We start from the raw sequence: 144,179 nt of genomic DNA, 5'->3' as shown, positions 1-144,179 counted from the left end.
TGTTCTACTATTATTTCATTCTCTAAAAAACAGAACACTGCATCTGACTGTTTATTAGCCTAATAACCAGATTTAAAATCTTTGGTTATTGCCTTAATTTTAAGCACTATCTAGACACATACTGCACTTTGTGGTCTGCGTGCTTATTTTTTTTTTTTTCTTCTCACCTGATGACGCGCTTATCTTTTCCGTAGCGCATCCTAGACGACAAGTTCATCGTCTGTGCTTTTTGTCTTATGGGGTTTTATATACACCTAGTTAAGGGAGGTGTTAAAGTGGGTGGGGGATATCAATGTGTTATAGTTCAGAATTTTGTTTTATTTCATTTACTTATTTTTTTTCCCTGTTTCTTTTTTCTTGTGGCTACTGGTATTTTACACAATCCATTCTGTCTGTTAAGTTTTAAAATATCTCAAGATATCTTCAATAATTTATTTAAAATGTATATCAATAAGTAAAATCATAAATTTTGTAAGCTGGAATGTGAAAGGACTTGGTCGTCCCACTAAGCTTAACAAAGTGATCAATCATTTGGATAATTTACAAGCTAAAATAGTTTTTTTACAGGAAACACATCTTAATGTTTCTGATCACACCAAGTTACGTAGAAAATGGGTCTCACAATCTTTTCATTCCTTATTTACCAGTAGAGCAAGGGGAGTGGCTATTCTTATTCATAAAGATATTCCTTTTAATACATCAAACGTGCTGGCTGACCGTAATGGTAGATATATCATTGTCTCTGGATCACTTTTTAATACTCCGGTTGTATTGGCTAATATTTACGCACCAAATTTTGATGATGATAATTTTTTTATTAAATTTCTCTCCCTCTTACCAAATTTACATTCAAGATATTTGATTATTGGGGGAGATTTCAATCTCTGCTTGAACCCTCAACTTGACAGAGCATCTCTAAGGGGAACAGCTCTCTCAAAGTCAGCTAAAATTATAAATTCCTTTCTTAATGATTATGCAGTTACAGACGTATGGCGATTCTTGAATCCACTCACACGTGGTTATTCCTTCTTCTCTCATGCTCATCAGACCTTTTCTCGGATTGATTATTTTTTAATTGACAACAAACTCTTACCATGTGTTCAGCATTGCACTTACAATGCAATAGTCATTTCGGATCATTCTCCTCTCACTTTAGGACTTAAATTTGAGTGTAAAAATGTTCAACGTCCACTTTGGAGGTTAAATGTTCGTCTATTAACCACTGAGGATTTTGTCCAGATTATTTCCTCCCAAATAGACTTTTTTGTTCAGGTTAATTCTTCTCCAGACATCACACATAGCACTCTTTGGGAAGCATTTAAAGCCTACATTAGAGGTCAAATTATATCTTATGTATCATTTGAAAGGAACAAATATAAAAAATCTATTGCAGATCTGACAGATCAAATCTCCCAATTAGAAAATCAATATGTAAATAGCCCTTCTCCAAACATACTTAAAGAATATCTCCTCTTAAAAGCTGATTTTGACACACTTTCTACTGTTACAGCAGAGGAGATGTTAATAAAATCAAGGCATGCTTATTATGAATGTGGAGAGAAGGCACATAGACTTTTAGCCCACCAGCTTAGACAGTCCTCTGCCTCCCACATAATCTCTACTATTAAAGCAAACGATATCCTACTGTCAGATCACTGTGAAATCAATAACGCATTTTTAGAATTTTATCAGTCATTGTATTCTTCTGAACAAATTTCTGATCAGGTGGACTTTCATAACTTTTTCCAAGATCTTTCCATACCTCGCATTAGTTCTGAAGATATGAAATTTCTGGACAGCCCTATTTCTTTAGATGAGGTTCACAATGCTATATCAGCAATGCAAAGTGGCAAAAGTCCTGGGCCAGATGGTCTGCCAGCTGAATTTTTAAAGACTTTTTCTGGACAACTAGCTCCTCTTTTACTAAATATGTACAACGAATCATTTGATCTAACCTGTCTTCCTCAGACTTTGCGAGAAGCCTCAATTTCTTTAATTTTGAAAAAGGGCAAAGACCCTCAGTTGTGCAGTTCATATCGACCAATATCACTTTTAAATGCTGATGTAAAAATCTTAGCCAAAATTTTTGCTCTACGATTAGAAACTCTTCTTCCCAAAATTATTTCCTCTGACCAAACTGGCTTTGTTAAAAACAGATTTTCATTCTTTAATATCAGACGATTATTCAATATCATTTATCATCCTATGTCTTCATCTGTACCTGAAGTCTTGATTTCACTTGATGCAGAGAAGGCTTTTGATAGAGTGGAATGGGATTATTTAATTTATGCTCTTAAGAGTTTTGGCTTTGGAGCAAATTTTATATCCTGGATCAGATTATTGTACAAAGCCCCACTTGCCTCTGTTCGTACCAATAACATTTCTTCTGCATATTTTCAGATTAATCGAGGCACAAGACAGGGCTGCCCTCTCTCTCCTCTTTTATTTGCAGTTGCAATAGAGCCTTTGGCCATTGCTCTGCGTCAAAACACAAATATAGCTGGTATAATAAGAGGAGGACAAGAGCATAAAGTGTCTCTATATGCAGATGACTTGCTGCTATACGTATCTGATCCATCTAAATCCTTGCCTCATATTCTCAAAACGTTTGATACATTTGGCAGGCTATCTGGCTATAAATTGAATTTACAGAAAAGTGAAATATTTCCCATCAATAATGCTGCCCGTGAGTTTTCCTTTACATCCTTCCCATTCAAGATATCAAATTCATTTATATACCTCGGCATACATTTATCTAACGCTTATTTTAAGCTCTTTGCTGAAAACTTCCTCCCCCTACTGGAGCGAGTTGAACAAGATTTAAAGCGTTGGGCCTCTCTTCCATTATCAGTCGCAGGTCGAATAAACTCAATTAAAATGAATGTGCTACCCAAGTTCATTTATTTATTTCAATGTATCCCAGTGTTTATCCCTAATTCCTTTTTCCGTAGGCTGGACAGTGCTCTCACTTTATTTATATGGAATGGTAAACCTGCTAGAATGCGTAAAAGTCTTTTGCAACATCCTAAGTCTAGAGGTGGAATGTCTTTACCTAATTTCAGATGTTACTACTGGGCCTCAAATATTCGTCCTATACTTCACTGGCTCTACGAAGATCCTGGGGCTGATGCTTTATCATGGATAGCCATTGAATCTACCTCATGCTTGCCCTCCTCCCTAGCAGCATTAGTTTATGCTCCTCTTTCCTTCCCTTATGACAAATATACAAAAAACTTGATGGTAAGATCCACACTTAAAATTTGGAAACAAATTAGACGTCAATTTGGTTGGCAAACTATATCTCCAAAATCTCCCATTCATTCTAATCCGGTTTTTAGTCCATCAATAATTGATAAATCATTTGCGTCCTGGCATGCTAGAGGTGTTAAGGAAATAAACGACTTATACCAGGAGGGAATTTTCTCTTCATTTCAACAGATATGTGAAAAATTTAATATTCCAAATAAAAACTTTTTCCATTATCTCCAAATTCGCGATTTTGTGCATAAAATGTTCCCTCATTTTCCAGTATTGCCTCCTAGCTCCTCATTTGATAATTTACTGGAGAGGCCCACAATTTGGAAAGGGATTATATCATCACTCTACTATAAAATTATGGCACCAACTAATACATCCCATTCCCAAATAAAATCTGTGTGGGAAGATGATCTGGGAATCACAATTTCAGATGAGGATTGGGAATCAGTCTTATATAGAATTCACAAGTCCTCTGTCTGCGCAAAGCATGGACTTCTGCAGTGCAAAATTGTGCATCGTGTACACTGGACAAACCTAAAGCTCTCAAAACACTTTCAGCATATAGACCCGGCCTGCAATCGCTGTAATTTCACCCCAGCCACTCATGCACATATGTTTTGGTCTTGTATAAAGCTTAATTACTTTTGGGACACTATTTTTAAAATTATATCTGGTTTTTTGGGTATATCCATCTCCCCTTGCCCACTGATAGCCATGTTTGGAATTTTGCCTACAACATACAATCTTACAAAAATACAATCTGATAGCATAGCTTTTATTGTGCTCCTGGCCAAACGACTAATATTGCTTAAGTGGAAGGATCAGAAGCCTCCAACCCCAACACAGTGGATTCGTGATGTCTTATTTTTTGTTAAGTTGGAAAAAATTAGACTGTCTAGAGGTTCATCTAATCAGTTTAAAAAAACTTGGGACCCATTTAGGAAATATATCCAAGAACATGTTTTATTGTCAACTACAGACCAAGTCCTTGTTCCAGCAAATTGATTTATCTATTTTTTCTTTCCTAAATGCGAAATTAGAGTGTATTGTGTGCTTCAGATTGCACAACTGTAGTTTCATTTAAGCCACACTATTTATTTTTATTTTTCTATTTATTTTATTTATTTATTTTTTTAAATTATTTTTTTTCCTTTTTCTTATATTGTATGTGCCAAAGTTGATACTGTCTATACTTTTTGAAATGTAATTCTGTTTTGTCTTCTTTTTTGCTGTAATTTGCCATAAAAGTCATAAATAAATTAAAAAAAAAAAAAAAAAAAAGGAAAGAGATTCTGATTCTGAATGAATGACTAGAGTATAATTCTGGCGGGAAGCCTAAATGGTGGAAAACTGCCTTAAGGTGTTTTTGAAACCAAAACAGGTTACTGGGGGATTTGTGTAATCTATAAAAAAAGGGGGGAGAGAGGACTTAAGCTTAGTGTTTTTCTATAGTGTAGGTATGCTAGGAGTGTATAGAATGGGCTTGAAGGGGAGGGGATATTGAAAATGTAGATGTAGTGTCCTTTTCTGGATGGATCTGTTTTACTTTGCTTGAAGAGGAAGGATATGTTTCATTGTCAATCAAAGTTAAATCTGAGATGGTGAGGTGGATATTAAAATCAAATTTAAATGTTATTGTAATTGTGGAACCTTTGAGGAACTTAAAAAGGCATAAATAAAAATTTGTCTAAAGTGTGGTCTGTGTGGAAGGATAGGTAGCTTTCTCTGAGTGTGAAAGTGCATTTGGAAAGTATGTTGTGTGTAGTGGGCAGCCTGTAGTCTGGGGGGAGGGGGGGGTCAACTTTTTTAGATGCCTTAGTAAGAGGGTTAGTTTGTGAATTAGCTATGGAAATCAGATGTGGTGCCATATGTTAACTTGTGGGAAAAATGGATTCTGCTAAGATAGCTTTTGATAGAGCTGGCTAGGATGTGTTTGTGTGAATGGAGATATGTGATGAATAGACTGACTGTTAGCGGGAAAATTAGGGAATTAAGTTTTGTCTGGGAATGAAATGTTTGGATGTGTTCTGTGGTGAGAAATTATTGAGATGTTCTGGGGTTATTTCTTAAAATATATGTATGGATGTTGATAAGAATTGTGTATGCAGATATTATGGGAATATCATCTAAGAAGGAAGGTTGGGGTCGGATGCGGCTCTGCTTCTGGTACCAGTTTCTGGAAATAAAAGTGAGAAAGAGAGTCAGCAATTTCCTTTTGAAACCAGGAACATGTACAACAGTTATAATGAATTGTTTTCTGTTTGAAGTACAAATCTTGGAGGCGGACCATTCATATCTCCGCAATATAGTCCGTCGGTAGAGAGTCGGCAGCCCTGATAATATCCCTTTAAGCCTACAGAGGGGGCGGCGTCTGTGTAAAGATGGATATCTACTGGGAATGAAATTAGATCGCTTATAAATGAATGGGCTGCCATTCCAGTGCTTAAGGAAGGAAAGGGCATGGACTCCAAGGGACAATATATATATATATATATATTGTCCCTTGGAGTCCATGCCCTTTCCTTCCTTAAGCACTGGAATGGCAGCCCATTCATTTATAAGCGATCTAATTTCATTCCCAGTAGATATCCATCTTTACACAGACGCCGCCCCCTCTGTAGGCTTAAAGGGATATTATCAGGGCTGCCGACTCTCTGATAATAAATATTATATATATATAATATATATATATATATATATATATATATATATATATATAAGCGATCTAATATATATATATATATATATATTAGGGATGTAACGGTATTGTAAATACCGTCATACTGCAATATTAATTTTTTTCGATATTACCGAAGTCGCATGACTCGTTAAAACTATAGGTCTTCTGAGAAAATTTGCTCAGGCAAATGAAGCGAACGGGAGGTAGCGAAAACTACAATTGCCATCAGCCCATGCTTGACCATCATCCCTTGCGGTCTGTAGTCGCTACAGATCCAGTAATGCGGAAATGGAGTGTGCTGCTAGAAGCGGGGATGAAAAGAGCTGGAAAACTCTAAGGCCCCTGTTTACACTAATGCATTTAGTTTGAAAACGCATAAGTTTTGCTACGGTTACGCCAACCGTCCACACTACGCCGGAGTTCTCGAGCGCCGAAAACGGAGCGTTTCGAAAACGCTGGAGAGGCCGTTTTCATCCTAATACGCTACTGCTCCATCTCAGTGTGGATGATGGAAAACGGAGACATCTGAAAACGGAAGCGGGGCTGCAGACATTCGCCTCTCTGATTGGGGCTTTTCCTGAATATTAAGTAGCCTAACACACACAGTTCAGTCCTGCATTATCTCCGTGTAAGTTCAGACTTCGCAAGTTTGATCAAGGCTGCAGTCTCTTCTTCTCAGTTTGATATGGAAAACCAGACTATACCGAGGACACGGGTAAATCTTCAAAGGGAACAGTGTACTTTATAACTTCATTCACATCACCCTGGCTTCGTTGTTTCACTTTCTCAACAATAAAATGTAAACATGATTTAAGGAACTGCCTATTTTCATTTTAATATTAGCAACTTAGACAGCAGACATGTTAAGGCGTCGTGCTGCATAAGATGAGCGTCATCTTCACTGTGTGGATATTTATAACAAAACGGAGCCGATAACAACTGCCTCCTTTCAATTTCAGTGAAAATACGAAACACAGCCTCTCTTTTGCCAAAACACGTTACCTGAGAACAAGTAATAGATTCCAATGCCCAAAGTCAGGGAATATGTTGTTAGATAAAGACAACAAGATAAATGAAATATCCCGTTTAATAAATATAGTGAGATTAGATCCAGCGGGAGATGCTTGATGAGAAGTCCGACTAGCAGAGCTCTCATCTGGGTAGATGGGCTGAGTGTGATTAAATGTTGAATGTGAGGAGTTTTCAACAACACTAAATTGAAACTTTATTTTTTTACATGGTTTAATAATTTTTTGTTATTAAAATTGAAGTTCCTGTTTCAAAGCTTACAGATAGATGGCTAATTTGTATGTCATTGACACTTTTGGCACTTTTTTGGAGTATTTTCATAAGTTTTGTTTTTTCCTGTAAATGATTCAATAAATACCGTACCGTGACATTCATACCGAGGTATTACCGTAATTCTGATACCTCTACATCCCTAATATATATATATATATATATATATATATATATATATATATATATATATATATATATATATATATAGTCACAGGGAAGAGAACACACAGACACAGATAGGCAAAAAAATTCCTGTAGGGTTGTTTATTGAGGTAGTGGAGCAAAGGTTAAGTGTGCTGGGATGTGCAGGGCGGTGAATTCAGTGTCCAAGGATTGTGCAGTGTGAAGAGCGGATCAGGGTGCCCAGTGGAAGGAGAGATCTCAGTAAGTTTCCTGCTGTCATCTTGCTCACCGTCTTCCGCGACGGCATCCAGGGCTGGACTGGGGCAAAAAATCGGCCCTGGCATTTTGGACCAGAGCGGCCCACTACATTTAATCAAAATGATATCTATCTATGCACGTCCAATATTTTTATCAACTCATATTTTATAAAACACAAAAGCCATATATATGAAATAAATAAATACAAACTTTAATCTCAATTTAATTTCTGTATACTGTCCATAAAGATATTTGTTGAGTTCTAAAATGAATGAACTGCCAACTATTCCAGCATGTTTTATGCAGCAGATGCCTTTCTAGCCACAACCCAATATTGGAAATCACCCATACACACTCATTCACACACTCATACACTACAGCCAATTTAGCTCATTCAATACACTATTCACTCAGCCTATATTCAATAACAAACATAACAAAAACTGCCTGCAAATGCATGGGTAAATCTTTAAAGGGAACAGTGTACTTTATAACCTCTTTCACCTCTTCCTGCTTGCTGTTTCACTATTTAAACAATCAAAACACAATATAAGTCAAATTTGTTTCATTTTGATATTATGATTAACAGACACCAAACAGCCTCGTGTAGCTGCATATTTATATGAGCATCATCTTCACTCTGCATATTTATAACAAAACAGGGCTTAACTGCCTCCTTTCATTTTCTTTGAAAAGAACAAACTTTACCCCGTCTCTTTTGCAGAATATAAGTTTTATTAATCAATAATGGCCATTATAACAGTATAACTGTAGTATAGTTCGTTGTTGTGTGGGAAGAAGAAGACAGGGTCGGCGATATCAGGTAAGCAATATATTTTATTTTGCTTCTTTGCACACCACTTGCAAACTGTGTCTGTATATGTGTGTGTGTGTGTGTGTGTGCTCTCTCCTCTCCCGACTGCTCCTCCCGTTCTCCTTAAGAAGGGAGTCTCTCCGGCCCAATCACTAGAAAGATAGGTGTTATTTATCATTTCTGATTGACCCGCTGATTAGCCGTCGGGCTCCTAGCATGCTCTCCCCCCTGATTGGGTGTTTGATCACGCTTACCTCTCCACAATAACGTACAATAAATTTATATGATAAAAGTAAGCAATCAGTCAATGTGCAGAATCAGTGTACGTGGTTACATAAATTAATATATTAGCTTATCTTTGCACTCAGCCAAAACAACAAGATGAATTCAATATCATGTTTAACAACTATAGTGAGATGAGATCATCCAGCAGATGAACTGTCTGACATGCACTATACTCTCACCTGGGGTTTATGCTCACCCGCCAGCTCTTGGCAGAGAGTGTATGGTCACGTGATTTGCGTTTTTAGCCGTGTACTAGAATGAACAGAGAACTTCTCAGAATCGCTAAATGAAACGTGGGACACATCTTAGCCTACCCAATTCACCTGTACTGCATGTCTTTGGACTGTGGGGGAAACCAGAGCACCTGGAGGAAACCCACGTGAACAAGTGGAGAACATGCAAACTCCACACAGAAATGCCAACTGACCCAGCCGAGGCTCGAACCAGCAACCTTCTTGCTGTGAGGCAACAGCACTACCTACTGCACCACAGTGTCGCCCCGTTCTTTTTAACGTAAACTTTATAAATGTTTTGGCAATACATTTAATAATAATAATAATAATTCCTTACATTTATATAGCGCTTTTCTGGGCACTCAAAGCGCTTTACACAGTGGGGGGAATCTCCTCATTTACCACCAGTGTGCAGCATCCACCTGGATGACGCGACGGCAGCCATTTTGCGCCAGACCGCACACCACACACCAGCTGATTGGTGGAGAGGAGACAGTGATGCAGCCAATTGAATATGGGGATGGTTAGGAGGCCATGATGGACAAAGGCCAGTGGACAGATTTGGCCAGGATGCCGGGGTTAAACCCCTACTCTTTTCGAAGGACATCCTGGGATTTTTAATGACCACAGAGAGTCAGGACCTCGGTTTAACGTCTCATCCGAAAGACGGCGCTCACTGAGCAGTATAGCGTCCCCGTCACTATACTGGGGCATTAGGACCCACACAGACCGCAGGTTGGGCACCCCCTGCTGGCCTCACTAACACCACTTCCGGCAGCAACCAAGCTTTCCCATGTGGTCTCCCATCCAGGTACTGACCGGGCGCAGCCCTGCCTAGCTTCAGTGGGCAACCATGTGAGAGTTGCAGAGAGCTAGCTGCCGGCTAAACAATTTTGTAACATTTGTCATGCCAATAAAGCAATTATTGAATTGAACTGAATGGAGGGAGAGACAGACACAGATGTCTATTATCTGTATTGCTGTTATTTGCTTTGGCAACACTGTATTTTAACAGTCATGCTAATTGTTACGATCCTTGATGGCAATATGTCGAGGGAATTAAAAGGAGTAAAATAAAGATGACCAAAGTATAAACTGAAGATGAAGAATGGCAAAAGAAAACACCAAACAAATTAGCACCACAAAATATTTATTGCTACCACATTATTTACAATATTTTCCGAACAATAGGATAAAGTTGAAAAAGACCAAGACAAACAGGAGAAGGAACTGAAGTTTGTGCATTGCAAATCAAAGAAATAAATATAACAAAAACATTCCCTTAATCTCCTCCCCAATCCTCTAAATAAGAAAATGACAATAAAAATGCCCTGAATAAAAATACAAAATTAGCGCACTTCACTAACTAGTGTGTCTATACATCAATAATCCTGTGTGCAAATATGTATGTCATGTGACTATGTTGTTCCAGATCTCCCTTGTCAAAAGTCACAGAAGGTTTTGAATGGAGCATTAGCAGGCTAGAGATGTAAAAACACACATCAGAACTCTCAAACAAATCTCATTTAAAGTCAACATCAGTTTATCTCAATTAAAGTCAACATCAGTAAATCTCACGCAAAGTCAACATCAGTAGCAGTGACAAACGCACAAGGACACCACCAAACAGACAACACGCCAAAACAACAACAGCTGACCTCTCCCCGTTGCTGCTTCCGATTTAAAGGGCTCTGCAACGAACGGTATTGGCAGAGAGAGAAGTCGTCATCACATTGTTGATGTAGATTGGCAGCGGTACCTGTGAAAATGACAGGGCCGGTGTTACGGTTTAACTGGTGACCGTGTTAACTGGTGTCCCTTTCCAGATGTAAGCTATTCACGTTTGCAGATTGGCAGATTCGTCACTTTTTCACAGCAACAAAACATGTCCATACCAAATAAAGATTCTTATTACTTGGTGTCAGTGTCATTGTGTGCATTATTGATTTTAATATCTGTGTAGCAGAACAGTATATAACCAAAATAAATAAATTTAAAAAAAATTTGAATTTACATGTCTTTAACAGGATTCGAACCCGTGTAGTGAAAAGGTTTAGCACACGTATCAATCAACTTATCTAACTGAGCTACTCAGTACTTCAAATGAAGCGGTCTGTTTTAATATCTTTGTCAGTTAACATGCCTTGCTGTGTTTGTGGACCCGTGTTAACATGTTTCCATCGATGTTAACATGTTTACATGCTGTTTAGTTAAATGTACTCGCGTTAACGTGTTTCTACAAACTCTCCCGCTGATAGAATAGCTCTCTGTGACTAAACGATGCTTCATCAGTTGCTCAAACCATGTTTTTGCTTAGTTCTAGACTCATGTCTACCTGTGCCTTTGGAGTCGTGTTAACTCGTGACCCATGCTCATACATGGAACGTAAATAAAGATTTTATCCAAAAAATGAATACAATGACGATATTATTATGCAACATATTATGTCTAATATATATAATATATATTTCATATATAATATTATGCAACAGAATATTAATTGAAAATCGCAACATTTCAATGTATGATCTTGGTCACATCTGTATCAAGGTACTTATGAACATGATTTGGCTACATACGATAAAATTATTAAAAGCTGCTAAGCCTACATCAGTGCTTGATAGCTCAATTAGTTAGCACGTATGTTCCTTTCATGCGTCTCTTTTGTTAGTAGGTTCGAATCCACATACGAGTTTTGTTTATGTAGCCTGATTTTTTAAATTCTCTTTAAAATAAAATGGGGGGGGGGGGCTGCGATTTATAACGTATGCGTATTTAGCGGAACATCGTAGTCATTTAGAGCTATTCTGAGAAAATATCAACTCGTTTAACTTTGTAGACACAGACTAACACGAGTCAATGGGACTATTATATTCTGATTGCATAATATTCTAATATTCTGTTGCATAATATTATATATGAAACATATATTATATATATTAGACATAATATGTTGCATAATAATATCGTCATTGTATTCATTTTTTGGATAAAATCTTTATTTACGTTCCATGTATGAGCATGGGTCACGAGTTAACACGACTCCAAAGGCACAGGTAGACATGAGTCTAGAACTAAGAAAAAACATGGTTTGAGCAACTGATGAAGCATCGTTTAGTCACAGAGAGCTATTCTATCAGCGGGAGAGTTTGTAGAAACACGTTAACGCGAGTACATGTAACTAAACAGCATGTAAACATGTTAACATCGATGGAAACATGTTAACACGGGTCCACAAACACAGCAAGGCATGTTAACTGACAAAGATATTAAAACAGACCGCTTCGTTTGAAGTACTGAGTAGCTCAGTTAGATAAGTTGATTGATACGTGTGCTAAACCTTTTCACTACCAGGGTTCGAATCCTGTTAAAGACATGTAAATTCTAATTTTTTTTTTAATTTATTTATTTTGGTTATATACTGTTCTGCTACACAGATATTAAAATCAATAATGCACACAATGACACTGACACCAAGTAATAAGAATCTTTATTTGGTATGGACATGTTTTGTTGCTGTGAAAAAGTGACGAATCTGCCAATCTGCAAACGTGAATAGCTTACATCTGGAAAGGGACACCAGTTAACACGGTCACCAGTTAAACCGTAACACCGGTACAGACAGAGAGGCTACGTTCACACTTCAGGTAAATGTGGCACGTTTCTGATTTTTTCCCCCTCATGTGACTCAGGTGATGACAGTGTGAACAGCCCAAACCACATGAAATCTGATCTTTTCAGGTCAGATCTGTGCCACTTTCATATGTAGTCTTAAATCAGACACAGATGTGATGTTTTTCAATGCGACCACAGTGTGAACGGTTATGTCAGATTTCATGTGACTTTTACATAATCTTTGAGCGACATGCGTCATCATTCTGTGCCACAGACATCATCTACCCCTCAGCAGCACAGTAGAATAGCACACAGGTCAATTACAGTACCACAGAAAGTTGGTTGTTCATGTTAAAAAAACATTTTGAAGGCATAACTGGTGCTTGTTAACTAATCTGGTTAACGATTGAGGCACGGGTTGATCGCAAAGCCGAAAAGCATCGTGGGTGTTGCGGATAGGGGATTCTGGTGCAAAGGAGGAACAACTTTTTCTCCGAGAGAAGAAAAGGGCAGGTGCTCAGGCACCTAAACTGCCCTTCTGCACGTGTCTGCTGTTTATAATAAAGTAAAATTAAAAAACTCAGCAAACGGAGATAAACCAACTCCTCCTTCACAGTTCAGTCTGCGGCTGCTCATTAACCCTTGATGAGTCCACTACACCGGTGGTCAGGGCGCCATGCACAGCGCTTGTCATAAATCACAAACGTTTAGTGTTTTTTATCACAGTAGACTTATTTTAGGTCTCAAATGCGAAATACACTTTAGTAGTAGCAAAACAATCATTTACAGTTCATGAATTACACCACAGTTGTCTGTGAAAAGGGTAATAATCATAAGCATGATCTGACAACGTGCTTACTCATGCAGAACACACGTGTGCATAATTAGACATTTCGTGCTCTCTGTAATGCATTTTGCGCATGCGGGTCAGTTTAGGACCATGATCTGTTCACACTGCAAATCTGATATTGGGCACATTTATAAGAACAGTGTAAACAGCCATGCAAAAAAATCAGATCTGAGAAAAAATCATATTTGAGCACTAAGCCTTGCAGTGTGAACGTAGCCAGAGAGAGAGAGCTATAGAGACAGAAAGAACATACACGCAGCAAAACTGTGCAGTTGATGACACTCCCCCACTTCAGAATAAACTCTTTCAGAACAAAAGTTTATACTCGTGACAGTGCATCCACTAGAATATTCTCAACTCCCTTCTTGTGCCTAAAATACAAATTGTAACTTTGCAAGAAGATTGACTACCGTGTCAATCTCTGATTGTGACTATACAACTTTAAAAGAAATGTCAGTGGACTATGATCCGCAGGGGCCAAACCCCCCCCCCCAAAAATCCCATAGACTTAACATTGAGCCGAACTTTGACGAATCACAGCGCCGAGTGTGAATTTCATAGAAATATGGGATTCACAGCATCTGTAGGGGGTTGCAGCCTAAATGAGAACATACCTCGCAAGGGGGTAAAAGTTGCACCCCTGGGGCTCTAGGACGTCCCAAAGTGCTCCCATTGACTTACATTGGCCCCATTGACTCCCATTCATTTTTCTAGAACAGCACTAACGCCCCCGCGAAATGGGACGACCTTTGAAGCGTGATAGCGCCAAGTGTGAAATTCATAGAAATATGGGATTCGCAACATCTGTAGTGGGTTGCAGCCTGTATGAGAACATACCCCAAAAGGGGGTATAAGTTGTACCCCTGGGGTGCTAGGACGTCCCAAAGGGGTCCCCATTGACTTTACATTGCCCATTGACTCCCATTCATTTTTTTGACTCACATGTCAATCACATTGCATACAGTGTCATACAGACTTGGGGATTGGCTTATTTGACTGAGGTAACCAATCAGCATCTCAATATGATTTTGAAGCTCACAAGCCACGCCCCCCCAAACCATTTAAAGACCCTTAATAACTGCCCCATTGACTTCACATGGGGTGGGACGTCCCATTGCACATCCCATTGACTTCCATTATAAATGTCACACATCAATAACATTACATAGGAGTGTCATAGAGAAATGGGGGTGGGCTCATTTGACATAGGCAACCAATCAGCATCACTATATGATAATTAAGCTCACAAGCCACGCCCCCAAATTGGTCCCATAGATTTCTATTATAATAAGGCTAGATGCATATCTTTTCATAGCAGTGTCATACAGACTTAGGGGTTGGCTCATTGGACTCAGACAACCAATGAGCTTTTCAATATGATAATGAAGCTCACAAGCCACGCCCCCAAACTGGTCCCATAGACTGCCATTGTAACTGGCCTAAATGCATATCTTTGCTTAGCAGTGTCCTATTGACTTGGGGGTTGGCTCATCTGACTCAGACAACCAATGAGCATCTCAATATGATAATGAAGCTCACAAGCCACGCCCCCAAACTGGTCCCATAGACTGTCATTATAAGTGGCCTACATGCATATCTTTACATAGCAGTGTCAAAGAGACATGGGGGTTAGTTCATTTGACCTGGACAGCCAACCACATTCAAGTTCACTCTGTGACCTCACCCATAGCAACAAAACAGAGTACCCTAGCAACCATTCATCAACAGCTATATCTCAGTATCAGAACATCGTAGACACTTGGGGATAGGCTCGTTTGACTCATGCTAGCAAATGGAACTTCCTATATGCTACACATGCTAGCAGTGACTAGCTACATGCTAATATTGACTAGCCAAGTACTGTAACTTTCTACAAATGCTTACTAAGTATAAATATTTTATCAGGCATGTATGTGAGGCTTGCCTAGTAACCACCCAGGGTACCCTAGCAACTGCCTAGCAACCACCCAAATTACCCTAGCAACCACCTAGTAACGCCTTAGTAAGGGCCACTTAGAATACCCTAGCAACCACCTAGCAACTCCTTAGCAACCTCCTAGCAACCACTTAGGACACCTTAGCAAACGCCTAGCAACACCTTAGCAACCACCTAGCAACCACTCAGAACACCCTAGCAACCGCCTAGCAACACCTTAGCAACCACCTAGCAACCACTCAGAACACCCTAGCAACCGCCTAGCAACGCCTTAACAACCACCTAGCAACCACTTAGGACACCTTAGCAACCGCCTAGTAACACCTTAGCAACCACCTAGCAACCACTCAGGACACCATAGCAACCGCCTAGCAACACCTTAGCAACCACTTAGAATACCCTAGCAACCGCCTAGCAACGCCTTAGCAACCACTTCGAATACCCTAGCAACCACCTAGCAACACCTTAGCAACCACTCAGAACACCCTAGCAACCGCCTAGCAACACCTTAGCAACCACCTAGCAACCACTTAGGACACCTTAGCAACCGCCTAGCAACACCTTAGCAACCACCTAGCAACCACTCAGGACACCATAGCAACCGCCTAGCAACACCTTAGCAACCAATCAGAATACCTTAGCAACCGCCTAGCAACGCCTTAGCAACCACTTCGAATACCCTAGCAACCACCTAACAACACCTTAGGAACCACCTAGCAACCACTCAGAACACCCTAGCAACCGCCTAGCAACACCCTAGCAACCACCTATCAACCACTTGGGACACCTTAGCAACCACCTAGCAACACCTTAGCAACCACCTAGCAACCACTCAGAACACCCTAGCAACCGCCTAGCAACACCTTAGCAACCACTTAGAACCCCCTAGCAACCACTCAGGACACCCTAGCAACCGCCTAGCAACATCTTAGCAACCACCATTTCTTACCTTTCCAGTGCTATTGCCCAGTTTAGTACCATTTTGTACCCCATCGATTTGCCACGCAAACCCCATTCACATTTTCTTTCGGAAATGTACCATTCTAGTTTTGTATATTCTTTTAATATACAGTATGTTGGTTCTGCATCTGGGTTTTCAATCAGGCCTAAGACAGTTTGCAGCTTCGTTCTTGCTTCATTTGTTGTCAGATGTGAACACATGACATCAATGCAGTACATTAGTTTTCTTTTTTTTATCATTTATGTAAAATAAATGTACAGTTTGTATGCTTTTTTGAGTAGTTGGCATGTGTGTGTGTGTGTGTGTGTGTGATTCTTAATTTTTGCCCTTTTACTGTGGTGCTGTACAATGGCTCTTTTCTTTTCTAACAGCAATTTCACAAAGACATGAGCTTGTTTGTGAAAAAAATCCAAGAGGGCTGGACATCAAGTTCAATTTATATCACGCTACAAACTACTGGGTCAAGGTGTGGTGTTTTTCTGCTAATGGTTAGTTGCCAAATATTTGATCATACCATGCAGAACTTTTTTTATTATTATTGTTTTACTTTAGGGCAGCACTGTGGCGCAGAGGATAGCACAATCGCCTCACAGCAAGGTTTCCTCCAGGTGCTCCGGTTTCCCTCTCAGTCCAAAGACATTCGCTATAGGGGAATTGAATAAACTAAATTCAACTAAGTTAAACTAAATTGGCTGTAGTGTATGTGAGTGTGTGCAAGAGTGTGTATGGGTGTTTCTCAGTTTATGTTGAGGCTGGAAGGGTATCCGCTGCTTGAAACATGTGCTGGATAAGTTGGCGGTTTATTCTGTTATGGCGACCCCTGATTTATAAATGGACTAAGCCGAAAAGAGAATAAATAAATGTTTTACTTTACAATTAAATCCAAGGTGTGTAGCTGTTTTGGCTCTTTTAGATGAAATGGACTCTTCATCCAACAATGAAAATGTTAAACTGTTAATTTATTCATCCTCAGGCCACAAGCTGTATGTTATCTTGGACTCCAGTGGGACAGTAAAAACTATTTTAACCCATAGTTCTTGGGGATTCATATGATACAAAATGATGGTCAATATCTCTTGGAAAGTCAAAGCCAAATTAATCACCTACACCTTGGATGGTCTGAAAGTGAGTAAATTACATAATTAATTAATGCATAATTAATTTGGTGAACTGCGTTTTTAAAGTTGTTTTCACACAGACCTAAAATGTCACTTTTCTCTATACTTTAGGTTCCTATTCATATGGGAACTTCTAAGTGTGTCTGTATAAACAGACTTTGGGAGTGCTTTAGACGACCAATCATTTCTGAAGATATAAAAACGGGCCAATGAAATGCCAATTGAATTAGCAGAGCTTAGCTCCACAGCTGAAACTGATGAGCCAAATAGGGCTATATCAGTCGACTGTGAGTCAGCTCATCAGAATTGTTGCTTCAGTCCCGATCTAAGACTGAAGAACCCTTCTGCTGAGCTGACTTTCAACGTTGAAGAAAGCATTTTCTTCACCAGTGTGGGAGAAGACGTTTTAGCGGTGGTTGAGCTGGGTTTCCCGTCCCCTTGGCGTTTCGCTGGTGATCTAAAAGAGCAGTTTTCTACAAAAAGCAAAATTCCCTAAGAGAGCACACAGTCGTGCAGCGCGTCTTTTTAAAGATGTCGTTTCGACCGTGCGTTTCTGGATGCGGTGGTTTCCTCACCCCGGATGACAGGCACGAGTATTGCATGACACGAGTCACATGCTTGGGGGTCCAACATGTTGATGCTGTGCTCGCGGACAGTTCTTGCCCGCATTGCGATGGCTTGACTGTTGCACAACTGAGGTCACAGCGAGCTCTTTTATTAGGGCAAGTCACCCCTGCTGCTCCCCACCAAGTGGTTAGCACTCGAGCAGGCCTGAGGGTTACAGTGGGGGCTAATCCGTCGCCTTTGAGCCTGCGGACCCCTTGCTCCTCGCCAATGCGCTCTGTTTCTGCTTCGAATGTAAGCGCTGGTCCTTCAACCAGACCGCTTAGACGGGTGCTACGTGACTTTCTTAACCCTCCCATATCCCAGGCTGGCCTCTTCGGCGACACTGTTGAGGAGTTCACCCTGGAATTCTTTGCGGTGAAAGAGCAGTCCAAGGCGATGGGTGAAGTAATTTATCAGTGGGCTAGAAAAATTGCTCCTCCCGATGCCCCTTCTGCTGCGGCAGCTCCTCGCCGAGGGCATCCACGCGCAGCTTCAACATCCGCTCCACTTCCGCTGCCCGCTCCACCGGCCAAGCGGCAATGGCGAGCCTCCTGCGGGACCGCGACGCCACTGCCCCAGGCCGCCGTTAAGTCCAGTGAATGAACCGCGAAGCGTTCCTGGGATGGGCCATTCGGAGAAGAGGGGACCAAAAACTTTCTTCGGTGGGGGGCCGAGGATTATTACATCAGTCCACTACGACTCTAAACTCATCGCTGCCGGCCTCCGGGCCAACGGCAACCAAATTTCCAAAAGAGCAGTTTCCTCTCTCTTCAGATGTGCAAACCCGAGCACTGCCAGTCTGGGAAGCTCCGCCTTCCAGCTAGCAATGCCGGGACCCCACGCCTCAGGTCCACAGAGTGCAGCAGAACTCCTTTCTCTTACTCCGGCCTCACTGCGGGATCCAGGGAGGAAGGTATGAGAAATTCTCTTATTTTCAGGTCTTCTTCAGGACGCACTGCTTCCTGGGATGAGCACTCCCATCACGAGCTGCCCCTTCGCTGGCACGTCCGCGATCGCTTCGATGGTGCCATTAGCGCGCACTTTGCTGGCTTGGTTAGCGCCGCTCAGTGCATTGCGGTGGCTCATACGGATGGTCAGACTCAGCTATGCAATTCAGTTTGCTATTCGCCCTCCCAAGTTCACGGGTGTCTTTTTTAAGAGGGTGATCCCCGAGAGCGGCCCTGTCTTGCGAGGAGATTGCTGTCCTCCTGTCAAAGGATGCAGTCGAGCAGGTCCCTCCAGCCGAGATGAGGTCTGGGTTCTACAGCCCATGTTTCATCGTGCCCAAAAAGAGTGAGGGGTTAAGGCCAATCCTAAATCTGCGCAGACTGAACTCTCATTTATACAAATGCCTTTCAGAATGCTCACGCAGAAATGCTAGATTCAGAGCATCCGTCCACAGGATTGGTTTGCAGCCATAGACCTGAAGGACGCATGTTGTCACGTCTCCATTCTTCCACGCCACCGCCCTTTTCTCCGGTTCGCATTCAAAGGACAAGCATGGCAATACAAAGCCCTCCCCTTCGGGCTCTCTTTGTCTCCGCGGGTTTTCACCAAGCTCGCAGAGGGTGCCCTAGTGCTCCTGCGCCTTGCGGGCATCCGCATACTCAACTATTGTGATGATTGGCTCATTCTAGCCTCGTTATGGCATCTGCGGTCAAGCCGCTCGGATTGCTTTATGCCACTTCGGCATTGGCTTTGCAATCGAGTCCCCAGATGGGCATGGCGCGCAGGCACGCACTGGGTGTGCGTCACTCCGCTGTGTCACCGCACCCTCCGCACCCTGCAACGAGCATGCAGCTGCAGGTTCATGGTCCGGACCCCGCCTGCATAGGCATATCAACTGCCTGGAGTTGTTGGCAGTGTATCTAGCTCGCCGCTGCTTTTTACCGGTGCTGGAGCGGAAACACGTGCTGGTCAGGATGGACAGCATGGTAACGGTGGCTTACATCAACCATATGGGGGGTGTACGCTCCCGTTGCATATCTCAGCTCGCTCGACATCTGCTCCTTTTCGGTCAGTGAATCGTGCCTTGAATTCGGGCCCGGTTACTCTCACGTTGTCCTGAGACCCCGGCCTGGCTATGTGCCCAAGGTTCCTACCCCCCAATTTAGAGATCAGGTGGTCAACCTGCAAGCACTGCATACTGAGGAGGCAGGCTAAACCCACTCACTGCTTTGTCCCGTTCGCGCTTTTATGCCTTTATGTGGAACAAACCAAATATGTAAGATCATGTGAACAGCTCTTTATCTGTACGGTGGTTGGCAGAAGGGAAGTGCTGTATCAAAACAGAGGTTGGCCCACTGGTTAGTTGATGCCATCGCCCTCGCTTATAAATGCCAGGGCGAGCCGCGCTCTCCTAACGTGAGAGCGCATTCTATAGAGGTGTTGCTTCCTAATGGGCGTTATCACGCGGCGCCTCTCTCACAAATATCTTCAGAGCTGCGAGTTCGGCGACACATAACACATTCGCGAGGTTGTAGTAATCTTCTAGTGGAGCCAGTTTCCTCCCGGTTATTGGGTAACCCCAATCAATCGGAGGGGAATTAAGCTGAGTGTCACAAACGTTTGCTGTGCCATCTTCCCTATCCCGGAGATGTGTGTTCCTTTTTCTACTCTGCTAGTAAGTTTGCCTTCTCAGGCGAACCCTAGAGAGTTTCTCCGAGGCCCCCATCATCGACTCAGCGGATGAGTCGAATGCATGGCTAAGTGTGCGGTTGGTACGCCCATTTGGTCTACACGCATATTGAGGTAGCCAGCTATGTGCATCCCCATTATTACCACGGTGTGTTCCCCCTTATCAGGCAGTCCCGTGTCTTCCCTAACTGCTAACCAGCTTATCATATGTAGCACTCCCCCTCATTAGGGCTAGTTCATATGCCTCCTTACCATCAGGTCTCCCCTTCTGGGTAGCAGGTGGTCTCTGCCGCGTCCTCCCCCTGCGGGGACTGACGCTTTCCCAACTTACTGTCATATTTTCAAAAATCCCTAGTCTATATTAGCTAGGTAAAAGCACACTTACGACCCTTGATTAAACATTAAACATTTATTCCCATGTAATGGTAATATGTTGGGCCTAGGGGACGTTGGAAGGTTGCGCTCTTGGTGATGTCAGTGCGCTCGGCAAACTACACATCAGGAGCGTGACGGGCTTGGCTGCTGTGACGCTTTCCATACAGTCTCTCAAAGTATGTTTATACAGACACACGTAGAAGTTCCTATATGAAGGGGAACATCCAGGTTACGTACGTAACCCACGTTCCCTGAATGGGCACAGCACCTGAGTCTCCAGCTAAGAGCTGAGCCATCGGCTCTTCAGCAGGCAAAATTCTGACGAGCTAACTCGCACAGCCGACTGATATAGCCCTAATTGGCTCATCAGTTTCAACTGTGGAGCTAAGCTCCGCCAATTTAATTGGCATGTCATTGGCCCGTTTTTATATCTTCAGAAATGATTGGTCGTCTAAAGCACTCCCAAAGTCTGTTTATACAGACACACGTCTCCGTTCCCTATTTGAGGAACATGGGTTACGTACGTAACCTGGACATTTCCTGTAGTCTTCATTTCTAGTGTTAGTCTAGTTGTAATGGTACTCTACACTGCATGTCTAGACATCTCTTTAGAAAATGTGATCACAGATAATATACAGGTGTATCTCAAATTAGAATGTCATCAAAAACACGATTACTTTTAGTAGTTCAGTTAAAAAAGTGAAACTCCTTTATTATATAGATTCATTGCACAAAGACTGATTCATTTCAAGTGTTTCTTTTCATTTTGATTGCAGATAATCCACTATCTATTAACTCTTAAGTGTACTGTAAACATCATTTACTGTTTATTAACATGAAGTGTAACTACCATGCTTTAACTGTAAATGACATAAACTAAAACATAAAAAATTTTTATGAAGTCCCATAGTGCAAACAGTGTATGATTAATTTTTAGTGTAAATAGCATCATATTTTCAGTAACACTGCAATAGCATATACCTTTTATAAACACTAAAAGTGTAAATGGCATATACTTTCTATAAGCATTGAGTGCAAATAGCATCTACCATACTTTTTGTGGCTATATTGTGAATCTGATGCTATTTGAACTTAGTGTAAATAACATCTATTGCTATTTGCACTAAGTGCAAATAGCCGCTGCCATATAGTTTTGTCCATACAGCATAAACCATCAATACATGAATAATGCACTTAATAATAAAAAAAAATGAATAATGATGATAATAATTATGATGATGATGATGGGGCAGATCTTTCAGACTCGAAAAGGGGATTGACAAAGTTGATACACCAGGTTGAGTGCACATAAGTACATAGTATATAAGTGCATAATCTGTGTGTCATTTGGAATCAAGTATTAACTTTCAAAAACCACGAAAGAGCCCAATATTAGCATTCAGCAATTGACACATGCAATATTGGACAGAAACCTTTCTGTTCTAACCATGTCTTAGAATGTCATTTGAAATTGTGTTGCAATTTAAGCCGCTTATCTTAAAAAAAATGTTTTCAGAGTCTTTAAGCAGCTTGATTCACAGTAAATCATCCACATAAACTTGATCTCTGCAAATGCTGTAGATGAGTCACTTCATAATGTGCATCTGAAAATGCAAAATGCACCACAGTGTGGACACTTACTGTAGCTCAATATTCAAATGTTACATTTTGAAAAGGGATAATTTTCCATTTTGTAAATCATAATTATGCTGTTAATTTCATAAAGCAGTAGTTTCTGAACAGCTTGCAATCTTTGGGAACATAATAAATGGTGCCGGATCACACGAGTGTATCTACTTTATAAGCCTTCATTTTGTGCCTTTCAACAGGTACAAACGGTTTTGTTCACCTTTGTTTGAAAGCTAAATTAATGAGAGGTGTACAGACATCCATCTGTAGCTTGCTGTAATTAGATCCTACTATCTCCTCTCAATCCCTTTTATCCCCTTTTTATGACAGATTACCTGTCTGTCCGAATCAAAGATAATTTATTCCATTGAGCACCACAAAGGTTTTTCTATGCTGTTTTTTGTGAAAATAAACTTAGGAATTTGAAACAAAATCAGCTTTATAATAGGTTAGAGAGAAAAAGTAGAATGATAATCTTTAGCTTGGCTTGTAGTAGTAATATTTTGTTAATTATTGTGTATTATCAGATGTTTTATAGCATGGTCATTTTTCACAAAATAAAAAGAACATTCAAAATGTGCTTTTTTTTTCAAAATGTTGGGTCACTAAGCTATTTCTAAAAGTTATTTCTTGGTACATAAATTGTAATACTGGGAAATACAATTAAATACAGAAATACAGAATATATAAATAAAAATAAATAGAATATGTAAAATTGTAAATTATTTATGTGATGGCAAACTTAAAGTCCTTCATAAACTATCAAATTCCTGATTTGTTTCCTTGTTAATTTGGTACTGAATAATTTTTTATTATAAGTTATTTTAAGTGTTTACTTAAATTCAAGTAACTAACAATTGTTGTATGGTTTCAGATTTGGTTAACAATAGCTACAGATTTTTTCTCAATAAACTTTTCTTATTAATGTTAAAACATTTTTTGCTTGAAAGTTTTGTGGAAACCAATTTGATGAAAGTTCAGAAGTGTTTTAAATATTTTAAAATTACACAGGTCTTTACTGTCATTATTGAGTAATTTAATAAGACCTTGATGTATAATTTATATATGCCATTATAAAACAAAGAAAAAAAAGAACAACACTTTTGTGACATCAAAAACTTTCATGTACTTTTTAAAGTTATGAAGAAAATATTTGCATTAATGCATTTTTGATTGCTAATATAATGATGTCTAAAATGAGAGGCTTTCTAACATTCTATCTAAAACTGCCATACAGTCCTGCTGTGTTTTAGTGAATTACAGTAGGTTTCACTGAAGCTGGAGGCACTTATTTAGAAGCCTACAGAAAACAGGAGTCACTTTCTAAACTGCAGTCATTGCTAACAATTACAGATGCCAAAATTTTTACCACTTAAGGTTAAACTCAAGGTTCAATGAGAGGTTAGGTTCTTTACTACTTGATATATTCTTACACATATTTCAGAACAGGAATATCAGATGTTTGTGAATATAACAAAAGGGAAAAATAATGAAAATTGGGTAACACTTTACAATAACGCTGTATAAATATTGATATACTAATATGTAAACTAATTATTATTTTATTATGATCTAATAATGAGTTAAGTCATGTTCTAATTAAAACGTATTAAATGTATTTATTAACACTTTAGTTTAAGCTACATGTAATCAAGATGAACTCATGTTAATGTATGTTTATATCATCACTTTACTTGAAGGGGCATATTATCATTAACTCACTCTTATACATGAACTCCTATGTTTAAACTGTACATTTTGAGATAAACAGAACACTTTTTTATTGTTTTTCGATTTGAACACAACAGATGGAAGTGCGTGATATTCATGAGTAGTTAAGCATGAGTCAATGATAATGTGCACCTCCGAGTATAGTGATGACATAACGATACATAATGAGCTCATTGTAGTTACATTAGCTAAAACTAAAGTTAAAACTTACATAGTTGTTGGACTTTCACTCAAGCTTATTACCAGTGTTTTTTCCCTGACCGAGTTGGCCTCGGGGCATGCACATATATGCGTTTCAACCAGCGATCCTGTGGTCTTGTTAGTTGAACCTCTCTGGCTCAACCGGAACTGGATATCAAAACTCTCCCTCCTCGCGATGGCCCTCCCCTGGCAGATCCCTTTGGGAGAGGACTTACTTTCTCAAGGACAGGGCACCATCTGGCACCCTTGCCCAGATCTTTGGAACCTCTACGTGTGGTCCTTAGACGTGAGGAAGACTTGGGTAACCTACCGTAGGCGGTAGTTACAGTAATACCATCACTCAGGCTAGAGCACCCTTGACGAGGTGCAACTACGCCCTGAAGTGGAGTCTATTTTAACTTGCCAGATCAGCGTTGTACTTTCTTTCCTTCAGGAGAAGCTGGAGAACAGGCTGTCGCCCTCAAGGTTTACGTGGCTGCCATCTCCGCTCTCCATGACGTGGTGGCTGACACGACGTGGGAAGGCATAACCTCATCATCCGGTTCCTCAGAGGTGCTAGGCAAATGAATCCACCCTGCCCCCCCCCTTCTCGCAGCCTCTTAGGATCTGGCTCTCGTTCTCATGAGCATGCGCAGAGATTCATTCGAACCACTCGACTCAGTATCTTTCAGATATCTGTCCCTGAAGACAGCTCTGCTGGTCGCGTTGGCATCAATTAAGAGGGTTAGGGACCTGAAGGCATTTATGGTCAGTAACTCATGCCTGGAATTCGGACCGGCCTACTCTCACATTATCCTGAGACCTCAGCCTAGATACGTGCCCAAAGTTCCTAACACACTATTTAATTACCAGGTAGTGAGCCTGCAAGCGCTGCCCCTGGAGGAAGCAGATCCAGCCCTTTCATTACTATGTCCAGTTCGCGCTTTGCGAATCTATCTGGACCGCACTCAGAGCTTTAGATTCTCTGAGCAGCTCTTCGTCTGTTATGGTGGATGGCAGAAGGGAAATGCCATATCTAAACAGAGGTTAGCCCACTGGATAGTGGATGCCATCTTGCTTACTAAATCCAGGGTGAGCCGTGTCCCCAAAGAGTTTGAGCGCACTCCACTTGGAGCATCGCATCCTCTTGGGCACTTGCACGTGGTGCCTCTTTAACAGACAGATATAGAGCTGCGGGCTGGGCGACACGTAATACATTTGCATGGTTTTACAATGTGCGAGTGGAGCCAGTTTCCTCAAGGGTATTAGGTAACCCTTGGTGATTAAGGAAGCAAATCAGTGAAGGTGTTGTTACACGCTTGCTGCGCCATTCTCCCTTACATGGAGATACGTGTGCTTATTTCACTCTGTCAGTAAAGTTCCCTGCTTGGCCAGCCCTGCAGAGATTCCTACGAGGCCCTGAGCATCTGACTCAGCGGTTTACGTTGTAGATCTGCCCGCTGGTCAGCTCGCAATCTGGGTATATGTGCCCGCTATGTGTGATCCTCGCTGGCAGGTGGCCTCCGCATCATCATGGCGTTTTCCATACATTTCACCTAAGTGAAAGTTTTTCCACATAGCATTGAAGTTCCCCTCCCGAAGGGGAACGCTCCGGTTACTAAAGTAACCCTCATTCCCCAAGGGGTGGAACAGAAATGCTATGTTCCTTCACCATAATGATTGCCCATAATGATTAGCTGCTAAGGTGAAAGTCTCTTCTGTTAAAATAGGATGCTCAGCTTTGCACGTGCTGTGCTTATATTGCCAAATTGTTTGCAACGATTATCAGCTGCACAAGCTGAAGCTGCCAACTCAGGCCCGTTTACATACTCTTTCTGATGATTGGCTTTCTGAACAAAATCCCCAGAGTATAAATTTTTCCACATAGCATTTCCATTGCCCAAGCAGTGAACGAGGGTTAGTTTAGTAACCGGAATGTTTCCTAGTAATGGGTTGTGGCTGGAAGGTCATCCGCTGTGTAAAACATATTCTGGAATAACTGGTGGTTCATTCCACTGTCGCGACCCCTGATATATAAGGGACTAAGCCAAAGGATAATGAATTAATAAATATGCATTGCTAAGAACTTATTTGGTTAAATTTTTAAAGCCAATTTTCTTATTATTTAGATTTTTAACCCTCAGATTCCAGATTTTCAAATAGTTGTATATCTGACAAATATTGTAATATTCTAACAAACAAAACATAAATAGAAAGCTTTTTGTGATCTTAATTTGATTTTTTTTGGGACTGTTTGTGGTCTATAGCTTCACAATGATGCTCTTCATTATGCCCTGAATTTCTTTATGTGCACAGTATTCAGATAGGTTCATGTCTTTGTGCTGTGATCTGTATGTGTGTGTGTGTGTGTGTGTCAGAGGGGAACCAAGTGTCTTCCTGATGCTCTTTAATCTTGATCAGTCAGTGACATATGGAGAGGCTGATCTGTGTAAGACTGACATGAAAGACTTGACCTTCACCGCAGCTTCACAGCCACCAGAGATACCTAATGCCCTTAACAAAAGCTGCTTTCAACAAGACCACATCAAATGAGTGTGTTTGCTTGTCTATATGTGATTTCTGTCTGTCTGCTTATTTATCATAGCAAGAATAGTTGGAATACATTACAGAAAAACAGAATCAGAGTGAGCTTTGATTTGATTCTTTGATTTATATATGCAGAGTGGCATCATATATTATCATGGCATGATGTGTAGACAAAAGTTAGTGCAGTATTTTCCACTCAGATCATTTTTTGTTGCTTTTGTTCTGTTTTTAATGAAGAGTTAAGGACCTGGTATTGACCTTATTATTTAATGCAAAAATGCACTTGTTTTTTGTGATTGTTTTAGAACATCTGATTCAGTTGCCTATGGGAGAAATGGCTAGGAATAATAAACGGCAGAAAATGGACAAACTACTTACTCTACAAACAAATGTTTTAATGACTATACCCAAGAAGATGAATATAATATGAAAACATCAGTTTGCAGCTGATACAACCTCAAGCAGCATAACAAGCTGTTTAAAAATCAATGAGGTGAATTAGACCAGTATGTCAAGAATTTGGTGAATAGGTCAAATGAAACTGAAAAAAGAAAATAGAGCCAAAGAAAAGTTATTTTTAAATTTGTTTTGCCAGTTCAAAACTGGTCACTAAAAAGATTTTTTGGGGGATTGTGTTTTGACTCCAAAACACCTTTGAGTTACCATTGGTTTGTTGCATTTACACAATCACTTTCTTTGGCGTACTGTTACTTCTGCCCCCAATGGAGGTCAAGACGGCGTTCATCCAAACAGACACGTTTTGAGTGGTGTCGTCAGGCTTTTCAGAGATTAACATGAAACAACTCAAAAATCCTAAAATAAATTGAACTTATCACTTTTTATGTTGTGTGTAGGTCATGCTCAGATGGGTAAAAAAAGAAATAGAGATAAAGTACACTGTTAGACCTTACCGGGTTTTTTTTTTTTTACAGTAGAATACTGGCAACACTGTTGCCAGCTACTCACTGTAAAAGTTCGGTTACAGTAAGTAACTGGCAACAGTGTTGCCAGTTATTTACTGTAACTGAACCATTACAGTGAGTGGCTGGCAACAGTGTTGCCAGTTATTTACTGTAACTGAACCGATACAGTGAGTATCTGGCAACAGTGTTGCCAGTTAATTACTGTAATAGAGCAGCAGTGGTAACTAACTGGAAAGTGTGTCGAGTTAATTACTGTATTGTAGCGTTACAAATCACAGCATTATACTGCATACACATTAATAGTATGTCATATACAGTTATTGTAGTGTTACTAAAATTAATCAGTATTCTTAGCTGTTATTTAAAAGTAGAAGGCATAACATTTTTTCCAGACAAATTTGTTTTATTGTTTTGGCACCAAACAAATAAATAACAGAAAATGTATAACAAAATTAAGAAATCAGCAGATATAAATATTGTCTAACATATTACAGGTCTGCACAGTAAGGCTGCGGTCACACTAACGTTTGAGCATGCAAAATTCTGTCATACTGCATTGCGAAGTTGAATTAAACAAAGCGAGTAGTAGAATTAAACAAAATAATTAGAGATTGAAAAAGCAAGCCAGAGAGGTCATGTTTTGATCTTTGATTGGTCTCAAGCAATCACATGATGTGATTTCGCATGTCAGCGTTCTCCAAGCTTGAACTTTCCAATGCTGCAAATTATAAAATTTGTCACATGAGCTATCATTTCAGGTCTACAGTACTCACATGCATATGAATGGAAGTCTAAAGGGAGAAAAGTGCAGTGTGACCGGGACTTTAAGCTGTAACTCTAATTAAACATACCTGATCAAACTTATTGAGGCTTGTTAGAAATCTACAGGTAATGTTGAAGCAGGGTGGGTACTAAACTCTGCTGCGCTGCAGTTCTCCAGGAACTTGGAGTTTGACCCCCATGGTATATAGCAGGGGTGCTGAATCCTGTTCCGGAGATCAACCTTCCTGCAGATTTCAGTTGCTACCCTTATCAAACACACCTGCTTGTAATTATCAAGTGGTGTTCAGGTCCTAATTAATTGGTTTAGGTGTGTTTGATATGGATAGCAACTGAAAACTGCAGGAAGGTAGATCTCCAGGAACAGGATTGAGCACCCCTGGTATAAAGCATACTTTTAAAGCAACTGCCAACATACATCAAAATCACATATCCAATAAACACACACACAAAGTGCTGCAGTGAAATTACTCTCTCCTCAATGCTGACCATGCAAAAAAAAAAAAAAAAAAAAAAAACTGCCCAGCAAAAAACACAAAATAATTATTTTTAATTTTAAAGTTTTAAATAATTAAAAACTGTGTCAAATCTCAATAAAAAGTTTAACATAATTATAAAAAACAAAAATAAAGTTGGCAACACCGAAAAACCAAAGGATCCAATCTTTTATTATTAAAATTATTTCATGACAACAAAATGTTTTATTGTTTCTAATATAAATTCATAGGTGGAAACACTGCTCTGAAAAATACTTGGCAACAAACTCAGTGGACAGTGGAGCTTTTGTGTGTAGATGGCTATGTGTATCATATTTTTTTGTGATTCCCTGTGATGATGTGCACATGTTACCTTACTGAGATGATGGAATTTAATTTTGGCTTAGTTGCCAGAAAGATACATACAACTGTTAGCATCTGTAGTCCTATATTATGGTAGTATGCAATATCCAATAAATACATATACTTAAACAAAAGTAATGTAAGAAGTTATATGAGGAGAGGCTAACTAGCTAACAATATAGCTTTCAAGTACACAGTTCAAGATAACAACAATATAACTTAAAACAGCCTTATTTTAGAAACCCTCAAAAACATTTGAACACATTTTATTTACTTATTGTAGATTCTTATTTAAAGCCTAAGACTCAACATCTGAATTGATGGACAGAGAATAGAGCACACTCAGCAGTAAACAAATCAAACACCTGGCTCCCTTAAAGGGCCAGCATTTTCTGAAAACTCTTTCTAACACCTTTGTGTTTAGAATAAGACGGCCAGCCTGTGGGAGTGTGTGGTGATGCCTAAATCATTATTTTCTGCCTTTAAAATGCACGTCTCTATAGAAACTGTAGCAACATAAACCATCAGAGTAGATGAGACAGTAATGGTTGAACAGTAATTTGCTATTTATTGTCAGTTACTATCTGTAATGAGTACTAAAAGCAAATTACTGTAATTTATTCTTTGCACTACACAATTTCATACAAAGTCTACTCCTTTTACAGTAAAATACAGTTTCATTTTATTACAGCAAAACGCTGGCTATTTTACAGTTATTTACTGCACAATCTACAGAGTAACAGTGTAGTTACAGTGTACTAATTAAACACACCTGATCTAGTGTGTTGAAGCAGGGCTGGAACTAAATTCTGCTGCGCTGCGGCCCTCCAGGAGTTTGACATCCCTGGTACATAGCATATTTGCAAAGGAACTGCCTACATTTATCACAATCATGCACATATCATTGAATAAAAATATAAAAACTTCATCCAAAGCAAAAAAATAAATAAATAATAATAATAATAAATAATCTGAACCTCATGTTGTTCCAAACCTGTAGTAATAAAAATAAATAAATAAATAAATAAAATAACCTGATTAATACATTTATTTAGGAAAGCCTTTATACTATACTGTTAATGCCACTTTTACCTACTTCATTTGAAGTTTTCCAAACAAATTCAGTGAGTCTTTGCAAAAATGTATGTACGTGCTGTTTAAGATATTTTTTAAATAACACATTTTTACTAGTTATTTAGCAAAATACTAATATTTAGCTTAGGGGTCTATTTTGACGGTCCATGCGCAGAGCGCAAAACGCAGGGCGCAAATGCTTTCTAGGCGTGTCAGGATGCGTTTTTGCTAATTTAAGGACAGGAAATCTGCCTTGCGCAGTGGCGCATGGTCTAAAAGGGTTGAGTTTATTTTCTGAATGAGTTATAGGTGTGTTTTGAGAATAAACCAATTAGAGTCTCATCTCCCATTCCCTTTAAGAGTCAGCTGCGTCGCGCCAAGAGCGCATTTGCTATTTACAGGACACAAAGTAAGTCTAAGTGGAAAAAATGAGCATTTCACAAGCAAACAGTTAACAGTTAAAAGTTTTTTAACAGAAAACTGTTAAACAGAGCATCTACTGCGTGAGAATGAGAGATAATGGAACTATTTTCACATTCGCTCTTGGATAGGGAAACCTTTATGCACAGACATCAATTAGTCTATAAATAATTAATTTTGTTTGTTAAGCGCAAATATTCGTTTCAAAACTATTTCTAAATTCAGTTCTAATTTCCAGCAAACGAATAAATGAATAATAATAGCAAAATGTGCTCAAAAACCTGAGTTATATCCTAATACACATTCTGTGCCCCACATGGTCTAAAACCTGACAGGTGGGCAAATCTAAGCTTGTTTTTAATAAAACAAATATAAATATGGATATAATAAAAAATACTGCTAATAATAATAACATTATACAAAAGCAAATTGTTATGAATGAACTGAAAAAGCCTCCCGAGATGAAGAAGACATAAAGCAATGATTTTTCATATTTATGTAGGCTAGAAAATATGTTTTGTAATATTTTAATCCTTTATATTTCTATCCTATATCCGTTCTTATTATATCCTATATATATATCCTTAATATTTAATTTTTTTCATATGTAAAGATATTTGCTTATTGCTCTCTTGTGCGTAAGCGATGCGCAACTCTGTGCCGGAGTTTAGACCGGGTTAGTTTTGGTCTAATGAAAAATCTATTATAGTTTCTCAAAATAGCAACGTGCCAGCGGTCCGCCTCAGAACACCTTCCTTTTTAGACGAGAACGCCTATGGTCGCACAAATGAGCGCTAATGCATTTTCAATTTAAACAGCGTAGCGCAACGCCTCAAAACGACTCTTGCGCCAAGCTAAAACTACCAAAAGACTGTTGCGCCGTGCCTTGCGCCACACTGTGCCGGGTGTATGATAGGGCCCTTAAAGTGCAATTTAAAAGCTTAACTATAGGCTAAACTACTGTAAGGCTGGTATAAGGAATGATTATTTACAACATCTGTGTTTTAATAAGAACAGCTACCTGATAAGCATCAAAGAGCTCACATCTGTCACTCCCAGTGTGAGAGCGAAACTTCCCCCGGACACGTATCTCCTGTTATACCCTCTCCCTTTTGCCTCTGTTTAACTAACACATTGAAGGTTCCAGCGTGTCTGATAAAGAAGGTCTCACCCCTTTAGATATTGAAACATTTGCCCTCGGTCCGGTAATAAAATTATAATCAGGCCCCTCAATCAAAACATCCCCTCACCAAGAACAAAGAAACACACAAATGGTAATACCACAGAAACCCCAACCGAAACTTCTTCCCATGAAAACAAAAGGAAATGCCCAGTAGAGAGATGGCCAAATGTGAATATCAAAGAAACACCCTGAGGTGCAAAAACGGGTACTTAAGGGAAGATGTCAGAGAAGTCGGGGAATCTGTATCCAGATCTCCCGCACAATTGCTGTGTGTAGTCTTTTTCGTCTTCAGGTAAACTTCTAAACCTTCATTTATGTACTTTTAATTGGCTAAACGTTTGTTTCACTAATGTAATTTTGACTGACTGATGTTACGTAATGAATTGATTAATGTTTTGATTGCTTGAATTGATTTTTGAATTATCCTGTTTACCTGATAAATAAATTGTTATGTTTTGAATTATTCAAATAGTCCTCGTGTTATTATCACTGATAAATGTTGTTGTCCATAGCACTACAAGCCACTGTACAGATTAGTAACATACTAAAACATGTTAGACGGAGCAGCGTGGCACGCTATACAATGTTGTTAGAGATCCGACTAACAAATTGGCATTAATTCAAGTATACTTAGACTGTAAAAGGCCAACTATGGGTTTTGGTTTTTCTATTTAGAACAACAAAATATTGTTGAAACTAATTTAAATGTGGATATTTAGGCCTTCATCAACAAACTTATAATCCTGTGCGATTATTATTAAAATACTTTGTCTTGAATTAGTAGATAACAGATCTATGGGGACCACATAAAAATCTCCTAAATTGAGTAAAGTAGGATTCTGCCTTTTTAGGAGAGTGGTTAATCGCCTCTGTTTAATGACCGAGACTGACAAGCTTGTATTAAGAGATTGTATACCCGGCCGGTGCAAGACTCGGGATGTTATAGGAATCTGAGTAAATGAGAATAAGGTATAATAACAAATCATAAGAATATTCAATCATAATCTAAAATAATGTGAAAGGAAACAAAACAACTTTATCAATGTTTTATTACTGGAGTCAGATAAAACAAAAGATATACTCATATCAAATTTGTATATGTATTTAACTCAATACTGTTTGTGCTTAAAAGAAGACAGTGACGCGCAAGAATCCTTCTGCCGTCTGATTGGCTGCCGTCGTTGGACCAAACAGGCGGACCCTACACTAGGCAAATTAGATTAATTATAGAAAAGTAAACAAAATTATAAAATTGATTGTAATAATTTGGTTGCTCTGTGTGAATATTTTTGCCTTTAAATGCATCTCGTCGATATCTTTACCTTTTATTAGCTCTGTGACATTGACATTGGTTGACTCCTGATACTCAATGTTAAAAACATAAAAGGAACCAAAGAAAACACAGAGATGGCTGCAGAGAAATTTAGCTTATCATCAATGCATTTTCTCACTTTTTCCTCAATACTGACAATACACATACCAAAACTGAACAGTATATATATATATATATATATAGCAACATAAAGCATCAGAGTACATGGGTTAATAATGGTTGAGCAGTAATTTACCATTTATTATCACAGTAACTATCTGTAATGGGTACATAAAGTAAATTACTGTAATTTATTCTTTGCACTACAAAATTTCATACAAAGTCTACTCCTTTTACAGTAAAATACTGTTTGCTTTTATTACAGCAAAAAACTGGCTATTTTACAGTTATTTACTGCAAAATCTACAGTAAGGGTTAACAGTGTAGTTTAATTTTAAAACCAGATAAAGATTCTTTAATAATAAACAATTGGAGACTGTAGGGTCCACCCAGCTAGTCCAATGACGGTCTTTACTGGTGGATGAAGGTTCACTGCATGTTCGGTCTTTCCAGTGCACAATGTTGATTTACTTTAAATGTAACTCATATCTGACTCCAATTACAGTATGAGGTGGTTTAGATTATTAATATATTTATCCTCGTTTTATCTGACTCCAATTATAAAACATTAATAAGATTATTTAGTTTCTTTTAATATTACTTTAGATTATGATTGAATATTCTCTTAGATTCATTATTGTATGCTATTTTCGTTCATTCAGATTCCTATAACATCCTGAGTCTTGTACTGGTTGAGTTTACAATCTCTTAAGCACAAGCATGTCAGTCTTGGTCACTAGACACTGGCGATTGACCGCAGAACCCTACTTACTCAGATTAAGATATTTTTTATGCGGCCCCCATAAAGCTGCTATCTCTTAAATCAAACAGAGCTATTTAGTCATATAATGATCATTACTATAGAATTAAGCAGACCAGTCAAACTTAAACTACTAGTAACTTTGAGTAATCACTTTACTATCCAAATAGTATTATAAGTTTAAAAGATGAAGGTCTATCACCTGAGATAACCTTTTACAGTCTAAGTATATATGAATTTATGCCAATGTGTTAGTCGGAGCTCTAAACACATCGTATAGCGTACCACACTACTCCATCTACCATGTTTTACTCCTTTACTAACCTGTACAGGGGCTTGTGGTGCTATGGCCCTAACGTAATCTACTAGAGTTAATAACATGAACTCTGTTTGAATATTTTAAAACATAACAATTTATTTGCCAGGTAAATGTGTATTATGCCAATTCATTTAGTCAATTCATAAAAGACCAATACAAGACATCAAATTATCAAAGATAAATCCAAGATTAAAAGATGCATACCTGACTTCAAAATATACATAACATGGAGCGTTAGAGCTCCATGTTATGGGCTGATCTGGGTAGCAGAATCGCACAGAACATTTTGGAAACCTTTCTTTAAGTAGTAAATCCAAGAATCCCCCCAAGGAAAGAGGTGTGTGAATAACAAAGGGCATTTGCATTTAGAGAAAGAGTTTCTGATAACTGATGTTATATATTTAATGTTTTGATTATGTCTATTTCTGAGGGAATGAGACTATTGTAACAGTCACACTTAACATTTCAAATAATATCAAACATGTTAGATAAAGTCACTTGGGTTGATTTAGAACATTAAGACTTTGAAATGACCATTATGTGTGAGTTGAGAAATGTTTCAAATGTAAACGGAGGAATGGAGGGGAGCTGTTTTTACCCGCATTCCCACCTGCTGGGTTGTGGAGCCGATTGTCTCTGTTTTAGGCTCATTTTTGAATTGTCACATAAATTAAAATATTTGTGATGCCTCACGTCTTACAGCAACCAATCACTTTTTTTAAATGTTCATTATAAAATATTAGCCCTGGTATATGCTACTAGATTAAAAAGTGGTTTAAGTGACATAATAAATGAATCCCTAACTGGCTTTATGGCAAAACGCCATGTTAGTTGAAATATTAGACTGGTACTAAATTTAGTAGTAGTAGTAAAGTAGTAAAACTTCATTGTCCTTGACAGGACACTTGTAACAATTACAAAATTTATAGTGCTAATTAAGATATACTATTATTAAATAAACCCACTGACACAGGTACAAAGGATTTCTTATAGCGGTTTAACCTACACTTTGGGACACTATATCTTCTACTAGAGGGAAGCATTTCATACTGTGGAAACAAAAAATGAGTTGGATCGTTTACAATCCTTTCCACCTGATTGAGGATACAGTTCTCATATCTCAAAACTTGAGGATTAAAATATTTATCGTGCCCGACAATTTTCCATGCTGTCTTTAAGAGATGCATCAGTTTAGATTTACACTGAACAGATAGGTTGCCAAACCACACTGTGATACCATACCTGACAATGCTTTCCAGAACTGCTTTATAAAACAACATCATGAGCTTTTTGTTAACTCCAAAAAGATGCAACCTTCGTAAAAAATACAATCTCTGGTATAATCGAGAACAAACCCACTCAATGTGTGTTTTCCATGTGAAAGAATTGTCGATGTAAATGCCCAAGTACCTATAGGTTTCTGACTGAGTAATAGGATGGTCATGTACAACCAATTGACGATGGTAACCTATACACTTAGGGTCAAATACCATCTCTTCTGTTTTCTTAGTATTTATTTTTAGGCTATTTCTATCACACCACTCAACGAACTGACTAATTTCTGACTGATAGATAACACCAATATCATCATTCTCATTTAAACTTAAGTAAACTTAGTATGGCTGTGTCATCAGAGTATTTAAAAATAAAATTCTGTGAATGCTTACTTAAACATTCATTTGTAAAAAGTGTAAAAATAATAGGCGAACTGACACAGCCTTGTGGAACCCCAGTGCTACTGATCTTTTCATCTAAACAGATGTTTTTAACCTTTACAACCTGAGTTCCCCTTCGGGGGGAACTTCAGCACTATAAGTGGATTTGATTTGTAAAATCCACGCATTGGGAGGATTCGGATCAGAAGCCGCTTGTCTGGAGAGTATTGAACGGGCCAATGAATGAAATTAATTGGCAGCGTAAGCTTGCGCAGGTGTGCGACATCTGCAATTATCTCAGCATATAAGCACACCTGAAGCCAGCAGACGCCATCCTTTTCGCTTCAGATCCTTTCTGAGTGAGTCGATGAGGGTTCCTCTTGCTGATCAGCACTTCAGAGCGAACGAGTGTGTCTCCCGGTCCAGAGTGGGTCTTCGCGGTGGCAGACGGTCGAGCTGGGTTACTCCCTTGCCTGCGGTTCTTTGGGTCCGGTCCTCCAGAGCGGTGCGTATAGTTGCAACTTTCCTAAAAGAGCAACACAGTCGTGCAGCACGTCCTTTTCAGGATGGCGCTCCGACTGTGCGTTTCTGGATGCGGGGGTTTCCTGGCTCCGGATGATGGACACGATCACTGCATTGCATGTTTGGGGGTCCAGCATGTTAATGCGGTGCTCACGGGCGGTTCATGTCGTCATTGCGATGCCATGACCGTTGCACAGCTAAGATCGCGGCTAACTTTCGCAAGAGAGCGAGCCACCCCAGTTGCCTCCTGTTCTAAAAAAGCAGCGGGCGCTCGGGCAGATCTGAGGGTTTCAGCGGGAGATAATCCGCCGCCCACGGGCTCGCGGACCTCTCGCTCCTCACGGCGCTCCATCCAAGCTTCGGGTGGTGAGAGTGATCCGTCTAACCAGATGGTAGCTCTCACACTCGCTGACACCGGAGATCAGATGTCCTCCGCGGCATCGGAGGGTGGGCTTTCACTGTCCGACGAAGATCCGGACCCGCTCGCCCCCTCCGGGCAGGTGAGCGCTGTCAAATCGGATCCTGAAGCGGACATGTTAGCCGTGCTTTCCCGGGCTGCTTCGGCCGTGGGGTTGGAGATGGTTTATCCCCCAGCTCCGCGGCCGGATCGACTAGATGGGTGCTACGTAGAGGACCAGAAGGCGAAGCCTTCGAAGCCTCTCGTCCCCTTCTTCCCGGAAGTGCACAGTAGGCTCAAGCAGTCTTGGAGGGCACCTTTCTCTGCCCGTGCTGCGAGTGCCTCCGCCCTCACCGCCCTTGACGGCGGAGCTGCCAGGGGGTATGAGGCGATCCCGTCAGTGGAGCGCGCTATCGCGGTCAATCTTTGTCCGCGCTGCGCCTCTACGTGGCGGGGTTTGCCCCGCCTCCCGTCCAAAGCCTGTAGGTTGTCTGCCTCCCTCGGAGCCAGAGCTTATAAGGCTGCGGGCCAGGCTGCTTCTGCTTTGCACGCGATGGCCACCTACCAGCGCTACCAAGCGCAGGCGCTGGCCGAGCTGCACGAGGGCGGGTCCAACCCAAGCTTATTACATGAGCTGCGCACCGTGACCGACTATGCTCTTCGGACTACTAAGTCCGCCGCGTGTGCGCTGGGGAGGACGATGTCCACACTTGTGGTTCAGGAACACCACCTCTGGCTAAACCTGGCCGATATGCGCGACGTTGACAAAGTTCGCTTTCTTGACTCGCCCATATCCCAGGCTGGCCTGTTCGGCGACACCGTCGGTGAATTCACCCAGGAATTCAAGGCGGTGAAAGAGCAGTCGGATGCGATGGGCAATGTCATCTATCGGCGTGGCCGTAAGCCCGCTCCGCCCGCCGAGCCATCCACCTCCGCTGTTCCTCGCCGAGGGCGCCCGCCAACGAGTGCTGCCCCGCCCCCGCCTGCACCTCCGGCCAAGCGGGCGCGGCGTTCACCTCGAAAGCAGGCAGCCCCTCCTGCCCAGGGCGCCGTTAAGTCCGGTAAACGGACCGCGAAGCGTCCCTGAGACAGGCCATCCGGAGAAGAGGAAACTTGCTCTTTCCCCGCTGGAGGGCGGGGCCCCGATAACAACGGTACTTTTCAGTGCCACCAAAACATCAGTAAAAGAGCACTTTTTCCCTTCCCCGGATGTGACTGCACGAGTTCTGCCAGTCCGGGACGCGCTGCCTTCCGGCTCGCAGACTCTACGTGCTTCGCCAGTGGCTCACGAGCGCTGGGGGGACGGTCTCCCTTCCCTCAGCCCTCCAGCCCCCTCTCCAGAGTCAGGGTGCGGAGCCAGAGCGAATCGCTCTCCTCCAGCTCTTCCGCGGGACCCTCGTGCTTCCCGGATCAGCACACCCACTCCGCGCTGCCCCACCGCTGGTACGTCAGCGATTGTAGCGATGACTCCATTAGCGAGGGCTCTGCCTGCCTGGTTAGCGCGGGCCAGCCCCTCGCGGTGGCTCATACGCACAATCAGACTCGGTTACGCGATTCAGTTCGCGAAACGGCCCCCCAAGTTTACGGGCGTGTATTTCTCCAGGGTCAACCCCCTGTCCGCCCCTGTCTTGCGAGAGGAGATTGCTGCCCTCCTGGCGAAGGGTGCAATCGAGCCGGTTCCTCCAGCCGAGATGGAGAGTGGGTTTTACAGCCCATACTTCATCGTACCCAAAAAGAGCGGTGGGTCACGGCCAATCCTAGATCTGCGCGTTTTGAACCGCTGTCTGCACAGGCTGCCGTTCAGAATGCTCACGCAGAGGCGCATTCTCCAATGCGTTCGTCCTCGGGATTGGTTTGCAGCCATAGACCTGAAGGACGCGTATTTCCATGTCTCCATTCTTCCACGCCACCGCCAATTTCTGCGGTTTGCGTTCGAGGGTCGAGCGCGGCAGTACAAGGTCCTCCCCTTCGGGCTCTCTCTGTCTCCGCGGGTCTTCACCAAACTCGCGGAGGGTGCCCTAGCGCCCCTTCGGCTCGCGGGCATTCGCATACTCAATTATCTCGACGACTGGCTGATTTTAGCCCACTCGCGGGAGCAATTGATTGTGCACAGGGACAAGGTGCTTCGGCATCTCCGCCTACTGGGGCTTCAGGTCAACCGAGAAAAGAGCAAACTCGCCCCCGTGCAGAGGATTTCTTTTCTCGGGATGGAGCTGGACTCGATCACCATGGTAGCGCACCTCTCCGAGGAACGCGCTCGCCTGTTGCTGAACTGTCTGAGGGAGCTCAACAGCAAACTAGTGGTCCCACTGAAGTTCTTTCAGAGGCTCCTGGGGCATATGGCATCCGCAGCTGCCGTCACGCCGCTCGGGTTGCTCCATATGAGACCACTTCAGCACTGGCTTCACGATCGGGTCCCCAGACGCGCATGGCACGCGGGCACACACTGGGTCTCGGTTACTGCGCTGTGTCGCCGCGCCCTCAGCCCTTGGAACGACCCCTCGTTCCTACAGGCCGGTGTGCCTCTAGGACAGGCGTCCGGCCATGTTGTTGTTTCAACAGATGCTTCCAACACGGGTTGGGGGGCCGTGTGTCGCGGGCATGCAGCTGCGGGCCTCTGGAAGGGTGCCCAGCTGCATTGGCATATCAATCGCCTAGAGCTGTTGGCAGTGTTTCTCGCTCTCCACCGCTTTTTACCGGTGCTGGAGCGGCAACACGTGCTGGTCAGGACGGACAGTATGGCGGCGGCGGCGTATATCAACCGCATGGGGGGTATGCGCTCTCGCCGCATGTCTCAGCTCGCCCGCCGTCTGCTCCTCTGGAGTCACCCGCGGCTGAAATCGCTGCGCGCCATTCACGTCCCAGGCACGCTCAATCGTGCAGCCGATGCGCTCTCACGACAGCTGTTACGTCCTGGAGAATGGAGACTCCACCCCGAGTCTGTTCAGCTGATATGGGCGCGATTCGGGGAGGCCCAGATCAATCTGTTTGCTTCCCCCGAGAACGCTCACTGCCAGTTGTTTTTTTCCCTGACCGAGGGCTCTCTCGGCACGGATGCACTGGCCCACAGCTGGCCTCGGGGCATGCGCAAGTATGCGTTTCCCCCAGTGAGCCTGCTCGCGCAGTTTCTGTGCAAGGTCAGGGAGGACGAGGAACAGGTTCTGCTAGTTGCGCCCCTTTGGCCCAACCGGACCTGGATATCAAAGCTCTTACTCCTCGCGACGGCCCTCCCCTGGCGGATCCCTTTGAGAGAGGACCTACTCTCTCAGGGACAGGGCACCATCTGGCACCCTCGCCCCGATCTTTGGAACCTCCACGTGTGGTCCCTAGACGCGAGGAAGACTTAGGTAACCTACCGACTGCGGTGGTTAATACCATCACTCAGGCTAGAGCCCCCTCCACGAGGCGCGCCTACGCCCTGAAGTGGAGTCTATTCACTGAATGGTGCGTCTCTCGCAGAGAAGACCCCCGAAATTGCCAGATTAGTGTTGTGCTCTCTTTCCTTCAAGAGAAGTTGGACAGCAGGCTGTCGCCCTCCACTCTCAAGGTTTACGTGGCCACCATCTCCACTTATCATAGCGCGGTTGCTGGCGGCACCGTGGGAAAGCATAACCTGGTCATCCAGTTCCTTAGGGGTGCTAGGCGAATTAATCCATCTCGCCCCCCTCTCATGCCCTCTTGGGATCTCGCCCTCGTTCTCACGAGTCTGCGATCCGATCCCTTTGAGCCACTCGAATCAGTATCTCTAAGATTTCTGTCCCTGAAGACAGCTCTGCTGGTTGCGTTGGCCTCCATCAAGAGGGTCGGGGACCTGGAGGCATTTTCGGTCAGTGACTCGTGCCTGGAATTCGGGCCGGATTACTCTCACGTCATCCTGAGACCCCGCCCCGGTTATGTGCCCAAGGTTCCTACCACCCCCTTTAGAGATCAGGTAGTGAACCTGCAAGCGCTGCCCCCGGAGGAGGCAGACCCAGCCCTTTCTTTACTTTGTCCAGTTCGCGCTCTGCGCATTTATGTGGACCGTACTCAGAATTTTATATCATCTGAGCAGCTCTTTGTCTGTTATGGCGGTCGGCAGCAGGGAAGTGCCGTATCAAAACAAAGATTATCCCACTGGATTGTGGATGCCATTTCACTCGCTTATTCGAGTCGAGGTCAGCCGTGTCCCCCGGGAGTTCGTGCACACTCCACTCGGAGCGTTGCATCCTCTTGGGCGCGTGCACGCGGCGCCTCTCTAACAGACATCTGTAGAGCTGTGGGCTGGGCGACATCCAACACATTTGCAAGGTTTTACAATCTGCGAGTGGAGCCGGTTTCCTCAAGGGTATTAGGTAACCCTTTGGTGATTGAGGAGACAACTCGGTAGGGTGTTGAAACACGCTTGCTGCGCCATTCTCCCTAACACGGAGGTACGTGCGCCTTTTTTATCTGTCAGTAAAGTTCCCCGTCAGGTGAGCCCTGCAGATTCCTCCGTGGCCCCCAGCACTGACTCAGCGGAGGAGTCACTTGCTGGCCCACTACGTTGTAGGTCTGCCCGCTGGTCAGCCCGTGTTTTGGGTATAGGTGCTTGCTATGCGTGATCCCCACTAGGCGATCCCATATGCTTATTCCGCCACGGTTAAGTCCCCCCCCTGGGCGGACCCGTGTCTTCCCTCTCCGCTAACCACTCTTTTGCTATGCGTACTCCCCCTTTTTAGGGCTAGTCCATATGTAAATTCTGCCATGTATCCCCCCCTTGGGTAACGGATGGCCTCCTCAGCGTCCTCCCTATCGGGATTGCACGCTTCCCAACGTACTGTCGTATTTCCTAGAATTATCTAGATGCTCACGACTTCCCAAAAAATATATCTAAATCCGTAAAACTTCTGTTGAAGTAGGATAAATTAGGGCCAGGGACACGTTGGAGGACCGCGCCCCCCATGATGTGGGTGCGTCACGCTTGCTTGACTATCTCCTCATCGGGGGTGTTGGTAAGGTGCAGTCATTATGGCGCTTTCAATGGGCTCCCAATGCGTGGATTTTACAAATCAAATCCACTTATAGTGCTGAAGTTCCCCCCGAAGGGGAACGTTCGAGGTTACTAAAGTAACCCTTCGTTCCCCGAGGAGGGGAACGGAAGCACTATACTCCGTCGCCATAATGACTGTCCCTTAGCTGTTTGAAAGTCTCTTCAGCTTAAAAGGATGGCGTCTGCTGGCTTCAGGTGTGCTTATATGCTGAGAAAATTGCAGATGTCGCACACCTGCGCAAGCTTACGCTGCCAATTAATTTCATTCATTGGCCCGTTCAATACTCTCCAGACAAGCGGCTTCTGATCCGAATCCTCCCAATGCGTGGATTTTACAAATCAAATCCACTTATAGTGCTTCCGTTCCCCTCCTCGGGGAACGAAGGGTTACTTTAGTAACCTCGAACGTTCTGTTTGTTGAAAATAAGAAATACCATTTGCATATGCATGGGTTTATATTCAGCTGTTCCATCTTTTCCATTAACAAATGTGGTTGGATCGTATTGAAAGCGGAACTAAAATCCATAAAAAGTAGTCGAACATAAGCTTTAGGATTGTCTAAGTGCTTAAGAATCAAGTGCAAAATACTATTAACTGCATCTTCAGTACCTCTACCTTGCCTGTAGGCAAACTGTAAAGGATCTAAACTACTAGCAACTTCTGATTTTAACATGGACACAACACATTTCTCAAAAAATGTCATGATAACAGATGTTAATGCCACCGGTCTAAAATCATTGTACTCAGAGGGCCTCGCCAACTTAGGAACAGGAACAAGTATTGATTTTTTCCACAAACTAGGAACAATACCCGAGTCTAAGGATTTTTTAAATATGGGAACCCAAACTGGAGTCAGTTCATCAGCACAGCATTTAATAGTATATGGCAAAATACCATTCGGACCTGCAGATTTATTTGAGCCAATATGTTTAAAATAAAAATTTATTTATGCTTAGGATCAATCAGTGGCCTATCATAAGTAACACCTGTTTTCTGGGGTGTATTCACAATTCTGAAATCTTAAGAAAAAGTCATTCAACTCATTCACCTTCTGTGAGTCATCAAAAATAGAAATGGGGGGGGGGGGGGGGTAAAAGACTGCATATTGGACATAGACTTCATAGAGTCCCACAGTTGTTTAGAATTAGATATGTGTAGCCTATTCTCCAGGCATTGTTTATGTTTTATCCTAGCGTCTCTTAATAATTTAACTCCTTCTGAGTAACTCTTAATCCTTGATGATCATGATTATGAAAGGCCAACTTCTTCCTCTTAATACAGTCTTTAATGTCCTTTGTAATATATGGTTTATTGTTGGCATAGATGACTATTTCCTTTTTTAGTATCACATTCTCAGTACAGAAATAATATAATCTGTTATTACCGTGGCAATTTCATCAATATCCTCGCTATAAAAAATATCCCAGTCAGTACAGCAAAAACAGCCTTTTAAGGCTTCAACGCTGTCCTCTGACCAAACGTTCACGTTCTTCACCACGGGTTCATGTCTCTTTAAAAGAGTCTTATACGTAGGAATTAAAAACACAGTATTGTGATCAGAGTTTGAAAGGGTGTGGTGGTTTTCTTGGTTTTTCTCTTACTAAATCAAACTCAGTCTGGAGGTTATGAATATCAGAAGAATATACTTTATTGTCGACAACAAAGGAGAACTTTCAGGAGACCCCCAGTAGCATCTCTGTCTGAAAAATTCTGCCTTCCTAATGTGCTGGCCTCTTTAAATACACTTTGACAACAACTATTTTCCTTTGTTCTCCATATATTACACAAGATCCCTCCTAGTTTAACCCCTAACCCCAAATTCCACCTCTGACATCTGTTTCCTGAGACACCTCAGGCTCTTTTACCACTCTCTTTTCATCCCTTCTTTTATGACCCCTAGTTGTTTCCTCAAGCCATTTCCCCTTTCCAATTGTTTTAATGGTATGCAAGTCTACAAGCAGATTATACACATATAACCTGAATATATAGATTAACTTCACACTCCAAAGAGCACAAAATCCACCTCAAGGGGAGGTCTTACCCTGGACGTGTATGCCTCTTTGATGTTCCCATAGCATTTGTCTAAAACATTTTTGTCTCTTGTATTGTCTTTAACATATTGATGAATATTCAATCATAATCTAAAGAACAGTCTCCAATTTACAATGTATAAAATCACCAAGCTCTAGCTTTGATGCGCAGTATATCTATCTTCTGATGCAATGATCTGAGGTTACTTAGAATGATTGTAGGTAACGGGGGGTCTGCTTCCATGTCGGCGAAAACGCAGACGGACACTGCCTCTGTGACCTCTTTACCGACGACATGTACTCGCAGTCACTCTGGTTCTCAAACAGTTGGGAAGGTTTGGTGGTGCATCATAGTCGGCTGACCGAAGCTGAAGCAAGTCCTCTCTTGTGTATACCATGATCAGGTCGCTATTCGCTGTTGTGTGCGTGTAGCCGGCAGAAAACACGTGCCCGATTATTAGCAGGCCAATAAAGAGTTTCACGAAAGTTGTCATACTGTTATTGCACCCAAAACTACTAAAGTACCAGTGTACCGCCAAAAAGTTTTGATTAAAATATACCAGTAAGTTTAAAAAGTAATTTCACAAAAACGTTAGCAGCAACAAGTGCCCCTGTCGCCAGCAGTGCAACATCACCGGAATTTACTAGATTTTAAACAATTTGTCAATTCACTGGCACTTATTTTGTTCCTTTATTTTTATAAGGCATTTGACACAACTGAGCACCAGTTTCTGTTACAGAGCTTACAGATGTTTGGTTTTGGAAATAAGTTTATTCAGACTGTTAAAATGTTCTGGTTGCCCAATTTCTCCATTTTTGTTCTCGACTGTCATGGAATTATTAGCAACTATTATAATTAAAAAATCCAAATTTAAATGGCATAACTATTTGATAAATAAAAATATCACAATTGGCGGATGATACAACTCTATTTTTGAAAGATATGTGTCAAATTAAAACAGCAATTGAACTTCATTTAAATCTTAAAAAATGTGGGATTCTTCCGGTGCATGATTCTGGTGAGCAAGTGTTGTTTAACATTGCAGTTAAAGATTGTGTTAAATATTTAGGGATTTTTATATCCAAAAACTTATTAGTGAGGCAGTAACTTAATTTTAAGAACAAAATTAGGTAGAATTTTATTAACAAAAGTAGAAGGCTTGTCCAGATTTATTTTCCCAGAACTATCTTTATTTATTCCTGTTTCGGTTGATAAAAAAAATAATAAATTATTAGTAATTTTTTTTGTTGGAAAAACAAACATCACCAGCTTAAAAATTCAGTATTGGCTGAGAAGAAATGCAATAGAGGTTTTGAGGTATTAGATTATATAGTTATGAACAATACATTCAAAATTAATTGGATGAAAAAATGTGCAGTTGACCCGGATTCATTATGTTTTTTTATACCACACAGTATCTTTAAGAAGGTGATGATCTCAATTTTCTTTTGACTTGCAATTTTTCACTATCAAAATTACCAGTAAATATATCTAAATTTCATGAGCAAGCACTTTTGGCTTGGAGACTTTGCTTTGTGCATAATTTTTCTCCTCACAGAATGAAAATTTGGAATAATGAATTGATTACTGTTAAAGGAAAGAGTTTATATTTGGAGAAATGGTTGGAACATGGGTTAGTTTATGTAAGGCAAGGCAAGGCAAGTTTATTTATAGCACATTTCATACACATAGGCAATTCAAAGTGCTTTACATAAACAAGAATAAAAGAAACAAGTATAAGAAAATAAAAACAAATAATAAAAATGATTAAAAAAACAACATAAAAACAGGTAAAATGTGATATAAAAGAATGAAAAAGAGAAAAACCTAATAGTGCGATCTGTCGGACGTAGCACAATGCTCATTCAGTAAAGGCACATATGAACAGATATGTTTTCAGTCTTGATTTGAATGTGCCTACTGTTGGAGCACATCTGACCATTTCTGGAAGCTGATTTCAGCAGCGAGGGGCAAAGTAGCTAAAGGCAGATTCCCCCTGCTTTGACTGAACTCTTGGAATTTCTTGTTTATATGATCCTAAAGATCCCATTTAGTAATTTATAGACAAGTAATAATACTTTAAAGTCTATTCTGAATGTAACTGGGAGCCAGTGTAAAGACCTGAGGACAGGTGTGATGTGCTCTGATTTTCTGGTTCTGGTCAAAATCCTGGCCGCAGCGTTCTGGATGAGCTGTAACTGTCTGCACTGTAAACCCGGATTTTGTGCTAATAAAACATTTTAAGTGATCTTTACTAATTCTTTATTGTTCTTTAAGAAATTGTGTCATTACTAAATCAAATGAGCTATTTGCACTAATTAGAAGAAAAAAATTGTGTACTAGACATGATAAGAAAAATAAATTCGTTTTTGTTTGAGGTGGAGGGGCCTTGATTGATTTAGGTGCTGACGTGACCAATACACTCAGTAAGTGCATTTTGAAGGCTGCGTTACCGCGGATTTTTTGAAAGCGACATGAAACGGTAAGTGTGCAAAAAAGCTTGTAATTAGTTCATATTCTGACAAAACTGATCATCGAAAATCCGGACCAGTGCTGAATTAAAAAAGTTAAAGATTATTGTGTCGGTTAGCTCTATTTTCCTTGTCAGTTCACAGAGTATTTTATCATATAGGCATATACATTTGCCTTTCTGTCTTATTTAGTCGCCATTTATAACGTTATCTAGTGTTTCTTCGTATGTTCGCTGTTAAAAGAATATTTTATGTAAAATATGTGTTATTTCACGATGTGTCGAGTCATATTAGCAAAATATAAAGACTAATCTGTTGGGTTGCGCTATTTTCCTCGTCAGTTTACAGTGCATATTATAATATAGGCTTACATTTGCCTTTCTGTCTAACGTTAGTCGCCGTTTATAACGTTATCTAGTGTTTCTCCATATGTTCGCTGTTTAAAGCATATTTTCTGTAAAACGTGTGTATTACATGATGTGTTGCGTCATATTAGCAAAATATAAAGATTAATCTGTCGATTCACGCTTTTTTCCCTGTCAGTTCAGTGCAATCATCTATATATAACGTTAGGCTTACATTTGCCTGTTTCTCTGTATGTTCGCTGTTTAAAGCATATTTCCTGTAAACTATGATGTGTCGAGTCATATTAGCAAAATAAAAAGACTAATCAGTCGGTTAGCTCTACTTTCCCCGCAGTTAACAGAGTATTTTACCATATAGGCTTACATTTGCCTAATTGTCTTATTTAGTCGCCGTTTATAACGTTATCTGGTGTTTCTCTGTATGTTCGTTGTTTAAAACATATTCCCTGTAAAACGTATGTTATTACACAATATATTGGGTCATATTAGCAAAATATAAAGATTAATCTGTCGATTCGCGCTTTTTTTTCCCCCTGTCAGTTCACTGTGCATATTGTCATATAACGTTAGGCTTACGTTTGCCTGTAGTATGTTCGCTGTTTAAAACATAATGTTATTCTCTGTAAAACGTATGATATTGTTACATGATGAGTCGGGTCATAATAGCAAAATATTAAGATAAATTTGTCGGTTAGCTTTAATTTCCCTGTCAGTTGACTAAGTATTTTATCATATAGGCTTACATTTGCCTTTCTGTCTAACTTTAGTCGCCGTTTATAACGTTCTCTAGTGTTTTTCTGTATGTTCGCCGTTTCACGAGTTCACACTTGCATTCGTTTAAGTATAAAGCATATTTGGCGTGCTGTCCGGGGGAAGGGCTCTGAGCTCGAGGAGACACCCCAACTCAAGTTATTCCCCTTATAAGGAAACAAAGAGGAGTTGGGATTCGAGCGAAGTATCTAGCCCGGCCCCAGAGCGCTCCCCAAAAAACGCTATTTGTTACAGGACAGCAGCCAGACAATGTGCAAGCCCCCCAAAATTTGCTGATCTTAAAAATTTGGAGGGGTGCTGTTGAGTTATAAGGTATGTGTTTCGGGAGGAAGCAGTTGCTTCCAGTTGCAGTTGTCTTCCGTGGGAGTGGTCAATGCATTAGCAATGTTGTGTGTTAAAGTATGCATCCCCGTAATAGCTGTCACTGTGCTGACAGTGGTGTATAATGAGGTATGAGTCTCTCATAGGCGTGGTCACTGCGCTTGCAGTGGTGCATAAGGTGTACGTCTCCCGTAGGAGCAGTCACTGCGCTTGCAGTGGTGAATAATTATAAGGTGTACGTCTCCTGTAGGAGCGGTCACTGCACTTGCAGTGGTGCATAATTATAAGGTGTACGTCTCCGTAGGAGCAGTCACTGCACTTGCATTGGTGCATCGTTATGAGGTGTACGTCTCCCGTAGGAGCGGTCACTGCGCTTGCAGTGGTGCATAATTATAAGGTGTACGTCTCCCGTAGGAGCAGTCACTGCACTTGCAGTGGTGCATAGTTATGAGGTGTACGTCTCCCGTAGGAGCGGTCACTGCGCTTGCAGTGGTGCATAATTATAAGGTGTACGTCTCCCGTAGGAGCAGTCACTGCACTTGCAGTGGTGCATAGTTATGAGGTGTACGTCTCCCGTAGGAGCGGTCACTGCGCTTGCAGTGGTGCATAATTATAAGGTGTACGTCTCCCGTAGGAGCGGTCACTGTACTAACAGTGGTGCATAATAGTAAGGTGTGTGTCTCCTGTATGAGGTATGAGTGGTCACTGCCCTAGAGGCAGTGTGTAATAAGGTGTATGTCTCCCGTAGGAGCAGTCACTGCGCTTGCAGTGGTGCATAATTATAAGATGTGCGTCTCCCGTAGGAGCAGTCACTGCATTTGCAGTGGTGCATAATTATGAGGTGTACGTCTCCCGTAGGAGCGGTCACTGTACTAACAGTGGTGCATGATAATAAGGTGTGTGTCTCCTGTATAGGGTATGAGTGGTCACTGCCCTAGAGGCAGTGTGTAATAAGGTGTACGTCTCCTGTAGGAGCAGTCACTGCGCTTGCGGTGGTGCATAATTATAAGGTGTACGTCTCCCGTAGGAGCAGTCACTGCACTTGCAGTGGTGCATAGTTATGAGGTGTACGTCTCCCGTAGGAGCGGTCACTGCGCTTGCAGTGGTGCATAATTATAAGGTGTACGTCTCCCGTAGGAGCGGTCACTGCGCTTGCAGTGGTGCATAATTATACGATGTGCGTCTCTCGTAGGAGCAGTCACTGCACTTGCAGTGGTGCATAATTATGAGGTGTACGTCTCCCGTAGGAGCGGTCACTGTACTAACAGTGGTGCATGATAATAAGGTGTGTGTCTCCTGTATGGGGTATGAGTGGTCACTGCCCTAGCGGCAGTGTGTAATAAGGTGTACGTCTCCCATAGGAGCAGTCACTGCGCTTGCAGTGGTGCATAATTATAAGGTGTGCGTCTCCCGTAGGAGTAGTCACTGCACTTGCACGTCTCCCATAGGAGCGGTCACTGCACTTGCGGTGATGCATAATTATAAGGTGTACGTCTCCCATAGGAGCGGTCACTGCATTAGCGGTGGTGCATAATAAGATATGCGTCTCCCGTAGGAGTGGTCACTGCACTAGCAGTAGTGTGTAATCAAGTGTGTGTCTCCCGTAGGAGCGATCACTGCACTTGCAGTGGTGCATAATAAAGTGTACGTCTCCAGTGGGAGCGGTCACTACACTTGTAGTGGTGCATAATAATAAGGTGGGCTTCCCCCGTGGGAGCGGTCGCTGGACTAGCAGTGATGCTTGATGAGGTGTACGTCTCTAGTGGGAGCTGTCACTGCACTTGCGGTGGCACATAATAGTAAGGTGTGCTTCTCCCATAGGAGCAATCACTGTGCTTGCAGTTTTTTCATAATAATAGGGTGTGTGTCTCCCGTATGAGAAATTACTGCCCTAGCAGCAGTGTGTAATCAGGTGTGCGTCTCTTGTAGGAGCGGTCACTGCACTTGCAGTGGTGCGTAATATTAATGTGTGCGTTCCCCTTAGGAGCGGTCACTGCGCTAGCAGTGGTGCATGATAAAAAGGTGTGTGTCTCCTGTATGAGAGGTCACTGCACTAGCAGTAGTATGTAATAAGGTGTGCGTCCCCAATGAGAGCGGTCGCTGTGCAGCAGCAACCTTATAATAGAACTCCTTGAACGGATTAATGACCAGGGTTAGGAAAGGTTTAGGGATTGAAATGGTAAAAAGGGGGCAACGATAGCACATTTCCACTGACTTCTCGGTTTAATTTCTGTGGAAAACTTAATTGATAGGATTAAAGGAACTTAAGGTAGTGCGAGGAGCATTGAGCAGTACCCGAAGTTTTGAATGGCGTTCCATGGTTTATACTGAGTGCAATTGCGACTTGAATCGCTGTGAAAATAGATGGGGTAAGCTAGTCATTGGATTCTGGATGATTTCTGAGCTGAAGTTGCTTATCAGCTTGGTGTTATTATTACTTCATAATTACTTATCAAATTTATTTAATTAAGCAATTTATTTTATAGACGCGTGTTGTCTATGTAAATGTTAATAACGTACTTAAGTTTATACATGTTAAGTACCTAGACGATGAATCTAAGGAATATAGTCTATACGTGGCCCAGGATCACAGGTGAGAGAAAAAGAGAAGAGGGGCTGCCGGCGTTAGTGACGTCAGCGGAGGCAGCCTCACGCTGGCACTTACGTCGGGGTCTGACAGAAAGTTGGGGATTAGAGCCGTTTGCGGAGGCGTGCTCACGCTACTGATGACCCTAGAATCACAGGTGGGAGGGAAAGAGAAGAGGGACTACCGGCGTAAGTGACGTCAGCGGAGGCAGCCTCACGCTGGCACTTACGTCGGGGCCCGACAGAAAGTTGGGGATTAGAGCCGTTTGCGGAGGCGTGCTCACGCTACTGATGACCCTAGAATCACAGGTGGGAGGAAAAGAGAAGAGGGGCTGCCGGCGTAAGTGACGTCAGCAGAGGCAGCCTCACGCTGGCACTTACGTCGGGGTCTGACAGAAAATTAGGGACTAGAGCCATTCGCGGAGGGGTGCTCACGCTACTGATGACCCTAGAATCACAGGTGGGAGGGAAAGAGAAGAGGGACTGCCGGCGTAAGCGACGTCATCGGAGGCAGCCTCACGCTGGCACTTACGTCGGGGCCCGACAGAAAGTTGGGGATTAGAGCCATTAGCGGAGGCGTGCTCACGCAACTGATGACCCTAGAATCACAGGTGGGAGGAAAAGAGAAGAGGGGCTGCCGGCGTAAGTGACGTCAGCGGAGGCGGCCTCGCGCTGGCACTTACGTCGGGGTCTGACAGAAAGTTGGGGATTAGAGCCGTTTGCGGAGGCGTGCTCACGCTACTGATGACCCTAGAATCACAGGTGGGAGGGAAAGAGAAGAGGGACTACCGGCGTAAGTGACGTCAGCGGAGGCAGCCTCACGCTGGCACTTACGTCGGGGCCCGACAGAAAGTTGGGGATTAGAGCCGTTTGCGGAGGCGTGCTCACGCTACTGATGACCCTAGAATCACAGGTGGGAGGAAAAGAGAAGAGGGGCTGCCGGCGTAAGTGACGTCAGCAGAGGCAGCCTCACGCTGGCACTTACGTCGGGGTCTGACAGAAAATTAGGGACTAGAGCCATTCGCGGAGGGGTGCTCACGCTACTGATGACCCTAGAATCACAGGTGGGAGGGAAAGAGAAGAGGGACTGCCGGCGTAAGCGACGTCATCGGAGGCAGCCTCACGCTGGCACTTACGTCGGGGCCCGACAGAAAGTTGGGGATTAGAGCCATTTGCGGAGGCGTGCTCACGCAACTGATGACCCTAGAATCACAGGTGGGAGGAAAAGAGAAGAGGGGCTGCCGGCGTAAGTGACGTCAGCGGAGGCGGCCTTGCGCTGGCACTTACGTCGGGGCCTGACAGAAAGTTGGGGACTAGGGCCGTTTGCGGAGGCATGCTCGCGCTACTGATGACCCTAGGATCACGGGTGGAAGGAAAAGAGAAGAGAGGAGAGCTACCAGCGCTAGTGACATCAGCGGAGGCGACCTCACGCTGGAACTTACGTCGGGGCCTGACAGAAAGTTGGGGACTAGGGCCGTTTGCGGAGGCATGCTCGCGCTACTGATGACCCTAGGATCACGGGTGGAAGGAAAAGAGAAGAGAGAAGGGGCTGCCGGCGTTGGTGACATCAGCGGAGGCAGCCTCACGCTGGAACTTGCATCAGGGCCTGAACAAACCTGGTTAATCTGCAAGCGGCATGAAGGAAGACTCCGCTTGTTAAGTGGTGACCTGTTGGTGACGTAAGTAATACTGTTTCCGGGTCCAAGCCGCCACTCATTTGAGTTGAGAAATTTATTCGTTTATGATCACTTTAAATTCTTATCACACAATAAAGTTAATTTTATACAATAAAGTTAATTTTATACAAAATCAGTGTACACAAGCATTGCTTGCTGCATAACAATTACCAAAACACAATAAGCAATTTATAAAAATTAATCACTTTCTGCCCGTCAGATATAAGGTGTGGACGTATGTATAGGGTATATGCTGAGCTACTGCTGTTCCCATGCTGATACACTTCCAGTGACCTGTTATTGTGAACTTTTTCCGTTTGTACGGTTCCTTATACAGCATCGATGTTGTAATGCCATTAAAATACATTCAGTTAAATAAACTTTAGCATTTATTTGGTTGCTCAAGCGTAAAATGAGACAGAAGCTGTTTACTCGCACGCGGTCGTCAGAATCGGCAGGCTAACGCATAAGCTCTATTAAACATACTGGGGAAAAATAAATGCTCATATTATAAAGATATGGCGATATCACTCAGCTAGTGGAGAGCGCTCATTTTTAAAGAAAATAGACCTTAAACGCACTGGCTTTGCATTGGCATTCAATTCGCCGGAAGTGCTTAGCCCAGGTTACTGGCAAATTAAGAGTCCTATTAGCATGCTTCGGCATATACCCCATTGTGATAGTGATTTCGAAAGTAATAAATTGCTTTGTAAACATTATAATTAACATTTCATGAGTCTCCCCATGCAGTAAGTTGAGAAATTATTTGTTTATGATCAATTTTAAACATATTACACGGTAAGTTAGTTTTATACAGAGTCATGTTGTACACAACCATTTTTGGGCTTGCTGCATAACAAATACCAAACATTTTTAACAATTTATAAAATTAACCACTTGTATGAGGCATAGACATATATATTGTGATCATGATTTTCAAAAGTAATAAATCGCTTTGTAAACGTTATAATTACCATTTCATGGGTTTCCCCATGCAGTTGAATAGAGCGCTTGGACCCGGAAGCCGCTTCGCGTGACGTCACACTCACGAGCGGACTGGCTTGTTATTCCTAAATTTGGCGCGCCGAGAGCAGGGATTGCGGGCGCTACTAAGTGGAAATGTTCCGTGCATGGGGGGTAGATGAGACCGTAGCGGAGACGTGCTCACGCTGTCATGGCGAATTGGCCGATGGTGGCGCTTCGCCTGTAGAACGGTGGCCTGACTCGCTTGATCTGGGCCGGTGGTTTCCAACTGGGGAGCGGCTCAGGTTTGTTGCCGGCGTCTGAAAGAGCGGCGGCATGGCGGGCCTAAGTTAAGACTGCTGACTCTGTTGATATGCTTGAGTGCTGATGCGCTGGACGTCAGCTTGGAGTTTGCAAGAGGAGCCGTGTCATCCTCATGGAAATTTGCTGTTTGGACGAGGCTACAGCGATTGGATGTGCCAATGCTAAAGTCGTGAGATGCTGCAGGTAAGACAGCTTTGGTATATATAGGCGTTGCTCAGAAACTGATTTGATGATGGGATAATTGTCAATGACGTATTCGATACTGAAACTTCTGCGCATGCTCCTCCCTAAATTTGTTTACAAACATCACTTAAAACATATTCCCTGTAAAATATGTGTTATTACACGATGTGTCGAGTCATATTAGCAAAATATTAAGACTAATCTGTCGGTTAGCGCTATTTTCTCGGTCAGTTCATTGTGTATGTTATCATATAGGCTTGCATTTGTCTTTTCTGTCAAATTTAAGGTCGTTTTTTAAAGCATGTTCCCTGTTAAACGTTTTATTACATGTGTCTGTTCATATTAGCATGTGTCCTCTGCATGCTCACGTGGTTGCGGGTAATGCTATTGTGGCGCGAAGGGGGGGATAAGGCTTTTTGTTGGTAGCCAGACCAATACAATAACTGACACACTGCGGCCGAATTAACACAACCTATTGCAATTAGAGCTCCACTACGCCACCCAGTACATTACCTGGGACACAAAACACAGGTTCGTATCTCTGACAATAAGGGAATGAGACGTGGATGTAGAAAAATAGAGTTCCTTTTATTACAATGCACTTCTCATTGGACTACAAATATTAAAATGACAGGCACATGTGCTTTAAAAAGGCACTAGAAGGCGGTTACAAAATACAAAAAAAAAAACAAATCCTCATCCAACCGCAGGAGCTGGGGCTTACTAAAGTTGGGCAGGCTAGGCACTGGGCCCGAGAATGACCCACAAATTCACACGTGCACACTCTTAGATTCCAAAAACACCACACAGTGAACTTCAATGCACACAAGTGAGCAAAAGACTAATTCATCAAAAGAGCCACGCCACACAGCAGCCTGACTGCCCGTACTAGACACCCCCAGCTCCTAGGGAGAGAAGAAAACCAAAATTAGGAAGGAAATAAAACATTTAAGGAAACACAATATTAAATGGGCTCACAGGGGTATCAAAAACAGACTACTTGAGCAGCTACCAGCCGCCCAGGGGCACGGAGGTGAAAGGCCCCCGCTAAAAAGAATCCCAAATAGTATGTAGTAAAAGTTAGAGCACAAGGTCACAATATTGGAACAGGACAACGCACCAGAATGCAGGTATAAAAGCAAAGCCAAGCAGTCAGTTAGACAACACTTGTTTTAGGTGTTCCCATTTTTGTAAATGTAGAAAAAAACAAACATTAAAACATATGCAAAACAACAAAAAAACACTGATACAAAAGCACCTAAAATAAATAAACGACAAAAAAAAGCAAAAAAAAAAAAAAACAATTAACAGAAACAAAAGAAACAAAACAGAATCAAAACTGAATTAACAGAAACAAAACAGCAGCATCCAGCAGGTGTCAAGGGCAGGTGAAGACGCTCAATCCACAGTGCAATCGCTACACGAGATGCCAGTCATCCCTCCGGCAAAGCCAGGCGTCCGTACTAATAACTAACTAGAAAATATAACAGAAATCAGTTTCTACTCCTAGTAGTTTGATATGCACAGAATGTACGAGCGGTAGCGCCCTACTTACCGATTGGGAAGACAGCAGTCACGGGAACGTGCATAAGTGTCAACAGAATCACGAGGGAGAGTTCAGCTCTAGGAAACACGACTTCTCAAAGCTCACAACGCCCCACCGTAGCCACTCTATGGTGCAACAGCAACCGAACAGACACCAGCCTTCCAGAGCAAGAAAAACTGAATCAAACCCAACACAATTTAAAACGAAAGCAAAAATAAGGCTTAAACAGCCACTACATACCAAACGCACGGCAGTGACACACCCACCACAGGGAGTCAGCTGGACGATGACGCAACTTCCACTATTCTCCGACAGGCTTTTATACACCTCTTAACAACCCGCAGTTAGTAATGGGCGTACACCAAGGCTTCATGCAAAACATCTGCTACAATCTACCCCCCACTTTTGAATCACCGACCCGGTGATTACACCAGAAAAAGAGGAAACATGCCGAAGTCACTTCCAGGGCCTAAAGATAGCAGTAATGCAGTTGGACACTGAATTAGACGGCAGGGAAGCTCCTGCCGGGCGAGGAAGGCGGTGAAGATTGGAATGGCAACCAGTAGTGGTTCTACCAGTCCGGCGTGGCATCACCTCGGACACTTTTCCCGGCTCTATTGAAGAACCCAGTCCAGTTTCAAGGCACAGCTCACTACCTTCGGCCCCCACTGCAACCAAATGTGAGGACTCCCCAGAAAGGTTAGGAGTACCTCGTGTCAAGGTAGCCGAGGATCCCTGGTCAACACTTAATCTCTCTGCACCTTGTGCCTGCACCACCCTAACCAAATCAAGCTCTTCCTCTTCAACATCCCCAGGCGACAGTGGTAGTTCCACAACTGCATCAGTTGACACACCAGAAAAGTCTTTCTGTATTCGATTTTTAAGCAATGACCGATGAACCGTAATCGCCTTACTCAGGTCCTCCACTGGTGCAATAGTATACACTGCACCACCATCTCTTGGGGCTCGCACCACTTGATAAACTACCGGACTCCACATGTCCTGGATCTTATGGCGACCTTTATAACTACAGTGACGAAGGAATACCAGCTGGCCCTCTATGAGTGGGGCATCACGAACTTGCCTGTCATGGGTTAATTTCCGCCTATCAGCAGCCGCTTGTAACCGTTCACGTGCCCCCTGAAAAGCTACACTTAAACGGCTCTGATGCTCCTCGACCCAGTTATGAACACTGCCTGCCACGGGTTCCTGGACTCTCCCCAACATGAAATCCACTGGTAGCTGTGGTTTCTGCCCAAACATCAAAAAGTAGGGTGACTCCCCAGTCGCTTGATACGGGGTTGTGTTATAGCAAAAGACAACCTGCGGTAAACACGCTACCCAGTCCCTTTTCTTGGAAACTGGCAAGGCCCGTAACAGATTGTGCAATGTACGGTTGAAACGCTCACACTGGCCGTTTCCAGCTGGATGATATGGTGCTGTGCGAGACTTCTTCACACCGTACAGATCACAAAGCTGCCGGATCAACAGAGATTCAAAATTACGGCCCTGGTCCGAATGCAAGCGGCTTGGAATGCCAAACTTGAAGAACCATTCGTTGACCAGGGCCTGAGCTACAGTTTCCGCCTTTTGGTCTCTAGTGGGGATAGCCAAGGTATATTTGCTAAATACATCAGTTACCACAAGAACATTCTCAATGCCTGATCTTGACGGCTCCAATACAGTAAAATCCATTGCCACGATTTCATTTGGACGAGAGGCCAGAAGATGTCCCATAAAACTTTGAGCTAATGGCCTAGTGTCCTTAGCAGCCTGGCATCTCTCACACTCCAAGCACCAGCGAGACACATCAGCCGAAAGACCTGGCCAATAGCACCATTGTTGGACAAGCTCAGTTGTCCGTTCTATGCCCTGATGGCCATGTTGCTGGTGTAACTGCATGACCACTTCAGACTTCAAAACAGCTGGAAGAATTAACTGTAGGGTCTCTTCCCCCCCATCCGGACAATGCACCCGCCGATAGAGAACCCCATCCTTCTCCACCAAGCGGTCCCATTGACGGAGCAATGTCAAAGCTAGAGATGACATTTGTTGGCGCTCATCTCGCCCTGGGCGGATCTTCCGCCTCCAAAATGGCAGTACTTCCGCAATCACAGGATCCACTGCCTGGAGTGATCCCAAATCTGACAAAGAATAACCTGGCATAGTAGATATCATAGACTGTTGTACCTCAACTATTGGCGCCCCCTCCAAGGCTTGTCTTAAAGGTGCGGGCACTACCGTTCCTGGTACCAGGCCTCCCATCACTGGACTCTCAGAAGAATTCTGACGAGAAAGAGCATCTGCATTCAAGTTACTTTTTTCAGAGCGATAACGAATCTCAAAGTTGAATGCAGCTAACTGTGCAGCCCACCGCTGCTCAGCCGCCCCGAGTTTCGCACTCAACAGGTGACTAAGTGGATTGTTATCCGTAAAGACGACACACCGACTGCCCAACAAATACTCCCTAAACTTCTCCGTCATGGCCCACTTGAGCGCAACAAACTCCAACTTCATAGAACTGTAGTTAGACATATTGCGCTCCGTGGGCCTCAGACTACGACTCGCATACGCAATAGGGCGAACTCCCCCCTCCTGCTCTTGAGAGAGGTCTGCCCCCAAGCCCCCTGGCTGGCATCCACCTCCAGAATAAATGGCTTTGAAAAATCTGCATATGCGAGTACAGGGGCAGTGGTGAGTCGTACCTTTAACTCAGCAAAACTATTCTCACACTGATCACTCCAGGCATCCCCAAACCCTGCCCCAGAATGTTTTGACTTGCGCTTATCAGAAAACTCAGCTGTCAGTCGGTGCAGGGGGGCTGCAATCTTTGCAAACCCCTCTACGAACCGACGATAATAACTGGCAAAGCCGAGAAAAGAACGCAGGCCAGTGGCACTAGACGGACGAGGCCACTGAGCAACTGCCTGGGTCTTGTTCGGGTCGGTGGAGACACCCTTTGCTGAGATGACATGGCCTAGATAACCAACCTCTGGCCTCAAAAACGCACACTTGTCCAGTCTAGCCTTCAGCCCCTCCCTTTTTAGACGACCTAGAACAACCTCCAACCGCTCTAGATGCTGCTCTACAGAGGAAGAGAACACAATTATGTCATCTAAATATAGCAATAAGGACTGACATTGATCCCCGAACAAAGGTTGCATTAGCCGCTGGAACGTACTAGGAGCATTGCACAGTCCAAAGGGCATACGATTCCATTCAAATAACCCAAATGGAGTGCAAAAAGCAGTCTTATACCTGTCCTCTTCGGTGACCGGGACTTGGTTGTATCCACTGGCTAAATGCATTGTGGAAAACCAGCGGGCCCCCGACAGGAGATCCAATGACTCCTCAATACGGGGCAGGAGAAACGCATCCTTCCTCGTTTTGGCATTTAATTGACGGTAGTCTACACACAGGCGTAGACTGCCATCCTTTTTCTTCACCAGAACTATAGGAGAGGCATAGGGACTGCAACTCTCACGAATCACCTGTGTCTCTAGCAATTGGTTTATACGAGTTCGCACCACATCATATTCAGTGGGAGGTATGCGTCTGTACCGCTGCCGGACAGGGATGTCATCTAGTAGCGGGATATCATGTGAGATCATGTCAGTGCACCCTAAATCACTTTCGCATACAGCAAAGACAGTCTGATACTTCCCCAGCAAAGCCCTCACCTTATCCTGCTCTTCCCTGGAGAGAAATGATAAATCAACCGCATCTATCCCTTCGGGCACCCGAGGAGAATCTGCTTTGGCACTAATGGCACACGTGGTGCCAGTTAAGGGCCCAGTCCCCGCTAGAGACCTAGTTTCAATGACTCCTGGGGAGGGAGAAACAATGTACACACTAGTTAATGTACCAATCACCCTGCGAGGGAATAACAAGCCATCGGAGGTCTCAACATTTACAATAGGGACATGTACAGTACCTCTGATAACTTGAACCAGGGCAGGAGAAGCTAGTAGCCCTTCTGGAAGTCCAGTCTCCAACGGCTCAAACAGGGCCACACCGCTAGAAAATTTCTCAGAACAAGTAGCCACTACCATCTTAATCGTACCCCCTGGAACACGACTTACTTGAGGCCCACGCACCCGTACCTTTCCTATCCCCTCTGTCGGCATCTGTAATCTTGCCTGATGACAGTGTTGTAAAGCCTGGAACACCTTCCTTGAAGCACTTGACACTGGGGGAGAATCAAAAAGAGAAGATCCATATTGTCCAAAGAGCTCCTGGTAGCACCGGCCCAAAATGTTCATACCCACCACACCAGGGGCTTGGGCACTGATGCCACCAGGAGGATCCCGGACAACCAACACACCACATTTTGGAACTGCCTCACCACACAGTTCTACATCTAGTTCGATGTACCCTATATAAGGAATAGACAACCTATTAGCAGCCCTAAGCTGCAACCACTGACAGGATTTAAGCCATTCCTGGTCCCATGGCTCAAAACATTCACGGAAACAAGTTTCCGTGATGGTAGACACCATTGAGCCAGTGTCCACCAGGCACGGCACAGACACCCCACCCATAACTACCACCAAATGGGGACAAGACAGCATTAAGTTTGGTATAGAACCATCCCTACACAACACCGAGTCTACATCTCCCCCACCTGTGCTGCGACTCAACAACACGGCGGGAGCAAGTTTTCCGACACCTGACGTGGGTTTAACTGCCTATTCTCTGGAACTCTGGTGTCCGTTCGGTCTGGTGGAGGAGGGCGCGAAGGAACACGCTCCCCCTCACACTCCCTTGCAAAGTGACCACGTTTTTGACATCTCCTACATATTACAGAATCATTACGACCCAACCGAGGACCACGAGGGGGTTCATGCAGCAGAGCGAAACTCCTAGTAAGCTGGTTCAGCTGCTCTTGCTGCGATTTTAAAATCTCCCTCAAATCACTTATTTCAGTCTGTTGGGCATTGCCAGGTGAATGAGTACCACCCCTAACTCCATATTGGAACCCATAGGCTAATGGAACAGAATGACTGCGGCCCCTAACACCCCCAGGCATACCCTCCCTCTCCCACCTGATAGCCTCTTTACACACATCGAGCAGAGTACTAGAGGGTAGGCGACGCACAAGCTGCATTAACTATCAAGCACATGTTCAACAAATTGGTCTCGCAAAAGAACTTCAGCATTTGTCATTACGTGTGGTGACTGCTGTTTCACCTTCTCCAGAAGACTCAAGAGGGCCAGTGAAAACTCCAACAGGGACTCACCCTCCTGTTGTCTTCTGGAGAAGAAAGCCTCCTGTAACACAATATAAGATTGAGAACAACCATACAATTCTTTTAAAGCAGCGATAATTTGTTTTGGATCTTCACGTACCTGAGCCGACCGATAGCGTATTTCTTCCCGGGCTTCACCCTCCAAATGATCAAATATAAAGAAAGACTGATCAGCCACAGATAGGTGGCGAGCCCGCATACAAGCCTGGATTTCCTCTACCCACTCATTTATGCCAATCCCTGACTTACCATTAAATTTGGCACATTTTCTATCTCTTGGGACAAAAACAAATCGCTCTGCTGATGCAGCATCAGCATTACCAAGTTCAAATGGGGGCGCTGAGGGAACAGACACATTGGAGGGATCAACACTAGGGCCTGGGGAGCTAGCTTGGGGCTGTTCCTGCTGCAATCGTAAATTATCAGCTTTCAGCTGAGCTACTAGATCTCGCAACTCTTGTAGTTCATCTTCCATGATGAGAGAAAGATAAACTTTAAAGATGGAGAAAAAAATATATATAAAGACCCTTACCTATTGGGTTCAGCAACCACGCTTGAATACTGCTGTTTTACTTCTAAAACACAGACAAAAACACTGTACGAACACAAAAATCCACGTCTCACAGCCCAAAAAATGTCAGAAAATACCCTGCCGACTACGCCAAGTGTGGCGCGAAGGGGGGGATAAGGCATTTTGTTGGTAGCCAGACCAATACAATAATTGGCACACTGCGGCCGAGTTAACACAACCTATTGCAATTAGAGCTCGACTACGCCACCCAGTACATTACCTGGGACACAAAAAACAGGTTCGTATCTCTGACAATAAGGGAATGAGACGTGGATGTAGAAAAATAGAGTTCCTTTTATTACAATGCACTTCTCATTGGACTACAAATATTAAAATGACAGGCACATGTGCTTTAAAAAGGCACTAGAAGGCGGTTACAAAATACAAAAAAAAAAAAAAAATCCTCATCCAACCGCAGGAGCTGGGGCTTACTAAAGTCGGGCAGGCTAGGCACTGGGCCCAAGAATGACCCACAAATTCACACGTGCACACTCTTAGATTCCAAAAACACCACACAGTGAACTTCAATGCACACAAGTGAGCAAAAGACTAATTCATCAAAAGAGCCACGCCACACAGCAGCCTGACTGCCCGTACTAGACACCCCCAGCTCCTAGGGAGAGAAGAAAACCACAATTAGGAAGGAAATAAAACATTTAAGGAAACACAATATTAAATGGGCTCACAGGGGTATCAAAAACAGACTACTTGAGCAGCTATCAGCCGCCCAGGGGCACGGAGGTGAAAGGCCCCCGCTAAAAAGAATCCCAAATAGTATGTAGTAAAAGTTAGAGCACAAGGTCACAATATTGGAACAGGACAACGCACCAGAATGCAGGTATAGAAGCAAAGCCAAGCAGTCAGTTAGACAACACTTGTTTTAGGTGTTCCCATTTTTGTAAATGTAGAAAAAAACAAACATCAAAACATATGCAAAACAACAAAAAAAAACACTGATACAAAAGCACCGAAAATAAATAAACGACAAAACAAAAAGCAAAACAAAAAAAAAAAAAACAATTAACAGAAACAAAAGAAACAAAACAGAATCAAAACTGAATTAACAGAAACAAAACAGCAGCATCCAGCAGGTGTCAAGGGCAGGTGAAGACGCTCAATCCACAGTGCAATCGCTACACGAGATGCCAGTCATCCCTCCGGCAAAGCCATGCGTCCGTACTAATAACTAACTCGAAAATATAACAGAAATCAGTTTCTACTCCTAGTAGTTTGATATGCACAGAATGTACGAGCGGTAGCGCCCTACTTACCGATTGGGAAGACAGCAGTCACGGGAACGCGCATAAGTGTCAACAGAATCACGAGGGAGAGTTCAGCTCTAGGAAATGCGACTTCTCAAAGCTCACAACGCCCCACAGTAGCCACTCTATGGTGCAACAGCAACCGAACAGACACCAGCCTTCCAGAGCAAGAAAAACTGAATCAAACCCAACACAATTTAAAACGAAAGCGAAAATAAGGCTTAAACAGCCACTACATACCAAACGCACGGCAGTGACACACCCACCACAGGGAGTCAGCTGGACGATGACGCAACTTCCACTATTCTCCGACAGGCTTTTATACACCTCTTAACAACCCGCAGTTAGTAATGGGCGTACACCAAGGCTTCATGCAAAACATCTGCTACACTATGATAACATTAAAAGTTTTACAGGAGTGAATTAGATTTTTTTGTGAGGGGCTAGTTTACATAAGTAACTTATACTGTTTTTAAGTCAATTTCACTGGCAAAATTTAATAACTTTCACAGTATACTTATAAGTGCAGTTTTTCTAAACTTTTTTCTTATTTGCTCTGTTTCACAGGTTCTTGTGAAGATGCAATAGAAATGTAAGTTTTGTGAATTTACATGTGACAAACGAGGTGCTATTAAAACATTATAGGTTAAAACAGAACTGTTCCATTCCCTGCACATTTCACTCTATTAATGCACTTAAAGTACATCTGTTAACATTCACTCAAAGTCCCATCGTACTCAACTGTGTGAAACTGCCCAGGTAACTTATCACTGCAAGTGATGTGATTTTTCTGTGCCCTGTACAGAAGGGGATTTGTTCACTCACTTGCGCAATGCACATTTAAAAGTGAACCACAAAGTGAAGTCCAGTGTCCATATAAAGATTGTGACTTTAATACTAATGTGTAAAACCACATTCAATGGACACAGAAGTAGAAACCACAGAACAGACAATTGGAGTATGTTCAGAACAGAATTACTCTATAGTGAAGTAAATAATTCTGGTAATGAAATTGACCTTGAACAAACGCCACCAAATAACCCCTCTGATTTAGAGGGCAGTGAGGATTCCACCTGTGAAGAGGTGTATGATTTGGAGACACAGTTGGAGCACAACCTTGCTGGTCTTTTTTTAAAGATGCAAACTGTGCTTCACATTCCAGAGCGTTCAATTCAAGAGACCATACAACAGCTTGTACAGATATGTGAACTGTCCCAGCCACTGCTCCATAATTCAGTAAAAGAAATTCTACACCAATACACAGATATTGATGATTCAACTGTTAGACAGTTAGTCAAGGCTGCTTTAGACAGCAATGTCTTAACAAGATTTTGTGGAAAGAATGGCACCTTATCAACCACTAAAAAGAGAGAAGCATATTCGGGCAAGAATATTACAGTGATTAGGCCAGTGGAGTATATTATTAATAAAGGGAAAAAAAATCTAACCGTGTATATGTTCCGATAAATGAAATGCTCCAGAAAATGTTGAACAGAGCAGACATTTTAGTCAAAGCTCTACCACTACAGAATCATGTGCCACATGAGTACAACTCATACATTGATGGTTCAATCTGTAAAGAAAACAACCTGCTTAAAGGATATAGTTCAAAATTGCTGTTGGACTCTATACAGATGATTTTAAAGTGTCCAATCCTTTGGGAACATCAAAAAAGAAACACAAAATGAGTGCAGTTTATTGGGTGCTTGCTAATCTGCCATCAAAATATAGATCCACTCTTCATTCTATTCAGCTTGCTCTCTTATATAAAGTTTCCTATGTACAGGAATATGGGTTTGCTCAAATTTTCCATCCTCTCCTCAAAGATTTGGTTTATTTAGAGCAATATGGGATCTATGTTAAGAAGCTGGGGGCTTGCATTAAAGGCACAGTGTCATACTTGGCTGCTCATTCTTTGGCAGGATTCTTTGAAAGCTTTACAGTGGACAAATTCTGCAGGTTCTGCTTAGCAGCGAGGAGTGACATCCAAGACAGTGAAGTTTCCTCAGGCACCTTTCAATTCAGGACTAAAGAAAGTAACAATCAGCACATAAAAGAGGTACTACAATATCCAAATTTAGGTAAACAGTACGGTGTGAAAGGTGAATGCGTCTTGACAAGCAGTCTAGAGTACTTTCATGTTGTTAACGGGTAGCCCCCCGACATTCTGCATGACCTTTTGGAAGGTATTGTTCCGGTGGAGTTATCACTTTGCATTTCACACCTGATTTCTAAGAAATATTTCAGCTTGGAAACACTAAACCGTGCTATAAAGACATTTCCATATGCCTTTAATGATGCTGCAGACCAGCCTCAGCCTATTGTCCATGGCTTCACTACCAAAGGGACCATAGGGGGAAATGGGCTCTAATCTGACTCCTCCCAATTCTCATTGGACACAAAATACCTGAAGGAGACAATGCACGGAACATTCTGTTGCTCCTCAAAGACATTGTTGAACTGGTGGTAGCAACAAAACACACTAAAGAGTCAATCCATTTTCTTGATTGCAAACTCTCAGAACACAGGAAACTACTGCAAAGTACATTTCCTGATTTTCGATTACGCCCAAAACACCACTTTGTTGAGCATTACCCTGAGATGATAAGGGCATTTGGTCCTCTCTCAGATGTCTGGACAATGCTCTTTGAGGGAAAGCATACATTTTTTAAACAAGTGTTTCGGAATGCGCACAATTTTAAAAATGTAGCACTTACACTGGCTGTTAAGCGTTAAAAAATGATGGCTTACTTTCTAAACTCTAGCTCATTTTTCAAGCCAGCAGTTGAAATGGACAGAGTTACTTCATCATTGATTACATCTTACCTGCCAAATATCCAACAAAATTTCTGCCATAGAGTTCCTCAGCTCAAGTCAGTTCTTGTTGCATCTTCAGTCTCTTTAGATGAAATAAGATATTGTACTGATATGATGGTCACTGTTGGCTTATGTTCAGGCCTCCCAAAATTCAAGCAGATCAAAAAAATTGTGGCAATCAACTCTAAGATCCTCTTTATTTGTAAAGAGATGACTGCATGAGCTCTGTAACAGCACTAACCCCTCTCTGTCTGTTATGCAACCAAATGAGCTTAATGATGTTTTCCCTCTTCCAGCATACAGATTTGGAGACAATACTGACACTTAGGCGCTATATGCATTTGCAGTATTTTTTTGCCTAAATGGTCACATTACACCTGTTTTTATTTAAATATTTTTTTACAATACATTTTGCTAATTTATTTAAGTGTGGAAAGTGTACATTTGAACATGTTTTTTTTTTTGTGATGCAGATGGCAGATCAGAAGATGAGATTGAGGGTCATTTTTACTGAAGCCGATATAAGAAAGGTCACTCTGAACACAAGGCCTGCCACAGTGGAGGAACTGACAAGCAAAGAATAGCTGGAAATAGAGTATAGATTCAGTCTCCAGTACAAAGATCCAGAATTTGATAATGAACTATGCAATCTGTCCGATATTGCAGATCTTCCAGGAAAAACCAACAGTCAAAGTCATCCCTGTACTCAAGCTTGTTCCTGCCTCAGCATATTCAGAGAGCTTAGATGAAAATCTCAGTTCAGCAGATACAGAGATCCTCTCACAATCTTCTCAAGAGCGACAAGAACAGTGGCCAGAGCCATTTGATCTTCCTAATTGTTCTGTTGACGTGTGACGTATAGGCTCAGGCAAGCTAATCTGCTGTATCTTTGTGATGGAACCCTACTTAAAGTAACTAAAGATCTTAAATATGCAATTCTTGAAAAACTGGCAGAGTGCATGTATGGCTTTACAGCATATCCAAACAATGGGCAATTTGAAAGTGTTGCAGTTGCACTGATCAACAAGCACCCCTGCCTCCAAGAAAAAGGCTTAACCAGTCGCTGTAGTGGCTGGAAGAACAGCTTAAAATACAAAAAGTCTAACTACAGATCAAAGCGCAGACAATCAAGATGTTCTGATGTTGCTGTAAATTCTGGTAAGCGTGGAGGGTATTCAACCCCCGGAGAACCTGCTAACAAGAACATCAAGAAAGCCAAGGAAGGTGAACTCAACTACTTACCCAACTTCCCAGATGGATTTGATCACATAGGTCTTGAGAATGCATGGGAGGTCTTGGTCGATAAAATGCGTAAAAGAACACCCAATCTACGACTTGTGAAAGAGAAGATGGACCTTACGTTTGCACTCAGAAGAAAAGAAGTGGTGGAGTCTGAGCCTGCCATAAGCCTGATGCTAGAGCTGGCCTGCGCTTTTCACAGAAGATCAGGTACGTTTAAGAATGTAATAAATTATTTTTCTACTATTATTTTATCTCATGTGTCACTTTAATTATTGTATATATGTCTGGTATAGCAAAGCTGTGCAAAACATGAACTATTTTTAATTTTGTGTGAAGTATCTATTTTTTGTCATTTAATGATTTAGTTTAGAAATATTCATATTCTGTATTTCCTCTAGTTTTGCAGGTGTTTCTGGAGTTCAGCAGAATAGTGGGGAAGAACCTCAAGCAGGAGTTTTATGAAAGCATTAATCGACACAGTCTGCGTTTAATTAAGATCTTTTGATCAAAGAGGGGGAATGTCGGAGAATTGTTCTCAGCGCTTTTACAGCAAACCAAGGTTGGTATATATCCATTATACACCATGCACTATTTTTAACAGTTAAATTATAGAATTTTTTTTTTTTACAAAGGTTACTTTATTGGTTGTCTAATACAATTATCTAACATAATTGTTTTACAATTACATTTTTTAGACTCAAGAGCCTACAGATATTAGGACCTTGGTCCTCAAAGGGCTACCGATTCTCCTGGGGGACAAGCCAGCTGACTTCTTTAAACCATGCTTTGTAAGTAACTTATTTTTTCCTAGGTTATTTTAAAGGGGAAATGAAGCACTTAGTCAAGTTTACATTATTTTGTACATTGGATTCCACTTTATGAAAAATATATTAAACAAACTCGATTAATGAAACTATTTAAAAGAAAAATGCATTTTTTTCTATAGCTTTTAGACCAAGCCTTTTTGCTGCCATTTTGAAATGTTGCTGTGTCTGACATCACAGGGTTGATTAATTTCCCTTAGCTGAATAGATACAGTGAAGTAAAGGAGTAAATACAAAGACTGTAAAGCCTCATTTAACCCAATGAGTTAAGTTTTGGACGTGGAGCTGCTGCACATACAAGCATCAGATGTCTAATAGAGCTGGATACCAGAACGATCATGGGATTTCACGCCATCTTCATCAGCTATTCTATCTCGGTGATCTTATACACTGTGTTCATTACCTTAAATCGTTACGTGTATACGTAGTATGCATGAGGTCCAACTCTTTTTTTCATTAACGATATATGAAGTCACTGAATCATGATATGAAAGTTAATGTTTGAAAGAGCACATATCTAACGTTATGGCCTTTAATCATTTCATTATAAGTAATTTCTAGCTAGAATCCACAATATATAAACAAGTCTTATGCTATACCATAAAGCTAGAGCCGCGATGCAGACGCGGACAATTCGGTATCGGTTCAGCTTTTCATCATAACCGATCATTATGTCGCGGTAGGATACTATGGTGAGGAAGATGACCGGTGTTCCGGAGAATTCAGTTCCCCCTTCACAGCACATGCGTAACTTTTCAGTAATGACGTCATGCTTTCGCTTCGCTAGTAAATCAAAAAGTGTTGCTTTTGCTGTATTACCAAGCCCAATGTTGGTTGCATTAAACAATTTTTTATTATACTTTGTAATTGTAATTTTTGCATGCACTCAATATTTGTTTTGTTGTTAATGTGTGCAAGATGTGTGTTTTTTCGTGTTTCAAATAAGCCTTGTTGAAAAAATAGCACTGCAAAATTAGCGTCTCTTGTTTTAGGTAAGTCACAATGATACTTGTCATGTTTAAAATTGCATAGGCTGTTAATGTAAACACGTTTCACGTATCTGCATTTGAAAACACATGGGAACATATTTTCTGTAAGCAAGGGAAGTTTCCTGGATTAAAAAACAAAACAACAATACAATGACGTCTTTTTAATGTCATAATTGTATCCAACAGTTTTCATCCGAGAAAGGGCATTTATACAAAAATTATGGATACAGCACATAATGCAATTAAAAGATAGACTCTAATATTTTTATTAACTTTTAAAAACTTCTTTACTATGTATAAAGGGGTGTTAACATTGAAAAAAACATGGGAATTTTTTTTTTTTACGTGGCCCAAAGAAGTGTTAACTCCTATATATTACCTTTTGTGGATATAAAGGACACTACTGTGATGCTGGTGACATTTTTAATGGTATAATTATGTCTCTAGTATTTTCAGAAAAGTGTATTCACAGTGATTTATGTTATTTTTGTGGAAAACGCAATGACCATATGCATTCACCTGCTTGGGTAAATGGGTACTTTTTTATTATTAAACATTTTTTGTACCTTTGGTTCTTGTTAAATTGAAAAAAGCTGTTAAGTGAAGTTTCATAAACTAATTTCGAGAGGAGCACGTGATATGATTGTGCACCGCTGGCCACTCATCCGTAATCAGTAATAATCCAATCAGAATGATCCTAGCTTAGTATAAATGGATCACATTCTCCCCATCCTTTCTGCTCCATCTTCATTTTGGAAGAATCCCCCCTTCCACCCCATCTCCTCCTTTTTCTCCCCTTCTAAAGGGGGAGCGATCGAGACCTACCTGATCTCGGTTCTCCTGATATGCTTCTAGAAGGGCTCAAATATCTCCGAGCTCAGGGTTCTCTCCCGGGACAGCATGCCAAACCTGCTATAAGTGCTAAGCATATCTAAGTGGGAACTCTTGAAACATTATTTTAATGTCGAGGCATTTGTGGGTAAATACCCTACATGATCTTTCAGATTGCCTGTGATTGATGTGGTTATCACCAGTCATGTGTTGGCAGAATAAAGTAGGGCTGTGTGATATTGAAAAAACTAAACAAAACTAATATTGCAATATTTTGTTGTTCTGCCTTTAATATTGTGGAATAAATACAATATAACCAGATAGGTTGAATAGCTCTGTTAGGAAATAATCAATTAATTAACATTGATTTGCTTGATTTTGTAGGGGACTGATTGAATAAAGCATAAAACAATTTACACGCATAGATAGAGTAGGGCAAAGACAAAACTGCTGAGATAAACAGTGTTTTATGTTTTTTTGTTTGTTTGTTTTTGTGGAGCATTGAGACTGTTCTACTGATAGCGCTGATAATCAAAAATTGGAAGTAACAGAGGTAAATTCCTATGCTCGCTGTAGTAGCCCAGAGCTATCTCCGGTACCAGGTTCAGAGCCATGCACGCCAGATCCTAAGAAAAGTAAATTGGAGCCAACTCTTTATGAGGTACAGAAAAACATTGTGCAAATATTGGCTGAGAAAATGAATCAAAATACTGAAACTATACACCAGCAAATCAAACAAAACCGAGAATGCAGAAACTCCTTAAAAGAAGCCACTGAATTTTTCTTCAAAGAGATGCAGGATGTTAAAAAAGACATTGTGATGCTAAATGAAGGTAACGAAGGACACCAGAAGAGAATTTCAGAGCTGGAAGAAAGAGTAAATAAAGCTGAAAGGTACCAACGAAGATGGAATTTAAGGCTTTACGGTTTAGCAGAGCAAGAAGGAGAGAATGTCAAAAAACAAGTGATTGACATTTGCTGTGCCGTGGTCCCGGGGGCTACAAATGACTTCCCTCATCACATTGATCTCGTTCATTGTGTCGAAAGGAAAAACACTGAGAAAGTTAGACCGATCATTTTGAGATTTACAGCGAGATCAGCCAGGGAGCTTATTTGGAAGAACTTGAAGGGATCAGAATACCTTCAGTCCAGAAAGTTAAGGTTTGGAGAAGATTTAACAATGAAAGACAAAGACACAACCAACAGACTTTGGCATCAAATTGAAGCTGCACGCAAACAAGGAAAAAAATCATTTTTTGTTGGTGCCAAAGCTATAATTGACAGGAAAGAAATCTGTGATTAGTCTTATGCTGATTCTGATGTTCCCCTTCGGTTGGGGAACTTCAGTGCTATAAAGTGGATTTGATCTTGGAAAATCCACGTATTGGAGGATTCGGTTCAGAAGCCGCTTGTCTAAAAGAGTATTGAACGGGCCAATGAATGCAATGAATTGGCAGCGTAAGCTTGCGCGGGTGTGCTTCATTGCCAATTATCCCAGCATATAAGCACACCTGGAGCGAGCAAACGCCATCCTTTTTCGCTTCAGAGACTTTCTGATCGAGTCGATGAGGGTTCCTCCTGCTGTGATCCAGCGATTCCAAGCGAATGAGAGCATTTTCCCAGTCCAGAGTGTGTACACGCAGCGGCAGACGGTCGAGCTGGGTTTGTCCCTTGCCTGGCATTCTTTGGGTCCGGTCCTCCAGAGCGGTGCGTATAAAGTTGCAACTTCACAAAGAGAGCAACACAGTCGTGCAGCACGTCCTTTTCAGGACGGCGCACCGACTGTTCGTTTCTGGATGCAGTGGTTTCCTGTCCTCGGATGATGGACACGGGCACTGCGTTGCATGTCTGGGGGGTCCAGCATGTTAATGCGCTGCTCGCGGGCAGTTCATGTCGTCATTGTGATGCCATGACTGTTGCGCAGTAAAAATCGCGGCTAGCCTTTGCAAAAGTGCAAACCACCCAAGTTGTCCCCTGCTCTGCAGCGGGCACTCAGGCAGATCTGATGGTTTCAGTGAAAGATAATCCGTCGCCCACGGGCCCGTGGACCTCCCGCTCCTCTAAGCGCTCCATCCAAGCTTCGGGAGGGGGAAGCGATCCGTCTAACAGATGGTAGCCCTTACGCTCGATGACACCGGAGACCAGACGTCCACCGCGGCATCGGAGGGTGGGCTTTCATTGTCCGATGATGATCCAGACCCGCTCGCCCCCACCGGGCAGGTGAGTGCTGTCAAAACGGATCCTGAAACGGACATGTTAGCCGTGCTTTCCCGGGCTGCTTCCGTGGGTTGGAGATAGTTTATCCCCCAGCTCCACGGCCGGACCGACTAGAGGGGTGTCCCCTTCTTCGCGGAGGTGCACAGTAGGCTCACGCGGTCTTGAAGGGCACTTTTTTTCTGCTCGTGCTGCATGTCCCTCCACCCTCACCACTCTTGATGGTGGAACGGTCAGGGGGTATGTGGCGATTCCTCAGGTTGAGTGCGCGATGGCGGTTAATCCGCGCGGCGCCTCTTCTTGGCGGGGTCCGCTTCATCTTCCATCCAAAGCCTGTAAGTTATCTGCCTCCCTCTGAGCTAGAGCTTACAAGGCTGCGGGCCAGGCTGCTTCCGCCTTGAATGTGATAGCCACCTACCAGCGCTACCAAGCGCAGGCCCTGGCCGAGCTGCATGAGGGTGGGTCCAACCCAGGCTTATGAGCTTCACACCGCCGCCAACTAAGCTCTTTGGACTACTAAGTCCGCTGCGTGTGCGTTGGGGAGGACGATGTCCACACTAGTGATCCAGGAGCGCCACCCCCAGCTGATATAGGCAAAGTCAACAAAGTCCGCTTTCTTGACTTCCCCATATTCAAAGCTGGCATGTTCGGCGACACCGTCTGTGAATTCACCCAGGAGTTCGAGGCGGTGAGAGAGCAGTCTGATGGGTGATGTCTTATCAGCGGGTGCCATCCATACCTGCTCCTCGCCGAAGGCGCCCGCCTACGAGAGCTGCATTGCCCCGGCACACGCCTCTGGCGAAGCCAGCGCATCGAGCACCTCGGAAGCAGGCAGCCCCCCCTGCCCAGAGCGCCGCTAAGTACGACAACGGACTGCGAAGCGTCCCTGGGACAGGTCAGCTGGAGAAGAGGGAACTTGCTCTTTCCCCGCTGGAGGGCGGGGCCCCATTTCCAACGGCACTTTTTACTGCCATAAAAACATCATGAAAGAGCCCTTTTCCACTTCCCCGGATGTGACAGCCCGAAATCTGCCAGTCTGGGACGCTATGCTTTCTAGCTTGCAGATTCGGTGCGTTTCGCCAGTGGCTCACGAGCGCTGGGAGGACGGTCTCCTTTCTTCCACCCCTCGAGCCTCCCCTCCGGAGCTCGGGTGCAGAGTGAGAGCAAATCTCTCACCTTCAGCTCTTCTGTGGTACCAGCGTGCTTCCCGGATCAGCACACCCACTCTGGTACGTCAGCGATTGTAGCGATGAGTCCATTAGCAAGAGCTCTGCCTGCCTGGTTAGCGTGGGCCAGCTCTTCGCGGTGGCTCATAAGCACAATCAGACTCAGCTTTGCGATTCAGTTCACGAAATGGCCCCCCAAGTCACGGGTGTGTATTCACCAGGGTCAGCCCCCTGTCTGCCCATGTCTTGCGAGGGGAGATTACTGTCCTCCTGGTGAAGAATGCGATCGAGCCGCTCCCTCCAGCCGAGATGAAGAGCGGGTTGTACAGCCCACACTTCATCGTGCCCAAAAGAGCGGTGGTTCACGGCCAATCCTAGATCTGCACGTTTTGAACTGCTGTCTCCACAAGCTGCCATTCAGAATGCTCACGCAGAAGCGCATCCTGCGGTGCGTTCATCCTCTGGGTTGGTCTGCAGCATTAGACCTGATGGACGCGCATTTCCATGTCTCCACTCTTCCTCGACACCGTCAGTTTCTGCGGTTTGCGTTTGAAGGTCAAGCTTGGCAATACAAAGCCCTCCCCTTCGGGCTCTCTGTCTCCGCGGGTCCTCACCAAGCCCGCGGAGGTTGCCTTAGCGCCCCTTCGGCTAGCAGGCATCCGCATACTCAATTTTCTTGACGACTGGCTGATTTTTGCCCACTCTCGGAGCTATTGATTATGCACAGAGACAAAGTGCTCAGGCACTTCCACCTGTTGGGGTTTCAGGTCAACCGAGAAAAGAGCAAACTCGCTCCCGTGCAGAGGATCTCTTCTCTCGGGCTGGAGCTGGACTCGGTCACCATGGCAGCGTGCCTCTCTGGAGAGCACGCTCAGCTGATGCTGTACTGTCTAAGAAAGCTTGACAGTAAAATAGTGGTCCCACTGAAACTATTTCAGAGGCTCCTGGGGCATATGGCATCTGCAACCGCTTCACGCCGCTCGGATTACTCTATATGAGACCTCATCAGCACTGGCTTCACGATCGAGTCCCCAGACGCGCATGGCACACGCGCGCACACCGAGTCTCTGTTACTGCGCTGTCGCCGCGCCCTCAGCCTTTGGAGCGACCCCTCGTTCCTACAGGCCTAAGTGCCTCTAGGACAGGCGTCCAGTCTTGTTGTCATTTCAACAGACGCTTCCAACAGGGGCTGGGGGGCTGTGCGTTGCGGGCATGCGGCTGCGGACCTGGAAAGGTACCCAGTTGCATTGGCATATCGCCTGGAGCTGTTGGCAATGTTCCTCGCTCTTCACCTTTTTTTTCCGGTGCTAGAGCGGCAACACGTGCTGGTCAGGACGGACAGTACGGCGGTGGCGTATATCAACCGTATGGGGGGTAAGCGCTCTCGCCGCATGTCTCAGCTTGCTCCCTGTCTGCTCCTCAGGAGTCATCCGCGGCTGAAATCGCTGCACGCCATTCATATTCAGGCAAGCTCAACCATGCAGCCAATGCGCTCTCACAGCAGCCTTACCTCCTGGAGAATGGAGACTCCACCCCGAGTCTGTTCAGCTGATATGGGCGCGATTCGGGGAAGCCCAGATCAATCTGTTGCTTCCCCCGAGATCGCTCATTGCCAGTTGTTCTTTTCCCTGACCGAGTGCTCTCGGCACGTATGCACTGGCTTACAGCTGGCCTCGGGGCATGCGCAAATACGCGTTTCCCCCAGTGAGCCTGCTCGCGCAGTTACTGTGCAAGGTCAGGGAGGACGAGGAACAGGTTGCTAGTTGCGCCCCTCTGGCTCAACCACACCTGGATGTCAGAGCTCTCCCTCCTCGCGATAGCCCTTCCCTGGCAGTTCCCTTTGAGAGAGCACCTACTCTCTCAGCGACAGGGCACCTCCATTGAAGGACCTCCAAAGATCGGTGAGGGTGCCAGATCCCTCACCGATCTTAGGAGGTCCTTCGATGCGAGGAAGACTTAGGTAACCTCCGACTGCGGTAGCTATTACCGTCACTCGGGCTAGAGCCCCCTCCCCGAGCGCGCCTATGCCCTGAAGGGGAGTCTATTTAAATATTAATTCACCCCGCCCCCTCTCATGCCCTCTTAGGATCTCGCCCTCGTTACACGAGCCGCGTCAGATCTCTTTGATCCTCGACTCAGTATCTTTCTGTCCTTAAAGACAGCTCTGCTGGTTGCGTTGATATCGATTAGAGGGTCGGGGACCCGGAGGCATTTTTTCGGTCAGTGAATCGTGCCTGTAATTGGGCTGGCTTTGTCTCACGTCCTGAGACCCCGCCCGCGATATGTGCCCAAGGTTCCTACCACTCCGTTTTAATACCAGGTAGTGAGCCTGCAAGCGCTGCCCCCGGAGGAGGCAGACCCAGCCCTTTATTTATTGTCCAGTTCACGTCTTGCGTAATATCCGGACCGCACTCAGAGTTTAGATCATCTGAGCAGCTCTTCGTCTGTTATGGCGGTCGGCAGCAGGGAAGTGGCGTATCGAAATTAAGTTTTCCCACTGAATTGTGGATGCCATTCTCTCGCTTATCAGAGCCGAGATGAGCCGCGTCCCAGTGAGCACTCCACTCGGAGCTTCGCGGCACCTCTCTAACAGACATCTGTAGAGCTGCGGGCTGGGCGACACCCAACACATTTGCCAGTTTTTACAATCTGCGAGTGGAGCCAGTTTCCTCAAGTGTATTAGGTAACCCTTTGGTGATTGTGGAAACAATTCGGTAGGGTGTTGAAACACGCTTGCTGCGCCATTCTCCCTAACACGGAGATATGTGTGCCTTTTTATCTGTCAGTAAATTTCCCCGTCAGGTGAGCCCTGCAGATTCCTCCATGGCCCCCAGCACTGACTAAGCGGAGGAGACACTTGCTGGCCCATTACGTTGTTGGTCTGCCCGCTGGTCAGCCCGCGCCTTGGGTATAGGTGCCTGCTATGCGTGATCCCCTCTGGGCGATCCCATATGCTTATTCCGCCACAGTTAAGTCCCCCCCTGAGTGGACCCGTGTCTTCCCTCTCCGCTAACCACTTTTTTCTATGTGTACTCCCCCTTCTTAGGGCTAGTCCATATGTAAATTCTGCCATCTATTCCCCCCTTGAGTAGCGGATGGCCTCCGCAGCATCCTCCCTATCGGGATTGCACGCTTCCCAACGTACTGTCGTATTTCCTAGAATTATCTAGACGCTCACGACTTCCCAAAAAATATATCTAAATCCGTAAAACTTCTGTTGAAGTTGGATAAGTTAGGGCCAGGGACACGTTGGAGGACCGCGCCTCCCATAATGGGGGTGCGTCACGCTTGCTTGACTATCCCCTCATCGGGGGCGTTGGTAAGGTGCAGTCATTATGGCGTTTTCCATAGATCTCCTATATGTGGATTTTCCAAGATCAAATCCACTTTATAGCACTGAAGTTCCCCAACCGAAGGGGAATGTTTAAGGTTACAGAAGTAACCCTTCATTCCCCGAGGAGGGAAACGGAAGTGCTATACTCCGTCGCCATAATGACTGTCCCTTAGCTGTTAGAAAGTCTCTTCAGCTTAAAAGGATGGCGTTTGCTCACCCCAGGTGTGCTTATATGCTGGGATAATTGGCAATGAAGCACACCTGTGCAAGCTTACGCTGCCAATTCATTGCATTCATTGGCCCGTTCAATACTCTTTCAGACAAGCAGCTTCTGAACCGAATCATCCCATACGTGGATTTTCCAAGATCAAATCCACTTTATAGCACTTCCGTTCCCCTCCTCGGGTAACGAAGGGTTACTTCTGTAACCTCAAATGTTTTAGTTACCTGTAACTAAATAACAAGGATAAGATCATAATGATAATCTTTTCTAATTGGGCTGAAAGTAAATTGTAACAGCCTACACTTGTTTTATAGGAGTTTTAGTAGGCTATAACCTAAACCTTATTTTGAGTTTAATTTAAAAAAATATATATTATTTCATAGAATAATAATAGTTATATAAATGTTCTTGGGTGAGTGGAAAACATTTTTCTTTAGTATTTTATAAAGAGTTTATGTATATATTTGTTCAATGTTAAGGGCATTCATGATTTGTTAAAGAGAAAATCCGAACTTTATATACTAATTGCAATAGCTCTGTTAAACTACCTTTCGGCACCACTTCTAGATTTAACATAGGTAGAGGAGTTTAACAAGGAGATCCATTATCTCCATTATTATTTTTATTAATAATGCAATTATTATATCTTCATATTACATTTAATCCATTTCAGGGCATCCAGTTGGCCAGTAATGTAATTAAATGTTCCCAGTTAGCAGAGGATACTGCAGTTTTTCTGAAAGACATTAAAGAATTAAAAGTAGCTTTAGAGTTTAGGATTTTATTTAGCATCAGGATTAGCTATTAATATTTAAAAAATGTGAATTATTTGCTTTAAAAGAAAAACCTAGTAATATGTGTGGAATTTATGGAATTCCAATAAAAGATAATATCACTTATTTAGGAATTAAGATATGCAAGGACCAAAAAGAAAGAATAACACTAAATTATACCCCATTAATTAATAAAATACAAAAGAAATTCAATATTTGTCTAATGAGAGACCTATCTCTGAATGGAAGAGATTTGTTATCAAAGTCTGAAGGTTTATCTAGATTAGTTTACATTGCAATGGCTATAGACATTCCAAAACGTATAATTAACGAAATAAATAAATGTATATATAACTTTATTTGGAAAAATAAAATTCATTACTTAAATAAAAAAAAACATTTTCCACAAACCAATCCATTTAATCAAGGTGAGCTAAACGTACTTGACTTATCGAACTTGTTATCGAACTCTATTTTTAAAATTAATTGGATACAAACCAATATTCGCTCAAAAAGCAAGCTATGGTATTACATCCCTAATATTATTTTTGAAAAAGTAGGTGGCATTGAATTTCTTCTTAACTGCAATTTTAATATAAGTAAGCTTCCCATAAAACTTTCACATTTTCACAAACAGGCATTGTTATCATGGATCATTATATACAAACACAAATTTTCCCCTCACAAATGTTTCATTTGGAACAATAGATATATTACACACTGACAAAAATATCTTTTTTTTTTCTTAATTGGTTTAGAAGTAATATTTTGCTGGTTTCACAACTACTCAATAGTAATGGTCATGTGCTTACTTGAAATTTTCTCTTTATATACATGTTAAAGAGTACATGATGGTAATTAATGGTATTCCCTCTGAGCTTAAGAAATTATTAGTAAATGATATAGTTCAAGACACAAATGTAGATTTTAGTCTTAAATTGGAAGGTATAAATATAAAAGAATAAATTGAATAAATAATAATATTAATTATCTTAGAATGATTTGCCGGATTGTCAATGTTCCTTCAGCTATTGGGTATTGGAGATCACAATTTCAAGATGTTAACTGGAACGAGACTTTTAAGATTTCCAGACGTTTTTGTATAACGAATGAAATTAGAGAAGTGTCATTTAAAATTGTTCATCATATTTACCCTGTGAAAAAGGTAATTGCAAGATTTTGTAAAGATATTGATTTAAAATGTACTTTCTGTAACGATAAAGAAGAGATTATTGTTCATTTTTTTTAAGATTGTATTTATACACAATTGTTTTGGTGTGATCTTTTCTTTTTTGTTAAGCAGAGTACAAATATTGCATTGGACTTTAAAGAAAAAGATGTTTTATTTTTTATGAGAATACAGTTGACTTCAAAATTTGGCATATTGTTAATTTGCTCATTATATATGGAATAATTTTATTTATAAATGTAAATGGGCTGTGAAAAAACCTAATTTTTCTCACTTTAAAATAGAAATAAGTCATAACCTATGCACGATAAAAGAAACAAAAAATACCAAAGCAAAAAGAACTGTTGATTATTTTAAAGCCTTAAATTTAGCTTTTTGAATAGTTGTTATAGTTTTTTCTTATATTATACTTGATTGGATGTTAATATAATGTTGTTATTGCCCTTGTATGTTCTGTGTTGTAAAATTGCAATAAAAAAAGAAGACAAAAAAAAAGAAAAGAAGAAGAGGAATCGATCACGTGACTTGTCCAGCCCAATGACTGATGTCTGGTTTGACAAGAAAACATTTGAGAAACCATTCGACCATTTATTGTTCAAGGGGTGGGAAAACGTTGACCTATCAACACAACTTGAGAAATATGTGTTGTGAAGTGTGGCTGTGTTTATGTGCATAAACTATCACGACTCGTATTTGAAAAAAACAAAACAAAAAAAAAAACAAGCGAACGCGTGCTAAAAACAGGAACAATACAATAGACACGGGTGTCCATGCAAATAATTACAAATAATTTTTTGTTACAAATAATTTTTATAAACTCTGTGATTAAAAAAACACTGGGCTTACGCAAATAAAGCAAAACAACCATGAACTGTTTCAGTTCACGAAGCGAATTCATGACGTCATGATTTGTGTACATGAAATCAGCTGTAAAGTTGCGCATGCGCTGTGAATGTGGGTGTTGTGCCGAAATCTGTGAACCGTGGAAAACTGTGACCAGAGGGCAGGCACTTTTTTCCAGGGGTTTCAGTACAGCGTAACCGCTACTGCGTCATCGGGTGGGCGTGGCCTATCTGTGAATTTGCATAGGTCACGGATCATGCGCAGATTGTGAAAACAGCCGTTTGATTCAGATACCTGTACGTATTGCAGGGGTTTCGTGTCAAATGCCTTTTATATGCAGTACTAAATAGCTGTCCTGATCGCAGGTGTTTCATGTGAAGTCAGTGAATGTTATATTAAACAAATTAACTTAAGATACCTCTCAGATTACATTAATACTGTTATAACTTAAGATACCTGTCCCGATCCCACGGCTTTTGTGCCAAAAACTTTATATATCATATACAGTAGCATCAGATACCTGTCCTGATCCCAGGTGTTTCATGTATGATCACTTTTATATACATTAACATCAGATACCTGTCCTGATCCCAGGGGTTTCATGTATGATCACTTTTATATATATTAACATCAAATACCTGTCCTGATCCCAGGGGTTTCATGTATGATCACTTTTATATTATATACATTAACATCAGATACCTGTCCTGATCCCAGGGGTTTCATGTATGATCACTTTTATATATATTAACATCAGATACCTGTCCTGATCCCAGGGGTTTCATGTATGATCACTTTTATATTATATACATTAACATCAGATACCTGTCCTGATCCCAGGGGTTTCATGTATGATCACTTTTATATTATATACATTAACATCAGATACCTGTCCTGATCCCAGGGGTTTCATGTATGATCACATTTATATTATATACATTAACATCAGATACCTGTCCTGATCCCGGGGGTTTCATGTATGATCACTTTTATATATATTAACATCAGATACCTGTCCTGATCCCAGGGGTTTCATGTATGATCACTTTTATATTATATACAGTAACATCAAATACCTGTCCTGATCCCAGGTGTTTCATGTATGATCACTTTTATATTATATACAGTAACATCAAATACCTGTCCTGATCCCAGGTGTTTCATGTATGATCACTTTTATATATATTAACATCAGATACCTGTCCTGATCCCAGGGGTTTCATGTATGATCACTTTTATATATATTAACATCAAATACCTGTCCTGATCCCAGGTGTTTCATGTATGATCACTTTTATATTATATACAGTAACATCAGATACCTGTCCTGATCCCAGGGGTTTTATGTATGATCACTTTTATATTAGTTAACATCAGATACCTGTCCTGATCCCAGGGGTTTTATGTATGATCACTTTTATATTAGTTAACATCAGATACCTGTCCTGATCCCAGGGGTTTTATGTATGATCACTTTTATATTAGTTAACATCAGATACCTGTCCTGATCCCAGTTGTTTTGTGTATGATGACTTTAAATAAAAATAGAAAATAAATATGAGTTATGTTAATTAACTAAGATCGAGAAAGAAAAATTAACCACGATTTATTACAGAAAATGTGGTATTTATTTGTTTAAACATGACTGAATACCATATTTTAAACTACAAAAACACGGTTAATCTTACCACAACCATTATTTGGTTTAAAATGGAAGTACAAAAGCCCAGAGACAGTAAAACGGAGTAAAACGAGGTCAGCCGTTTTTGCTAATGAAATCTTTAAAATATAACATTATAAATCCAAAAAAATAACCTGTATGTTTGTTTTTTCCCTCGTTATCCACCGCGGTAGGTTCTTTATCCATTATCATCCTGTTTGAAATGACCGCGCTAAAAAAGAACCTGTACTGCGCATGATCGGTGACCTCTCAGTATTGTTTTTTTTTTAAGGGGGCGTTTCCCAAACACCGACCGAGCCACGCCCATTTTACGTCATGGTAATGAAACCCCTGGAATTTAGTGCATGCCGTGACCAGAGGGCGCTGTTCAGTAAAAATTTCACTCGGGACATGCTTGTCGCTCATGCACACGACCGTGAAAGCGCAGACACTGAATTCAAGCAATCAGCATCGAGCAGTGCTGTAAAGGGTGTTTTAAATGCTGCGATTCAGAATACAGGTTCATGGAAGAACTTTAACATAGTCCTGATATTTTGACCATCCAAATTCTTGTAAAGAAGAAATTTAAAAAATGTTTTTTGTCGCTGTTGTTGTCTCCTGATAGACTCGTATTTGTAGGTTTCGTTATGACAGGGGCGTAGACGTGTCCCCACCAATATCCACAAACTACTGAAATGTCCCCACAAATAATTTAATTCACTTAAAAACATTGCGCTGTCAGTATAAACCTAGACATGCCGAAAGGGTTAAATCACGTTCTCTCCTCGAGTCGCACCGCCCCCAAACACATATGAACATTGTGATTGGCTGTGCCTTTCCCTGCCGTCATGTGAGTGGCTGCTTTCAGGGGCCTGTTTCAGTAAGGAGGTTCAAACAACTCAGAGTTTAAACTTGAACTCTAAGTTGATTTACCGAGAGATTAAAAACTCTGAGTTTTCGGTTTCAGAATAGCTGATCTGAGTTGGGTCAATCAACTTCGAGTAGACCAACTCAGAGTTAAGCGCGCACACCGTGACTTTAAAAAGGCATTATCAATGGAGCGCAGACATTACGAGTGACTATGGCAATATCTTATAAAAGAGATCACCATTTCTTTCTCCAGCTGAACTTGATGTTCTCATGCAAAGTTATAGCAAATATGAGCGTATATATTTGAAAAGAAGCAACCATCAGTGAAGAAGAGACAGTTAGCGTGGGAAAACAGCTGCTCAAGTTAATGCCTAATTTCACTTTTTAAGTATTTAAATATTTAAGTATAATAAAATAAGTAATGTAATTTGTGGCGTTTATATTTTTTTTTCTAAACTTTTTTTATACATTTATTAGTTTTAAATGATTTAACAGTGCACTTGTGTGTCTGCCTTTTTTATTGATCAAGTGATAGAGGTTAATATAACATTTAGAAGGTAAGCAGTACTAAAAATAATTTTTAGAAAGAATAATAATCCCATTAATCTAGTTACAGTGCATGTCGAAGGTGAATTTAATTTAATTATTTATTAAAAAAGGATAAGCCATTCTCGTACAGTTCTTCTGTGTGTGACTATAGGCAATAGCAATGTTTCCAACCAAATATATTACATAAATGTATGTGCAAAACTGGAATATTGCATAAAAGATGCAAATAAAATTCCATCCAACGAGTCAAAGAGAAAGAAAATCGTCACTTTCTGATTAAACTGGCACCAAATATCAACAGTAAAAACAGAATTTACTGTGGTAGAAGAAGCTGCGTCAATTAATTCTTTATTTAGCCTAATTAATGTACTTGCACCTCGATGTCAGAAGACAATGCTGAAACACAATGAACACGTGGGGGCGTCTGAAGCCATGAGACGCGGAGACTCTTGACACGCACCAGACGTTCGGAGGTAATTAATAATATACAATAATACTGAAACAGTTAAGGCATTTTAGAATGACTAAAACAATATTTAAGACGTGTTACAGTGTGCTCAGCCTGCTGGTTTGTTAATTTACACACATTTTCATGATCATGATCATGATCTTTTTTTAATGTACATACTGTAATTTGTTCAGTAAAAGTGTTTCCATCTTAGTTTATGCGCACATTTTCTATCGAATAAAAGTTTATCCTACTCAGTTATGCACGTTTTTTATGCATATTTTAAAAAGTTATGTGCATCATGACGTTTCCATCAATCGTTTTTATGCACGTATCCAAAATAAGCATTAAAATAGGTGGGTGGAAACGTAAGGCTAAGGCCAGAAATACCGCTTCATCTTTAAAAAAGGGGAGGAGACAGACAGAAACTCTGAGTTTAGAGAATAAAACCTGCTTCTGACCAGGTTAGATTCACAGAGTAAGTTACCACAGTAACTGACTCTGAGTTAAAGTTACCTCTCTTTCAGAAACAGGCTTGACTTACCCTGCTTTCTCGAGTTTAACAAACCTGCCATTTTGAAACGGAAAACCCAGAGTTTCTCTCATTTCAGGGTTAAAATACTCTGAGTTTTCAGTTAACCTCCTTTCTGAAACAGGCCCCAGATCATAGTTTCAGATACAAACAGCGCCAAAACAACTGCGCGGGGGGAATTTCCCGATGTGTGTAAGGTGTATGACAGACACTTACTAGGATGGAGGTAGCAAAAAAAGGTGGACATAAAGAGCTTTTTTTCAACGAAAAGTGTAAGTCACATAAACTCAAGTTTGCTACTGAATGAGTCCATCATGGTAATCCTGCTATTGCTGGGGCCTGTTTCAGTAAGGAGGTTCAAACAACTCAGAGTTTAAATTTGAACTCTGAGTTGATTTACCGAGAGATTAAAAACTCAGAGTTTTCGGTTTCAGAACAGCTGATCTGAGTTGGGTCAATCAACTTCGAGTAGACCAACTCAGAGTTAAGCGCGCACACCGTGACTTTAAAAAGGCATTATCAATGGAGCGTAGACATTACGAGTGACTATGGCAATATCTTATAAAAGAGATCACCATTTCTTTCTCCAGCTGAACTTGATGTTCTCATGCAAAGTTATAGCAAATATGAGTGTGTGTGTATATATTTGAAAAGAAACAACCATCAGTGAAGAAGAGACAGTTAGCGTGGGAAAACAGCTGCTCAAGTTAATGCCTAATTTCACTTTTTAAGTATTTAAATATTTAAGTATAATAAAATAAGTAATGTAATTTGTGACGTTTATATTTTTTTTCTAAACTTTTTTATACATTTATTAGTTTTAAATGATTTAACAGTGCACTTGTGTGTCTGCCTTTTTTATTGATCAATTGATAGAGGTTAATATAACATTTAGAAGGTAAGCAGTACTAAAAATATTTTTTAGAAAGAATAATAATCCCATTAATCTAGTTACAGTGCATGTCGAAGGTGAATTTAATTTAATTATTTATTAAAAAAGGATAAGCCATTCTAGTACAGTTCTTCTGTGTGTGACTAAAATGTAGGCAATAGCTATGTTTCCATCCAAATATATTACATAAATTTATGTGCAAAACTGGCATATTGCATAAAAGATGCGAATAAAATTCCATCCAACGAGTCAAAGAGAAAAAAATCGTCACTTACTGATTAAACTGGCACCAAATATCAACAGTAAAAACAGAATTTACTGTGGTAGAAGAAGCTGCGTCAATTAATTCTTTATTTAGCCTAATTAATGTACTTGCGCCTTGATGTCAGAAGACAATGCTGAAACACAATGAACACGTGGGGGCGTCTGAAGCCATGAGACGCGGAGACTCTTGACACGCACCAGACGTTCGGAGGTAATAATAATATACACTAATACTGAAACAGTTAAGGCATTTTAGAATGACTAAAACAATATTTAAGACATGTTACAGTGTGCTCAGCTTGCTGGTTTGTCCATTTACACACATTTTCATTATCATATGATCATGATCTTTTTTTTAATGTACATACTGTAATTTGTTTAGTAAAAGTGTTTCCATCGTAGTTTATGCGCACATTTTCTATCGAATAAAAGTTTATCCTACTCAGTTATGCGCGTTTTTTTATGCATATTTTAAAAAGTTATGTGCATCATGACATTTCTATCAATCGTTTTTATGCACGTATCCAAAATGAGCATAAAAATAGGTGTGTGGAAATGTAAGGCTAAGGCGAGAAATGCCGCTTCATCTTTAAAAAAGGGGAGGAGACAGACAGAAACTCTGAGTTTAGAGAATAAAACCTGCTTCTGACCAGGTTAGATTCACAGAGTAAGTTACCACAGTAACTGACTCTGAGTTAAAGTTACCTTTCTTTCAGAAACAGGCTTGACTTACCCTGCTTTCTCGAGTTTAACAAACCTGCCATTTTGAAACGGAAAACCCAGAGTTTCTCTCATTTCAGGGTTAAAATACTCTGAGTTTTCAGTTAACCTCCTTTCTGAAACAGGCCCCTGGTGTTTTCACCGCTTTACAACAAACAATATTCCCTGAAAACTAACTGCAGAATAAACACCTACATGTAAACGTATATGACCCTGCCAGTTCTCCTAATCTCTTAGAGTAACATCTCCAAGTTCAGGTGAAACAATTTGTCAAAAAAAACTACAGCCTGTGCTCCATCTTTTAATAATACTGTGAGACATGTTTAATTTGTATGAAAAATGAACGAAAGTCTTTATTAAACTCTCTCTTTATCAGTTAATAAACATTATTTTAACAGGACACTTTCAGGCCTGTAGCCAGCTTATTGAAAGGAGGGTTATTTGTTTTCTGAAAAACTGAACCTTTTTGGAGTTATTCACCTGAGGTATAAATAATACATTTTAGTGACATATAAGGAGCTAATTTTTGCTGGATAATTTTGTTGGATAGTTATTATAACTACACTTTTTGATGTACCAAAACTATTTCCTACGGTTTTGTCAAATTGCTTTATTCACACATTTAAACTGTAAGTTTTATTAAAGTTTTATAAATAATAAAAATACTTTGAACTAGAAATTAGGACTTTAAATTCTTAGAATAAAGAAATGAAGAGTACAGATGCCAAAACCTCTAAATACCATGTAAAGTGAGCATTTCTCAGCCTTGTATATTTATGTTCAGTTATTGCACTATAAAGGCAATGAAAATAACATATTTGTCACTATAAAAGGTAAATCACTGAGTCCACACACAGGAGTTGGAGAAAAATGCTCATTTTAGAAGAAAATATTAAATGGCATTCAGAGGTTTTTGCATCTAAAATCTTCAAATATGTAAATATACTGATTTTTAAAATACTGTTTTATAATTATAATTTTCTTTGGGACATCTGTTAACTTGATTTAAATTAAAAACTGCCTATAGGCAAATAACAAACTGGCCAACGCATTCAACCTTCCTCAGTGAGAATTTAGCTATTTGAATAATCAAATAAATTCAAACATAATAATAATAATCCAACTTTTGGTCTTTCAAACCACCTGACCCCCCTTGGCTACACGCATGACTATTTAATTTAACTTAATAAATTGTAAGAAAATAGGATTACTTAATAATACATTTTAATAGCAGTTAAATAATAAATAGCAATATATATATATATATATATATATATATATATATATATATATATATATATATATATATATATATATATATATATATATATATAAACAATATTCATTCTTGGCGGGGGTGACTCGTCCCCAATCCCCACCAATGTCAAGCGCAAACCTACGCCCTTGCGTTATGATATAGTTTATGCATTTCAAAGTACTGACACATGACTGTAGATCGGCTTCACAGAATCTGAGGTAACATTCCGTCTAAATATTCAACTGTATATGCCAGATTAACGTTTAATAATAATGTTTAATTAAGTAAGACAATCTTCTTTCTATTTGTATAACATTTTGACCAGATATTAGACTAATATATATTTTATTTATTGTGTCTGGAATCTGAAATTTAGCTATTGGAATGCCATCCCCCTTTTATTTGTGTGAATAATAAAATAAATATTTTTTTAAGTATACAAATAAAACATTTCAATAAATTAGAATGTCATCGAAAAGTTGATTAACTTTACTATTTCATATATTAAATAAACACTTGAAATATATCAATATGTGTGTAATAAATCTATTTGATATACCAGTTTCACATTTTGAATTTAATTAGTAAAATGAATCACCTGACATTCTAATTTAATGACATTCACCTGTATAAAGATATCTGGTCATCAATATTTAATAAACAGAAATAGGTCACGCACAAAACGATTTTTATTATGAATTAAATGAAATTTATTAAACATTATAATTAGGTTCAGAAAGGGATAACATACTTCTAAGGCTATGAATCTTACCTGTATCACATGTAACTTGAACTCAGTAATTAGCATTTGTAATGAACAAATCTCAATCTCATAACTAAATATTTAGTTTTACCAGTCTACCAGGAGACAACAACAACAAAATATTATGACTCCATTAAAGTTTTTCCATGAACCTACTAAGAAATGAGATTTAATATTTATTAGGAAATTTAAAAAATCATACTTTAATAATGATATTAATAATGTTAATGATGACGACGATTATTTATTATTATTATTATTATTTAGTAAGATAGTTTATTTTATTTTATTTTTTGAAAAGTGTATAAATATAGCCTGCTGATCAATTGAAATAAAAGTCATAGCCAATTAAATATGTTAGGCTACCCCATATGTTGACTGATTATAATATTTTTTAAATATTTCCCAAATGATGTGTAACAAAGCAAGGACATTTTCACAGTATGTTTGATAATATTTGTTCTTCTGGAGAAAGTCTTATTTGTTTTATTTCGGCTAGAATAAAAGCAGTTTTGAATTTTTTATGAACCATTTTAGGGACAAAATTATTAGCCCTTTTAAGCTATGTTTTTTCTCGATAATCTACAGAACAAACCACTGTTATACAATAACTTGCCAAATTCCCCTAACCTGCCTAGTTAACTTAATTAACCAAGTTAAGACTTTAAATGTCACTTTAAGCTGTATAGAAGTGTCTTGCAAGATATTTAGTAAAATATTATTTACAGTCATTATGGTAAAGATAAAATAAATCAGTTATTAAAAATGAGATATAAAAACTGTTATGTTTAGAAATGTGTTGAAAAAAATCTTCTCTTCGTTAAACAGAAATTGGGGAAAAATAAACAAGCGCTCTAATAATTTAGGGGGGCTAATAATTCTGACTTCAACTGTATACATATATATACACATACACATACACGTGTATATATATATATATATATATATATATATATAAAAGGCTGTAACGATACACGATATGAAATCGAAATCGCGACACTCAGATCTACGATCCTGTGTCGCGGTGTAATAAGAGAAAATCGCGACACACCCCGTGACTACCTTTCCAATAACGTCACTCGTGCCCGCAAAAGTTGAGCTAGTTGAAGAATGTGAGGAAACACTTTTTTTTTTTTTTTTTTTCGCTCGACATTACGAGCACTGCTCCGTTTAAGCCCTCGCAATATGCGTTTAGCGTCTGTTTAGTTTTACCTCAGTGTGAAACAGTAACTGTTAGCCAAAAGGTAAGTGAATTATAACAGCGCAAAATTTTCTGTAACCGTGCTGTGTGCTTTCTGTTTAACCTTGGGAGTTAACGTTACGTGCTGACTGACAGGTGCGCGATGCGTGAGGCCAGGAAACAAGACGAAGCTTTCAGTTAAGATGAACACAGTTTCTATAGTTATACTTTATTTATAGATAAAGGTACACGGCTCTGCATAAAATCACTCCATCTTGCTGGAGTTTCTAGCCGTTTCGATTTACTTCAGGACGCACTAATGCCGCTCTGAAGGTCTAATCGCTGTTTTAAGTTATCCAGAGCTGTATGAATTTACAAATCTTGAATATCACAATATTATTAAATATTACAATTGTAACAACACAGACAGCAAACCTTTTGCATAATCGATACCCAGCTGATTCAGTTGTTTCATAAGAGGACCGCGCTTCTTCTCTTCTTTTTTCCTCGTCAACATATAAGCTGTAAGGTGCGCCTTGTTTTCGGCCCCTTGTTCAACTGCAAGGCATACTTAATTTGCGGGACGATAACGTATAACCCGTGCCTACAGACACATTTGCCAAAGAAGCAAAATGGAAGAAGAATATTGCTGTTTGATACAGACGTGTTGATGCTAAACCAGCGCAAATGTTGACCTGGATGTGCGTCATAAACACAACAAATAGGCTTTACTTTTTATTTTACAGCTTTTAAAGCATGCATGCACATTGATGTAATATCATATTTAAACAACAAAGCTGTTTACAAAAAGTCTACTTATGCACGCGTTGTTGTTGTCTTTTCCTCACGCAGCGCGCACTTTTACCGCTAGGGAGAGAGAGGAAACCATATAGCAAGACATAATCCTTAAAATAATGATTACTATTAAAAATATAAAAGGTTTTGTGATTATAATAATAACAGCGGGGAATTAAATAAATGCATATTTTTCATGGAGCGGGCAATTTGATGAAGTATGCAATTTTTATTTGACGGAAGAAAAAAACATAGGCTATGATTGGAAAAAAAACAGCCTATGCCGGTTATTAAAAAGAATCAGTCAGTATTTTCGTTTTGTAATATAAATTAATTATTTAAGTGAAAATAATTTAGGGCAGTCCTATTTATTTTATTCATTTTATTTAGATTATTCTGCTCTTCTGTGCTAAACACTGCAGGTGCGTGTAGATGCTATGTTGTTCTTTTCTGTTATTAATATACTAGCATTTAAAAATAAATCAGTACTTTAAAATGCAATATTTAATGTGTCAGACACAAAATAGACACGTCAATTTGTTAAATTTAAAATTAAAAGTAATCTGACCAGTTAACCGCTAATAACCGATCAATGAGTGGCGGTTGTCGGTTAGCAAAATTAACGAAATGAGCATCCCTAGTAGCCATTTCATTTACTTTTTCTATGTAAGAGAACTTGATTGAAAACAAATTTTCAACATGCTTGATACATCTACACAATGGAGTTTAGTTCCCCTTCGTTTGGGGAACTTCAGTGCTATACAGTGGATTTGATCTTGGAAAATCCACGTATGGGAGGATTCGGTTCAGAAGCCACTTGTTTGAAAGAGTATTGAACGGGCCAATGAAGCAATGAATTGGCAGCGTAAGCTTGCGCGGGTGTGCCTCACTGCCAATTATCCCAGCATTTAAGCACACCTGGAGCGAGCAAACGCCATCCTTTTCGCTTCAGAGACTTTCTGATCGAGTCGATGAGGGTTCCCCTCCTGCTGTGATCCAGCGATTCCGAGCGAACGAGAGCATTCTCCTGGTCCAGAGTGTGTACACGCAGCGGCAGATGGTCGAGCTGGGTTTCTCCCTTGCCTGGTGTTCTTTGGGTCCGTTCCTCCAGAGCGGTGCGTATAAAGTTGCAACTTCACAAAGAGAGCAACACAGTCGTGCAGCACGTCCTTTTCAGGAGGTGCGTTTCTGGATGCGGTGGTTTCCTGTCCTCGGATGATGGGCATGGGCACTGCGTTGCATGCCTGGGGGGTCCAGCATGTTAATGCGCTGCTCGCAGGCAGTTCATGTCATTATTGCGATGCCATGACTGTTGCGCAGTAAAGATCGTGGCTAGCCTTTACAAAAGAGCAAACCACCCCAGTTGTCCCTTGCTCTGCAGCGGGCACTCGGGCAGATCTGAGGGTTCAGCGAGAGATAATCCGTCGCCCACGGGCCCGCAGACCTCCCGCTCCTCCAAACGCTCCATCCAAGCTTCGGGCGGGGGAAGCGATCCGTCTAACAGATGGTAGCCCTTACGCTCGATGACACCGGAGACCAGACGTCCACCGCCGCATCGGAAGGTGGGCTTTCATTGTCCGATGATGATCCAGACCCGCTCGTCCCCACCGGGCAAAACGGATCCTGAAACGGACATGTTAGCCATGCTTTCCTGGGTTACTTCGGACCAACTTAGGGGGCGTCCCCTTCTTCCCGGTGGTGCACAGTAGGCTCACGCGGTCTTGAAGGGCACTTTTTTCTGCTCGTGCTGCGTGTCCCTCCACCCTCACCACTCTTGACGGTGGAACGGCCAGGGGGTATGTGGCGATTCCTCAGGTTGAGTGCGCGATGGCGGTCAATCCGCGCGGTGCCTCTTCTTGGCGGGGTCCACCTCGTCTCCCATTCAAAGCCTGTAAGTTATCTGCCTCCCTCGGAGCTAGAGCTTACAAGGCTGCAGGCCAGGCTGCTTCCGCCTTGCATGCGATAGCCACCTACCAGCGCTACCAAGCGCAGGCGCTGGCCGAGCTGCATGAGGGTGGGTCCAACCCAGGCTTATGAGCTTCGCACCGCAGCCGACTAAGCTCTTCTACTACTAAGTCCGCTGCGTGTGCGTTTGGGAGGACAATGTCCAAACTAGTGTTCCAGGAGCGCCACTCCTGGCTGATATGCGCGAAGTCGACAAAGTCCGCTTTCTTGACTTCCCCATATCCCAAGCTGGCATGTTCGGCGACACCATCTGTGAATTCACCCAGGAATTCGAGGTGGTAAGAGAGCAGTCTGATGGGTGATGTCTTATTGGCGGGTCCGTAAGCCCGCTCTGCCCGCCGTGCCATCCATACATGCTCCTCGCCGAAGGCGCCCGCCTACGAGAGCTGCACCGCCCCCGCACATGCCTCTGGTGAAGCGAGCGCGTCGAGCACCTCAGAAGCAGGCAGCCCCCCTGCCCAGAATGCCGCGAAGTCCGGCAATGGACCGCGAAGCGCGCCTGGAACAGGCCATCTGGAGAAGAAACAGCCATAAAACTGCCATAAAAACATCTTGAAAGAGCACTTTTCCACTTCCCCGGATGTGACAGCCCGAAATCTGCCAGTCTGGGACGATATGCTTTCTAGCTTGCAGGTTCGGGGCGTTTCGCCAGTGGTTTACGAGCGCTGGGAGGAAGGTCTCCTTTCTCCCACCCACTCTGCGCTGCCCTACTGCTGGTACGTCAGCGATTGTAGCAATGAGTCCATTAGCGAGAGCTCTGCCTGCCTGGTTAGCGCGGGCCAGCTCTTCGCGGTGGCTCATATCAAATCAGACTCGGCTATGCGATTCAGTTCGCGAAACGGCCCCCCAAGTCACAGGTGTGTTTTCACCAGGGTCAGCCCCCTGTCCGTCCCTGTCTTGCGAGAGGAGATTGCTGTCCTCTTGGCGAAGGATGCAATCGAGCCGCTCCCTCAAGCCGAGAAGAAGAGCGGGTTTTACAGCCCACACTTCATTGTGCCCAAAAGAGCGGTGGTTCACGGCCAATCATAGATCTGCGCGTTTTGAACCGCTGTCTGCACAAGCTGCCGTTCAGAATGCTCACGCTGAAGCGCATCCTCCGGTGCGTTCATCCTCTGGGTTGGTCTGCAGCATTAGACCTGATGGATGCGTATTTCCATGTCTCCACTCTTCCTCGCCACCGTCAGTTTCTGCGGTTTGCGTTTGAAGGTCAAGCTTGGCAATACAAAGTCCTCCCCTTCGGGCTCTCTCTGTCTTCGCGGGTCCTCACCAAGCCCGCGGAGGGTGCCTTAGCGCCCCTTCGACTCGCGGGCATCCGCATACTCAATTTTCTTGACGACTGGCTGATTTTTTGCCCACTCTCGGAGCAATTGATTATGCACAGAGACAAAGTGCTCAGGCACCTCCACCTGTTGGGGTTTTAGGTCAACCGAGAAAAGAGCAAACTCACCCCCGTGCAGAGGATCTCTTCTCTCGGGCTGGAGCTGGACTCGGTCACCATGGCAGCGTGCCTCTCCGGAGAGCGCGCTCAGCTGATGCTGTACTGTCTGAGAGAGCTCGACAGTAAAATAGTGGTCCCACTGAAACCTCCTGGGGCATATGGCATCCGCAGCTGCTTCACGCCGCTCGGATTACTCTATATGAGACCACTTCAGCACTGGCTTCACGATCGAGTCCCCAGACGTGCATGGCACGTGCACGCACACCAAGTCTCTGTTACTGCGTTGTGTCGCCGCGCCCTCAGGCCTTGGAGCGACCCCTCGTTCCTACAGGCCTGAGTGCCTCTAGGACAGGCGTCCAGTCTTGTTGTTGTTTCAACAGATGCTTCCAACACGGGCTGGGGGGCTGTGCGTTGTGGGCATGCGGCTGCGGACCAGTGGAAAGGTACCCAGTTGCATTGGCATATCGCCTGGAGCTGTTAGCAGTGTTCCTCGCTCTCCATCTTTTTTTTTCGGTGCTGGAGCGGCAACACGTGCTGGTCAGGACAAACAGTACGGCGGCGGCGACGTATATCAACCGTATGGAGGTATACGCTCTCGCCGCATGTCTCAGCTCGCCCGCCGTCTGCTCCTTTGGAGTCATTTGCGGCTGAAATCGCTGCACGCCATTTATATTCAGGCAAGCTAAACCGTGCAAAATGCGCTCTCACGACAGCTTTAAGTCCTGGAGAATGGAGACTCCACCCCAAGTCAGTTGCTTCCCCCGAGATCGCTCAATGCCAGTTGTTCTTTTCCCTGACCGAGTGCTCTCGGCACGGATGCACTGGCTTACAGCTGGCCTCGGGGCATGCGCAAATATGCGTTTACCCCACTGAGCCTGCTCGCGCAGTTACTGTGCAAGGTCAGGGAGGACGAGGAACAGGTTGCTGGTTGCGCCCCTCTGGCTCAACCAGACCTGGATGTCAGAGCTCTCCCTCCTCGCGATGGCCCTACCCTGGCAGGTTCCTTTGAGAGAGCACCTATTCTCTCAGGGACAGGGCACCATCTGGTACCCTCGCCGATCTTAGGAGGTCCTTAGACGCGAGGAAGACTTAGGTAACCTCGATTGCGGTGGCTAATACCGTCACTCGGGCTAAAGCCCCCTCCCCAAGCGCCTATGACCTGAAGTGGAGTCTATTTACTGAATGGTGCGTCTCACACAGAGAAGACCCCCGTAATTTGCCAGATCAGCATTGTGCTTTCTTTACGCCGAGAGAAGCTGGAGAGCAGGCTGTTGCCCTCCACACTCAAGGTTACGTGGCTGCCATCTCCACTCTCATGACGCGGTGGCTGGCAGCACCGTGGGAACGCATAACCTCATCATCCGGTTCCTCAGGTGCGCTAGGCGAATTAATCCACCCCGCCCCCTCTCATGCCCTCTTAGGATCTCGCCCTCGTTACACAAGCCGCATTAGATCCCTTCGATCCTCAACTCAGTATCTTTCTGTCCCTGAAGACAGCTCTGCTGGTCGCGTTGATATCGATTAGAGGCTTCTCTCACGTCCTGAGACCCCGCCCGCGATATGTGCCCAAGGTTACTACCACTCAGTTTTAATACCAGGTAGTGAGCCTGCAAGCGCTGCCCCCGGAGGAGGCAGACCCAGCCCTTTATTTATTGTCCAGTTTGTGCCTTGCGTATTATCCGGACCGTACTCAGAGTTTAGCAGCTCTTCGTCTGTTATGACGGTCGGCAGCAGGGAAGTGCCGTATCGAAATTAAGTTTCCCACTGGATTGTGGATGCCATTCTCTCGCTTATCAGAGCCGAGGTGAGCCGCGTCTCCCGAGAGTGCGTGCGCACTCCACTCGGAGCTTTGCATCCTCTTGGGCACGCGCACGCGGCGCCTCTCTAACAGACATCTGTAGAGCTGCGGGCTGGGCGACATCTCAATTGGTGATTGAGGAAACAATTTAGTAGGGTCTTGAAACACGCTTGCTGCGCCATTCTCCCTAACAAGGAGATACGTGCGTCTTTTTATCTGTCAGTAAAGTTCCCCGTCAGGTACGTTTTGATCAATTATGGCTTTTTGTTTTCATGTAGACTGAGAATCACAATGAAAGTCTATGAAACGCAGGCCTGGATAGAGAATTCAGAGGCCCCTGGGCACAATGTCTTGTAGGCCATCTACCTGGCCACACCCCTATAGTGAATTAAAAAATAAGATTAATAAAATATTTTTTTTATATAATTATTCTATAATGTATTGCCCGCAGAAGTTATACACTAAAAATGTATATTTAAGGGTATTTTTAATGTATAACTTCTACAAACTTATAATGCATATGATTTGGATATAACACCTCTCCAACCCAGATATGAATCTGAGTCTTCCATAATACACACACTTATTAATGATTCCTACTGGTCTTCCTCGTGATGAAGAGTGCAAAATCTGATATGGGAAAAAGAAGAAGAACGTGTTTATCAGATGATAGATTCGAACCGGGTTCATAATCCATCGCATCAAAACATGATGCTGTGCGCTTAACAAGCTGCCCCACTCACCCCGCCATTTTATAGGTGCATTCCTCAATACCTGTTGTACAACGCACGAACAGCGCATGAGCTGCGCCTATTGTAACACTGGCATGCATGTTCACACACCCGGGATTCATACCTGGAGCGGCAACACGAGCAGCGCATCAGCGTCAAGCAGGGGCGGTGCGAGAGGTGCACAGGTATGTTTTCTCCGTGTCATTTTGTTTTTGATTACATTGCTTTCACAAGCGTTGGATCGGTTGCACATAGACAGAATGACATCTTTATAAAAAGCTAAAAGTCTTTAACACCATCTTTATTATAAAGGGAAAAAATATTCACGGGGATGATATTTCTGCGTGAGAAAATGGATGTGATATGGATGTCACGCCGAATGCGTGGGAGTTGGCAACCCTATATATATATATATATATATATATATATATATATATATATATATATATATATATATATATATATATATATATATATATATATTTACTTATTTATATATATATTAAAGGATTTTGTAAACCTTGACATCCATAGTAAAATCCCCACTCTACAATTTTATTTTATTTTTTATTTTTTTTTGTAAAAGAATGATTTGTGCCTGACTCCAATTTTCAAACACTTGAAAAGTGTACACAAAGTGTTTTTTCAATGTGATTTTTTATTAACTTTATATTCTTTGTTTTCAACTTTAATAAAGACAGTTGAACTTTACCTTTTCATAATAAATTTCTAACCTGTGACATTTTTTTTATGTCGAGAAAAACTTAAAACCATCTGAGGGAATATCAGTGTCATTTAATTGTTACTTATACCAGTTGCTGACGTGTAAACAATAATGCAAATTGTAGGGTGCAGGATTTCTGTATTGTCTACTCGCTAATTTTTTTTTCTTTTTGTGCCTTATTAACTTTATTTCCAATATTTTTATTGCATTTTTTCCAGATATTATACAAACTTACAAATATATATGAAAAATAGAAGTCCTATCAGCAAAGAGATGACATGAAATACATAGCAATAAAAACAAGATATCTTTAGAACTCTTAAAACAACCTTACACATTTCTACCCCCTTCTATGCACCATCCCTCCCATCTCCCACCCCTCCCTATTTCCTGAGGCCTTCAATAAGCATGTAACGGTGAATCAAGACACTGATAAATAAATAAGACATTTGAAAAAAAAATTATAAATAAAATAAATATATGGGTAAATACAGAGGATAAAAATGTAAACTAAAAACTAGAAGTCTCTCTTTCTCCCTTTCGAAATTCTAGTAAGGAGTTCCTTAAATGTTAAGGTTCTCAATGACTGACAGTATGAGACATTATGTTTTGTTAAAGGAGTTCAGTGATCCTTTAAAACAATGTCTCAGTTTCTCAAGATAGATGCAATAAAGAACCTCTTTAATCCAGTTTTTGTGATGATGAAGGGTACACATGTTTCCATTTGAGGAGAATTGCGTGCCTGGCAAGCAAGGTGGTAAAGGCAATGACACAGCGTGATGTTTGTGTATTTGGGGTTGGAAGATAACCAAAAAGGCCAGTCAGAGGGTCAGGAGTGATGATTATATTAAGAGCTTGAGAAAGAATTTTAAAAATATTAGACCAATAAGTTATCTTTGAACATGACCAAAACATGTGAAGGTAGCCGGCCGGTAACTGCTTACATCTGTTACAGGCATCACTTCTGTCTGGAAATATTCTAGAAAATTTGGCATTAGTGAAATGCGTCCCATGAAGTACTTTACATTGTAGTAGGTCGTGTCTGGCACAAATAGATGAAGAGTGAACTAAACTAAGAATGTCTTTCCATTGGTCCTCAGAAATCTCGCTACCCAGATCTTGCTCCCATGTTTGTTTAAGTAAACCAGTTGGAGATGGAAGCAAAGTAGTTATTCCAACATAAATTGTAGTTATCAGCTGTCTTTGACTTGGATTGAGGTTAAGAATTAGCGATTAGAAAAATGGGGGAATAGTTTTTGAACAAAATGTCTCACTTGAAAGAAACGGAAAAGATGGTTGTTGGGGAGATCAAATTTAGTTGATAGGAGTGAAAAGGAGGAGAAAACATTGTTATCATACAGATCATTTAAAGTGGCTAGGCCTTTCATTTACCAAGTATTAAAAACACAATCTAATGTAGAGGGAGGGAATAAATGGTTATTAGAGATTGGCATATGAATTGAGGCACTATGAAGACCAAAATGTTTTCTAAACTGCTGCCAAATTTTCAAAATGTTATTAATTATTGGATTGTTTGATGCTTTGTGTATTTCAAGGGGAAGTTGGGAATAGACTCTAGAACGTAGACAATGTAAAGAGGCAGATAACTCTATATGTGTCCAGGGTGGGTCAGGAACACCAGTTTTGTGACCAATCCAATAAAGTATTTTGACAATATTACAAGCCCAAAAGTAATATTGAAAATTTGGGAGCGCAAGACCCCCTTCAGATTTGGGAAGCTGAAGAACTGACTTTCTGATACGAGCTGGTTTGTTACACCAAATGAACCCGCGCAAAAGTTGCTCTAGGTTAGTAAAAAACGATTTATTTATGGAGCCTGTGATATGTTGAAAAAGTATAAAAACTTGGGAAGAATTATCATTTTGATAAGATTTACCCGACCTATTATGGAAAGGGGGAGGGAACTCCAGCAAGCTATATCAGATTTGCATTTATCTAAAAGTGGTATGAAATTAAGAAATAAGTCTTTAAAAGAACTTGAAATAAATATACCAAGATACTTAAACCCTTCTGAAGCTAACTTAAAAGGAAATGAAGAGTAAGGGAGGGCTTAACCAGAAAATAATTCTCTCTTTTGAAAATTAATCTTGTATCCTGAAAGGGCACCAAACCAGTCCAGAATTGAAAGTATGGGTGGAAGAGAGGCTAAGGGGTCTGAAATATATAACAATAAGTCATCTGCGTAAAGAGAGAGTTTATGTACTTGTTCAAAACGAGTAATGCCTTGGAAGGCATTATCGCTACGAAGCCATATGGCTAGTGGTTCAATGGCAATATTAAATAATAGTGGGGAGAGTGGACAGCCCTGACGTGTCCCACGGTGAAGAAAAAAGGTGAGGAGCGGTTGCCGTTGGTGTGTATCGATGCGAAACGGCGAGTATACAAGCGAGTTTAATCCAGGAAATGAAGTTAGGATCGAATCCAAATTTTTCTAACGCAAAAAAGAAGTATGCCCACTCTACGCGGTCGAAAGCTTTCTCCGCATCTAATGATAGTACAATTTCAGGGGTACTGGTTGAGGGGGGAGAAATTATATTAAGTAATCTTCAAGTGTTAAAAAAAAAGAATGTTTTTGTAAGGTAAAGCCTGTTTGGTCTAATTAAATAATTTGAGGCATTATTTCTTAAATGCAAAGGGTGAGAATTTTAGCTAATATCTTACAGTCTACTTTTAGCAAAGAATTTTCACATGCTGTGGGATCTTTATCGTTTTTTAAAAGTAGTGATATAGAAGCCGTATAAAGGGTTTCGGGTAATTGGCCTGTTTGAAAAGAATTTTTGTACATCCTGACTAATACTGGCATTATTAAAGTATTCTTTTTAGAATTCCACTGTAAACCCATCCGGGCCTGCGGACTTCCCATTTTGCATTAACCTAATAGCATCATGGATTTCTTGCGGAGATATGGGGTTGCCAAGCTTTTTAGAGATGTCTATGTCAATTTTGGGATATATCAAGTTATCTAAAGGGTTTGGACTTGATAAAGACGCTCATAAATGTTGAGATGAATAAAGGTTGATATAGAAGTCAACAAACAGACTGTTAGTTTCAGGTGGATCAGTAGTAAAACTGCCATTAGGGGATTTGATTTTATGTATTTGTCTAGTAGTACTGGAAGCACGGGCCTGTTGCGCTAAAAGTCTGCCTGCTTTATCACCATGTTCAAAAAAGCGTTGCTTGGATTGGTGTAATCTTCTCTCAACAAAGTCTCATCATGCAATCGTATTCTGACTGTAATAAAAGACGTTTTTTATAAAGTGCAGGGGAAGGTGAGATAGCATAAACTCTACTCGCTAATTTTGACCTGTTATTTCTCAAAGACATCAAAAATGCATCCTTAGAGAAAAAGAAAAATAGGAATTCTGTAGGCATATATTTTATCAGTCAGAGTCAATGACCTTTCTAAAGATTTCAAAATCAGATCATATGGAGGAGCGTCATGAGTCATTTTAATAAGCATTATTATCATTCATATGAAAATAAGAAGGGCCTATTGCTATTAATTTCAGCATTTGTAAAACAATATCTGGTCAATATGCTTTAGATACACAAGACATTACATAAAGTAATTTTATTAAACATAATCACACAAATAAAAGAGGGATGGCCTTTCTATGGCTGAATTTCCAACACAGTTTTGATATATATTTCAAGTGTTTATTTATTATATGAAATAGTAAAGTTAATCAACTTTTCGATGACATTCTAATTTATTGAGATGTTTTATTTGTATACTTAACAAAAATATTTATTTTATTATTCACACAAATAAAAGAGGGATGGCATTTCAATAGCTGAATTTCAGATTCCAGACACAATATATAAAATATATATTAGTCTAAAATCTGATCAAAATGTTATACAAATAAAAAGAAGATTGCCTGACTTTCTTAAATTTAAACACTGTAATCTGGCATATATTTAGATGGCTATGAATGTTACCTCCGATTCTGTGAAGCCGATCTACAGTCATGTGTCAGTACTTTGAAATGCATAAACTATGTCATAACGAAACCCACAAATTGCCTACGAGTCTATCAGGAGACAACAACAGCGACAACAACGGTCGCGTGCATGAACAACAAGCACGTTCCCGAGTGAAATTTTTACTGAACAGCGCCCTCTGGTCACAGTTTTCGATGGGTCACAGATTTCGGTACAACAGGGTAACTGAATTCTCAGGAACACCGGATCGTATCATTAGGGGCCAAAACATATTTTACGAACTCTATATAAAAAAAAAAGTAACTACAGCTTGCATCGATGAATAGCGCAAGCTCTTTGATTGGTCGGCCTGGTAGCGCTGATGAGTTTGGGCGGGACTGAGAGCTGCGCGAGCCTGATGGAGCGATTGTTTTTAAGTGTGGAGTCCCGTGAAGAAGCTCCGAATGGAAGTGTTTTTTTTTTTTGTGTGTTTACCTCACGATTGTTGGTAAAGTTGTTGCACGTCCCCCAGTTCCTGCCTAAAAAAAATAATTAAAAATATTTTGAGTTTGAGCCAGTTGTAAATTTTTAGGGAAAAATAAAATACAAAAAAACCTGCGAAGAAACTCGACACAGCGGAACATTAACACCTCACTGCCAACTAGCGTTTTGGAAGTCCAATTGCAGAGCAACAGAATTCACTCGATAAAGCGAACAGGACAATCACCTTCGTTTATTTGCTATTAACGCTCATGTTGTTATATGTACATGCTCGAGTTTTTTAGAGTACAGTTCTGACTGTTTGTATTAAATGACAACTTGTATTACGAATAATACATGTAAATATGAATCTATTTATACTTTTCCTTGTGCTATAAAGTAAAATATAATCGTGTATGGAAAGCATCATCAATGCACCCTGACGTACCATAATATCGGGTTGAACCAAATAGATGGCATAATCGTAACCGAACCGTGAGACCAGTGCAAGTTCTCTCCTTGAGCAAATATGCTGTTTCAATGAACCAAGCTAACAGGTACATAGTCGGCCTAGCATGTGAGTCCAATGCATACATTCTTAGTTTCAAACATTTCCTTTCAAGTAACAATCATCCTGTGTTGTCTTTGCAGCTACTGGTGGTGGTCCAGTTGGATTTTATGGCACTTCGTGTTACATGACATTTCGGCTTACCAGTTTTTATGGTTCACCGGTTTCTTCCATATAGCTAGGTCTATTGTGGCCTCTTTAATCATAACATATCATTGCTTTTCACCTGCACTTAATTTGACCCTTTATAGTAGCACTTTTTCATGGACATAACTGTTCAATATTGCAACTCTGGTATCATCACAATTTAACCTTACCTTACATAAACAGTTAAATTCACTTAAGTATCATCGTATATAATGTGATTAAGCGCTTTATCACTGTAATTGATCTTGATCTGTGTATGCATGCACCTAAGCTCTTTAATCCTCATTTAACAAGAATGAAGGTAGGCTACAGGTGCCATACTTGCTATATGCTTTCAAGAAGTTTGCTGTTCTTGTGGTCACATACATACCTTCACATACAGCAGGGCACGAAATTGCGACCACACAAAATTGTTGTGTGTGAGGTTTACTGCAAAATGTTCAGCACATGCGTGGATTCGAGAGACATTCACGCAGAATGCATCTCTAAGGTCTTTGCACATGAAACGCAAAACGCAGCGCTCAGGAATGGTTTAAAACAGTTGTCATGTCAACTTGCTGCTGTAAACAAAGCCAAGAGCGTAATGCTTGCCCCGTCTTCGCGCTCTTCTTATTGGCCCACCACTGCTCTAGCACTGAACGCGAATGATTGGTTAATATCAGCTGTCAATCACTCAGCGCCTTCTGGCTTCCGATGACTGAGATCTACTACCGCAAAAAATTGTAAAGCGCTGAAGATGAGAATGAAGATAAACATGACATATTTAGTTTTAGAAACCATCTAGTTACAAATAATGACACATCTTACTAGTGATCATGTGCTGAATGTTGTTAATCCACCATCTACACTTTTCCAAGAGTAGAAGTCTTCCATTGGTTTCAAGTCCGCTATGTAAAGTCTGTGGGATGGAGTTTTCAGGTAACTGTTTGCCACATCTACAACGAGAGCTTCTGTTTAATGCTTCATTTAATCGCCAGATGCTGTCCGCCGTGCAAGGGGCAGCTATATGTCAAATTTAACACCACGTACACCATCACAAAAGGGCTTGCGCTTAGTAAACTAACATTGCTACTTCTAAAAAAAAAAAAAAAAAAAAAAAAAAGAAGACCTGTATTGCTATTAACATGTATGCATATAATAAGGTACAGTATGTGTAAAAAACATCAGTGCAATATCAGACAGCACTTGTGAGAACAGCACAGTTACTGTATACCGTTAACAGATTCATGTCAAGCAGTGTGTGCAGGGCCGGTGAGCGCTCTGTGTATGCTTTTGTCACTCAGTTATGTTATAAAAATATATTTTCTTGTGATAACTGGATTGCATTGAGACATATTTTCCTCACGCTTGCATATACATATTACTTTTTTTTACTGCTTGTTAGTTTGATTAGTGTTGATTTGAAATACAATAAATATGTTTGTATAAAACTTGAAGTAACAGTGCTTATAATTGGTGGGTGCGACAAAATTTTGGCTGATGCGCCTACATTTTTAAAGTTAGGAGCACCGGTGCTACCAAGCAAAAAGGTTAATTTCGAGCCCTGTACAGATAAATCTTGAGATCTCATAATGAATTAATTTATTTTCATGCAAAACTCTGTGTACGCTGTGAAAGAAAAAAACTTGTCGCAATCATAACTCTAAAATGCGATATGTTTATTTAAATGATGTTCAAGCTATCGGTTTCATTTTCACTGCAAAATGCTGTTCATACGTCGCGAGCGGCTCTCAAACAATCACTCTGTGCCACAAACTGAATATTATTTACAACTTTATTACCTGTTACTTACAGCATATGCAGGTTCTGTTCACTAAAGTAGACAAACACACGTCTATCATTAAGTAGGGCGTGCACCCGGAGTCAGCAGCTCACGTCAAGTGTGATTTCCTGGCCGCGAATACATTATATGAAGAAAAAAAATTTTTTTTGGGTGAATTATACCCTTATAAATGCAGTATGTGACTCCTTTAACATAATTTGGAGGTGTCCATGTCACTGAGCAACGTGTGTGAAACAATGAAAAGACTCATGAAAATATGATTGGCGGAATCGTAGATATGCTGGATTAAGAGTTTTGGTGGTCGAATCGAGATCGCCATCTTTTTTTTTTTATTTATTATGCAGCTCTAAATTATACCATACTAAAACTTTCATAACCTGAACCCCCAAGTTCTGTTTAGCTTAACGCACTGCTGTCTCTGCTCTCTCATGTACGAGAGTAGCGTGTAGAAAGTGACTGCAGAGCAAGCTAACTGATATTGCTATCACATTTTTAGGAGAATGAAAGCAATGAAAGCAACCATATAAAAACATCAACAGGACAGGCCTGCACTACAACTTATCGACTATATAAAAATCCCAACAAGGAAAATCCTAACTGTTGGGTATTTTATTTTTGGGGATAGTCATTGCCTACTGTTATCCTCAGACAGGACCCAATCATAATTCAGGGGATTCAATGTTAACTCCGATTTTCTAAACAGCTAGACATCAATTGTCGTAAATCACAACAGATTGTCAATTTCATGGGTTTCATACAATGTAACCCTGATCAAGCCCAACAGCACTCTGTCAGCCCAAGGGGGCTCAGTCTCACACAGCAAGCCCAAGGGGGCTCCGTCTCGCACAGCAAGTCCAACGGGGCTCCTTCTCGCAATCTCTTTAGCTTGTCGTGGCACACTCTCGATGTCTTTGGCCCGTCGTGGCACACTCTTAATCTTTTCTACACATCGGGGCATGCTCTTAATCTCTTTGGCCCATCGGGGCACGCTCTCAATCTCTTCGGCCCGTCGGGGCACACTCTCTCTCCTCTGATCTTCGGGGCACGCTCTCTCTTCTCTGCCGGTCGGGGCACTCTGTCTGTCCTCTGCTCATCGGGGCACTCTCTTCTCTGCCTGTTGGATCACTCTCTCTCTCCTCTGCCCGTCGGGGCACTCTCTCTCTTTCCTCTGCCCGTCGGGACACTCTCTCTTTCTCCTCTACCCGTCGGGGCTTTCTCTCATTCTATCTCCTCTGCCCGTCGGGGCACTCTCTCCTTTGCTTGTTGGGGCATGCTCTTTTCCCACCGTTGGGGCACTCTCTATCTCTCCTTTGCTCGTCAGGGCACACTCTTTTCCGCCCGTTGGGGCACTCTCTCTCTCTCTCTCCTTTGCTCGTCAGGGCACGCTCTCTCTCTTATGCTTGTCAGGGCACGCTCTCTCTCCTCTATCCATCGGGGCAAGCTCTCTCTTATCTTCATTGAGGCTTCTCGCATATATTAGCCTAATTGTGTGTTTCGTTTATATCTTCATGTTGGATCTCTTATAAACCTCTCTGCCCATCAGGGCATTATTTTATCTTCATTTTTTCCTTATGTGATTTGCATGAATATACAAATGTAAGCTATCTCATCTATTGTCATTCTCTGTTTTAGGATTGCTACAAAACTGAACCCTAAGTTTTGTCTTTTAGGGTTGGCTTCTCCCTGCCTTCATCTTCAGGCAGGATCTGCCAGCTCATCCAGAGTTCTGCACTATAGACAGGGCTTACGCCAAATAACTTTATGAAAGGACTGTAACAACCTTTTATTCATGCAAACAATTCACAATAAATGTTCAAACGTTTGTCTGCCTCCTAAAGTCTTTCTGCTAGAAATGAAAGCTTTAGCGATAGTTCTGCTAGGAAGACTGAGATGTCACGTCATACATAATAATGATCTCGTCAGCCTATAACAACCAAGCAAGCCATGTATATAAGCTCATCTAAACAATCTGTTTCGCTGTATTCAGGTGACGTTGCGGAAGTTTCCCTCCATCCTCCCCATCACCACCACTACCAGGTCGGCCTCGTCTCCACTCAGGGGGTTGCCTTCGCCCTGCCTTCATCTTCAGGCAGGATCTGCTAGCTCATCCAGAATTCTGCACTATAGACGGGGCTTACGCCAAAGAACTTTGTGAAAGGACTGTAATGAACTCTCATTCATGCAAATAATTAACAATAAATGTTCAAACGTTTGTCTGACTCCTAAAGTCTTTCTGGTAGAACTGTTTAAATAAACGGAAAATAACCGTATTTCATGAACTGATACAATGTTCAGATCACAAAAATGTAGCTTAGTGCATAAAAACGTAAAGTCATTCAATGCACTAATGTGTTCATGTGTTTATAATTAGCAAACAGATTTTCAACACTTATCATAAATGAAATAATAACAGATAACAATCTTAAAGCACTCTGTCTCACTGAAACCTGGCTGAAACAAAATGACTATATTAGCTTAAATGAAGCAACTCCTCCAGGATTCTTATATAAACATGAGGCTCGTCAAACTGGTCGTGGTGGTGGAGTTGCATCAATCTTTAGTGATTTTCCTTAATGTTAATCAGAGAAACGGACTTAGCTCCTTTAAAGTATTATCGCTTAATGTCCAGCTTCCAGATACTATGCAAAAACCTATGTTATCTCTCACTTTAATCACTATATACAGACCGCCAGGACCCTATGTCAATTTTCTAAAAGAGTTTTCTGATTTTATTTCTGACTTACTAGTCAAAACTGATAAAATACTAATTGTCGGTGACTTTAACATCCACATAGATGACGCTAACGATACATTAGGGTTCGCATTTATGGATTTACTACACTCGCTTGGGATAAAGCAAAGCAAACCGTTGTGGGCCAACCCATCGCTTAAAGCATACATTAGATCTAATTCTGTCTTATGGAATTGAGGTCATTGATGTAGACATTATACCACAAAGTAATGATATTACAGACCACTACCTCTTACTATATAAGCTGTGTTTACCTGAAATTAGCAAACCTGCTCCAATATTTCGCCCTAGTAGAACTGTAGCTCCGTCAACCAAAGATGAATTTATAAATAACTTGCCTGATCTTTCTCTATTTAGTAATGCACTCGCAAACTCAAATGACCTTGATGTAGTAACCAGCAGTATGGATGCCATCTTTACTAGCACACTAAATACTGTGGCACCCATTAAAATAAAAAAGGCTAGAGAGAATAAAACTACACCATGGTATAATAGTCATACTTGCGCTCTCAAAACAGCAACCCGTGTCCTGGAACGTAAATGGAAAAAAACTAATTTAAAGGTCTGTAGAATTGCGTACAAAGACAGTATGTCCAGCTATAGGAGGGCTCTAAAATCTGCCAGGGCCGAGCACCTGCGCAAACTGATAGAAAATAATCATAACAATCCTAGATTTTTATTTAACACCATTGCTAAATTAGCAAATAATCCTTGGAACAAAATCCACCTCAAATTAGTAGTGATGACTTCATCAATTTTTTCAGTGATAAAATAGAAGACTTTAGACAGTAAATAGGAGATGCTAAACTTTCTGCACCGGCTTATACTCCAAATCCTATAGATATTTCACTGAATCATCATCATCATCATCATCATAATAATAACCTACAGTGCTTCAAAATCATAGAACAGGAAGAGCTAGATAAATTTATAAATAGCTCTAAACCAGCTACGTGTATGCTGGACTCAATTCCAACAAAATTACTGAAAGAATTGCTGCCTGCTATAGGAGAACCTCTTCTTAACATTATCAACTCTTCTTTATCTATAGGCCATGTTTTAAACTCTTACAAGCTAGCTGTTGTTAAGCCTATTATTAAGAAACCGCAACTGGACCCCAACAACTTAGCTAATTATAGGCCTATTTCAAATCTTCCATTTATGTCTAAAATACTAGAAAAAGTTGTTTCTACTCAATTATCCTCCTTTCTGCAGACAAACAATAATTTGAAGTGTTTCAGTCAGGTTTCAGGGCTCATCACAGTACAGAAACCGCATTAGTGAAAATAACCAATGATTTACTTTTAGCTGCTGACCAAGGGTGCATCTCGCTATTAGTTCTACTCGATCTTAGTGTGGCATTTGACACTATTGACTACAATATCCTCATAAATCACTTAAAGTCTACAGGTGTCTAGGGACAAGCTCTACAATGGTTTAAGTCATATTTAACTGACCGTTACCAGTTTGTGAATATTAATGGACAGCCTTCACAAGTCAGCCCAGTAAATTATGGGGTGCCTCAAGCATCAGTTTTAGGCCCTTTGCTGTTTACAATTTACATGCTACCACTGGGAGACATTATTAGAAGACATGGGATCAGCTTTAACTGCTATGCAGATGATACTCAATTATATATTTCGACTAAACCTGATGAGATCTCTGAACTGTCTAAGCTGTCTAACTGAGTGTATCAAAGACATTAAAGACTGGATGACCAACAATTTCCTTCTCTTAAACTTAGACAAAACAGAATTATTACTTATTGGGCCTAAATCCTGTACACAGCAGATCTCGCAACTCAATCTACAATAAGAGGGATACAAAGTTAGCGTTAGCTCTACTATAAAAGATTTGGGTGTCATATTAGACAGCAATCTAACTTTTGAAAATCATATATCCCATGTCACAAAAACTGCCTTCTTTCATCTGAGAAATATTGCTAAATTACGAAGTATGCTATCCATCTCAGATGCAGAAAAGCTAGTCCATGCTTTCATGATTTCTAGGCTGGAATACTGTAATGCTCTATTTGCTGGCTGCCCAGCATCCTCTATTAACAAACTTCAATTAGTACAAAATGCAGCAGCCGGAGTTCTTACCAGGTCTAGAAAATATGATCATATCACCCCAATTTTATCCTCCTTACACTGGCTGCCTGTTAGGTTTCGTATTGAATTTAAAATATTACTTCTCACCTATAAAGCTCTAAATAATCTAGCTCCTGTTTATCTAACCAACTTTCTGTCTCGCTACAATTCAGCTCGCTCTTTAAGATCTCAAAACTCCGGGCTTCTGGTAGTGCCTAGAATAGCAAAGTCGAGTAAGCAACTCCTTTATGGCTCCTAAACTCTGGAATAGCCTTCCTGATAATGTCCGATGCTCTGAAACACTATCTCAGTTCAAAACTAGATTAAAGACCTATCTGTTTAGTAAAGCATACACTCAATGCATCACTTGGTGCAGGTTTCCACACAAGTTTCTACATCTTGATTATATACACTATGAACAGCAGCTACACTAATTATTCTCTTTATTCTCCATTTCCACCAGGGGATACTCATCCCGAGGTCCTCAGATTATGCAGGGTCACTAATTGGACCCAAGACCAGCGACGAGATGATCCCAAGGTGTCCATAACCGGGACCAGGCCGTATACTGAGCTGCTGCTGCGCTGTTGGTCATAGGGGAGTGGAGAGCATGAGGCTGATTCCAGTGACGCTCCAGGGACAGATGAGTCTTTGCTGAGGCCAGCTTCCAGCCCACTGCTGAGACTGCAGCTCTGCACAAGACTTTTAGCCAGCAGAGAAATTAAAATGGTCGTGCCGAACTGAGTCTGGTTCTCTCAAGTTTTTTTTTCTTCACTCTCCTATTGGTAAAGTTTTTTTTTCCCCTCTCCGCTGTCGCCACTGACTTGCATGGTTCAGGATCTGAAAAGCTACTCATCGATAAATTTGCTCTTCAGTGTTTGGAATCTCAGTAATGATTTCAAACCACACTGAACTGAGCTAAACTGAACTGAACTTAAACACTAAAAACTGAACTACCCTGATCCAGTTACTATGACCATTTATGTGAAGCTGCTTTGACACAATCTATATTGTAAAAGCGCTATACAAATAAAGTTGAATTGAATTGTATTAGCAACTACACAGTTACCTTTAAACAAAAGACGATGCAGCACAACATCATATACTCCTAGTTCATCCCGGACTAGCACACAGATGCTACTATCCTCCACAATGGTGACACAAAAAACGTTTTACAGTATTCTGCTGTTTTTTCTTCTTGATTTTACGGTAAAATACCAGCAGCTGTGGTTTCCAGTAATCTACTGTTTTCAAAATTTTACATTCCTAGATTCAGTTTACAGAATATTTCTGTTAAAAATACATTCCACAGTCTGTATTTTTCATCGAACACATTTAACCCCTTAAATCCCAGAGCAAAATTCTCACTAGTGTCCTCACTACAGAGAGTTAAACACTCAGAACACAAATTACAGCCAAAACCAAAAAAAAAAAGACCTGAAAAAAAATCTAAATAAAAATAATAATTCATAAAAGTAAAAAAAACAATACTCATTAAAAATGTATTCTCAAGATATCAGCAGAGATCATTAAACAACTCCACAAACATCAGGAACTTCACTTATTATTGACCTTTGACTTTATTTCTGTCACATGAACAAAAGCTCTTAATGACATTTTCTGTTGTTTATTTGAAGTAACCATGATGGAGGTCAGAGTCTGCTTTAGTTGGAATCTTCAACTATTTGTTGTGACACAAGTTTTTTTTTTTATTTTGGCTACTGTAGGGTCCAGCCAGTTGGTCCAATGATGGCATCCAATGGTGGATGAAGGTTCACTGCATGTTCGGTCTTTCCAGTGCACAATGTTGATTTATATTAAACTTAACTCATATCTGACTCCAATTTTAGTATGAGGTGGTTTAGAATATTAATATATTTATCCTCGTTTTATCTGACTCTAATTATAAAACATTGAGAAGATTATTTTGTTTCCTTTCACATTATTTTAGATTATGAATGAATATTCTTTCGATTTGTTATTATACCTTATTCTCATTTATTCAGATTCCTATAGCATCCAGAGTCTTGCACCGGCCGGGTATACAATCTCTTAATACAGTCTTGTCAGTCTTGGTCATTAAACAGAGTTGTAACCACTCTCCTAAAAAGGCAGAACCCTACTTACTCTATTTAGGAGATTTTTATGTGGTCCCCATAGATCTGTTATCTCCTAAATCAAGACAAAGTATTTTAATAGTAATCGCACATGATTATACGTTTGTAGATGAAGGCCTAAATACCCACATTTAGATTAGTTTCAACAATATTTTGTTGTTCTAAATAGAAAACTCATAGTTGGCCTTTTACAGTCTAAGTATACTTGAATTAATGCCAATGTGTTAGTCGGATTTCTAACAACATTGTATAGCGCGCCACGCTGCTCCGTCTAACATGTTTTATTCCGTTGCTAACCTGTACAGGGGCTTGTAGTGCTATGGACAACATTTACCAGTGATAATAACTGTTTGAATAATTCAAAACATAACAATTTATTAGTCAGGTATTATGTATTATGTCAATTCATTCAGTCAATTCATAAACGATCAATACAAGACATCAAATTATCAAAGACAAATCCAAAATGAAAAGATGCATACCTGACTTCAAAATATACATAACATGGAGCGTATTCTCCATGTTACAGGCTGATCTGGGTAAGCAGAATCGCCCTGAACATTTCTCAAACCTTAAGTAATCCAAGAATCCCCTCAAGGAAAGGGGTGTGTTCCCTCAAGCATACGCTAGCACAAATGGTTTCCATGTTACTGGTTTATTTGTTGGCTTTTTCCCCCCAAATACACCGTGAATACAAAACAAATGTACTTAATACAAATCAAAAAATATGTAAACAAACTTTAGAAACTTCAAACACAACATACAAATATAAAGCAAAATACCTTGTTGGCTGCATGTTATATGAAAGAAATTGTCCTGAATGCTCCTTAAATCACTTAAAGTCCTTGTTGAAGTCAATCCATTGAAGAGCACATGCAAACAACTCATGCTTGCCGATTGCTAGCTAACAGGAAGTGATGACCTCATGGCCAGTCAGCCATTTTATACAGCCGCAGAGATTTCAAAATAAAAGCCCCAAACCAAATAAATTCACAAATAATGCATGTAACTTATTTTCGCAACAACAAAAAATTATCTTTGAAAACATAAACTTATATGCATAATATGCAAAGTAACAGCAAACAGTTACACTCCCACCAAATCGCACAATGTGAGATTTCTCAGACTGCAAGAATGTCAATGATTTACATTTTTTACTTAATTACTTAATCTTCACACTCTTAATCAGCTTCAAGCAAAACAACCACTTTGTGTATAGGTCTTTCAAGTACGGTTTTAGTTATGGGTTTAAATTTGACAACTGTGGTATCACTAGCCATCAATTTTAATTTTCTCACTCTACCATCTGACCCTGGACAACTTCCATTCATTACGTGGTGCAAGATCATCTTGAAAAAGGACAATGTCATTAACCTTTAAATTCCTTTGATTCTTGTGCTACTTCTGTCTTGGCTGCAAGTTTAAAAGATACTCCCTTTTTCATCGAGTCCAGAATTCATTTAACAAATACTGTACTCTGCGCCATCTCTTTCGCAGGTAAAGATCTTCTCTTGTAAACTGTCCTGGTGGAGGAAGAATGATAGTAGACTTCATAGTAAGAATGTGGTTTGGATTTAAGGGTTCAGGTCCAAATGGGTCATTCAAATGTTCAGTGGTGAGTGGTCTGCTATTAACAACAGCCATAACCTCATATAAAAATGTCCTTAGAGAGGTACTGTCAAGCCTCTGTGCAGACTGATTAAGAACAGCAGTAAGAACACTTCTTATGGTTCTTATTTGCCTTTCCCAGACTCCTCCCATATGACTTGCTGCTGAAGGATTCATAAGAAATTCACACCCTAGAGCTTTAACTTTTTCTTGATCCATACCTTTCATGAGTTCTGCAAACTCCCTTTTCACTCCAATAAAATTGGTTCCTTGGTCACACCTTAACTGACGAACATTTCCTCTTATTGCAATGAAAGCTCTTAAAGCATTGATAAATGAATCAGTGGTCAACTCATCAATCATCTCTATGTGATTGGCCCTTGAACATAAACAAGTAAGCAACAGTCCATACCTCTTGAGCTCCTTTCTCCCTTCTTTGATATAAATTGGACCAAAGCAGTCAATACCAGCGTAAGTAAAAGGTGGAGTTGTTTCCATTCTATCTTGCGGTAAGTCAACCATTTTTTGGTTTTCTGCAGGTCTTTTATACTTTCTATATTTGACACATTTAAAGATGTGTGATGAGACTGCACTGCAGCATCCCAGAATCCACCATACATTAGCTCGCAATTCGTTCATTGTCATTCCACGTCTTTGATGATGTACCTTTTCATGAAAGTGCTTGATAAGCAAGGCTGACATATGGCTGTTCTTAGGAAGTATTACCGGAGGCTTGACATATGGATGCAACATAGCTTGACTTAAACGCCCTCCAACTCGCAGACGATGAAAAAGGATGCAACTTCAAAGGATGCAACAATGGGTTTAACTTATACAGCCTACAATTTCTAGTCTTGGCAACTCTTTTCTTTAGTTTCAAACACTTTATCTCATCTGAGAATGCATCCTTTTGAACCAGTTTAATGATGAAAAGTTCTGCGTCTTTCCTTTGTTCCAGACTTGTACTTTCTTTTGTTGGTTGCTTTACCCCTGTGAATTCTTTGATTTTACGTTTCAGTCTAGCAACTGCCTTCACAACTCTTGACCAGTCAGAAAACTTAAGTAGGCGATCCAATAATGATCTGCTCTCCTTAGAAGCAGTGTTACACACAACCACCTTGCGATTTTCAGGAATGAAAGCTTTAGCGAAGGTTCTACCAGGAAGACTGAGATGTCACGTCATTCATAATAATTATCTCATCAGCCTATAACAAGCAAGCCATATATACAAGCTCATCTAAACAATCTGTTTCGCTATATTCAGGTGACGTTGCGGAAGTTTCGGTCACGGTGTGGAAGTTTGGAATGCCAACGTCGTTTACGTCTCACAAGTTTGTTCATTTCTCTGTTCGTGTTCACGTAACAGCTCAAAGTTGAAGGTTAACAGCTTCGTCAATCACTTCATTTTCGCTATTGATTGATTTCACCATTTCGCTTTCGTTATCCGCCGATCGTACATTTAAATATCCTTGCATCAGGTTAAGGTTACTAGCTTTTAGCACTTCTAATGTTAGCTCCTACTCGCAAAAATGTACCTCATAGCTGGAGACCAGAATGAACATGGAATTTCACCGAAAACAGCCAGGTTAAACACTCTCAATCTGCTTCATTGGGATTTCATGCCATCTTCATCTGCCATTGCATCTCGGTATACTCTGTGTTTATTACCTTAAATCGTTACGTGTATACATAGTCTGCATGAGGTAAGTCTAACTCTTGTTTCATTAATGTCATATGAAGTCACTGAATTATGATATGCAAGTTAATGTCTGAAAGAGCACATATCTAACGTTATGGCCTCTCATCATTTCGTTCTAAATGTTTTCCTAGCTGGAATCCACATTTTTTAAACAAGTCTTATACCATAAAGCCAGAGCCGCAATGCAGACGCAGACAATTCGGTATCGGTTCAGCTTTAAATCAAAACCGATCATTGTCACGGTTGGATACTATGGTAGGAAGACGAACGAGAGCTTCTGTAAAACACTGCAACTTAAGCCACAGAAATGGAGCATCATTTACCGTGCGAGTGTCTGCTGGGCAGTCCTTCGCTGACGCGGAGTTACAGGTAACTTGCAGCCTCCATTTCACTGCGATTGAGAAATAAACTCCATTTCTCAGACTGTTGCCCTTTGACTTGTTAACGTGACGTTTCCTCTCCTTACGGCCGTTAAAGAGCTTTACTTGTGAATCCATAACATAGCGAGTTTTTCTCTGTGTTTATCATTGATCCGCTGTAATCGCCGCTAAACTTTATCAGTGTCACTCATTGGCGAACAGCGCCAGCCGTTAGAACCAATCGCAGCCCTTTCCGCCGAGGACAGTTTACGCGTTGAGCCATTATGGAAGATTGTTGGGGCCAAAACGTCTTTTACAAACTCTTTATTTAATATATACATGTGTGTGTATATAAAACAAAAAAAAAAACAAAACACGAATTCACTCGATAAAGCTTAAAGCGAGCAGAACATTCACTTTCGTTTATTTGCTATGAATGCTAATGTTGCCATGTACATGCTCGTTTTTTTTTTTTTTTAGAGTACAGTTCCGACTGTTCGTATTAAATGACAACTCGTATTACTAATAACACGTACAAATATAAATCTATTTATACTTTTGTTGTGCTATGAATTAAAATATAATCGTGTATGGAAAGCATCATCAATGCACCCTGACGTACCATAGTATCGGGTCGAACCAAATCGATGGCATAATTGTAAACGAACCGTAAGACCAGTGCAAGTTCACTCCTTGAGCAAATATGCTGTTTCAATAAACCAAGATGTTACAGGTACATAGTTCAGCCTAACGTGAGTCCAATACATACATTTTAAGTTTCAAACATTTTCTTTCATTTCAAGTAATAATCATCATGTGTTGTCTTTGCAGCTACTAGTAGTGGTGGTCCAGTTGGGTTTTATGGCACTTCGCGTTACATGACATCTTGGATTACCAGTTTCTATGGTCCATCGGGTTCTTCCATATAGCTAGGTCTATTGCGGCCTCTTTAACCATGGCTTATCGTTGCCTTTCATATGCACTTAATGTGACCCTTTATAGTAGTCTCTTTCATGGACATAACTGTTCAATATTGCAATTTCGGTATCATTACAATTTAACTTTTCCTTAAATAAGCATAATTCGATTAATTTATGTATCATCGTATATAATGCGATTTAGCGCTGTATCTCTGTAATTGATCTTGATCTGTGTATGCATGCACCTAAGCTCTCTAATCCTTATTTAACAAGAATGAAGGTAGGCTACAGGTGCCATACTTGCTATATGCTTTCAAGAGGTTCGCTGCTCTCGTTGTCATGTTCACTTACAGAAATATTGAGGTCTCTTAATGAATGAATTTATTTTCATGCAAAACGGCATTCGCTATAAAAGAAACTTGTCGCAATCATAACTCTAAAATGCAATATGATTATTTAAATAATGTGCACTTTCGGTTTCATTTTCACTGCTGAGTGCTGTTCGTACTTCGCTCGCAGCTCTCAAACGATCACTCTGTGCCACAAACTGAATATTATTTACAAATTTATTACCCGTTTTTCACAGCAAATGTAGTTTCTGTTCACTAAAGTAGACGCACGCACGGCAATCATTAACTAGGGCATGCAACCGCACAATCAGCAGCTCGCAAATTATTCCCATAATTTGGAGGTGTCCATGTCGCTGAGCAACGTGTGTGAAACAATGCAGTGCAGCCGCCTTTGCTTCTCTCCTAAATTTGAAAATATGTTTGGCAGAATCGTAGAAATGCTGCATTAAGAGTCTTGGTGGTCAAATTGAGATCGCAATTTCTTCCCGATTAATTGAGCCCAACAGGGCTCTGTCTCGCACAGCAAGCCCAACGGAGCTCCATCTCGCACAGCAAGTGACACTGGGCTCCGTCTCGCATTCTCTTTGACCGGCCCGTCGGGGCACTCTCAATGTCTTCGGCCCGTCGGGGCACGCTCAATGTCTTCGGCCTGTAGGGGCACGCTCTCAATGTCTTCAGCCCGTCAAGGCACAGTCTGAATGTCTTCGGCCCGTCGGGGCACGCTCTCCCTCCTCTGGCCGTCGGGGCACATTCTCCCTCCTCTGCCCGTCGGGGCACACTCTCCCTCCTCTGCCCGTCGGGGCACACTCTCTCTCGATTTCTTTCGATTGATTGTGCAGCTCTAAATTATACCATACTGAAACTTTCATAACCTAAATCCCCAAGTTCTGTTTAGCTCAACGTACTGCTGTCTCTGCTCTCTTATGTACAACAGCGTGTAGAATGTGACTGCAGAGTAAGCTAACCGATATTGCTATCACATTTTTAGAAGAACGAAAGCAATGTAATCGACCATATAAAAACATCAGCAGGACAGGCCTGCGCTACAACTTATCGTCTATATAAAAATCCCAACAAGGAAACTCTTAACTGTTGGGTATTTTATTTTTGGGGGTAGTCATTGCCTACTATTATCCTCAGACAGGACCCAATCATAATTCAGGGGATTCAATATTTACTCAGATTTTCTAAACAGCTAGACATTAATTGTCGTAAATCACAATAGATTGTTAATTTCATGGGTTTCATACAAGGTAACCCCGATCAAGCCCAACGGGGCTCCGTCTCGCACCGCAAGTCCAACGGGGCTCCTTCTTGCACTGTAAGCCCAATGGGGCTCCTTCTCGCACCGCAAAGCCCAATGGGGCTCCTTCTCGCACCGCAAGCCCAATGGGGCTCCTTCTCACAATGTCTTCGGCCCGTCAGGGCACGCTCTGAGGGCCTACTCACACTATGCCATCCGTACCGTGCCCAGGCCCATTTCCGGATAGTTAGAGAAGCGTGAGTGCGCTGAATCGGCTTCAAGCACTGTTCACTTGGCCGGCCCTGGCCCGGTTGGAAGAGGTGGGCCTGAGCGCGGTTCACTTGGGCTTTGGCGAGGTACGCTTGTGTGTGAGTGCGAAACGCACCAAAGCCAGAAACTGAAAGTGAGACGTGACTTTTAAGGGATTGTTTCATATGGATTTATTATTCAATCTTACTGTTCAGTGAACGCAAACTGCAGTAGCTTTATTAAAGACGCAAACTTCTCACTGCACGACAGCTCTGCACCTTCAGCAGACCACCTCATTCCTGCAGCAGCAGCACGAGAGCTTTATGATTGTTTCTGAGCGCCAAAAGTGGCGGATCTGTTCGGCAAAATATCTGACTGCGTGTCACTGCATCCCTAAGGACTGTTTGGTGAAATATTTGACTGTATGTCACTGCATATCAAACGACTGACACGATATAACTAGAGAAATCTCCTCTGTGCGGCTGAGTGAGAGCGCTTCTCACTGAACAGCGCAGCAGCGATGATGTAAGTGTGCCGAGGCCCGTTCGTGGTGTGAGTGCGGGCTGTCGGGAGAGACGGGAAGGAGGTCAATCGTGCTTTGGCCCAGTTCAAGGCAACTGTACCTAGTGTGAGTACGGTCTGAATGTCTTCGACCCGTGGGGGAACACTCCGGATGTCTTCGGCCCGTCAGGGCATGCTCTCAATGTCTTCGGCCCATCGGGGCACGCTCTCAATGTCTTCGGCCCGTCGGGGCACGCTCTCCTTGCTCTACCCGTCGGGGCAATCTTTCTCTCCTCTGCTGGTCGAGTCAACCTCTCTCTCCTCTGCCGTAGGGGCTCTCTCTCTCTCTCTCTCTCTCCCCCTCTGCTCGTCAGGGCACTCTCTCTCTTCTCTGCTCGTTGGGGCACTCTCTCTCTCCTCTGCTCGTCGGGGCACTCTCTCCTCTGCTTGTCAGGGCACTCTCTCTCTCCTCTGCTCGTCGGGGCACTCTCTCTCTCCTCTGCTCGTCAGGGCACTCTCTCTCCTCTGCTCGTCAGGGCACTCTCTCCTCTGCCCGTCGGGGCACTTTCTCTCTCCTCTGCCTGTTGGGGCATGCTTTTTTCTGCCTGTTGGGACTCTCTCTCTCTCTCTCTCTCCCTCCTTGGCATGTCGGGGCATGCGCTCTCTCCTCTGCCTGTCTGGGCACTCTCTCGTCTGCTTGTCGGGGAACGCTTTTTCTTTTCTGCTCATCGGGGCAATCTCTCTCTCTCCCTCCTCTGCTCGTCGGGGCACACTCTCTCTCTTATGCTTGTCAGGGCACGCTCTCTCCTCTACCCGGCGGGGTATGCTCTCTCTCTTATCTTCATTAGGGCTTCTAGCATCTACTAGCCTAATCGCGTGCTTCGTTTTATCTTCATGTTGTATCACTTATATATCTCTCTGCCCGTCAGGGCACTATTTAATCTCCATTTTACCTTGCGCGATTTGCATGAATATACAATGTAAGATATCTCATCTATTGTCATTCTGTTTTAGGATTGCTACAAAACTGAACCCTACAGTTTTGCCTTTTTGGGGTTGGCTTCGCCCTGCCTTCATCTTCAGACAGGATCTGCCAGCTCATCCAGAGTTCTGCACTATAGACGGGGCTTACGCCAAAGAACTTTATAAAAGGACCGTAATGAACTCTCATTCATGCAAACAATTCACAATAAATGTTCAAACGTTTATCTGCCTCCTAGAGTCTTTCTGGTAGAAATGAAAGCTTTAGCGAAGGTTCTACCAGGAAGACTGAGATGTCACGTCATTCATAATAATTATCTCGTCAGCCTATAACAACCAAGCAAGCCATGTATAAAAGCTCATCTAAACAATCTGTTTCGCTGTATTCAGGTGACGTTGCGGAAGTTTCCCTCCATCCTCCCCATCACCACCACCACCAGGTTGGCCTCGTCTCCACTCAGGGGGTTGGCTTCACCCTGCCTTCATCTTCAGGCAGGATCTGCCCGCTCATCCAGAGTTCTGCACTATAGACGGGGCTTACGCCAAAGAACTTTATGAAAGGACCGTAATGAACTCTCATTCATGCAAACAATTCACAATAAATGTTCAAACGTTTATCTGCCTCCTAGAGTCTTTCTGGTAGAATCATCTTCCTTGATTTCTCCCACCTTGCATTCTCTGTCTGTAGTTTTGTTTGCCAAAGAAACTTTGGTCCTATGAACCAATTAGAGCTTTTAAGTTGTTCTGCAGTCAAACCTCGGGAAGCATGATCAGCTGGATTGTTTTCAGAAGCAACGTAAGCCCATGATTCAGGTTTGGTACTAGATCTTATTCTCTGAATGCGATTTGCTACAAACACATGAAATCGCCTGGCGTCATTGTTTATGTAGCCAAGAACTACTGTAGAAAGGGTCCAAAAGAACTCCTTCAGATCTTGAATTTCTAGCTCCTCCCGATTTGTACTGCAACAACTGCTGCTGTGAGTTCTAACCTTGGTACAGTTGTAACTTTAGTCGGTGAAACTCTTGCTTTTCCCATCACCAAACAGCAATGAACTTCATTAGACTTGTTAATGGTTCTCAGGTAAGTACATTCACCATATCCAGTGACTCTTGCATCTGCAAAATGATGGAGCTCATACATTGTGGTATCATCGAAATTTGAAGGTAAGAAGTTTCTCTTGATTTCCATTTCAGCTAGACTGGGTAAATCTCTGAGCCAGTACTCCCACCGAGGTCTCAATTGCTCTGGAACTTCCTCATCCCAACTAACCTTCTCTTTGCACAATTGCTGGAGAATCTGCTTACCAAGAAGAACAAATGGTGCCATGAACCCTAGAGGGTCATATACAGAGGCCACGGTAGAAAGCATACCTCTTCTGGTCAAAGGATTAGGTTTCACTTGAACTCTAAATTTTAAAAAGTCAGATGTAATACACCACTCTACTCCAAGAGCTCTTTCCATTTGAGGTAAACTCAAAGCCATATCTAGATCTTTAACTATGGCCTGTTCACTTTCTGAAATGGTTGCCATGACACTTTCACTGTTAGAAACAAATTTGTGGAGTCTTAACCTGCCAGTGAAGCAAAGTTCTCTTGATTCTTTGATAAGCTGAACAGCTTCTGTCTCAGTGTGAACGCTTATGAGCCCATCATCTACATAGAAATTTATTTGAATGAAGTGGATGGTATCTTCACTATACTGGCCGTGCCCTTGTGTTGCCAGATGTTTCAAGCCAAAATTAGAACAACGAGGTGATGAGGCAGCTTCAAACAAATGAACACCCATTCTGTAGACTGATGGTGCAGTCTCTAAATTTCCATTATCTCACCACATAAATTGCAGGTAATCTTGATCCTTCTTACTGACATGAAACTGGTGGAACATTCTTTCAATGTCACATGTGATAGCGATGGGACCCTTTTGAAAAAGGCATATAACTCCTACCAATGCATTGGTTAGGTCAGGACCTGTAAGCAGATGGTCGTTGAGAGATGTGTCTTGAAACTTAGCAGAACAGTCAAATACAACACGTATTTTCCCTGGTTTCTGTGGATGATAAACTCCATGATGCGGAATATAGCAAACTGGACTGTTGTTAATTTCTTCTTCAGGAACCTTCTCTGCATCATCTACTTCAAATTATGTCATTCATGAATTTTACATAGTCCTCGTAATACTGCTGATCTTTCTTAAATCTCTTTTCAAGACATTTCAGATGTTGAACTGCACATATTTGATTATTAGGAAGGTTTGGGTTTTCTCTTTTAAATGGTAATGGCATTTCATAACGACCATCACTTTTCTGTGTGATATTTATGGTATACGAGTTCTGTTGGCTGGAATAAACTCCCGAGTGTACACTGATGGTAAAGATATCCTTTTAACAGAACAAAATCCTCTGACTTGTAGGTCTTTTACCTTTTGAAAGCTTACCACTGTAGTTCTTGAAGTCATAGTAGAAAGCTTGAGCTTAACTTGTTCCTTGCTTGCATCTAATGCTTCATCTACTTCATTTAAAATAAACGTTGTATCACTTTGGGAATCTAACAGGGCATAAACAAGAACTTCTTGAGCTGGTTGAGTTATAGACGAGATCCAAACAGGAATTATTGCTGCTGTTTGAGTGTTAGAATCATCAAGAATCACTCTATTGGAAGTAACCACTGTAGTTATTTCATTAGGCTGTTTCAATAGAAGTCTTTCTTGGTGCCTTTCTTGTCTTGAGCTCAATTTAACTTGTTGAAATTTTGGATTTTCTTTAATTCGCTCCTCATGTAAGCAAGTTGGATGCCTCTTGTGGCACACATCACATACACTTTTGTCCTTGCAAATCTTTGAGAAGTGACCAGACTTAAGACACCCAAAGCATAACATTTCCGCTTGAACGAATTTAATCTTGTCTGAAATAGAATTTTCCATAAACTTCTCACATTTATGGAAAATGTGTCCTGGCTTCTGACAGAAAATACACATTATAAAAGGTCTTTCACTAGTACTTGTTGTTAAGGTCTTTGCTCCAAAGCTTTGACGTTTTTGAGACTTTGGGTTTTCAGCTTCACCAAGTTTAAGTGCTTGTAAGGATGTAACAGGATTGCAAGCAATCTTTACCTCTCTCGTCAAAAACTTGACAAATTGACTGAAGGAAGGAAATTGGTCAGTCTCTTCTTCGATTTCAATGACCTTTCGATTCCAGCTAACAACCAACCATTCTGGTAACTTTGAGAGAATATTCCGGTTCTCATTACAATCATTCAAGATTTCTAATGCTTTGATGTGAGCCATAGCAGCTTCACAACTGCGAAGAAAATCAACAAATTCTCTTAGCTCAAAACTGTCTCTATAGCCCATCTTAGGCCATGCTTGGAGCTTATCTCTATATGACTTTGCAATTGTAAACCGATTCTCATATCTCTACTCTAAAACTTCCCATGCAGCAGCATCTGCAGATTCAGTTCCAAGAAGGAAATATCCATCAAGTGCTTTCTTAGCTTGGCCACTTACATATCTACAAAGATAACAGATCTTCTCTTTATCTTGAATGGTTTTCTGATCAATTAGTGTTTCAAAAGAAAGCTTCCAATCGCTGTACTTCAACGGATCACCACTGAATACTGATGGTTCAGGAACTGGAATTCTACTTGCACTTAAAGCACCCACCAGAACCTTCACAAGATCTGTTGTACTTTCATTTGAGGAGGTGGTGGTCACAGCTTGCGGTACTAAAGATATTTTCAGGGAGTCTTTATTATCTTTAATGACTGCTTCTTCATCATACACTTTCATTCTTGCTCGTGCTACCTTCAAACTTTTCTCTGCTTCCAACTGCTTTATCTTTCTTAATTTTTCCTCTAGAGTCTTCTGCAAGGCTTCATGTTCCTCTTCTATTTAAGCTTTAATCTTAGCTTCCTCTTCTCTCTTTATTCTTAGTTTCAACTCTTCTGATTCTTGCTCTAAAAGACATTTTGCAGCTGCTGCCTCTTGATCAGCTATCTTCTTTTTAACTTGAGCTTCTAGAAGCTGAATTCCCTGCTGTTCTTTATTTTGTTCTTCTAACACTTCAAGAACAGCCTGGCTTGCAGCAGCATCAGCCGCAGCATCTTGTCGCATTACAGAAGACCTACTTGAACACTCTGAGGATGCTTTCAAGATAGAGGAGACAAAACTTGACTCACTTGATGTACTTGACTTGAAAAGAGAACCTGCTTCCGGCCAGTCTTCATGTTCCCCTTCTGGAGCCCTTCCTTGCAAGTGATTTGAGGCTCTAGATACAATAAAGTTAGAAACTTCCAAACACAAGTCCACTCTTCTACGTGTTTCTTGCTCTGGTGTTGAAATCTTACACAGTTCATCATACACACGCTGAACTTCTTCAGAGATACCTACAACATCACTAATAATATTGAGAATATCATCAGATAACATCTCTTTTGACTGTGATAATGTCTGCTTAGAAGATTAGACATAGGTTTTACATTTGATGTAAAGATAGGTGAACCTTTGTTGAAGTGATTTAATTTTTGCAGCTTGCATTTCTTTACCTTTCTCTGTTACTTTTTGAGCTTGATGAGCTTGACCACCCTCATGACTTACTTTAGCTTGATCTTGCACATCTGCATTATCCCTAATACTTTCTTTGACTTGAAGTGTGAGGTTACTTGGTTCTAACATATTGAGAAACTACATTAACTCAAAATTAAAGATAGATTATACATTAATGCAATCTAAATCAATCTTGACAATTACCCCAAAAAGATGTACTTAATTTAAAGATTAAACACTAGAAATGTCAATAAATAGCTTCCAATAACACTGCATAAGATATACAATGTGCAAATCTTTCTATCCAAATGTTTTAAACACTCAATATAAACACCTCAATTCCTTTAAAAATGTATATCAAATAAACTACAGCATTTTTAAAACAGCATTCAATTTAATCCTAGAAAAAAAACAATAAATACTTCAATAAATATAAGCTACAATCATAAATGATTGTGTGTGCAAACAAATTAAATGCTTCACACACACCTTACAAATGCACTTTAAATAACAATTCTTTAGAAACCCTTGCAAATTTCTTAAACAACTCTTAAATACCTTAACACATGAAAACTTAGTCCATTGTTGTTTGTTTATGTATTTGTATTGTGTGCATCTTCTTAAATCTTCATACATGTGCGTTTGTTTGTGTGTGTGTGTATGTTTGCTCATCTGTTAGTCCTTCGACCATGCTCTCCACGCGTTACTGACACGTGCCAATCCTGTCCATTCAGCAAACATGCGGTAGCTTGCGTCGCCCACTCGTGTAGTTGAACAGTCCGAGTTTTCACTGTAATTTCCCTCAAGCATACGCTAGCACAAATGGTTTCCGTGTTACTGGTTTATTTGTTGGCTTTTTCCCCCAAATCCACCGTGAAAACTAAACTATGAATACAAAACAAATGTACTTAATACAAATCAAAACATATGTAAACAAACAAACAAACTTTAGAAACTTCAAACACAACATACAAATATAAAGCAAAATACCTCGTTGGCTGCATGCTATATGAAAGAAATGGGCTATATGCACACATTACTTCCGCGCTTTGTCTAAGGCCTCGGTACAGTTTCCGGTCCGGAGGTAAACAGTATTATGGCAGAGTCGTCAATATTTACCTGATATTTACTCGCTGTTTGCGAGTAAATTATGGTCAACGATGTGCAAATTATTGTTCGGATGTGCATGTAGCAGACTTCAAATGGACTTCCCTCTCAAACACGGTCACACACACAGATGAGGTGGAGAAACACTGATTTATTCCCTTAACAAAACAGTGAGGCACAGTCAGTATAGTTTAACACTGGAAACCCTCTCAATCCTCTGCTTCACCATCTGCGTGCACCACGCGACTGAGCAGGCACACAGAGAAATATGTATTTTACTATTTTAAACATTTAAATGCCAATAAAAACAAAATCACATAAATTGCATAATATAAATAAAATATGTAACATTAAATAACTGTTAATTGTAAATTGCATTAATTTTCTTTTGATCACTGATAAAATAAAACCCTTTTTGTTTGCATTAATTAAATTATTAGTTGAAAATCTGCCATGACACAATTAAATGACACCATTACTGTAATTTGAACTGATTTACATATTTGAATCCTTAAAATAACAAGCCAATAACCAAAACAACATACCTTAACAAAACAGTGAGGCACAGTCAGTATAGTTTAACACTGGAAACCCTCTCAATCCTACATGAAAAATACACGTGCAAATGAAAACTCTAAAATCACAATAAACACACCATTTAAAGTAAAATATACTCATCACAACAATACACATTACAACAGAAACCCTAAACAGCATTTTAGTGTCAAAATAAAATGATTGTGACTGCAAAGGGATAATAATTGTAGGATTAGAGGAGAGCGAAAATTACCTCTGCTTCACCATCTGCGTGCACCACGCGACTGAGCGTGGGCACAGAGGGAAGCTTTAACATTCACCCGGTGTTACACTATTTACAGCCCCACCTACAACAAACATAGGAACTCTTGAAGTGAATAAAACAAAACATTAGATGCAAGTTTTGCTGAAGTTAACTATTACTTGCATATAAAAATAAACAAGTAAATAAATAAATCTCTTAAATGAATCGGCCACATACTCCCCCCTTAACTTCACAAAACTTGTACTACCACACTTTAATTCAATAAGGAAGCAATTAAGTCAAATAATTTCTGACAATTTACACCACTTAGTCATGCAACATACTTGTTACCTGAACCTCCCGGGAGAAAGAACAAATGAAAGTTGATCAGGCTTCCAGATATTCCCTTGCTAAAGAAGTGCCTCTTACACTACTCAACTTGACTACTGTGTTATTTTGCTTGCCTATATTCCTATGACTTGGCCGAATATCCTAACTTCTTAAAATAAAAGTGACTTGGTAACCCCTACGACGGCGTTGTGATTTACTCTCTGTGTCATGTTTTGAATCAGTCTGTTCACAGGTCTAACTAACCTACCAGCCCGTGTTCGTACCTGGGTTACGATTTTAGATACATTAGGGGGCGCACTGGAAATGGACAGAGAACTGGTGGATCTTGGACAGGGCACTGCATCAACTCTGGGAACACTGAGTTCTTCTGTCAGTGTTGCTGGAACGGTATGAGAATTGACTCCAGTACTATCATTTTCACTCTCTTGGAGCTGGATGCTTGTTAATTTCCTTTGCTCACCAGAATCTACTGGATCCTCCTGATACCCTATGTCTGATCCTCCTCTCACTGAATCGTCTTTTGCAGGTAAGGAAGCCACCCACTCAACGATCCGCTCTGTTTCTACAGGATCATTCTGGGTTAAGCTTTCCATTAAGGTTCCATCTGATTGTTCTTGACTGGATAGTGAACCGTCACAAGACTCTCCTACTTCCACTTCAAGAGGCAAGAAATTGGCCTTCAGCATGAGATTACGGTGCACTACCTTTTCTCTACCCGTATTGGTGTTTTTGATGCGAAAAGTGTGACATCTAGAGTCTTTTGAGATCACCACATAGGGTATAGATTCCCACTTATCAGCCAACTTCCTGCGGCCTCTTTCTCCCTTATTAGCCAACAACACTTGATCTCCTTCCTCAATGTCACAGCCTTTTGTCCCCTTGTTGTAGAGTTCTGCCTGTCGTTCCTGACTCGCTCTCGCATTTGCTTGGGCTAAGTTAAGAGCCTCCTTAAGATCATCCCTCATCTTTGCAATATAGCTGTCATAGTCCGTAATGTCATCATCTCTCCCAATGCTGTGAAACATAACATCTACTGGCAGACGAGGTATCCTTCCATACATCAGGTAGAATGGTGCATATCCCGTGGATTCATGAGCGGTGCAATTATAAGCGAAGGTTAGCGTCTGTAACATCTGAGGCCATTTTTGCTTATCTCTCGGGGGCAATGCTCTTATCAAACTGCCTAGTGTGCGATTAAAGCGCTCAGTAAGACCATTTCCCATAGGGTGATAGGCAGTCGTCCTCGACTTCTTGACGCCTGCAAACTGCAACAGCTCCTGGATCAACTCACTTTCAAAGTTTGCACCCTGATCGGCATGGATCCTCTCTGGGAACCCGTAGATGCAAAAATATCTGTCCCATAGTTGACGAGCTACCTGTCTGGCAGATTGGTTGCTACATGCAAAGGCATGAGCCATCTTAGTGAAATGATCTGTGACTACTAGTACATCTACAGTGCCACCCTTGCGATCTTCAGCACTCCAGAAGTCGATACACACTAGCTCCAGAGGCCTAGTTGTTCTCACACTCTCGAGCGGTGCCTTCGCTTCTGGCTCAGGCGTCTTGCTCACCACACAACGCTTACAGCACTTAACATGTTCTCTGACGTCTCGCTCCATTTGGACCCAGAAGAATCTTTCTCTAGCCAGGTAGAGTGTTCTGGATTGGCCTTGATGGCCAGCTTTGTCATGTATCCCTGTCAAGACTTGATCAGTCAGTGAAGTAGGAACAACATATTGCCATCGTTTCTTTCCTGTGAGCTGATCTTTACACACACGGTACAGAATCCCGTCGAGGAGCTTTAGTTTTTCCCACTGTTTAAGAGTCTTCAGAACCCTTGGCGCCTCTTTTGTCCTCTCACGTCTTGATGGCCTTCTGCCACGAGTGACATAAGAAAGAACTCTGGCCAAGACAGGGTCTGCTAACTGTTTATTCTGAAGCTCTCCCAGTGTAAACATTGGTAATGTGTCCTGACCTGCTGGGACCAAGTTGTGTACGTCCTGAATGAGCCAGTGATGCACTTTATCCTTTGGTCCTGCACTCCACTCTGCCCGACTATCCAGTATGGCTGACACTTCATCCGAAGAAAGCAAGCATTGGGGTTCAGCAGACTGACACTGAGCACTAATGCGAAATGCATGTTGGACAACATCTTTCTTAAACTGCTCCGCCTGCTCCATCAGCGTCTCATACGGTTCAGACACAAGTCTCTGACTTATGCGTCCCTGAACAAAAGGTTGCCGACTCATTGCGTCTGCCACTACGTTCTTGCTCCCTGGGATGTACTGAATGCTGAAATTATATGGTGCTAACTTAGCAACCCATCTCTGCTCACACGCGTCAAGCTTTGGCTTCGTTAAGATGTAGGTTAACGGGTTGTTGTCTGTCCATACTGCAAAAGAATGACCTTTCAACCAATGGCTGAACTTTTCACAGATGGACCACTTTAGAGCCAAAAACTCTAAACGGTGAGCGGGATAATTGCTTTGGGCACGTGTGAGGGCCTTGCTGGCAAATGCCACAGGACGGGCTCTAGTCTCACCTTCAGGGATCTGAGAAAGTACTGCGCCTAATCCATCCAGCGAAGCATCCGTTGATAGAATGAATGGACGATTGAAATCTGGGTGTGCAAGCACCACTGTTTCTAGGAGAGCGGACTTCAGCATATTAAAAGAGTCACGCTGTTCACTTTTCCAGTCGCTTGGGCTTAGCTTCCTCCAATGAGACAATTTTGCTCCGTTGTTCCTTTGTCCCTTTGGCGCGGCAGTCAATGCAAATAAAGGCTTGGCTATACTAGAGCAGTTCTGTATGAATCGCTGATAGAACATAACCATTCCAAGAAAAGCTCTTATCTTTTTCTGAGATGGTGTGACCCCATCTTCCAGCATGAGATCTCTCTCATCCATCGCAGCAATAGCCTGAACTTTATCAGGGTCAGCTGATACTCCTTTTTGGTCTATCACGTGACCTAGAAACCGCACACTCCGACGTAACAAGTGACATTTTTTTGGAGCAAGCTTCAAGCCATGAGCCCTCAATCGAATAAACACCAACTCAAGCCTCTTCAGTGCTTCACTCTCGTTCGGCGCAAATACTAAAAGGTCATCCAGATAACATAGTAAAGTCAGGAAGTTCTGGTCTCCAAATACATGCATCATGAGTCGCATAAAACTTGCGGGACTGTTGCACAAACCCTGAGGAAGTCTGTTAAACTCATAAAGCCCCATAGGCGTTGTAAAAGCAGTAAATCTTTTGTCTTCTTCGGCCATCTCTATGTTATAGAATCCCGAAGTGAGATCCATGGCACTGAAAATGGCGTTTCCACCCAGCGCAGCTAGACAGTCTGCCTGGTGTGGCAAGGGATGAGCATCCTTAGTAGTGCGGGCATTCAACCATCGATAGTCGACACATGCGCAGATCTCCACTTTTCTTCCAGACAAGCACCAATGGGGAGGCCCATTCGCTAGAGGATTTACGAATGATCTCAAGCTCCTCCATTTCTGAAAGAACATGTCTGAGCTTATGATAGTGCGCTGGTGGCACTCGTCTATAAGGAAGCCTAAAGGGTCGATTGTCAACTAGATGTATACGATGGTAGAAACCATTCGCCTTGCCACAATCCAACTTGTTTTTTGAGAACACGTCTTCATACTTGCAGATCAGCTGCACAAGCTTTTCCTTCCAATACTGGGACACTTCGCATGCCTCTATGTTGAGGTCACCTAGGCCAAACGAGTCAAGTCTGTTGGGAGATCTTGAGTCAGAAGACGTGGCATTGTCATCCATGCAAATGGTAACTTGACTGGAGGATATCAGCTCATGACTGGCTGGCAATTGGGGGCTCAAGTCCAGGTCCTCGAGGGCTATACAAGGGGATACGTCTGCCAGTTTTGCATTCCTCCGTAATGTCACAGGCTTGTCACTAGCATTTAGAACTTTGACTGGCACCCATCCATCACTACTCATTGATGCCACAACACGGCCAATAACAACATTCTTGCTTGAGTGTGATTTAGCAGGCTCAACGAGAACGGCACTTCCTTCTGAGATAGGCACATTGGCAGGTAACTTGGCCCATACAAGGTGCTCTCGCTGGGGACACAACACTACAGCTTGGGTAAGTTTAGCTGTCCCTACTTTAGTAGGCATTTCAGTTCCTTTCCATCTGTGGAGACCAGACAACATGTTCAAGAACTGTGCGATATCATCATTTCCTGAACTTTCTGGATGACTCAGAACATGCCAATAGCCCTGCACATTTTTCATCTGGCTAATAATGTATTTGATGACATTAGTACCCAGGATCATTTCATCTCGCTGACCAGGGACAACTAACATTGGAACATTGACCACATATCCATACACTTCTATCTCGAGGTGACAAATACTTTCAGGCTGAACGTTGACTCCACCGCAACCGACAAGGATGATATCTGGTCTTTTCTCACTTGATGTAAGAACAACCCCTGCACTCTTTAACTTGCACTCAGCTTCCTTGTTTATGGTACAGGCCATAGACCCACTATCAAGAAGTGCACGTAATGTAACGTTTGCTCCTACAATAGAGACATCGGTGTAAAACAGACTGTCAGCTTTTTCCAACTTCATCACATTTTGAAAAAGTACATTTTTATCAGGGGTTGCCTTACAGCTTTCCTCAAATATCTGAAGTTCATCCTTGTCAATGAGGGTTTCATTCTCCATGCTCACATTGTCCCCTCTCCAATGCGAGCATACTCGTTTCCCTGAGAGTGTGAGGTACCAGTTGGCTGCGGGGTTGCTTCCACCACATTAGGACAGTCTCTACGCTGATGTCCGACCCTCAAACAGTTTAGACACCGCCTCTCTCGCATGCAATGTGAACGGGTGGAATGTGCTGGATCTCCACAAACACGACAAGAGGAAAAGCGAGCCCTATGTGTCTGAAAGGACCCTGGAGAATTATGTGCGGGCTGGCTGGTTCGTTCCAACACTCTCTCCAGCATGTTGAGGACACGTTCCAATGCTTCAGAATTAGACTGGGACGCTTTAGCTTCAGAATGACTACTGGGGGTGCACGCTGTAGCATTAGCAGCAGTTAATTCACTTTCTTTTACTTCCTCTAAAACAGGAACTGCCTTAGCTGTAGATACATGGAGGGTGTGGGGCTTGACTGTATTGGGGATTCTACGACATTGGTTTTCTCTCTGATGTTCATCAATAGCTTCCTGGATTTCCTCAATAGACCATTTGCTCATAGGTTTGCATTTGAACACACTAGATAGCTCAGGGTCAGGACAGTTTCGTGTGAACATCATGGCCACTTCTGCATTCATGTTTTCCATGTTACTGCCACTGCGCTGTAAATGACTGTTAGCCCGCTCTGCTGCAGAATTTAATCTTACCCAGTAATCTACAGGGCTCTCCTTAAATTTAGGCTGAGTGGCGTAGAAATCTGCCAGTGGCAAGAGGGACACAGGGTGGTCGCTAAAGTAGTGTCTTAGCATATCATAGATTTTCTCAACACTAACTGAACCAGTGCTTTTAAGCCCTACTTTAATGATATTTTTGGCTCTTCCAAGGAGATGACTTTGGATAGTGCTTGCTTTCTCTGCTTCAGGGCAGCTACTCTTCTGCAGATACAACTCCATTACATCTATCCACTCATTGACAGTGTACTTGTCACTCTCATCACCCTTAAACATTGGTGGTTCTTTAATGTCTGATCTCACTATAAAACTAACCTTAGAAGTTTCGAGTGAAGGTTGCCCTAACTGTGTTGTAGTTGTGGGTGTTGTGTTAGCAACATTTTGGCTAGCTAACAAGCGACCGGCTATGGATTCACCAATCTGACTACCCAGCTCTCCTATCAGATCTATTAATTGCTGAGTGACATTGTTGTTACTGTCAGAAGGGGTTGAACATGCTGGCTGCGCTAAATCAGGACACGGGCTCACCTCTGGTAACGAAACTGAACTGGGAAATAACAATTTTGGTGTGGCTCCTGTATTCCCTTCAACTCTGTACAAACCTCTACCCCTCCCACCTAATGGTGTGAATAAATCCGATGTATTTTGTCCCTTTTCAGCCATTATTAATGATACCACAAACTGAATTATGAGTTACTATTACAACTTAAACTTGAGAATATGTAAACCCAAAACAACCAAATGTACAAAATCTCAATTCAGAATATAGCATTGAGTGAAAAATCAAGTCACCAAATAAGTGTTAATGTCCAATGTATGCTGATGTCCAAAATGTGTATGTGTAAAATGTGTGTAATTGTGTATAGTTCGTAGGAGTTGTAGACGAATAACGGCGTATGTGTGTGCAAATGTCCAATGGGAATCACTTGAATATCTGCTGCGTAGATCCTTGTCACACGGTACAGCACCAGGACATCTCAGCACACTGCTTGACCCCGGCGATCGGCTGCGGCTGACCAATGGATCCGGGTCACGGCACCAGTTAGATGTAGCAGACTTCAAATGGACTTCCCTCTCAAACACGGTCACACACACAGATGAGGTGGAGAAACACTGATTTATTCCCTTAACAAAACAGTGAGGCACAGTCAGTATAGTTTAACACTGGAAACCCTCTCAATCCTCTGCTTCACCATCTGCGTGCACCACGCGACTGAGCAGGCACACAGAGAAATATGTATTTTACTATTTTAAACATTTAAATGCCAATAAAAACAAAATCACATAAATTGCATAATATAAATAAAATATGTAACATTAAATAACTGTTAATTGTAAATTGCATTAATTTTTTTTTTGATCACTGATAAAATAAAACCCTTTTTGTTTGCATTAATTAAATTATTAGTTGAAAATCTGCCATGACACAATTAAATGACACCATTACTGTAATTTGAACTGATTTACATATTTGAATCCTTAAAATAACAAGCCAATAACCAAAACAACATACCTTAACAAAACAGTGAGGCACAGTCAGTATAGTTTAACACTGGAAACCCTCTCAATCCTACATGAAAAATACACGTGCAAATGAAAACTCTAAAATCACAATAATCACACCATTTAAAGTAAAATATACTCATCACAACAATACACATTACAACAGAAACCCTAAACAGCATTTTAGTGTCAAAATAAAATGATTGTGACTGCAAAGGGATAATAATTGTAGGATTAGAGGAGAGCGAAAATTACCTCTGCTTCACCATCTGCGTGCACCACGCGACTGAGCGTGGGCACACAGAGGGAAGCTTTAACATTCACCCGGTGTTACACTATTTACAGCCCCACCTACAACAAACATAGGAACTCTTGAAGTGAATAAAACAAAACATTAGATGCAAGTTTTGCTGAAGTTAACTATTACTTGCATATAAAAATAAATAAGTAAATAAATAAATCTCTTAAATGAATCGGCCACATGCACTACAAGACCGCAGAGCAAACTTGAGAGAGGTTTCAAGTTTTATGCATCTTCCTACCTGTGTAATTATGAAGGTAAGTTCAGCTAGCCTGTAGGCTAACGTCAGTACTATTCTAACGATCTGTCCATCTGCAGCTTTATCACGTTAACGTTAGTAAAAATGATCATGTGTATGTAATTCTGTCTCAAAGTGTCAGGTAAAAACAGGGCAGGAATAAGATCTCAGTGAGAGCTCATTACTACTGATCGATTTATGAAGAAATCGGAGTCTCCTCACCAGCTGAGAGTAGGATAGCATACATGTGAAGTTCTGTCCTGTTCATACTTTTACTGTTCTAAAGTGACCCCAACTGTTCAGTTCGGATAATTACAGAAACACAGATGCTGTCTTAGCTTGTAAGCATGATTATTGAGCAAGATATATTAGGAATAAAATAATACAATGCCGTTCCTTCCACAACAGACAAATAGCACTGTCATTGCTGATATTTATTGCTGAAACAATAGAGATGACAGATGCAGTGTAACAGTGTAGATGACATGTTTTCTATTTAGTCTTTAACATTGTAATTAAATGGGAGGGTGACCCAAAACAATAAGGTGTTATTAGTTAATTTCACATCAACAATTTGTCTATTAAAATATTTATTAGTTTTTTTACGTTAATGAACAAATGCTTATTCATTGTGCTTGTTAACTCACAATGTAATAGCTAATGTTAACAAGCATGACTTTGGATTTTTATTCATTAGTAAATTAGTTTAACAATGCTAACTATTAAATATTAAATAGTTCTTTTAATAGTGAGCAAATACATTAACTAATGAAACCTTATTTTAAAGTGTGACTAAAGGGGGATACTTTTAAATGATTTAAAATAATGATTAACAGTGTAGTTTAATCTGTTGATATTGCTGCAGATGCCTTTCAAAAGAAGATATTTTGAAGAAAGCTGAAAACCTGTAACCATCGACTTCCATAGTAGGAAAAAGAACTACTATGACTCAGTGGTTGCAAGTTTCCAGCTTCCTTCAAAGTATTTCTGTTTGTGTTAAACATCAGAAACAAACTCAAACAGGTTTGGAACAAGTGAAGGATGAGGAAAATAGAATTTTCAGTTTTGAGTGAACTGCCTTTAATGACTCTCTTTAAAAACCTATTAATATTCTTGTTTCTGTTTTCTAGGTAACATTATGAGATTCAGAGCTAGAAAATTTTGTGTGTTACTGCATCCTGGAGCTGACATCCGTCAGAAGATCCATGCCATCGTCTGCTAGTTAACAGCTCCTGCTCTTGTGTGGCTGAGAGTGGGATATGCAAACATTTGGTTGCTTTGCTTTTCCAGACAGCCCATTACTCTGAAATGTGTAATGTGTGTTGTCACATGAACAATTGTTTGGAATGGATCAATTATGTGTTAAGTTCCATGAAACAGATGGGTGTTTATTTATTTAATACGTATCAGCCCAAATACCTCTCTATGCACAAGTTACAGAAGAAGCACCTGATTCAAGAAAACAACTGATTCAATGTTATTGTTTCTGTTCATCTAAATAAAATATTTTTTCAAAATGTAACTTTTTTGACAATTTTTATTTCAAATTATATACTGTGAATTATATTTTATATGAATAAAATAAAGGTATTTATTCTAAATTAAAAAATAGCACTTAGAAAGTAGCTTAAGAAATGTTTATGTATATTAATGTTCAGTTTTTTTTTACTTCAAAAGGCAATGAAAACAAACTATTATTTGCCATAAAAGGTCCTTTCTTTAAATGTCTGCATCTGGTTGGCACTCGAGCCTCAATCAGTTTGCTAGACTGAAAATGTCAGCTACACTCTTGTCTTTTTCTGTAAAATTTTCACGTTTAATATCAACAACCCACCTCTTCTGTACTACTTTGTCTTTTGGAAACGTGTGGAAACTAAGGTAGGAGTTCAATTTCTGACGCTGTGTGTTGCTGAACACAGCAGTTGTAGCTATAAGTACTGTTCTCACATCTTTGAAATTACACTTTTAAACGTTTAGATGTCATATTTAAGTAGCTGACATAAACGTATATAAGTGGGCTATAATGGCATAAAACATTAAGACAACTGTCCAAAACATTACTTGTTTTTATCAGTAGCGCTCCTGTTGTAGCACTGTACTGTACGATCGGCGGAAGTTGGCTCGGGGTCTTAAATTTTACCGGAAATGCATCACGCGCCGCCGTGCATAGAGCCCATTGTCCTAAATGCTCCTTAGATCACTTGAAGTCCTTGTTGAAGTTAATCCATTGAAGAGCACATGCAAACAACATATGCTGGCAAATTGCTAGCTAACAGGAAGTGATAACCTCATGGCCAGTCAGCCATTTTATACAGCCGCAGAGATTTCAAAATAAAAGCCCTAAACCAAATACGTTCACAAATAATAACTTCCCAGCCGGCATTTCAACGGTGATTCAACGTTGAATCAACGTCAGGTCTATGGTTGGATCAACGTTGAATTACCTTTCGATTTTGCAAATTGGATCAACGTTTATATAGTGACGTTGTTTCACCGTCGGACCACCACCGGTGATTCACCGTTGAAATCACAACGTTGTTTCACTCTTACCTTCTTCATGGGTGAATTGTGGTCGTTTTGTAGACGTTGAATGAAGGTTGAATTACCTTTCGATTTTGCAAATTGGATCAACGTTGATACCGTGACGTTGTTTCACCGTCATACATTTCAACGTAAGTTAAATAGAAATTACATACAACGCAAAGTCCATAAATATAGCATACAAATTTTTACTAATAAAAAATACACGACACAAATACACAACTTAGTCTGTGTATCAATTTATTTAATTCACACCTCATTATTTCAATTATTCTAAATATACAGCAACATTTACAGCATACAGTTCATCAAAACCATGCAGGTTACTATACATGCTGTACACTCAAATACAGAAAAAAGGCATACAATTAAATAGTCACTTTTTAATTAGGTTTCATGAATTAAAGTTAATGTTTACTAACATGAACAAAGAACAAATACTTGTACAGCATTTATTAATCATTTAATTAATTGAAATATGTCCTGATGCTATTAAAATCAAAATGTATGCTTGTTAACATTAATGCACTGAGCTGACATGAACTGTACTTTCTTTATATGAAAGATGCTTCATTGCTCTTTGTTCATGTTAGTAAATACATTAACACTTACTAATACAACCGTATTGTAAAGTGTTACCGTCTTCAGAAAGACAGATACTAACTAAATTAAACTAAGTAACTAAACTACGCTTCAATTCTGTTTACAAAGTTTACAAAATACCCATTTTTAAAGTGGCTGCAGTAAAAAAATAAAATAAAAAACATCACTCACAACTAAGAATCACAAGTGAAATACATTACATCTGTTTGAGGTTTTATAGATTGAGAGAAACACTTGAGGTAAAAGATGGCACTGGGGACAAAGAATCAAGACTAAAACACTAAAACATCTATATCAGTCTAGCAGTTAAATACATATTTATTTCTCAAACACCAGGTGAGTTTCCTACAAAATCAATAATGAGGTTTGCTATTCCAATTCATTGTGAATGAATGGCTTCACATTCACAATAGTGAAAACTCATGCTATAATCTTAACCTGACATTACTCCTTCACTTTGCAGGTCTGCATGCTAAATATGTAGTATTTTTTTTTTTTTTTTGTATAAAGTACATCTATTGTGTTTAGCATTACTGCAGCAAAACTGAGCACCTGTGACAGTGGAACATAGACATAGAAAATGTGTAGAATATATGGTTTGATTCTCTCTCACAAACACAACAGTAAAAGCAATTTGTTATTCCATTATTATTATTAGTATCATAAAAATTGCATGTTCACATGGGTCTTATAATAATGGCTCACATTTGTGAATGGCCACTATTTCACTATTACATGTCACATTAAGTGTTCATATAGGTTCTGTAATTAATTACTTGTGTCATCCCACAAGTCCTGTTAATCTTCAGAACACAAACTAAAATATTTTAGATTAAATGCTCCTCATCCTCTACAGACAGCAATGGTCCCAAGATGGTCATTGTCAAGATAAGGCACAAAACACATTGTCAAAACGTTCCATGTGACTTCAGTGATTTCAACTGTGAACATACCAAGCTCCAACAACACTTTAGTGAGGCAAAACAAAACATTAAATACAATTGTGTTTGCGTATATCTCTCCCTCATCAGATCAGCGTGTGTTTACTACGAGCAGTAAGCACACACCATGACCTGTTGTGGCAAAGGCAAACAAGTTATTTTTACAGTACTTACTGTGATTTAACCTTTATGACAAATGTACTGGACCTGTTACACATATCACTATCTTTTATGAACACAAATTTCACTGTAACGGATGCTATTGTTTTGCTCCAGTTATACCTTTAGAGAACACCGTACTAGTCAGACATCCATACAAAAGCAGAGAGTTTGGTCTTGTGTAGCAGAACTGCAATAGATGCCTGTCTGTCTAGGCTGACACTGGTTAAGGCCATCAGTATGTCCTTGATGCCCTCAAATGGAGCCTCCAGAAAACCTGCAATAAATGAAATACGAGGTTACAACTAAGTTGGTATCAGCTATTATACAAAGTGAAATTCAAATATTTATTTTTTTATTGAATCCAAATTAGTCCTATAATATCGCCACACTCAATAATTTTGAGTCATCCATCTGAATATTCCTAACTAAGAGAAGTGAAGAATTAGGTGTGATATCGTCAGGAAGCCCTTCGCCACCACCGGTGCCAGCATTTCCAGACTTCAAATTTCAGATTCTCGAAAAAATTGCTTTTATTTATTTTTTTTTAACCAAGGCTGCAGTAAAGAATCATGAAACATTCAACACATCTAATTACAAGTTGTTGTAAACCATTACATGTACTGTAAAAGCTGTTTAAAGCTTTTTAGACATGGTTGAGAAAAACTCTAGAAGGTGTAGCACTTCTGCAAAAGTCTGCATGTATGACAGAGAATTAAAGGGATAATTCAAAATTTGTATTCTGTCGTCATTTACTGACCACGTTGAACACAAAAGAAGATATTTTGAAGAAAGCTGCAAATCTATTTAACCATTGACTTCTATAGTATTTTTTTCTACTATGGAGGTCAATGTTTACAGGTTTTTAGTTTTTTTTTTTTCCAGAATAGCCTCTTTTGTGTTCAACAAAATAAACTCATAATGGTTTTAAACCATTTGGGGAGTAAAATGTGAGTAAATTTTCATTCTTGGGTGAACTATCCCTTTAAGTTGGAAAACACCAGAATTCTTAAGTAGACCCTTTTCGCAAGACAGATGATGCATTTCATTTGTCATCTTAATCCTCAAGTTTTTAATATTTAGATTTATTTAAATAGCATGTTTATTTATTTGTTTTAATGACATTTAATAAAAACAACTTCTCAATGACATCACATGTACTGGACCTGCTACACATGTATCACTATTTTTTTGAATACAAATTTTACTGTAACGGGTGCTGTTGTTTTGCTCCAGTAATACCTTTAGAGAACACAGTAGTAGTCAAGACATCCATACAAAAGCCTTGGCATGGAGTAGCAGAACTGCAGTCTGTCCAGGCTGACACAGGTAGGCTATCTGCGTGTTCTTGATGCCCCTCAACTGGACCTTCCAGAAAACTCAGAAAGTTAAAACCCATTACACCTTTTATCTGCTACTATACAAAGTGTAATTTAAGCATTAATTTCTCACTAAATACATATTTGTTCCCCAATACTGTCACATAGTATAACATCACAACATGATTTCACAATAATAATATCAATATAACAATATAATATCACAACATGGCCTAACAATCAATAAACAAACAGATTAGAAAGAGAAAATCACCAACCAAAGCACCAAGAAGATTTAACAGATAGCTTTGTTAAAGGTAAAGTAAACTTACATGGACAAAGCCTTTTCCATTTAATGCTGTGCAAGTTAGTGCGTCTCTGGAGTAAGTTACATGTCTAAAAGCAAAAACAACAACAACAGTGAAACGACAGCAGTTCACTTTGTAATAATAACACTAATAATACAGCGTATAAAATGGATATTGTTTTATAACGTTGCTCAGTAACTTTAAACTGCGTTTGGAGTTTATCGCTTTGAATTTGCCATAAAAACGCTCATTTAGACTAACGTTAAACATGTGACATTACCTTGAGGTTAGCTGCGTCACCGGAGCGCAAACAAGACTAAAAACAAACTGGAAAGTTTTAAATGCTTCAAAATTCGAAACACTACACCAAGTCACATTTAAGATACACTGTGTGTAAAACAAAATCGGGGGGTAAATAAAACTTTAAAGCATCTAAAAACACGCTTACCTCTGAATTCTGCTGCACTGCAGGTCAGGTGTTCGTAATTAAGTGAAGTGAAGCGCTGCGCGTGGCCGCGTGCGCCGAGTCCTCCGATACCATGGTAACCAAACATGTTGAATATTGGGTGAAGCCATGACGTTAATTCAACATACAGACCATGATAAAAAAAATGTCAACGTTGATTTGTACAAGGATTTCTGTAACTTTTTTCAACCATTTATCATTCAACATTGTTTCAACATTAAAGCAACAACTGACGTATTTTCAACCACATTTCAACGTTGAAGCCTTGTCATATGCAGGCTGTTTTTCAACCGTTCAACATTAAACGTTCTATCAACATTATTTCAACGTTCAAAACACATCTGACCTTATTTCAACCATATTTCAACGTTGAAGGTCGGTCGTGTGCCGGCTGGGTTATTTTCTCAACAACAAAAAATTATCTTTGAAAACATAAACTTATATAAATTATATGCAAAGTAACAGCAAACAGTTACAGGGTGTGTGCATAACAAAAGGCATTTGCATTTAGTGCTGCCTGTGGGAAAGTCACACCCTTCACAGTGATTCAAAAGATGCCTCAAGTTATATATTTATTGTTTTGATTGTCTATTTCTGAGAGAATGAGACCATTGTACCAGTCGTACTGAGACATTTCAAATGATATCAAACATGATATCAAACATGATAGATAAAGTCACTTTGGTTAATTTAGAACATTCAGACTTTTAAATGACCATATGTGTGAGTTGGGGTGATTGAAGTCGAGTTTCAGCGGATTCACATGTAAATGTAGCAGGAACTGGTTCTTTCTCGCATTCCCACCTGCTGGGTTGTGAAGCCGATTGTACCTGTTTTCGGCTCATGTTGAATTGTCAAAGACATCAAAGTATTTGTAATATCTCAATTCTTACAGCTACTATAATTAATTATGTGTATTACACTATTTGTGTAGCATAAAATGCCAAAAGAAAAAAGAATAAGCCTGAGAAGGTTAACTGTGATATTAAAACCACCATCACTTGCTTGTGCACTCATTGAATATCTTGTTGGTTATAAGTGAAAAATGAATATCCTATGTAAAGGAAATCACTTGACCCACAGCAGCCAATGACTGTTTAACAGGTCTAAATACACCATTCACAATGAGAATGTTTGATCTATGGCAGAACTTAAAAACTCACACAGACATCAACAATTAGTCTTTAAATCTTAACATTGGTGATAATCGAAAAAAAAAATCAATTAATAATCAACCCAAAACAATACAAAACAACCTACCCACCCACCCAACTTCCTAAACCCAATTGACAGTTTTCAAATGCAATCCAGAAAACGAAAAGCCCTTACCTGATTTTTACCACATTTTCAGACTCTACCACATATGCAAGTCTAGGAAAAGTGGCTGGCCCCAGCCTTGGGGTGGAGGGCAAGGGGCCCTCAAAAGCCTAGACTGCAAGCCCAGGGAGAGTGGTTGGCCCCTGGGGCAACCCACTGGAGTCAGAGACCATGCAGCTGGAGGGCAAAGGGCCTTCAAGAGCCCAAAAAGCAAGCACAGGAAAAGTGGCTGGCCACTGGGGCAGCTCGATGGGCAAATGAGCCATGAGGTGGAGGGCAATGGGCACTCAAGAGCCAGGACTGCAAGCCTAGCAAAAGTGGCTGGCCCCACGGACAGCTCACTGGGCAAGAGAGCCTTGAGGTGGAGGGCAAGGGGCACTCAAGATCCCAGGCTACAAGCCCTAGGAGTTTGTCTGGCCCCAGGGACAGCTTGCTAGGGTCATATGACCTGTAGGTGGAAGGTAAGAGGCCCCCATGAGCCCAGACTTCAAGCCTTGGTAGAATGGCTGGCCCCTGGGCAGCCCGCTGGGGTCAGAGACCCTGGAGCTGGAGGGCAAGGTGCCCTCAAGAGCCCTAACTGCAAGCCGAGGGAGAGTGGCTAGCCCCTGGGGCTTGCTTGTTGGGCAAGAGAGCCTTGAGGTGGAGGGGAATGGGCACTCAAGAGCCCAGAATGCAAGCCCAGGGAGTGTCTGGACCCAGGGACAGCTCGCTGGGCCAGAGAGCCATGAGGTGGAGAGCAAGGGCCCCTCTTGAGCCTAGACTGCCAGCCCAGAGAGAGTGACCGACCCCCGTGAAAAGCTTGCTGGGGTCAGAGGACCTGTAGGTGGAAGACAAAGGGTCCTAAGTAGCCCAGACTGCAAGCCAAGGGAGAGTGTTTGGCACCAGGGTCAGCTTGCTGGCGTCAGATGCCCTGTAGGTGGAAGGGGCCCTCAGGAGCCCAGACACCAAGACAAGGAAGAGTGGCTGGCCCCAGGGGCAGCCCGCTGGGGCCAGAGACCCTGCACCGGAAGGGCAAGGGACCCTAAAGGGCCCAAACTGCAACCCAGGGAGAGTGGCTGGCTTTTGGGGCAGCTCGCTGCCCCAGAGAGCCTTGAGGTGGATGGCATGGGGCACTCAAGAGCCCAGACTGCAAGCCTAGGGAAATTGGCTGGCCCCAGGGACAGCTCACAGGGTCAGAGAGCTTTGAGGAGCAGGGCAAAGGGCAATCAAGAGCCCAGACTACAAGCCCAAGGAGAGTCTCTGGCCCCAGGAGCAGCTTGCTGGGGTCAGAGGACCTGAAAGTGGAAGACAAGGGGCCCTCAGGAGGCCAGACTGCAAGCCCAGGGAGAGTGGCTGGCCCCTGGGGCAACCAGCTGGCGTCAGAGACCCTGGAACTGGAGGGCAAGGGGGCCAAAAACGAAAGTGGCTGACCCAGTGACAGCTTACTGGGCCAGAACCTTGAGGTGGAAAGCAAGGGGCCCCCATTAGCCCAGATTCCTAGCCCAGGGAGGGTGGCTGGCCCCTGGGGCATCCCAATGGGGTCAGAAACTCTGGAACTGGAGGGCAAGGGGTACTCGAGAACTCAGACTGCAAGCCTAGGGGAAAGTGGCTGGCATCAGGGACAGCTTGCTGGGGTCAAAGGCCCTGTAGGTGGAAGGCAAGAGGCCCTCTGGAGCCCAGACTGCAAGACCAGGGAGAGTGGCTGGCCCCTGGGGCAAACCACTGAGGTCAGAGACCTTGTAGCTGGAGGGCATGGGGGCCCTCAGCTGCCCAATCTGCGACCCAGGGAGAGTGGCTGGCCCTTGGGGCATCTCGCTGTGCCAGAGAGTCTTAAGGTAGTGGGCAAGGGGCACTTAAGTGCCCAGAGGGCAAGCCTAGGGATTATGGCTGGCCCCAGGGACAGCTTGCTGGGGTCAGAGGACTTGTAGGTGGAAGGCAAGGGGACCTCTGGAGCCCAAACTGCAAGCCAAGCAAGGGTGGCTGGCCCCTGGGGCAATTCGCTGGTGTCTTGCACCCTGGAGACCCTGGAGCTGGAGGGCAAGGGGCCCTCAAGAGCCCAAATTGCAAGCTCATTGAGAGTGGCTGGCCCATGGGGCAGCTCGCTGGGCAAGAAAGCCTTAAGGTGGAGGGCAAGGGGCACTCAAGAGCCCAGACTGCAAGCCTAGGGAGAGTGGCTGGCCTCAGGGACAGCTTTCTGGGCCAGAGAGCCTTGAAGTTGAGTGCAAGGGGCCTTCAGAAGCCCAAACTGAAACCCAAGGAGAGTGGCTGGTCCCTGGGGCAACCCACAGGGGGTTAGAGACCCTGGAGCTAGAGTGCAAGGGGCACTCAAGAGCCCAAACTGCAAGCCTAGGGAGAGTGGCTGGCCTAAGGAACAACTTTCTGGGCCAGAGAGCCTTGATTTTGAGGGCTCTCTGGAGCCCGTACTGCAAGCCCAGGGAAAGTCTCTGGCACCAGGTACAGCTTGCTGGGTTCAGAGGACCTGTAGGTGGAAAGGGGACAAGGGGCCCTCAGGAGCTCAGACTGCAAGCCCAAGGAGAGTGACTGGCCCCTGGGGTAGCCAACTGGGGTCAGAGACCCTGCAGCTGGAGGGCAAAGGGCCCTCAAGAACCCAAACTGCAAGCCAAGGAAAAGTGGCTGGCCCTAGGGGAAGCCTGCTGGGGTCAGAGACCCTGCACCGGGAGTGCAAGGGACCCTCAAGGGCCCAAACTGCAACTAAGGGAGAGTGGCTGGCCCATGGGGCAGCTCGCTGGGCAAGAGAGCCTTCAGGTGGAGGGCAATAGGCACTCAAGAGCCTTGACTACAAGCCCAAGGAGAGAGTCTGGAAACCTGGGACAGCTTGCTGGGGTCAGAGCACCAGTAGGTGGAAGGCAAGGCCCAGGGAGAGTGGCTGGCCCCTGGGGCAGCCCGCTGGGGTCAGAGACCCTGCAGCTGGAGGGCAAAGGGCCCTCAAGAGCACAAACTGCAAGCCCATTGAGAGTGGCTGGCAAAGAGGCAGCTCACTGGGCAAAAGAGCCTTGAGGTGGAGGGCAATAGGCACTCAAGAGCCCAGACTGCAAGCCTAGGGAAAGTGGCTGACCCACGGGACAGCCTGCTGGGATCAGAGACCCTTGGAGTAGAGGGCAAGGGGCACTCAACATCCCAGACTGCAAGCCCAGGGATAGTGGCTGGCCCAAGGGGCAGTTCGCTGCATGAGACAGTCTTGAGGTGGAGGGTATGGAACACTCAAGAGTGCAGACTACAAGCCTAGGGAGAGTGGCTGGCCCCAGAGATAACTCGCTGGACCAGAAAGCCTTTAGGTGAAAGGCAAGGGGCACTCAAGAGCCTAGACTGCAAGCCCAGGGAGAGTGTCTGGCCACAGGGACAGCTTGCTGGGGTCAGAGGACCTGTAGGTGTAAGACAAGGGGAACTCAGGAGCCCAGACTGCAAGCCCTGGGAGAGTGGCTGGCCCCTGGGAGAGCCTGCTGGGCTGAGAGATGCTTTAGCTGGAGGGCAAAGGACCCTCAAGAGCCCAAACTGTAGATCCATTCAGAGAGACTGACTGTCCCCTGGGTAGCTTGCTGGGTTTAGGGAACCCTTAGGTGGAGGACAAAGTGGCCCTAAGGAGCCCAGTCCGCAAGTCCAGGGAGAAAGTTTGCCCCTGGGTAGCTTGCAGGAGGCAGGGAACCTTTAGGTGGCGGGCAAGGGGCCCTCTGGGGCCCAGACTGCAAGTCCTGGGAGAGATGTTGGCCCATGGGTAGCTTGCTAGGGGCAGGGACCCCTTAGGTGGAGGGCAAGGGACCCTCTGGGGCCCAGACTGCAAGTTCTGGGAAAAAAGGTGGCCCATTGGGTAGCTTGCTGAGGGTAGGGACCCTTTAGGTGGAGGGCAAGGGGCCCTATAGGGCCCAGACTGCAAGACCTGGGAGAGAGACTGGCCCCTGGGTAGCTTGCTGGGGCAGGGACCCTTTAGGTGGAGAGCAAGGAGCCCTATGGGGCCCGGACTACAAGTCCTGGGATAAAGGTTGGCCCATGGGTAGCTTGATGGGGGCAGGGACCCTTTAGGTGGAGGGCAAGGGGCCCTATGGGGCCCGGACTGCAAGACCTGGGAGAGAGATTGGCCCCTGGATAGCTTGCTGGGGCAGGGACTCTTTAGGTGGAGGGCAAGGGGCCATCTGGGACCCAGACTGCAAGTCCTGGGAGAGAGGTTGGCCCCTGGGTAGCTTGCTGTGGGCAGGGACCCTTTAGGTGGAGGCCAAGCGGCCCTATGGGGCCCAGACTGCAAGTCCTGGGAGAGAGTTTGGCCCCTGGGTAGCTTGCTGGGTGCAGGGACCCCTTAGGTGGAGAACAAGGGGCCCTATGGGGAAAATACTGCAAGTTCTGGGAAAAAGGGTGGCCAATGGGTAGCTTGCTGAGGGCAGGGACTCTTTAGGTGGAGGGCAAGGGGTCGTATGGGGCCTAAACTGCATGTCCTGGGAGAAAGGTTGGACCCTGGGTAGCTTGCTGTGGGCAGAGACACTTTAGGTGGAGGGCAAGGGGCCCTCTGAGGCCCAGACTGCAAGTACTGGGAGAGAGGTTGGCCCCTGGGTAGCTTGCTGGGGGCAGGGCCCTTAGATGGAGGGCAAGGGACCCTATGGGGCCTAGACTGCATGTCCTGGGAGAAAGATTGCCCCCTGGGTAGCTTGCTGGGGCAGGGACCCTTTAGGTGGAGGCCAAGCAGCCCTATGGGGCCCAGACTGCATGTCCTGG

General features: G+C 41.9%; 3 long non-coding RNA genes across 6 annotated transcripts; 2 read left to right on the top strand and 1 right to left on the bottom strand.

Moving 5' to 3' along the window:
* Nucleotides 1-53,737: 53,737 nt before the first annotated feature.
* LOC137489108 (uncharacterized) lies at nucleotides 53,738-108,614 on the top strand. Of its 4 annotated transcripts, XR_012398427.1 has the most exons (8): nucleotides 53,738-54,141; nucleotides 63,337-63,361; nucleotides 64,692-64,828; nucleotides 66,060-67,035; nucleotides 67,227-67,387; nucleotides 67,524-67,616; nucleotides 104,712-104,886; nucleotides 108,030-108,614. It is a non-coding gene; the product is annotated as an uncharacterized lncRNA (long non-coding RNA). The 4 variants fall into 4 exon arrangements; XR_012398425.1 differs by lacking the exon at nucleotides 104,712-104,886; XR_012398426.1 differs by lacking the exon at nucleotides 108,030-108,614 and having other exon boundaries at nucleotides 104,712-104,936.
* A 3,984-nt stretch (nucleotides 108,615-112,598) lies between these two features.
* Nucleotides 112,599-113,684, top strand: LOC141380469 (uncharacterized). The gene is made up of 2 exons (XR_012398428.1): nucleotides 112,599-112,800; nucleotides 112,873-113,684. It is a non-coding gene; the product is annotated as an uncharacterized lncRNA (long non-coding RNA).
* A 20,905-nt stretch (nucleotides 113,685-134,589) lies between these two features.
* Nucleotides 134,590-138,206, bottom strand: LOC141380468 (uncharacterized). Its single transcript, XR_012398424.1, has 4 exons — nucleotides 138,144-138,206; nucleotides 137,720-137,783; nucleotides 137,311-137,436; nucleotides 134,590-136,345 (listed from the first exon to the last, which is right to left on the bottom strand). It is a non-coding gene; the product is annotated as an uncharacterized lncRNA (long non-coding RNA).
* Between the last annotated feature and the right edge of the window lie 5,973 nt (nucleotides 138,207-144,179).

Source organism: Danio rerio, chromosome 23, assembly GCF_049306965.1.
Source record: "Danio rerio strain Tuebingen ecotype United States chromosome 23, GRCz12tu, whole genome shotgun sequence".
NCBI lineage: Eukaryota > Metazoa > Chordata > Actinopteri > Cypriniformes > Danionidae > Danio > Danio rerio.
The sequence above is the reverse complement of the archived record's forward strand: the minus strand, read 5'-3'. Positions and strand labels throughout refer to the sequence as shown.